We start from the raw sequence: 139,592 nt of genomic DNA on the forward strand, positions 1-139,592 counted from the left end.
ATAATAGATAGTCAGAGGGAAACAGTATATGAGAAGAGTTAATGTGTTTTCACTTCTGTTTTATTTAGATATCAGCTCACTGACGCAATAATACCTGAAATAAGGAAAAGAGTGGCGTCAATTGAAGCTGTAACCAGTGGAGTGTTTCTTTTGTTTATTATTTTGTCCCTTTTTTCCCCCTTCCCCTGGAGATTTATACTTATCGGACTGCGTTGTGAATTCAGTCAGATGGGTATAGGTTTTTAGGGGCAGAAGAGAAATAACGTCTCATCTCTCAAGTTGAACAACCTGGACTTCAGGTGAGTGAAGGTTTAACAGAAAGTAAGACACTCTCATTCCCCTGGTAAACCTAAGCAAAAAACAACAAAAGAGTGCACGACAATCTCATTTAGTGAGTTGAAACGTAAGAGAACAGAGAAAGCAGAAAGAGAATCACTCTTCTGAATAAAAAGAACCCTCACTCACCAACCTGGTTGGTGACATGCTTCATCATTGGGTTCCCACCAGAGAGGCCGAATACCTCCCTGGTGTGCTACAACGCCTGGTTACAGCGGAGCAGGTTTCTTTCAAGTGTGATGAAACAGAAAAAAGTGATTTAAAAAGGGCTTGGTTTAAACCCCCAAAAACTTTATTCGCGGTAAACCAAGCACTGTTAGTTATTGGATGTCAAAGTTGTCTAGCCAAAATTAACCAGACTCATCCAAAGTGTAAGTGAATAAAATCATGGTCAACATGTTTCTGCCTCCTGTCAGCTATTTTAGCGAGGCTTTCGTCAGGACCAAAAAGAAAGAACACACCATGGCGGTATGCACACCCTAAGGTGCACCCTAACCTGTGAAGTTTGTAAGGAATTGTTTCAGGACTTACAATTCGTAGTCGGGCTTACCACTTTTCAGAAAGCCATATGTATCTGTAGATAAACGGGAAAAAACAGACACATAGTCGTGTGGACAGACATAATAACTCAATTGTCCTCAAAGTAAGGTAAAATACAAGAGTGAATTAAGCTGGCATTTCGTTATGGCAGGTACTCATGCACATTACGCCTCATTACTGTAGTGTTGTTAGTAACTACACTCCTTTCAGAGGTTGAATTTAGATAGAATACCATATCCCACTTGGATACATTGATCCAGTGCCTTATTTTCCAAATAAGCCCATAACTTTAGTGGTCATTATGGAACAGAGCGTCTACATTCTGCACTCTATAAGTAGTCACTGCTAATTTAAATTGAAAAAATCACACACACAATATCGCCCATATAGTTTGACTGAACTAGAAAGATCATGGTTTAAAAAGAACATTATAGATGTTAAATGTTCAGGAAGTAATCTGCTTACTTTTAAGAAGAAGGGGAATTACTCCATGGGTCCGGACGGGGGGCGCGTACTTATAGTCACACTCTGTTGTTAAGAGAGCAAAGTAGAGCCAATTAGCGAAAATGTGAAGCAAAGTACGACTCACCCGTCTTACAGAGAGCTATGTTAGCATCGACTTACTACTCCAAAGTCCAACGCCCGCAACCGACCTACTTCTGCCCAATAGCAGGACCCTGGCGATGTCAGTCAGTTTACGGGAAGGATTTTAAATAATACTGCCAATACAGTGTTCAGATTCCAGCGCGTGATGTTGCTACGTCGTAGCGCGTCTAACGGGAAAACAACTAGACCCGTTAATTTGGAATAATAAGGTCATCTTATTGAAAGGCAAACAAACTTTAATCATGCTTGCTAACAGAAGCAAAACAGGATGGAAGAAATATCTTATGGAAGTGAGAACCGATCAATGTTTTACTCAAGGATGACATCTGAGAAAAGGAAAATAGGTGAAACGGGCACTATTTTAAAGGAAAAGATATGTACACCTTTTGTGCCCACTTTTCCCCAAGTAGAAGGCAGCTTAGTTGTATATTTAAATGGCACAAAATCTTGCGTAGAGAATGGACAGGACTCAGGTTTGCGTAAAAACATTTAATAGCTGCAAAATTATAGCCAAAAATCCCAGTTTAAAAGGAGGATTAGATCCAATGCACACACACAATATGATAGTGCGTGTGGCGTGAAGGCACTTCATACCAGCAAAGACGGAGTTCTCGACAAAAGGGATCTAATGAGAGAAAAATCATTAACCACAGGGTTCAGAAAACATCACATGGGATTCAAAGGACAAAGGTTCACAAGAAATTCAGAACAAACCTTAGCTCCCACAGACAGTACGTCACATATTCAATAGCCAATCCTGGTACAGCTCAATATGCTTATTCTGATGTCTGCATATTTTAGACAAGGAGCAGCTATCGTGGAAGTATCGTGCCCCATGGAATATTATCATTAAGGCCCGAAATATGGGTTGACAAACGATACACCCACCTTTGCTCTTTTTCAAAACGGCGTTGGGTTTGGTTCCCACCTGAGATTATCTGTTCTATCATTGTCCATTGTAAGTCGTTGATTGTGTGATTCATCTGTAGAAAATGATCTGTCATACAAGTGGCACTTCTTTTACAGCAGATTTTGCAACGATGTTCACACACACACGTTGTTTAATTTTACGTGTGGTCATGCCCACATACCTCATGCCACAAGGGCAGGTGATCAAATATACCACATTTGATGAGTTGCAATTGATATGTGAGCGTTGTGTCCAGACGGATCCATTTTCCAAATTCAGAATTTTTGTATGTGTGGTGAGGTGACAAACACTACAATTACCACAGGGAAAATGACCCTGTATTTGTGGTAAGCCACAAGCATTCAAAACGGTAGGAGTAGCATCCTTCATGATTTGCCTTGGTCGTGTATGAACAAGGGCATCTCTGATGCTTCTTTCTTTTTTGTATGAAAAGAGTGGTTTTGTCCACTTTCTGTTGTTACTCTCCAGGATTTTCCAATGTCTGTTGATTGATTTAGAAATTGCATTTGAGGCCACGTTGTATGCTGTTACACAAGTCAACGGGACATCTTCTGGGATTTTCACGTGGACTTCAAGCAACGCTTCTCTTGGCTGGTACCTAGCTCGTTTTCTACCCTTATTGAGAATCCAATCAGGATACCCTCGTTTCTGCAGTTTTTTTGTAAGGTCAGTAGCCTGAATACGAAAGTCATTGAAGCTACTACAGTTTCGTCTGATTCTGAGGTACTGACCATAGGGTAAATTCTCTCTTAAGGGCCTAGGGTGACAACTTGAAAATTCGAGTAGGTTATTCTTAGCCGTTGGTTTGTAGTGAGTTCTAGTAGTCAGTATACCCTCTGATTTTGCTATTGATGGAGCGGGTAGTACAAACTTTTGTATACCCCCCCTATTCTGCATGCCTATACTAATTAGAATAATCTATTAATTATAATATTATTAATGTGTTTGCATGACAATTTAGGGGTTTCCCGGGCTGAGACACGTACTGTGAATGTGTGCCTTTGCCTATGCTGCATATGTTTGGATGTTTTAATTGAGTTACGAGTTTTAACATTTGCCTGCTGCTATTTCCGATTTCCTCATACCCGCATTTTAAAAGTTTACAATTTTGCCTATTTTGCACATTCCTTTCTCTTACCTCACTATCTGCTGGTCGCGGCGAGGGTTGGAGGGCATTTCCTTCCCTCGAGACGCCATCTTGCTACTGGCGCAGGTCAGCGCGCCAGTTGTTTTCACCGGGACGCATTTAATGCGCGTCGCACGGACGCGCAGCGCCTGAAGGGGTTTCCCGGGCTGGGACACGTACTGTGAATGTGTGCCTTTGCCTATGCTGCATATGTTTGGATGTTTTAATTGAGTTACGAGTTTTAACATTTGCCTGCTGCTATTTCCGATTTCCTCATACCCGCATTTTAAAAGTTTACAATTTTGCCTATTTTGCACACTCCTTTCTCTTACCTCACTATCTGCTGGTCGCGGCGAGGGTTGGAGGGCATTTCCTTCCCTCGAGACGCCATCTTGCTACTGGCGCAGGTCAGCGCGCTAGTTGTTTTCACCGGGACGCATTTAATGAGCGTCGCACGGACGCGCGCAGCGGGCGCACGGCTGGCGCGCCGAGGGCGCGCCTAAGGCAAGCCCGTCTGCGCCCGTCCGCGCCCCGGTAGCTACCAGAGCCAGAAATGCTGTACCGCGACCCGTGCGCTCTCTTGCTACTGCCGGCCGTGTGGTATACTCTGGCGCCGCTCTCAGGGGCCTGGATGTGGCAGTCTGTCGACATCCACATTCTTGGGATGTGACAGCAATCCCACTTGGAGCCTGTAGTTCTTGTGGCTTCCAGTTAGGGCTGGACTGTGCGTCTCCCCCTAATTTAACCCCGGGTTTTAAAAGGGGAGCGAACTCGGTGCAGCTTTCAGCTGCACTCACGAATGTTCACTCATTAAAACAACATCATGCGGAAGTTCATGGGCTGCTGGAGGATGGGGCCTTGGATATGTTGTTTCTTACTGAGACCTGGCTTGACTCCTCCGCGGCCCCCATAGTCGCGTTGGCCACCCCTTTGGGCTATAAGATCCTGAGAGTTGATCGTAAAGGGTCAAGAGGGGGAGGTGTTGCTGTTATCTATAAAGAATGCTGGGATCTTTCTTTGGGTGACTCTCAGGACTGGGCAGGCTGTGAGGTACTGGACTTTAGTGTCCGACTTTCAGCTCACTTCACTCTTGGGGCCTCCCTGATCTATCGGCCTCCGGGCCCTCCTGGCTCCTTTCTCCAAACTTGGGGAGATTCCCTTACTGCTAGGGCGGTCAGGTTCTCTCATTACTTGGTGTTGGGAGATCTGAACTTTCATTTGGATATGCCTCATGAGAGGGAGGTGATGGACGTATTGGATCATCTAGCCATGGCCCAACTTGTCCAGCTTGTCCGCCTGCCAACTCATCAGGCTGGTCACCTATTGGATCCTATATGCTCCAACTTTTCCATCGTGGTTGATGACCCTCTCCCTTTGACGTGGTCTGACCACTATATCTCGTATTTCCCCTGGACAGTCTCCAGGACAGAGGCTTGGTTGTCTGGCTTTTCGAAACCTGTCTTGGGGAAAATTGACACCCAGGATTTTGTGCACGCTCTGGACTCCACCAGGCCGGTACTGTCCGGGAGCTTGGAGGAGTGTATGATGGGATTCACGGATTGGTTGTCCAAAGCAGTGATCTCTGTTACCTCTCGTCGGCCCATAAAACCGGCCAGAATATCCCCTTCTAAACCATGGTTTACCCCGGCTCTTAAAGCTCTTAAACACGATTGTAAAATCTTGGAGCGGGCATGGCGGAAGAGTAATTACTGCCCTGTGGCGAAAACAAAACTACGTACTCTGCAAAGATCTTATTATGACGCCATATCTGCGGCTAAAAGCCAGTTTTATGCGGTCCACATCGAGGCGGCCAGGAATAATTCCAAAGAAATCTTTGCTATAGTTCAAAGCTTCATCTCTCCATTAGCCCAGAAAAGTGCCTCACCCTCTTCTTTTGATTGGTGTAATACTCTGTCTGAGTTTTTTAGAGATAAGATACTGGCCATTCAGGCATCCTTTTCTCCTGACAGTGAGGTACGGGATGGCGCACGGAATGATCTGACCACTCCCTCTACTTTATGGTCTGCTTTCTCCCCGGTCCCTCCCTTGGAAACTTTGAAGATTCTTAAAGGGCTTAAGTCGGGATCCCCTGCTGATGCATGCCCGGCCAGACTCTTAGCAGAGGCTGCTGATTGTATCTATCTGGAGGTCAATTTGATTATCAACCTTTCCCTTCAGTCTATGGTGGTCCCTCAGGTCTGGAAGCAGGCCAAGATTCTTCCTCTGTTGAAGAAACCTTCTTTGGACCCGCTTAATCCGGTCAGCTATCGCCCCATCTCCCTCCTGCCAGCTATTGCTAAGGTTTGTGAGAAGGTGGTGCACAAACAGTTGTCGGATTTTGTGGAGACGGAGGGTATTTTACATCAAGCACAATCGGGGTTCCGGATAGGCCACTGCACCGAGACGGTTCTAGTCGAGGTGGTCGAGGCGGTTCGAACATGCCTGGATGCTGGGGGCAGAGCAGCCTTGATCCTATTGGACCTCTCGGCGGCCTTCGATACGGTCCCACACGGCCTTTTGATGACCCGTCTCACTGAGATTGGAGTCTCTGGGGCCGTGTGGGGCTGGCTCAGGTCTTTTCTTGAGGAAAGGGCCGAACAGATCTGGATCCCCCCGTTTCGTTCCTCCCCTCATTTGGTCACTACGGGAGTCCCGCAGGGCTCTGCACTCAGCCCTCTGCTCTTCAATATTTACGTCACACCATTGATTCATCTTGCAGAGGATCTGGGGGCCAAGGTTTTGGCGTATGCTGACGACACCCAGCTACTGTTTACATGGGATAAGACCTCCAGCTCTGTTCTGGCCGCCCAACAGTGCCTTCGATCCATCTTCACTTGGCTGGCTAATGCTCAGCTCAAGTGTAATGAGCAGAAATCCGAGATCTTGCTTTTTGGCACTTTTCCTACTGACTTCCGTCAACAGCTGTGGCCTCAAGAGCTTCCTCCTCCCTTTTCGGAAGGACAGCCCACTAAGAACTTGGGCATTTGGTTTGAGGAGAACCTTTCGTTCTCTACACATATTAAGAAAACGGCCGGCTGTTGCTTTGGTCTCATTAAAACACTTAGGAGCTTTTTCCCACTGATCCCGCAGGCAGCCAGAGTAACTGTGACTTGCGCTCTGATTCTCTCTCGGCTAGACTATGCCAACTCCTTGTTCACTGGGTCACCTGGTTATATGGTTAAGAAGTTGCAGGTGGTCCAGAACACGGCGGCTAGGCTAGTCTTAGGCTTTTCATCTAGGTCGAGCGTCACCATGCATTTGAAATCTCTACATTGGCTGCCTATCGCGGCCAGGATCAAATTTAAATCTCTGGTCCTGGCTCATCGTGCTCTTCATGGGCAGGGCCCACTCTACCTTCAAAGGCGCTTTACCTTCTATGCCCCAGCAAGGGTCCTGCGCTCGTCGGCTCTCCGCTTGGCTGTCGTCCCGCGTTACAAGCTTCAGAGGATGGGAGGTAGCTCTTTGGTGGTCAGAGCTAGTAGGGCCTGGAATGCCCTTCCTCTTGATCTTCGCCTCACTCAGGAGCTCGCATCTTTTAAGAAGAAGCTTAAAACATTCCTTTTTGTATGATTGTCTCTTTCCCCCCCTCTGGTTCGCGCCGGGACACTCTTGAGTAGCTGAGCGCGTTACAAATGGAATAAATGAAATGAAATGAAAAATTTACGAAATACACGTGGGATTTGCATTTTGCACGGCTAAATAATTTGTAACTAAAATATGTTCGCATACTAACACTAGAAAATAGAATATCGCATGACATATGTTGCTTTTGTGACGTTTTCGTAATGTCGCACCAGATGACATCAAATGGGTGAATTTAAACGCTTTAAATGTTGCTATATGCTAGATAATTACAAGCACATAGGGGAATTAGTGAGGGTTTAACATTTTATTCATTATTTCTATGTATTAATTACTCTTTTGTGTTTGTTTCGCTTAAGTTGTCCTTTGGGCATAAAGCAAAGATGGCCCCCGGCGTAACACGACGGGATGGCCACCATTCCACGAGGTTTTGGGCGAAGTGCGCCTGCGCTACGACATGTTCCTATGGCCTCGACATGACCCTGCTCTCGCTGTACCCAAGCAAGGCCACGGTGGGAAGCCCCCCAAGTACACTAACAATGGACGATACAAAGAACCGGAAAGATCATGTAGAGTGACATAACCTCCTGAACTGTGTGAAACTTCACCGGACGATCTCAACCGACCAATGGGAGAAGCCCAAATTCTGTAAAATGTAACATCTTGACATTACTTTTATTATAAAAATGACGGAAGAATAGAGAGGGTATGTTACTACTACTTCACGTGCTTTTCCTTTTGCTGACGGAGACGACGGTGACGCTACGTGACTGCTGCGTTCCTGAATCTTTGACAGACTGAATTGCTGCCCATTTCTTTGATGAACTAAGAACTTTTTCAAATCTATGGGCACTGATAGATGCTTGCACGTCTCTGGTCCTTGTCCATCATTGGGACTGTAGCGTGTTGCATGAAGAACTTTCGATTTCCGACTGATTGACGACAAAATTTGATGACTTAGAGAATGACCAATATCCAGATTAGTTAAATATGGTGTTCTGTGATTTGCGTAAAGTCTAATAAACTTACTAGATGGAACTAAATTCTTGCACTAATTAGATAAACAAATATTGATTAACAAGCAAATGTGTTTTTGTCGTTTATTGAGAGAGGATAGATCAGAATCTCAAGTGTGTTTTAGCAGGACTAAATCACCTTACCGATCCAACTAAATGATCCATTGATTACGTGGGAGGAGTATCTTAATGTTTAGGATTGAGATTTGTAGGTGTAAGGATATTAGTGTATAGATGTGTAAAATAAATTTCTCTCTATAGGTTATAAGGTATTCCTTTCATGTCAGCGCTTGGAACATTCATCTCTCCTGTAAGTGCAGGCCAGTGAGAAGTGAAGTGTGAATGTTGGTGTTATGGGCCCCACCAATGATTGTATGAGTGAATGTGTTAATGTGATATCTGGTCTGAGACGAAGGGAGGATATTCGGTACGGGTCTTTGTCCTGATTCCCGTTACCTAGGTTTCCGCGCTGCATCAGTTTTTCTGGTAGCAGAGTTATGGTTTTTATTGTTTTGGTTTGGTGATTATTGCTTGTACATTGCTTATCGATTATGATTATTGATTGGTATTGGTTTATGTATTAACACTCTATGTGAGTCGCGTCAAGTTCTATGTTGTTTGCACGGCTTCTGGGAGGTAGGAAGTCGGAAGTTTGTAACGGTTCCGTAGTAGAGCATAGGTAAGCGCTGCTCTCAGGAAAGACGGAATTGTTGTTGCCCTGTAGGTACACAGGGGAAACATGTAACGAGTGAAGTTGCACGTCGCATTGTCTGGGTTCGGTTTGGTGACATCGTCGTGTGTTGCCATTAGAAATATCTCTTGTATGAAAGAAGTGTATGGTAGCGAAGGTCACCTGTGAAATTTTGGTCTTAGGTACCAGGAGTCCAGAAGGAGCTCTGATAACGCTTATCACTGGAAAGGTAATAGGTGTTCCCTAAGCTTGTTAGAAGGACAAAGTAGAGGGAAGTGCTACTTTGTTAACGAATGTCATAATTCTGTAGTAGGACAGATTTTTCGCTGTTCTCGGAAAAAGACAGAATTCTGTGTGAATGAACTACGTTTTTCCGTGTGAAAGTGCGTGAATGAAAAAGCATTTGGGTTAATTGCGAAACTCTGGTTTTATTTCTCAGGAGCATTGGGTCTCCAACTAGGTGTCTTAATTCTGGAGAAACAGTTAGCTAATGCTTGCTAGAAGGGTAAGGTAGAGGGATGTGCTACTTTATCAACGGAAGTAACGATTCCGTAGTAGGGCAGAGGTAAGCGCTGCTCTCGGGAAAGACGGAATTCTTGTGAAAAAGGTCTTTAACTATTCTTTGATTAGCGAAGCGGACAATGGTGGCGTTTTTATGTCGTTACTAACAGATTTGTGAATTTGAAGAATGTAAAAAGCTTACCAAGGAAATTTTGTAAAGGAGGGGTCAGCAGGATCAGGAGCTGCGACAGTGAGAAAAGCTGACGTCAGAAAAGCAGCGCTGGGATTGGCTAGTCAGTGGGAAGCGTAGACGCCCCTGATTGATGTATTAGTGCATGCCGTGCTAGGAGTGGAGAATTACAGGGTGACGTAGACGCTGCTGATTGGTGCGTAAGTGTGAGACGCGCTGGGATTGGAGAATTGAAGAGGTGACGTAGACGCTCCGGATTGGTGCGTTGGTGTGAGTCGCGCTACGATTGGTTAAAATAACAGAACAGTCGTAAGGAAAAGACTAGCTATACACGAAAGACAAAATGATGTTTTACGATCCACCTGAAAAGGAGAAAAAGTCCTGGTTTGGGAAAATCAAGAAATTGTTTAAAAAGGACAAACCGATTGTGACTAGGGAAGGACAGTTACTTCCCCCACCGAAAACTCCCACATCCTTTATGGTTGAGAAATACGGCTATCATACTTGTATTTGGTTAGACAATTGGGTAAAATATACAAAGAATGACGGAGTCTTAGCATTTCCAGAGCATGGTTCGTTTAATTTAGCAGTTTGGAGAAATTTGAGAGAGAAAATGATGAATCTAGAACCAAGACCTAGACCAGCACAGTTTGAAGCACTGACAGAATGGGAAGATGAGATGCATGACAGAGAAAGACAGAGGAGTGGCGGAAGGTATAAGTACATGTTTGGTAGATATGGGCATGACACTCATGATGATAGAATGAGAAGGTGGCGAAATGCAAGTATGACTGAAGGTCTGTTTCCCGTGAGAACTGTTGAAGAAGGTGGAGGTAGAAAATGTACGGAAAAGAGACATAATATAGAATCAGGAGGGTATGGAGTGCATGAATTGGAGGATGATATTCTTGATGACATGTTTTATAAAAATCCACCTCCGTATCAACCAGAATCTGAAATGTTGACACCAAGTGCCCCAATGAGAGAAACATTGCAAATTATTAAGACTGAACCAGTACCCCAAGAATTAGGGAAAAATAATTCTATAAGAGAGATAGAGAGAAAATCAGATAATAAAGTCAGTGGTGAAAATTCAGCAGAATTAGCAAAAACAACTTTAGAATTAACTGAAAAGATAAGAGAATTGACAAAAAATTTAGAGGCTGTAAATGTTCCAGTGACTATAGGCCCTGTGATGCCTATTTTTGATAAGCAGAAAGATAGTGAACATTGTTTAATGGTACCTTATAATAGTAATAAACAGACCGAGAAGCCAAAGCAGAGCCTAAATGAAAATCCATGGAGACAGACAATGAGTACAATTGAGCCAAATGTTTTGAATAACCCATCTCTAGGTCCAAATATAGCAGAAAGACATACAATGACAATGGAATCAGTATTAGAGACTCAAAGGGACTTAGAACGAAGTAATGTAGAGAAACCAGTAGGTCCAACTTTTGAGGAATTGAGTGAATGGTTGAGAAGTTTGCAGAGAAAAGACAAAGAATCCCAATCAATAGATGTGGCCAAACTACAAATGGTACTGGAAGAGTTAATAGTAGGAACTATCCCCACAGAGAAGTTAAAAACTCATCAGGATGAGGAGTTACTGTTTCTGTGCAAAAGTGTAACATGGAGAGCAAACAATCTGCATGAAAGATTAGAAGAAGTAGCAAACAAAATGGATATAGATATTGAAAAAGTGAAGGTTTTACAGAAACCATATCGAATAGATTTTACTGAAAAAGATATTGAAAATCTGAATACCACAGGACGAATAAGTCAGATTAAGGAGATAATTATTTTGTTGAGAAAATGGGGAGATGTGGATAAATGGAGAAGCAGGTGGTACCGAAAACGAGATGATGCCTCAGATAAAACATTTGCAGCGTTCCCTGTTAGAGAAAAAGAAAAGGTAGTAACAGAATGTCCCATGAGAGAAATTCCAGGAGGAGGATATGTACATTTTCCATGGACTAGACAAGATATTTTGTCATTTACAAATGATTTCCCTCGACTACGCGAAAAGCCTGTCGAGTGGTATAGGCAAGTGGACAGATTTGTGAAATTATCTAAAGTATTATGGATTGATCTAAACAGTCTATTTGACATAATAGTACCAGCAGATTTATGGACGGAGTGCAAATTAATGATTAATTGGCCTACACATGAATACCCTAGGGATCCAAAGACAGGAGCCCCTGACCCCGAGGTAATGAAGAAATACGAGCAGGTTATTGCCTTTCTGAAAAATAAAGTACCTCCCAAAGAGACTGATTGGGTAAAAATTGACAGGACTCATCAGGAAAGTAAGGAGTCGGTACATGCATATTACGAAAGATTGATTCTGGCCTTTAAACAGTTCAGTGGTGATGAGAATTTAAGTGAAAAGGATTTGAGCCATTTTGTATAGAGATTTGTATATGGTTTACGTCCAGAAATTAGCAAAATGATTAAGCAACATACTGTAGATTGGCAAAACAAGAAAATAGATGAAGTTTTGAGACATGCAAAATATTTTAGTGATGAGATTGAAGCAAAACAGCGTAAATTTAAACGAGATAGCCATGTGGGCACAAGTAAAAGTGGCAGAGAGACAGGAAGCTCAGTTAGTAGAACAAGCGAATAATACAGGACCCTGATCAAAATGAATTCCTGGAAAAGGTAAGGGAAATTTTAATATAGAAGAAGCTAAAAAGAAATTCCCATGTCATAATTGCGGTACAGTAGGGCATTGGAAATCCGAGTGTAAATTTCCCCCAAGTACTAATAATGAAAATGCATCATTGAATCCACAGGTGCAGAATGAGGTGAGTGGTCAACTGCAGCGACAGCAGCAGGTTGTTACCCAACAGAATCAGGTGCCAAAACCGCCTTTTCCACAAAGCAAAAATTCACAGAAATACAGTAATGAGACAGGATTCTACAACGAAGAACAGGACATAAGCTGCCGCGCGCTAGCGCTGTTTTGCAGTATTGGCTACAACGCGATGAGAGTGATTCAGAAGAAGGTTATTGACGGTGCCGAAGGGAGGAAGAAGAGTGCGTACTTGGCCCAACTCTAGAAGTAGACCAGACAGGCCCATTTGTGGATGGGAAGATAAATAATGAACATATTACTTTCCTAGTCGATACTGGTGCTGCTCGATCAACTGTTAGGTCAGCTGATGTTAAGAATCTTCCTCTCTCGGATGAAACGATCCAAGTAGTTGGTGTATCCAACAGACAGATTAAAACTTATCTTACAGAACCAGTGAAAGTTAGCATAGGGAAATTTTCTGAGATGCACCACTTTGTTGTGTGCGATACAAGTCCTGTGAATTTGTTAGGTAGGGATTTGCTGTGCAAAATGAATTGCACTATTTTCTGTACCCCTGATGGTATAGCATTTGAGACCCCTGATGAAGATGTGCTGTATAAGATGGCGATGGCAAACAGGGAAACTGAGGTTACTGAAGCCTATGCTGTATTTAACCCTGATGAATTACCTAAAGAACTGAAACAGACCGTAAAGGCAGAAGTCTGGGATTTCACGGGAGAAGATGTGGGACTAATGAGAAATGTGACCCAGTAAAAATAACAGTGAAGGAAGGAATAAGCTATCCAAATGTCCCTCAATATAAATGGACACCTGAGATAATTGAAGGAGATACTCCAATAATTGAGAAAATGATAAACAAGGCATTTTGAGAGAAATAATGAGTAGTCCATGTAATTCCCCGATTATGGGACTGAAAAAGCCCAATGGAAAGTTCAGGATAGTACAAGATTTGAGAAAGATAAACAAAATTGTTGTGTCATGTTGTCCTATTGCACCAAATCCATCTGTGATTTTGTATCAGATTCCCCATGATGCAGAATGGTACACTGTGATTGATTTATGCCATGCTTTCTTTTCCATTCCATTGCACCATGACAGCCATCAAAGTTTTGCGTTTCGTTTTGGCGAACGTATTTTGGCTTGCTGCCGAATTCCACAAGGGTATACAGAAAGCCCCTCAATATTTAATTAGATATTGAAGAAATCCTTAGAAAGTCTAGAGACGCCCGAGAATTCAGTGTTAGTACAATATATCAACGACCTCCTTGTGGCGTCGAAGACTCGTGAAGCCTGTGTAATGGGCACTATAGCCTTGCTGAATCATCTGGCTGATAGAGGACTTAAAGTGTCACCATCAAAGTTACAAATTTGCCAAAAAGAAGTACACTATTTAGGCCATAATATCGAGAAGGGGCTAAGAAAGATAACAATAGACAGAATCAGGATCATAAAAGGAATGAGAGCTCCCATGACTCAATGAGAAGTGAGAATGTTTCTTGGAATGGTTGGATACTGTCGCCAGTGGATAAGCAATTTCTCCCTGATTGCAAAGCCATTGGTACGCCTGACAAGAAGTGATGTGAGAGATCCCATTGATTTGAACAAAGAGGAATTGGCAGCTTTTAAACGATTGAGAGATGGTTTGTGTGAAGCGGCAGCATTAGGAATGCCTGATTATGAGAAGGAGTTCGAGTTGTATTGCAGTGAGAGGAATGGATATGCACTTTCTGTATTAATACAGAAGCATGGAAAACTGAGGAGACCGATTGCATATTTTTCATCAATGCTAGACCCAGTAGCTGTAGCCTTACCTGGGTGCTTGAAAGCAGTGGCTGCTACCTGTCGGAGTTTGGAACAGAGTGAAGGAATTGTGATGGGGATATCCTGTGAAAGTGTTTGTACTTCATGATGTGGCAATCCTTTTAACAAGGAGTCGCACTCAGTACATGACACATAATCGGCTGACTAAGTATGAGAAAGTCATATTAGGTGCAACGAATGTGAGTCTTGTGAGATGCTTGAACGTGTGGATCCTTCAACGTTGTTGCCTGATGCTGAGAATGTGGAAGTCAGAGATGAAGCGAATTATGATTGTTTGGATGTACTCGATTTCTGTACCAAATCACGTCCTGACATAAAAGATGTACCATTACCAGAAAGTGATTTTGTGATGTTTGTAGATGGATCTTGCTTGAGAACAGATGATGGAATGTTGAGTGCAGCATATGCAGTATGCACGATTGCAGCAGTAATGGAAGCATCCTACCTGAAAGGATTAAAATCAGCCCAAGTAGCTGAACTTGTTGCTTTGACTAGAGCATGCAAGATTGGGAAGAGTGTGAGAGTGACTGTGATAACTGACAGTCAGTATGGATTTGGTGTGGTGCATGACTTTGGCCAAATATGGCTACAGAGAGGATTTTTGACATCAAGTGGAACTCCCATTAAGAATGCTGAAGTGGTTGGAAAATTGCTTGAGGCGATACAGCTGCCTAAGCAATTGGCTGTTGTGAAGTGTGCTGCACATAGTCATTCTGGTGATTACATCACCATCGGCAACAAGTACGCCAATGATATGGCTCAATACTGTGCACGAAATCAGAATTCCATTAATCGGGCGAAGGAGAAGGAAGTGACTTCTTGCACCTTAATGTTTACTAACATTGTGGGTACCTGGGAGGAAGTAAGGCAATTGCAGGAAGAAGCAGGAGATGAGGAAATGAAGCAGTGGGTAAAAGCAGGATGTGCACTGTTAGAAATGAGGGGGCTCTGGTTGGCGCAGGTAAGTACCGGCGACAAGCAGGGACCCTTTACTTCTAGTCAGGGCGAAGGATGGCTCTTTAAAATAACCCCTGCTCACCCTCTAGGTGCGTGGCGTGAGCAATCAAGGCTAAACTTCAGGGCGTACACAGTTAAGCATTTGCAATCATACACACAGCAAATACATTGCATCCACCACAAACGGACACCAGGCAGGTTTTATATAAAAATAAGGCTTTTATATATATCTTTTATGCAGACTTATTACACGACCCAGTAACGTTGGAAAGGTTGGGCCACGATATCTAATACGGTGTAAAGTTCTTTAGTGTGGGGCAACAAGGTGAACTGTGGGTCTTGGCGCGCTTCGTGCTGGTGCGGCGACCTGGTGGAACGTGTAGGACGACAGGGAAAACAAACGTTGTGGACCCTGGATCCGATGCGAGCTTGCGGTCGAGTTCGTGTGTCACAGTACCTTGTCTCTTTGTAAAGGCAGGTGCGGGGCGTCCAGCGGCTCTTCAGAAGGGCGAGGCGGCGTCCGGGGCTCCCAAGCTTTACGGGGGGATCTGGTGCTTCAGGCTTACAGGGGGAGTGGTGTGTCCAGGTGGGCAGGTGAGCAGAGCGGGGCAGCCGGGTACATTTTCCACGTCCGGGCCGTCCGAGGCTTGTGGAATGCTCACAGCGCAGATTCCGGCTGGAGGGGTGAAGGTGCACAGCGGGCCTCCAGCGGGCGAGGTGACGGGGGCAGCCCAGCACGGCGTAGAGAGAGCGGCTCGGATCGAGCGAGCCTCTTCTCAAGGCAGGGGCGGCCAAGCAGCCCGGTCACGGCCCAAGGAGGGGCTGAAGAGCACCAGAGACACGGCTCCAGCGAGGGAAGGAACACCACAGTCCAGCAGTAGGCGGGTGAAGGTCAGGATGAGCCCAATGGTCCTGGGGCTCAGTTCAGGGGGCAAGCTCGCTTCCAGGCCCTTGGAGATTGTTTTGAAAGCACACAGTTTTTGAAATAAAAATGGAGCAAGTCTTAGTAAAAGGGTTCTTCTTCTCTCCTTTGGCAGCAAGGTCACCACTGCAGGCCAGTCCCCCAGGATAGGGACAGTCTTCCTCCTTAAAGCTTTCCTGGTGCCTCCTCCTCTGGCAGAGATTTTCTTGGTTCAAAGCAGATCTGATTTCTTAGGAGCAGGGCTCCTTCTTTTATACACCATTTCTTTTGTTCTTCCAGGCCAGGGGGGGGCCTTGCCTAGTTCAGTCCAGTTCTGGAGCACTTTGTTGATGCAATGCAGGCTTCTTCTTTCAGGGTGCAGGGCCGAGCCATTAGACACTCCACAGGGGGCGGAGCCAGCATTGTGGTGGCAGAGCACAGCCCTTTTCAGAGTCCAGGTGTACTCCTCCCACCCATCTACCTGCCAATCTTCCTATTCACCACCAGGCAACCTAGCCCTGCCCATCTGGGTTTCCCCAGCACTGTCACTCACACAAGCCAGACAGCAGATACACATCACGCAGAGGCGGGCTGAAATGGTTAGGCAAGCAAAGGCCAACTTTCTAAAAGTGGTATTTGCAAACGTAGAATATTAAAATATACCTTACGAAAAGATGTACCTTATTATTCTGAGTTCAGGCATACTAAACTCGATTTTCTACCATGTTCCCTGGGTTTGTTAGGATCATAGGATGTGACAATCTTAACAGCCCATTCTGGCCTATGAGAACAGGGTAGCCTTAAAATAGTGAAAAACAAAAATGGCTGTAATTCACTATTGGGACATGCCACACACATCAGGGCATGTCCTACCTTATGCTACAATGCACCCAGCCCTTGGGCCTACTATAGGGGTGACTACCATGAAGTTAAGGGAAGGTTTGGGGACTGGCAAGTGGGTGCACTTGCCAGTCAGCATGTCAGTACCAGACTGCACGCAGGTTCTGCAATGGCAGACCTAGACTCATTTTACCAGGCCGCTTCTGTGGGTGGCACAACCAGTGCTGCAAGCCCACCAGCGGCATTTGTATCTACACATCCTGGGTCTCCTGGTGCACTTTACTGGGGTCTGACAGTAAACCAAATAAGCCAATCATGGAATCCAACCAACATATACATTTTACATAGGGAGCACTTGCACTGTGGCACTGGTTGGCAGTGGCACAGTGCGCTGAGCGGCCAACACCATAAAAACACTTGAGGCACAGCGACAAAAAGTGGGAGGGAGACTCACGCCAAGGTGCCAGGTCTAACATGCACCAAGGGAAAAGGACCATATGTGGGTCTATCGGGATCGAAGACCAGTTATGCCTGATAGCATGATGTCTGCCATGGCACGGATGTATCATGGTCAGGGACACATAGGGAGAGATGCTATGATCAGGTCATTTAAACAGACCTGGTACAATGCAAAATTTAGACTTGTAGCAGAAAGTCTTTGTCAGAGATGCCTTATATGTCAGCAGTACAACCCTGGAAGAAAGACAGTGGTGAGTGTAGGAACAATAGGTCGAGAAGAAGGGCCTTTTACCAGAATGCAAGTAGATTTCATTGAAATGCCTCCCTGTAACAGGTTGAGGTATGTTCTAGTTATGGTCTGTTTGTTTTCTAGATGGGTAGAAGCATACCCAACGAGAAGAAATGATGGAATCACAGTGGCAAAATTGCTTTTGAGGGAATTTATTCCCAGATTCGGGTTCCCAGTAACAATTGAATCAGACCGAGGAAGGCAATTCCATAATGAGATCATAAAATTGATTTATGAAGCATTGAATGTACGAGAAAAACTACATTGTGCCTATCGCCCAGAGGCTTCTGGTGTGGTGGAACAAATGAATGGTACTATCAAAAATAGGATAGGGAAAATGTGTTTAGCCACGGGTATGAAATGGCCTGATGTCTTGCCTCTAGTACTCATGACTATTAGATCAATTCCAGACAGAACCACAGGGTTGAGCCCCCATGAAATTATCATGGGAAGAGCAATGCGTCATGTGTTCATACCAGTCAACAAGCTGTTGCCTATAACTGATGACTTGGTGTTGGATTACTGTAAAAGCCTGGCTGACGCAGTTCATTCTGTGTTTCATCAGGTTGAAGCGGATGCCACCACCCTTGAACAGAAGCAAGCTCATGATCTGAGCCCAGGGGACTGGGTAAGAATCAAAGTACACAGAAGAAGAAACTGTTTGGTCCCAAGGTGGGAAAAACCACAACAAGTGATTTTGACTACAACAACAGCTGTGAAGTGTGCTGGAATCAAGAACTGGATTCATGTAAGTCACACATTGAGAATCCCAAATCCAGTGGATAGCACAGAAAAAGAATATTTTGATGAATCAGAATCTAGTACTGAATCAGATGATGAAGAGACAAGAACAAAAGAAAAATCTGAAAGGGGGGCATCAGAGTCAGATCTAACTTTTGTCCTAAGAAGTATTTCTCTGAGGAGAAGGTTACAGATTTCTGATACCAGCTCAGACTCAGAGACTGAACAAGGAACTCTACGTTCAAGAAAAGAAAAAGACAGTGAAAAGACAATTAAAGAAATTGTTGATAAAGAAGTTCCAGATGAAAAACTGCGAGAAATTCCACCTGAAATAACAAATTTAGATGGACAGGTGCCAGATACAGAGAGAGAGGGAAAGATTCTTGCGGAAGACCCCCGAGGAGGTGTAGGGAACTCCAACATCCAGTTAGAGAAAGGGACAAGTAGTCAGCAGGAAGATTGCGTACAGGAGACCCGAGGAGGGACAGAAGTAGGGAAAACAAAAGAAGCGGTGGAAAGAAAAGCGGTTGAAAGTAAAAAGCAAGTCGAAACAGAGTCAGAAGAAAGCAAAGACGAAGTACCAGAAGGTCGAGTCTTAAGAAAGACAGCTTGGAGAACTGAAAAGAATGATAAAAGAAGTAAACTGAAAAGATCAGCAAAAGACGAAGTTTAGCCGAATAAAGTAAAGAGACTGAGATATCGACTGACACGAGTAAATTCACCAAGAGCTGAACAGGTGAATGAAGTACCAAGTGAAGAGAAATCAAAAGACGAAGAAATAGTTGTAATTGAAGAAAGCAAAAGTACGAGGAAACCTAACCAGAAGTATAAGTTGCCGGAATGGACGTATATGGCCCTGCCTGAAATATAAGAAGAGGCGGATAGCCAAGGAAACCCAGAGGTGACTGTACTGGAAGTGGTTGAGGAAGACTAGGAATCGGAAATCCTGAGAGTTATCTTGTCCGATATTGGAGAAGAAGCGGATGTTCAGGACATTCTGTATTCAGATCACGAAGGAAAGGTGAAAGATGATGAGATGCCAAACTGAATGAGACAAGAAAGCTGCTAATGGAATCACAATAAAATACGGGAAAAAGACAAAAACTGGTAGAACCAAGTAGGTGCTTAGAGCCTTGGGTTAGACAAACTAGTTGTGAAGTAGAAGAGGCTAAGTCAAAAGACACTGCTCATTTTTACAGAAATGGTAAACACAGACAGTAGAAAAAGTAGATGTATATTTTTGAAGCTATGGTGTAAAATGTGTTGTTGTACAGGATTACTAATGCTTCTGTGGAGTATACTAGCTCTGATGATGTCATTTAAGGTTACTATAGATACAATGGAAGGACATAGTGAGAACAAAACTAACATAGAAAAGATTCAAAAGATAGTTCCGACTAAAATAGATAGAAATTATTTGCATAAAGACAGGTCAATAACTGATTTTTCTAACAATGTTTTTTCAAAATTACTGTATGAATATGTAAAGACAATGGACGTAAGGGACTGCTACGTTTGTATGCAGTTACCTGCATCTGTATCGGAGAGAGTGACTTATCACCACCTTCCAGTAACCTATGGAATAACATGTAGTGTAATAGCTAGTTTATTTGACCAAACAGTGAAGTTAGAGTATTATTTTTCAGATGTAGATTACATATTTTCACAAGTACCATCAATTAACAAGCTAAACAAGGTAAAACCTGCCAAGGTATTAGGTGAATTTTTCTTAGAGACTAAAGAACTAACATTAGAATATATTTTTAGAAATAATTTGACTTGCAGTTTAAAGAAAGAAGAAAAGACGTTTTTAGATATGGTTGAAGAAAGGAGATTGAAATTGCAAAGGAAGACATCTGAGGGAAAAGTGGAAAAGACAGTTTGGGATGTAAAATTGGAAAAACACTTGAAGGGAGAAGCTAGTACAACTATGGCTTTAGATTGGCCTCAGAAAGGGAAATTGTGTATTAGAAGGAATCAAACTGCATATGATAATTACTTTGTAGGTAATAGTGAGTGCCATGATACATACCGAATCATGGGTGGATGGGGATTTAAAGGAGGAAAGGATCCAGTTTTTCCTGGGTTATATTGTATCTGTGGGAAAAAGGCATATTAAAGTTTGCCAGACCATTGGTATGGCACATGTTATGTAGGCCTGGTTTTCCCAAAGATTTTTCACATGGGAAGAGGAGAAGATGGTGTACATAAGTTAGGTACTTATTTAGCACGTAGAAAGAGAGAATCTTGGTCAGAAATTGTAGGTGACATCTTTGGAGCATTGATACCAGCAGTGGGAATATCTCTGAATGCAAACAAAATTAGAAGACTATCAACAGTAGTGGATCGCTTGTCAACAAGCACCGCGGGAGGATTTATATTGGTTAATACCGAAATGGTTGCCATGCGTGCCGTGGCAATGCAAAATCGACTTGCCCTTGATATATTATTGGCAAAAGAGGGTGGAGTCTGTGGAATGCTGAAAGTTCAACATTGTTGTACTTACATTCCAGACGAAAGTAAAGATTTGAAAATTTATATTAAAAATATAACTGATCTACATGATGAAATTGCACCACTGGAGGTTGAAGGTGTTTGGGAAAGGATTGGAAAGAAAATATCTTCTATTAAAAAATTCTTAGTAAACCTAGGTAGTACCTCTAAAATCTTATTTCCATTAACATGTGTGATTTTCTTAGTATTAATATTAAGATTAGGTTGCCTCTGTCATAAAAAGAAGAAAATTCAGAAAAAGTTAAAAAGAGAAAATTTAAGAAGTAAGGATAAGAAACAAGAGAGGGAATTTGAAAAAATAGAATTAGAAGAATTAAAAGAAAACATGTATAAGACAGCCAGAAGAGAAGAAAGTGGGGAGACTGAGATGTTGATAAAAGCAACAACTCATTTCAACTCCATGAAAAGTAATAGAAAATTTTAATGGTGTGGTGATAAAATCACCAAAGGGGGGATTGATGGAGCGGGTAGTACAACATTTTGTATACCCCCCCTATTCTGCATGCCTATACTAATTAGAATAATCTATTAATTATAATATTATTAATGTGTTTGCATGGCAATTTAATCAACATTACTAATGTACGAAATACATGTGGGATTTGCATTTTGCATTGCTAAATCATTTGTAATTAAGATATGTACGCATACTAACACTAGAAAATAGAATATCGCATGAGATATGTTGCTTTTGTGACGTTTTCGTAATGTCGCACCAGATGACATCAAATGGGTGAATATAAACGCTTTAAATGTCGCTATATGCTAGATAATTACAAGCACATAGGGGAATTAGTGAGGGTTTAACATTTTATTCATTATTTCTATGTATTAATTACTCTTTTGTGTTTGTTTCGCTTAAGTTGTCCTTTGGGCCTAAAGCAAAGATGGCCGCCGGCGTAACAAGAAGGATGGCCACCATTCCACGAGGTTTTGGGCGAAGTGCGCCTGTGCTACAACATGTTCCTGGCCTCGACATGACCCTGCTCTCGCTGTACCCAAGCAAGGCCACGGTGGGAAGCCCGCCAAGTACACTAACAATGGACAGATACAAGGAACCAGAAAGATCATGTACAGTGACATAACCTCCTGAACTGTGTGAAACTTCACCAGACGATCCCAACCGACCAATGGGACAAGCCCAAATTCTGTAAAATGTAACATATTGACATTACTTTTATTATAAAAATGACGGTAGAATAGAGAGGGTATCTTACTACTACTTCACGTGCTTTTCCTTTTGCTGACGGAGACGACGGTGACGCTACGTGACTGCTGCGTTCCTGAATCTTTGACAGACTGAATTGCTGCCCATTTCTTTGATGAACTAAGAACTTTTTCAAATCTATGGGCACTGATAGATGCTTGCACGTCTCTGGTCCTTGTCCATCATTGGGACTGTAGCGTGTTGCATGAAGAACTTTCGATTTCCGACTGATTGACGACTACATTTGATGACTTAGAGGACGACCAATATCCAGATTAGGTAAATATGGTGTTCTGTGATTTGCGTAAAGTCTAATAAACTTACTAGATGGAACTAAATTCTTGCATTAATTAGATAAACAAATATTGATTAACAAGCAAATGTGTTTTTGTCGTTTATTGAGAGAGGATAGATCAGAATCTCAAGTGTGTTTTAGCAGGACTAAATCACCTTACCGATCCAACTAAATGATCCATTGATTACGTGGGAGGAGTATCTTAATGTTTAGGATTGAGATTTGTAGGTGTAAGGATATTAGTGTATAGATGTGTAAAATACATTTCTCTCTATAGGTTATAAGGTATTCCTTTCATGTCAGCGCTTGGAACATTCATCTCTCCTGTAAGTGCAGGCCAGTGAGAAGTGAAGTGTGAATGTTGGTGTTATGGGCACACCAATGATTGTATGAGTGAATGTGTTAATGTGATATCTGGTCTGTGACGAAGGGAGGATATTCGGTACGGGTCTTTGTCCTGATTCCCGTTACCCAGGTTTCCGCGCTGCATCACTATCACCAAGTCTAAGAAAATAATCTCCTTTTTAGGTCTCGCCTAGCTATTGCGTTTATGCAATCGCTATGCGAGACTCTAGTAAGAGGGGCATTTCAAAGTGCTCCCAAAAGTGGATTGCATGGCGAGCACACGCACAATCACGTGCATCGTGCCGCCATGCAATCCGTTTGGTGAAGCGCTTCAGCCCACTGGCGCGTGCACGTGTAGCCACAGCCTCGGCATCATACTTCAAAGGGTCCGCTCCCCTGCCTGGAATGCGCTCCCCAGCCCCCGCCACAGCATGCCGAGAGATTGTTTCCTCATGGCGCCTCTCACAACTGTCCCTCCCCCACCACAGGACTAGTCTCACGGACGCATTGCCATCCATCGATTTCACTTTCATGCCCGTGTTCTCTTTGCCTTTCAGCACACAGCCCGCCCTCCCCCCTTCGTGTTTTCTTGCAGCTTTCCCCAGATCTGAGTCTCAAACAACCAAAATAATAAGTTTGCCCTGCACGCTTTCTGCGCTTACAAAGTTAACATATGCCGCGCTCATTCCTTTTTCATCCTTCTAAGGTCGATAACATTAGCTCCATTAATTCTGCGTCTAAGGATTTAAATAACCATATGTTTTCTTGCAACTTTAGGCACTTCACACACACAGCCCCACTGCTCACACACACAGGCATCAAGGCAGCAACAAAATGCTCTGAGCCCCACCAGTGTTTGCCACACACACATGCCTCTCGCATCTCGTGTTTTCTTCCAGCTTTGGCCCGTGTTCTCTTTGCCTTTCAGCACTCAGCTTCCCCGTAACCACCATTTAACTAACATCCTGCCACACTCATTTCATTTTCATCCTCGCTTTCACTTTCATGCCCGTGTTCTCTTTGCCTTTCAGCACACAGCTTCTCCGTAGCCACCATTTAACAACCTTCCTGCCACACTCATTCCATTTTCATCCTCGCTTTCACTTTCATGCCCGTGTTCTCTTTGCCTTTCAGCACACAGCTTCTCCGTAGCCACCATTTAATGACCATCCTGCCGTAAACACCATTTAACTACCATCCTTTTAGTTAAAATAAAAGAATTGCCTCTAAGGGTTTAAGGAACCATAGAAATACAAGGCAAGGCAACATACACTCCGAATGCCACTCAGAGCCACATAATTACATGCCACATAACTACAATGCACTCAATACAACAGACACTCCAAAAACCAATCAGTGCCACATAGTTACACACCACATAATTACACAGCGCTCAATGCCACATACACTTCAAATACCACTCAGCGCCACATAATTACACACCACATAATGACACTACACTCAATGCCACATGCACTCCAAATAACACTCAGTGCCAATAAATTACAATGCAATATACACTCAAAATAACACTCAATGCCACATAATTACACGCCACTAAAATCAACATACACTCCACACAAAACCACTCAGTGCCACATAATTATATTCTACATAATTACACTCTATCTATCTATCGCCCTCTCTATCTATCTATCTATCTATCTATCTATCTATCTATCTATCTATCTATCTATCTATCTATCTATCTATCTATCTATCTATCTATCTATCTATCTATCTATCTATCTATCTATCTATCTATCTATCTATCTATCTATCTATCTATCTATCTATCTATCTATCTATCTATCTATCTATCTATCTATCTATCTATCTATCTATCTATCTATCTATCTCATCACCACAGCATCACTTAGCACCACCACAGCATCACTCAAGGGCACCACTACATCACTATGCGCTACCACAGCATCAATTAACGCCACAGCATCACTCGACACCACCACAACATCACTCACCGCCACCACAGTATCAATCTGTACAACCATTCAACAACAACTGGCTCTAATATGTTCTCTCAATATTTAGGCTTTATTACAAATGGCACAAAAAAAATGATAATATTTAACTTCTGTTCTTGGATTTTAGGCGCAATTAAATACACTAAACATAATCTTCACAAGAGTTATTAACAAAAGTTTAAACGATTGCCATTATAATTTACATTAACTTTTATTTAAGTATTAATTATTTGCAAAAATTAAAAGCCATTGTTATTTGTAATATCAATACATCTAAGTCACGTAAATACAACACATATTGCATTACAAATGCTATAGGTGTCACATTTGCAACAGTTAAAACTATTGACATTGTACATGAGAAAGCTAGTAATTTCAATATTTTCAATACCAACACATAAATAAAAAATTAGTCAATTTACAATACAAAAAGCTCAAACTTTCCTAATGCGAGACCTATTGCATTGCAAATGCTTGTTATCTATGGTGTGTGTAAACTTGAGATAAGGGTCTAAGGTATTTATCCACTCTACGAACTCAAGCAATGGACTTTCAGGACCTTGCCATAATATCAAAATATCATCGATATATCTCTTCCAGAAAGAGATTCTGGCAAGGTAAGGGTTGTTGGCATTCAGGATGTATTTGCATTCAAAATTGTGAACGTACAAACCCGCTACACGAGGGGCCCATAGAAGTACCGGTAGTTTGTAAAAAAAGGTCCTTCTTGTATTGGACAAAATTCCGTTTCAAAGCAAGAGTTGCACACTCAATGATAAATTCACTTGGGGTCTGGTAGTCCCATTCACCTTCACCGATAGCCTCACTCAAAACTTGAATTGTATCATCTAGTGGGATGCTTGTATAGAGGCTTTCGATATCCAGAGAGACCAAAATGGTCGAATCATCCTCAGCCTCAAAATTTTGTAATATTGCCAGAAGGCTCTTGGTATCTTTAAGGTAAGTTGAAGTCTGTTGTACAATAGGTTTAAGAAAAAAGTCACAGAATTGTGACAGTGGTTCCAAAAGGGTACCAATCCCGGACACAATTGGACGACCTGGAGGTGGGAATGTATTTTTATGTGTCTTCGAGAGTGTGTAAAAATACGGGATTGTTCCTTGGCCAGCTGGTAAAAACTCGACTTCATTTTTGGTAATATAGCCATTTACCTCAGCATTACTCACCAGGGTACTAATCTCACCCCTAAGTTGTAGGGATGGATCAGCACCCAAGCGAGCATAGTTCCTGGAATCACTGAGAAGACGTCTACACTCCTTGTCATAGTCTTCTGCATCCTGGATCACCAAACCTCCACCTTTATCTGCAGGTTTAATAACAATTGCGTTGTTAGACTGTAAAGACTTTACTGCTTGGTATTCAGCCGAATTTAAATTCTTAAAGGTTGGTGGCTCAACATAGGCTTCCACATCATTGAATACTGCTTGTTCGAAAGCTAGTATTTCAGGTGGAACCATATGTGGCGGTGGTTGAAAAGTCGATTTTACCCTCAGACCAGTGTCACCCTTTGAATTGTTTGTCTCAGAAGGCTCTAATTTTTCAAAAAAGGCCTTAAGTTTCAACTTTCTAAAAAATCCGGAAAGTTCGCAGTGCAGACGGAATTTATCCAGGCGTGCCGTTGGGACAAAACCTAAACCCCGTTCAAGAACTGCAATTTCTGCAGTAGATAGATTTGTTGAGGAGAGGTTGGTAACTAGGCTCTCTCGTTGCTTGGTCCCGCTTGTTGGTCCCGTTGTTTGCTGCGTGTATGATTGCCCACTGCATTTTCCTGCTCCCAGTGGACTTGCCCCATACCTCTTTTTTTCCCTCTGCCTCTAAGGCCCCTCTCTATAAAAGGCGGGCGGAAGGTGTTTTGTAGATACGGGGGGGGGGGGGGCTTGATGAAAGGTGGGTTCCATCCCATCATTGGAAGATGCGGGTGTTGAAAGGGATTTTGTAAACCACCGCCCCCTATTGTAGGGAAACCCGACCACATTTGTTGGGGATGATATTGTCTACCTCTGCCTCTACCCCTCTGTCTTGATTTATAGCTACCCCCACTGGAGCTACTTGACATTGATCCCTCATCTTCTGATGTATCTGGTGAAGTGGGAATCTTTAGGGGTGCGACAAAACCAGGGTCAGCATTAGGGTATGATTTATTAAACGTTCATTTCTTAAGGTCTTTCGGAAATTTCTGAACCATTGATTGCGTAAGATTATCTTTGTAATCATTGATGTCTTTATTCAGTTCATCAAGTCTTTTTTTGTACCCTGTTAGAGTGGTCTTAAAATGATTTTCCGTGAGCTGGATTTCAATCAGCGTAGCTTCAGATAGTCTTAATGCAGTCCTGAAAATAAGCACCAACCAGTCGCGGGTACAGTGCCACGCGATCTGGACCCATTCTTTTCTAAAAGTGGCATCTACTAAAAAGATGTGCGGTGCATTGGTGACCAAAAGACCTTTAGGGGCAATGTTATTTCACAAGTATTCTGTTAAAATTGTCCCATGATGGAGCCAGCTCTGTTCTGCAGACTGTTGCCCCCAGTCTTTCAGGTGCCCCTGATTGAGTCGGCTCTGTTCTGCAGAGTGTTGCCCCCAGCCTTTGGGGGAGCCCTGATAGAGCCAGCTCTGTTCTGTAGAGCGTTGACTCCAGCCTTTCAGGGGCCCCTGATAGAGTCCCTCTGTTCTGCAGAGTGTTGGCCCCAGCCATTTAGGTGACCCTGATAGAGTCGGCTCTGTTCTGCAGAGTGTTGCCCCCAGCCTTTGGGGGGCCCGTGATAGAGCCAGATCTGTTCTGCAGAGTATTGCCAGAGCCTGTCAGGGGCCCCTGATGGAGTCGGCTCTGCAGAGTGTTGCCCCTGACCTTTGGGGCAGGGCCGGACTGGCCATAGCGGGCACCGGGTGTTTCCCCGGTAGGCCGCTAGGGTGGGGGCCTGTTTTGGGCCTCTGGGGGGCTGTTTTTGTTACCACAGGTTGGCAATATTGGCCCCCTGTAACAAAATCGTCCGAAACCGGCCCTCGCAACCTGCTCAGCTGCACTCCCCCTCACCCCAGGGGGGGCCAGCTGAACGGTTTGCCAGGGTCGGTTTCTTTTCCCAGTCCGGCCTTGCTTTTGGGGGCCCCTGATAGAGCCAGCTCTGTCCTGCAGAGTGCTGCCCTGGCCTTTCAGGGGTCCCTGATAGAGCTAGCTCTGTTCTGCAGACTGTCGCCCCGACCTTTGGGGGGCCCCTGATAGAGTCCCTCTGTTCTGCAGAGTGTTCCCCTGGCCTTTCAGGGGCCCCTGATAGAGCCAGCTCTGTTCTGCAGTGTTGCCCCAGCCTTTCGGGACCCCTGAAAGAGTCAGCTCTGTTCTGCAGAGTGTCGCCTCCAGCCTTTGGAGTGCCCCAAATAGAGGCAGCTCTGTTCTGCAGAGTCTTGCCCCCAGCTTTGGGGAGCCCCTGATAGAGCCAGCTCTGTTCTGCAGACTGTTGCCCCCAGCCTTTCAGGGGCCCCTGATAGAGTCAGCTCTGTTCTGCAGAGTGTTGCCCCCAGCCTTTGGGGGTGGCCTTGAAAGAGCCAGCTCTGTTCTGCAGAGTGTTGCACCAAACCTGTCAGGGGCCCCTGATAGAGTCGGCTCTGCAGAGTGTCGCCCCTGACCTTTGGGGGGCCCCTCATAGAGCCAGATCTGTTCTGCAGAGTGTTGCCCCAGCTAGAGTCCCTCTGTTCTGCAGAGTGTTTCCCCCAGCCTTTGGGGGGCCCCTGATAGAGCCAGCTCTGTTCTGTAGAGTGTCGCCCGACCTTTAGGGGGTCCCTGATAGAGTCCCTCTGTTTTGCAGAGTGTTGCCCCGGCCTTTCAGGGGCACCTGATAGAGCCAGCTCCGTTCTGCAGAGTGGTGCCCCCAGCCTTTCGGGGGCCAACGAAAGAGTCAGCTCTGTTCTGCAGAGTGTCGCCCCCAGCCTTTGGAGGGCCCCAAATAGAGGCAGCTCTGTTCTGCAGAGTCTTGCCCCCAGCTTTCGGGGGCCCCTGATAGAACCAGCTCTGTTCTGCAGTGTTGCCCCTGGCCTTTCACGGGCCCCTGATAGAGCCAGCTTTGTTCTGCAAAGTGGTGCCCCCAGCCTTTCGGGGGCCCCTGAAAGAGCCAGCTCTGTTCCTCAGAGTGTCGCCCCCAGCGTTTGGAGGGCCCCAAATAGAGGCAGCTCTGTTCTGCAGAGTCTTGCCCCCAGCTTTGGGGGGGCCCTGATAGAACCAGCTCTTTTCTGCAGTGTTGCCCCTGGCCTTTCAGGGGCCCCTAATAGAGTCAGCTCTGTTCTGCAAAGTGTTGGCCCCAGCCTTTTGGGGCCCCCTGATAGAGCCAGCTCTGTTTTGCAGAGTGTCGCCCCCAGCCTTTTAGGGGCCCCTGATAGAGCCAGCTCTGTTTGTTTATTTATTTTAATTTTATTTGCAAAGTTTTATATAGCGCTGGCTAGACCCGGGGGTATCAGACCGCTTTACAAGAGAATCAGAGAGTTACAGGTTCCATAATTACATAGACAAGTATAGACATAGGAGAAAAGAAAAAACATGAGATTACACAATAATGTGAGTTATTAGAGCGTACACATGCCTTATGGGGAGTAAAGAGGTAGAGGGAGAATGGTAAACAGGGGTGGGGAGCGCAGGCAGGAAACACAATGGGGAGGCGAGGAGAACAATGTCTGATGTCCGGCTGGGTAGGTGCCGGCCAAGGGTGAACCAGAGGCAAACTCCTCTATAGCTGCATAGGATAGCTCCACTGGGCATCAGCCAAGGTTGCTCGGGCACCGCGGTAAGTACAGACAGTTATGGTTTCCGCCCGTGGGGCATCGTCAAAGTTCCATCAAGAGCAACAGTTATGGTTTTGCTGGAAAACGCTGACCGCCTCATCCTCCAGCTCGCCCCTAGGTCAAGAGTGGAGAGAGGAGAGGTGGAAAGGACAATTCCAAAGGCCGCAGATCTTCCCCATTCCCAGCAGCCCAAGTGAGTGTGGGACATTTGAGCAGGTTCCCAGTGGTAGGGGGACCCTGGACGCTTTGGAGTGCTCCTCCCCTACATACTCCCTGCACACTCCTGCAGACGTACCTCTCTCGGAAGCTCCACTGGGCGCTCTTCTGTCACGGCATTAATGCGGTCATCTCCTTCTCTTCAGCTTGCCCCCCCACCATACCTCTCCTATGTGGGGTTCATAGCACGCCCTTCTGTGTTGTCTTTCTGCCCTCCAGAAGCTTTCCCAATGCGCCCTGTCCTTAAGGCTTGCTGAATTGAGGCTAAATAGTGGGGGAGGCTACTTCAGTGGACCATCTTACGGTCAGGCATCGAGTGGTTGTCTCTTCATCTTCCAACTGCAGTGGTCAAAACCCTCTGTGGCAGGTTTGGGATTGTGACCCCTCTGGAACCACCCCACCATTTCCAAGGGACTCATGGGGAGTCTACCTTGTCGTAGTTGCAAGGGAGAGAGACTGCTGAGTGTTCCCTCCAGCCTTTCAGGGGCCCCCGATAGAGTCAGCTCTGTTCTGCAGAGTGTTGCCCCCAGCCTTTGGGGGGCCCAAATAGAGTCAGCTCTGTTCTGCAGAGGGTCACCCCCAGCCTTTCGGGGACCCCTGATAGGTCCAGCTTTGTTCTGCAGAGGGTTGCCCCCAGCCTTTCTGGGGCCCCTGATAGAGTGAGCTCTGTTCTGCAAAGTGTCGCCCCCCAGCCTTTTGGGGGGGCCTGATAGAGTCCGCTCTGTTCTGCAAAGTGTCGCCCCCAGCCTTTCCGGGGCCCCTGATAGAGCGAGCTCTGTTCTGCAGAGTGTCGCCCCCAGCCTTTCGGGGCCCCTGATACTGAGGTTCTGTAGCGATCCGAACCCGTGTGTTCGGCATCGTAGTACTGACACGATTTTGGTACCAGTGAACCGTAAATGATCCATTTAGTAGGTGACAGTGTTTTCGCTGTGGGCCGAGCATGGATTCACTGAGAAATAGGGCATTCTGTTGTAAATTCATGGCATCCATCTTAGATACGGCATCCATTTTGTTTCTTGCCCTCACATAGTCAATGGACAAGCAATGACCCTGGCTGAATCACCTTGTTAAGGACACGTAAGCTTTAGTCCAAGGAAGCTGATGCTGCGTGACTAGGCAGAAGCTACCTCCCTTGCCTGAGGCCAATCATGCTATACTGGTTCTTGTGTTCGTTGGCCTGATCATGATTAGGAGGCCGAAGACAGTAGCCATGCCCGTTTATGACCCACAAGCATCTCTTATCCTACTTATCAATCTTTCACACCTGGCTCCGCTCCTCTCCTTCTGGGCTTTTACTATGGGGAGGATACAATTTTTATGATGGGGAGGATCGGTCGAAGAATGGAAAACTGACATGAAGACTTGATCGAACACTGGAAACTTACAAATAATTATCGTTTGGTATATGTTTATTGTTTGTTTGGGATACCGGGCTAGGCATGAAAGATATTTTTGCAATGCTGCCTGAGGACACATTTGGTGTATTTAAGGAGCAACCCACTTTATACAATTCGAACAGTCTCCTAGATTCTGCCTTTGTGTGGTTCCTACGACTTCTGTGTCCCTGCAGTAAATAAACCTTGGTCTCTGACGCCACCATCGAGAAGCCCGTGTCTCTGTTTATTTGTGCACCAAGGTAGGAAGGAACTCAGGGGTCTTTTGGGTGTTGTTTCCCTGACACCTCTGGACTCTAGGAAAGTCCAGAACCTCATTTGGCGCCGAGCGTGGGGCGACGTCAACCGGTACCGGTCCAAAGACTGAAGATTTCGAGGAGCTTCGTGTGAAGATTCCGGAGGGGGGTACCCCGCTTCATCGATTCCTGTATGTCGTAAAAGTGGCCCGACGATCTCTTCCACGAAGGTTCCCGCTCCCAGACGGCTACAGAGGACCGCTGCCCTGACTGTCGCCCTGTCTTGGACCCGAGGTCCAGACCTTAGTACGGCGAGACGTAGGCGGGTTCTCCTTGGTGACGTCTTCGACATTTCAGTTAAGTATTAAGTGGGTCGCGCCCAGTTTGATTGCTCTTAGTTGCTCTTGTAAGGATTTATCACTGGTTGCTCTTGTTCGGATAATCCTTTTGCTCTCTGGGTACGTTTGTTTTGGATTTGTAGATTATCATTGGTTGCTCTTGTTAAGATAATCTTTGGTTTGGTATTGGTTCATTTGGTAGGCCTAAGTTCTTTGCGTATTTTGGTTAGAATTTGTCTTTAGTTTGTAATGGCTAGCCGTAGTAATTGTTTTCTGTCCTGGTTAAGTTGCAACAGGGATTCCCGGTTGGAGGGACTCGTGTCCGGTTCCTCCGATCGGAACTCCTACATATGAGCTCTATTGTAAACATGGTGTGGGTCCTATCACTTATAATGGAGTGTGGGTCCGTTACACCAGGAAAGATGGTGTCCTTAGTTGGCCACCACATGGTAGCTTTGAAACTAAAATTCTAGACAATCTAGAAGTGAAGTTGTTTAAAAAGAAAGCCCGGCCGGCAATGTTCGATTCTTTTCGCTTTTGGCGTAAAGAAGCTAGACAGAGAGAAATTAGAAAAATGAAGAAGGAACAGAAAGAGAAAGGGTTGACTTTAATGCAGTCTGCTAGGCAGTTGCATGTCAACGAAACTGAAAAAGCAATAGAGGTAGCGAATAGAGAACATAATTTGGCGATTGACAAGTGCTACCCTGCCTTGCCATCATGTCCTGCTAAGCCAATAGAGGACTGTGAAAAGGATCCCCTGTTGTCTTACCTATTGAGATCACCTCCACCGTATGCACAGGGTATTACAGCACCACAGTTACCACCTGTTGTGCAACCGGCTGCTGGTCAGCCTGGAATAGTTGTTCCTTTTCCTTTGATTCAAGCTCCTATTCTTCCTGTGGTTAATGTTCCTCCGGCACCCCCTCTACCTGGGTTAACTATTCCGCCTTTGCCTGACGTTTCGCAAACTGCTTTACCTACTACTTCTACCCTTACAATTTCATCTGCTCCAGCTTCCTTGTCCCCGAACTCTGTAAACATTCTGACTCCGCTTTCTGTTCGTCGGAAAATAACTGACTCTGTAACTAGTATCTTAACTCCTCTCTACAGGTCTTTAATTAAGACACCCGTTTCTGACTCTACACAGAGACGTAGTCAGCTTCTTGGTCCCCAGGAACGAGGAATATTAGATTCGACAGCTCTTAGGTGGATGTCGAAAGCCGTTAAGTATGATGCACGAAGACTGTTGGATACATTTATGCAATGGAATGAACCAACTCAGCGTTATGTCTTTGACGTGATGTGTTCCCTTTTGCGTGAGGAATGGGATGATGATGACTTAGATTCCGTTCCCGCTGACTTGATACATATTCAGAGAAGGTTCGCTGCAGGAATGGTAATAGGTTCGGAAGTAAAGGAAGCGATAGAACTGATTTTAGCATACAGGTCTGATTCTCCTCTTCGAGCACCAAGGGACTCTGATGGTTCTCCGATTACTTGGAAGAAGCGAGGTCAGTATCCGATGAGGGAAGTTCCGCCGATATGGCGCGATGCAGTTCAAGCTGATGCAGCTAATAATATTTTAGCTGCTCCAGCACATTTCCATAGAGTGTGGATACCCATCCCTTGGAAGCGGGCCGAAGTATTAGCAGTAAAACAGGCGTTGCCGGACCCGCGTAAGAATCCTGCTGGGTACTATAAAGAGTTAACCCAGACAGTTCAAGCGTGCGTCATGAATTTTTCAGACATCGAAATGCTATTTGGCAATGTAGTGCCACAGCCTATATGGGCCAAAATTCGCCATGAGAATCACCAAGTTGCTTTAGGAGGTGATTGGACAGCTATTGTAGCGGCAGATGCACAACAAGTTGGTGGTGCTAAACCTGAGCCTCTGATTGCTGCTTTGCCTGGCAGAATAATCAATTTGATGAAAACGCTGATGCCAGCGTTACGGGTCAACTGGGATAAATTATCAGCATGCAAGCAAAAGAAGGACGAAAGCGTCTCTGATTTCTTCACTAGATTTGAAGAGACCTTCGTAGACCACAATGGGCAAGATATAAGTACTGAGGGAGGTCAGAGGTTGTTTGTCGACAAGTTTGTGTTTAATTTATTGCCTGAGCTTAGTAACAAGTTGAAGGATTCTGAGAGTGCATGGGCGGTTCGACGACAGCACAGATACTCGCAACTGCTCAGTATTACGAAAATAGAGAAAAAGAAGAGAAGGAAAAGAAGACAAAAGACTTGAAAACTAAAGTTCTTTTGCAACAGGCGTATCCGCCTCGCTCGAATCAGTCAGATTCACAGCAACGACCCCAATTTCAGCAACAGCCACAATTCCAGCAAGGGATGTCCCAAAGATTTGACTATGGTTTTCTCCGACAACAGTTAGCATGGAATCAGTGTGCCTATTGTAAAAAGGAGGGTCACTATAAGAATGAGTGTCCAGTTCTGCACTCACAAACTAGTGGTGTCCCAGCTCAGAGAGGTCGTGGTGGGTTTATGCAAGCTCTTAGAGGTAGAGGACGTGGTACTATGCCTCCACAGACTGATCGCCCATCTAATTATTTCGATCAGCGAAATGTACAATCTACACAATCAGGTAGATCTCCCCAATACCATGTTGAGGATTATTATGAAGGTAGTGAAGAAGTTCAGCAAAGTGAGTACTAGGACAGCCACAGGCAGAGAGAGGGAGTAGTATCAGTTCCAGTTGATCAGAGTGGACCTTATGTCGCAGTAGCTACATCAGGCGTGATTGAACCGTTTCTGTTGGATACTGGTGCAGCAAAAAGTTCAATTATGCACGCGAAACTCCCTGGCGCACCTTTGTCTGGCTCAACGAACATTTCAGTAGGTTTCTCAGGCGCCCCTGTTCACAACCCCGTTTCTGGTCCTTTGTCAATTTCTGTTGGGCCATGTCAACTAGAAGCACCCCTTATTCTGACGACCGGTTGTAATGAGAATCTGCTTGGTTTAGATCTGTTGAAATGCCTGCATGCGACATTGTACTGTTCTCCTTCGGGAGTACAGCTCACGTTGGGTAAGAGAGTCATCTCTCCAATGTACTTGTCGATGGATAAGCTCCCACCGGAGCTGCGTTCTCTCCCTGATAATCTTTGGGCGACTGGTCCTAATGATGTAGGTCTTCTGGAAATTCCCCCTTATGTGGTGAGTCTGAAGGCAAATGTTAGATTCCCACGAATCCCACAGTATCGGATTTCAAATGAAGGTGAACGTGCGCTTTTACTGATCGTGCAAGATTTGATACAGAAAGATGTGATAGAAGAAACTAGAGGAAATGTCTGCAATACTCCTGTTCTGCCGATTTTGAAACGCACTGACCCTTCCAAACCTCCAATCTACAGATTTGTGATTGACCTCAGAGAGGTTAATAAAATAGTGGTTCCACAGTTTCCTGTGGTCCCAGATATCACTGCATTATTGACGTTGATTCCTGCCACAGCTACATGGTTTACAGTGATCGACTTGAAGAATGCTTTTTTCAGCATTCCGATAGCCGAGGAAAGTAGGGATATTTTTGGTTTCTCCTTAGGTGGTCGTAGTTTCAGATTCAAGCGCGCCCCACAAGGTTATTGTGAAAGCCCTTCAATTTACAGCCAAGCATTAAAAAGTCAATTAGATGCTTTTGTACTTCCACCTGGTGTTGCTCTGATCCAATATGTAGATGATCTTTTAGTGGCTGCTGACGACAAGGAAACTTGCAAAACAGCTACAATTTCTTTGCTGCGTCATTTATCAGACTTACATCACAAGGTTTCACCTTCTAAACTACAATATTGTTGCCAAGAAGTGACCTACTTAGGTCATCTTTTGTCAAAGGAGGGAAGAAGGTTGACCCCAGAGAGAATCAAAGCAATTTCACAGATGACTGTACCAAGCACACAGAGAGAAGTGCGTGCGTTTTTGGGTATTACGTCATATTGCAGACAATGGATCCCAAATTTTTCTCTCATGGCAAAACCAATGGTGGCTCTGACTGGAAAAGGTGTTCCGAGTCCTTTGCCATGGTCTGATGAATGTCAACAGAGCTTCTCGGAATTGCGTGATGCGTTGTGCTCAGCTCCTGTGTTAGGTACTCCTGACTACAGTGAGCCGTTTACACTATATGTCCATGAAAGAGAGGGTTGCGCGTTGAGTGTCTTGACGCAACAATTTGGTGACAAGCAGCGACCTTGTGCGTATTTCACATCCACATTAGATCCGGTAGCCAGAGCGTTGCCAAGTTGTTTGAGAGCTACAGCAGCAGCTGCAGTGTCTATTCGACAGTCTGCTGGATTGGTCATGAACAACATGTTAGTAGTCATGGTTCCACATGCTGTGGATACACTCATGAATCGAACGAAAACTCAGCACCTCACCAGTGCTAGACTATCAGGCTATGAGCTGACACTTTTGGCAAGTCACATTCAGATCAAGCGATGCAGCATATTGAATCCAGCAACGCTGTTGCCGACTACTCAGGAGTCGAGTGACTCAGAGCCCCATGACTGTTGTTTTAGAACTGAGGAAGAGACAAAAGGTAGGATTGATTTAAAAGATACTCCGTTACTAGATCCAGATGGTACTTTGTATGTCGATGGATCGTGTTTCAAGCTACAGACTGGTGATGTGACGGCTGCGTATGCAGTTACGACTTTGAGTACGGTTGTCGAGACTGCAAGAGTGAGTCAGAATTCTGCCCAAGCTGCAGAATTAATTGCATTGACAAGAGCGTGTATTTTAGCTGAGGGAAAGAGAGTGAATGTGTTTACTGACAGCCAGTATGCCTTCGGCGTAGCACATAGTTTTGGTCGCTTGTGGGAAGAAAGAGGTTTTCTCACGTCCCATGGGACTAAGATCCAACATGGACAGTTAGTCAATGACCTGTTGGAATCTCTGACCTTACCGAATGAAGTTGCGATTGTGAAATGCAGTGCACACCGGAAGATTACGGATGATGTTGGCCGTGGGAATGCGTTTGCTGACGAGGTCGCCAAAGAGACGGCCAAGAACATGATGAGCCGAATGTACGTTGCAACGTCTGCAAGATGGATTGCTGAATCAGGAATGTGTGAGAATACTATTGAAAGTGTGAAGGCAATCCAGAATGAAGCAACTGAAAATGAGAAGAATGCATGGAAGGAGAAAACGGGTAAAATGGATTCGAGTGGATGTTGGATTGATTTGTCTGAGCATCAGCGTTGGATGCTACCTGATGCGTATGTACTTGCGGTAGTCACTATGGCGCATGGAGCGGCGCACATCAGTTCGAAAGGGATCTGTAAGATGTTAGCTCCAGTATGGAAGAACGATGGAATTACTAAGTGCGCGGAGAGAGTGGTGAAAAATTGCATGGTATGCCTGATGCATAATCCAGGCAAGGGAACCCCAACCCCAGCTGGTCACTTTGCTCCCCCTTCTTGTCCCTTTGAAGTGATTCAGTTGGACTTTATCCACATGGACAGATGTAATAATCTCAAATATGTCCTAGTGGTAGTCTGTGCTTTTTCGAGATGGATTGAAGCGTATCCGTTAAAGGATAACACTGCTATGTCCACTGCCAAAATCCTCCTCAAAGAGTATTTCCCCAGGTATGGTATGCCACGGATTGTATGGTCGGACAATGGAAGTGAGTTCGTAGGGAAAGTTATGCAGAGTGTGTGTACGGGTTTGGGAATTAAGCAAAAATTCCATAGTGCGAATCACCCACAGTCAGCAGGTTTAGTTGAGGGGTACAATGGTACCTTGAAGCTGAAACTTGCTAAAATCCAAGCTTCCACTGGTTTATCTTGGCCAGACGCACTGCCTTTGGCTTTATTGTCCACCAGAGCGACTGTACACTCTCGAGTAGGGCTTAGCCCATATGAGATTGTGTTTGGTCGCCCTGCTAATGTCTGGGGAGTCCCTAGGCCCAAGGAGTTCAAACAGAACGAATATCCAATGTTGATTGATTACCTTTTTGACCTGACTGCTAAATTGAGTCTTATTCACCAACAGGTATTTGAATCCTTGCCTAAGCTGCCAGAGAGTCCAGGTCACACATTGAAACCCGGTGATCTGGTTGTGGTGCGGAACTTTGGACGGACCCGGAACCTCCAGCCAAGATTCGTGGGTCCGTTTCAGGTGCTCCTGGCCACAAGAACTGCCGTACGCCTGGCTGGCAGGAAAAATTGGGTGCACGCTACCCATACGAAGCGTGTGCCTCTCCCACTCCCCTACGACAACTGGGTTAGACAGGGATTTGGTGTATCCGAGACAGAACCTGTTCCTAGGCTTATCCCCTTCAGTGATGCAGAGTACATGACGGACAAACGATCTGAAACACAGAACTCTGATACTGCACCAGGAACTGTTCCTTTGAACCCTGAACAGAGTGTTGTACAAAGTGAACATTTGCCACCTGTGGATTTGAACATTACTGCACCTGCAGATCAGCTGTTTCAAGATCAGACAAGGCCCGGAAAGTACAGATATAACCTACGTTCTCATTCCATGAACCAATAACATTGCATAATCACCTTTCCGTGTGAAAACTGTTTTGATCTTATCACATTGCATTCAGTCAGGAAGTTTGCTCTATAATTTTTTTGTCCTTTTGTTTTTGTTGTTCTCTCACCTTGCCATCTGGGTTGCCGTAGGGTCGTAACGTGTGCCTTGTTTTAACTTGCAGGGGGCCAGACACAAGGTCGGTCTCTTCTGTTTATTTTGGGAACTCCCAAGGTAAACAGAGACAATTTTTCAACAGGTACAAACCATCCGTTGCGAACGGTTGTAGAAGATGGAGCTTCCTGAACTGCGACGAGCTAACGTCATAAATGCTCGTAAGAAAAAACTGTATGAAATTTTGCATAGCAAATGTTTCATGATGCAATGCGCTCTGACCTTTCTGATTGATTTAATAACTTTGGTAGGCGGAATCGTTTTTGGTATCCAATTGATTTTTGCACCTGTCACATCTACAGTGCCTCCCCATGTTTCTGTTTCTCCGACTGTTGTTTCTCTTCATTCTTTTCACCCTTTTCCTGCACACGAGCAAGCTCGACGCTCTGAGTTTATAAATAACACTTTCATTCAGCTCTTGCACCAACACCAACTAGTAGTAAATACAACAAACTGCTGGGTGTGTGGTCTGATACCACATACCATGAACAAGGGTATCCCCTATCTGGTTCTGCCCTTTAGTTATAATGGATCATTTTGGGCATTCCAGACCATGTTCGCCTATGCTCTAGAGACCTATCCCCCGCGACCTCCGCGTTCCACTAGGTATAACTCTGCTAATAGAGCCTTGGTAAAGGGAATTACTGACATGGTTAGAGATGTCAATAACACTCCGTTTATTCCCAAGGATGAGTTACGAGTTTATATGGGTTGGAATGCTACGGAGTATGGCATTAGTTTGGGTGAAAACAAGCGTAAAAGCTCGACTCCGATTTGGGTCGTACCCCACCAAGGTCAGGTCTGTTTACAAGGGAATGGGAGGAATCCGAGAGCTCGACTAGGGAAGAGTGACTGTACTGAAACGTACGTTTTTCCATCACAGTCTTCCCCTGCATTCTTAGCTGCTAAGGGTACCTATTTTGTCTGCAAAGACAGAGCATACACATGGCTGCCTGCTGACTTTTCAGGCTCATGTTATATTGCCCGACTATTACCTCCGACATACACTGCTGCACCGGATTATCACAAGACTAGAGTTGTGAGAGGTGTCTTCGACAAGGAAGATACAGCTGGCCAAGAAGCAGGAGACTTTTTCAAAGGTTTCCTTCCGTTCTGGGGGCCCATGGCCAACAGTAGGAACTTGCGTCAACTAACACGGGTAGTTGAATCCACCATTACTGAAACTGCTGGTGCCCTTAGTAACCTGACAGCTGAGCTTCAAGCGGATCGCCTCATGACGTTGCAGAACCGTATGGTCCTTGACGTATTACTTGCAGATCAAGGTGGAGTATGTAAGATGATCCAATCGAGTTGCTGTGTCTTTATCCCAAATAATGCGCCAACAGTATATGAGGCCATTTCTAAGTTACACAAGATCACTGACTCTATTCATGTAGACAAAGGTGATTGGTCACTGATGGGATGGTTCTGGAATCTGTTATCTGCGTGGGGATGGAAGGTTCTGATAGTCATTGGTGTTTTGTTGGTATTTTTATTCTCATGCTGTCTCATCATTCAGTGTGGTCCTGCCTTATGTGGCCTTTGTGCTGCAACATGCGTAAGAAGACCACCTGTTTTAGGAGATACGCCACGGGATAGAATAATGCTCCAACAACATATCAGTGACCTGATGAATATAGAGATGGATTCTGACTAGAGTAAGTTATTGCCTATGTAAGGGCAAAAGGACGGTCTGAGGTTCTGTAGCGATCCGAACCCGTGTGTTCGGTATCGTAGTACTGACACGATTTTGGTACCAGTGAACCGTAAATGATCCATTTAGTAGGTGACAGTGTTTTCGCTGTGGGCCGAGCATGGATTCACTGAGAAATAGGGCATTCTGTTGTAAATTCATGGCATCCATCTTAGATACGGCATCCATTTTGTTTCTTGCCCTCACATAGTCAATGGACAAGCAATGACCCTGGCTGAATCACCTTGTTAAGGACACGTAAGCTTTAGTCCAAGGAAGCTGATGCTGCGTGACTAAGCAGAAGCTACCTCCCTTGCCTGAGGCCAATCATGCTATACTGGTTCTTGTGTTCGTTGGCCTGATCACGATTAGGAGGCCGAAGACAGTAGCCATGCCCGTTTATGACCCACAAGCATCTCTTATCCTACTTATCAATCTTTCACACCTGGCTCCGCTCCTCTCCTTCTGGGCTTTTACTATGGGGAGGATACAATTTTTATGATGGGGAGGATCGGTCGAAGAATGGAAAACTGACGTGAAGACTTGATCGAACACTGGAAACTTACAAATAATTATCGTTTGGTATATGTTTATTGTTTGTTTGGGATACCGGGCTAGGCATGAAAGATATTTTTGCAATGCTGCCTGAGGACACATTTGGTGTATTTAAGGAGCGACCCACTTTATACAATTCGAACAGTCTCCTAGATTCTGCCTTTGTGTGGTTCCTACGACTTCTGTGTCCCTGCAGTAAATAAACCTTGGTCTCTGACGCCACCATCGAGAAGCCCGTGTCTCTGCTTATTTGTGCACCAAGGCAGGAAGGAACTCAGGGGTCTTTTGGGTGTTGTTTCCCTGACACCTCTGGACTCTAGGAAAGTCCAGAACCTCAATACAGCCAGCTTTGTTCTGAACAGTGTTGCCCCCGACCTTTGGGGGGCCCCTGATAGAGTCAGCTCTGTTCTGCAGAGTGGTGTGCCAGGCCTTTCAGGGGCCCCTGATAGAGCCAGCTCTGTTCTACAAAGTGTTGCCCCCAGCCTTTTGGAGGGGGGCCTGATAGAGCCAGCTCTGTTCTGCAGTGTGTTGCCCTAAGCCTATCGGGGCCCCTGATAGAGTCAGCTCTGCTCTGCAAGCATTACCCGGCTCTTTAGGGGCCCCTGATAGAGCCAGCTCTGTTCTGCAGAGTGTTGGACCCAGCCTTTCAGGGACCCCTGAAACAGCCAGCTCTGTTCTGCAGAGTGTTGCACCCAGCCTTTCAGGGGCCCCTGATAGAGTACGCTCTGTTCTGCAGAGTGTTGACCCCAGCCTTTCCGGGGCCCCTGACAGAGTCCGCTCTGTTCTGCAGAGTGTTGCCCCCAGGCTTTCAGCGGTCCCAGAAAGAGCCAGCTCTGTTCTGCAGAGTGTTGGAATCAGCCTTTCAGGGACCCTTGATAGAGTCAGCTCTGTACTGCAGAGTGTTGCCCCCGGCCTTTCAGGGGCCCCTGAAAGAGTCTGCTCTGTTCTGAAGAGTGTTGCCCCCAGCCTTTCAGGGGCCCCTGATAGGGCCAGCTCTGTTCTGCAGAGTGTTGCCCCCAGCCTTAGGGGGGGCCCGTTAGAGTCAGCTCTGTTCTGCAGTGTTGACCCCAGCCTTTTGGGGGCCCCTGATAGGGCCAGCTCTGTTTTGCAGATGGTTACCCCGAGGCTTTCGGGGGCCCATGATAGAGTCTGCTCTGTTCGGTAGAGTGTTGCCCCCAGCCTTGCTGGGGGCCCTGAGTAAGCCAGCTCTGTTCTGCAGAGTGTCGTCACCAGCCTTTCAGGGGCCCCTGATAGAGTCAGCTCTGTTCTGCAGAGTGTTTCCCCCAACCTTTAGAAGGCCCCGATAGAGTCAGCTCTGTTCTGCAGAGTGTCGCCCCCAGCCTTTCGGGGGCCCCTGATACAGCCAGCTTTGTTCTGAACAGTGTTGCCCCCGACCTTTGGGGGGCCCCTGATAGAGTCAGCTCTGTTCTGCAGAGTGGTGTCTCAGGCCTTTCAGGGGCCCCTGATAGAGCCAGCTCTGTTCTGCAGTGTGTTGCCCTAAGCCTATCGGGGCCCCTGATAGAGTCAGCTCTGCTCTGCAAGCATTACCCCGGCCCTTTAGGGGCCCCTGATAGAGCCAGCTCTGTTCTGCAGATTGTTGGACCCAGCCTTTCAGGGACCCCTGAAAGAGCCAGCTCTGTTCTGCAGAGTGTTGCACCCAGCCTTTCAGGGGCCCCTGATAGAGTACGCTCTGTTCTGCAGAGTGTTGACCCCAGCCTTTCCGGGGCCCCTGACAGAGTCCGCTCTGTTCTGAAGAGTGTTGCCCCCAGGCTTTCAGCGGTCCCAGAAAGAGCCAGCTCTGTTCTGCAGAGGGTTGGAATCAGCCTTCCAGGGACTCTTGATAGAGGCAGCTCTGTACTGCAGAGTGTTGCCCCCGGCCTTTCAGGGGCCCCTGAAAGAGTCTGCTCTGTTCCGCAGAGTGTTGCCCCCAGCCTTTCGGGGGCCCCTGATAGGGCCAGCTCTGTTCTGCAGAGTGTTGCCCCCAGCCTTAGGGGGGGCCCGTTAGAGTCAGCTCTGTTCTGCAGTGTTGACCCCAGCCTTTTTGGGGCCCCTGATAGGGCCAGCTCTGTTTTGCAGATGGTTACCCCAAGGCTTTCGGGGGCCCCTGATAGAGTCTGCTCTGTTCTGTAGAGTGTCGCCCCCAGCCTTTCTGGGGGCCCTGATAAAGCCAGCTCTGTTCTGCAGAGTGTCGTCACCAGCCTTTCAGGGGGCTCTGATTGAGACAGCTCTGTTCTGCAGAGTGTTGCCCCCAGCATTTCAGGGGCCCCTGATAGAGTCAGCTCTGTTCTGCAGAGTGTTTCCCCCAACCTTTGGAAGGCCCCGATAGAGTCAGCTCTGTTCTGCAGAGTGTCGCCACCAGCCTCTCGGGGGGCACTGATAGAGCCAGCTCTGTTCTGCAGTGTGTTGCCCTAAGCCTTTTGGGGGCCCCTGATAGAGTCAGCTCTGTTCTGCAGAGTGTTACCCCTGACGATTCGGGACCCCTGATAGAGTTGGCTCTATTCTGCAGAGTGTTGCCCCCAGCCTTTGGGGGGCCCAAATAGAGTCTGCTCTGTTCTGCAGAGTGTCGCCCACAACCTTTCAGGGGCCCCTGATAGACTGAGCTCTGTTCTGCAGAGTGTTGCCCCCCAGCCTTTGGGGGGTCCCTGATACAGCCAGCTTTGTTCTGAACAGTGTTGCCGTCGACATTTGGGGGGCCCCTGATATAGTCGGCTCTATTCTGCAGAGTGTTGCCCCCAGACTTTGGGGGGCCCAAATAGAGTCCGCTCTGTTCTGCAGAGTGTTGGACCCAGCCTTTCAGGGGCCCCTGATAGAACTAGCTCTGTTCTGCAGAGTGTTGTCCCCGGATTTCAGGGGCCCCTGATTATGTCCGCTCTGTTCTGCAGAGTGTTGCCCCCAGCCTTTCGGGGTCCCCTGATAGGGCCAGCTCTGTTCTGTAGAGTGGTGCCCCCCGCCTATCAGGGGCCCCTTATAGAGCCAGCTCTGTTCTGCAGAGTGTTGCCCCCAGCCTTTGGAGGGGCCCGATAGAGTCAGCTCTATTCTGCAGAGTGTTGCCCCTACCTTTCGGGGTCCCCTGATAGGGCCAGCTCTGTTTTGCAGAGGGTCGCCCCCAGGCTTTCGGGGGCCCGTGATAGAACCTGCTCTGTTCTGCAGAGTGTCACCCCCAGTCTTTCCGCAGGCCCTGATAGAGCCAGTTCTGTTCTGCAAAGTGTCACCCCCAGCCTTTCGGGGGGGGCCCTAATTAGGTCAGGTGTATTCTGCAAAGTGTCGCCCCCAGCCTTTGGGGTTTTCCTGATAGAGTCAGCACTGTTATGCAGAGTGTCACCCCGACCTTTCGGGGGCCCCAGATAGAGTCAGCTCTGTTCTGCAGAGTGTTGCCCCCGACCTTTCGGGGGCCCCTGATAGAGCCAGCTCTGTTCTGCAGAATGTTGCCCCCAGCCTTTGGGGGGGCCCGATAGAGTGAGCTCTGTTCTGCAGAGTGTCGCCCCCAGCCTTTCGGGGGGCACTGATAGAGTCAGCTCTGTTCTGCAGTGTTTTGCCCTAAGCCTTTTGGGGGCCCCTGATAGAGTCAGCTCTGTTCTGCAGAGCGTTACCCCCGGCCCTTCAGGGGCCCCTGATAGAGCCAGCTCTGTTCTGAAGAGTGTTGGAGCCACCTTTCTGGGGCCCCTGATAGAGCCAGCTCTGTTCTGCAGAGTGTCGCCCCCAGCCTTTCGGAAGCCCTGATAGAGTCCACTCTGTTCTGCAGAGTGACGGATCTCTGACATATTATCGACAGACACATTATCGAACTACACAAATATCGCATCAAATATATCGACATCAAAAATATCGACATTGTATACTTATTTAAAAAACGACACTAATATCGACACTACAATATCGTAATACAATTATATCGATCACACAAAAATCTCACACATAAATATCGCAATACTAAATATCGACATGAGTAAATAAATATGACACATGTCACAAATATCGATAACCAAAATATAGACATCAAGAATATCGTTTTTTTTAAATATATCGACAATTCTAACACTAATAAAAACAATATTTTAAACAACATAAAGACAATATTTTCCCAAAACATACATTTTTCAAATGAGATTCTACTTAAACATAAACATAACATTTATAGCTATCTCAATATTTAACAACATAATAAAAAAACACTGAAATAATTATCACATTGGCATTTCAAACACATTTAAAAAACATTCACTACACATTATAAACAATCTTTTTATATATAATGATTTAAAACTCTCCTCCTTTAAAACTAAATATACTCTTACTTAGCATTTTCCATAAAAGGAAACCAATTAACTAAAAAAAAATCAAACCATCCAATAGAAAGGCCACATACAGAAAACAACCAATAACATGGACATTACAAACGTTAAAGGCAGGGAAGGTCCCCTGGGACTATTTTAATACAACATCTTTATTTCTTCCCTTTAACCTTACTGAAAAACAGCAGTTAATGTCCATGAAAGATGCTACATATTCATTGTTACATATTGAAAAATTAGAACCTTTAGCTTTCTCTGTAGCGGAATTGGATACAGGCGTGTGGTTATTACATGGGTTGATCACTCTCCCGTTCGCGCTTTTCAAGTTTACATCCTGTATGAAACACTATGCTCTGGGTAGATATGAACAGCTGGGCACCGCTTTCATACATGAGGTTTGGTCCCTCCCTTTTATGTATAGATGTACAAGGGACGGTACTGAGGTTTATCTGACAGGTGAGGAATGTACAACGACACCTGATCATTCTGTAGTATGTAGACACATTCAATTACACGGTGCATGCAATGTACAAGCTCCAAATTTGGCCTGCGTCCTGAAAGGTATCCCAGTGCCAGTGATTATGCCATCTTTCACGCTGCTTGCAAACGGTAGTTATTTAATTTTGAACAATGAAGCTTGCTGCGGGATGTTAGTGGGAATCCCTTACATAGTGACTGTATAGCAGAGAGTTGTCTGCTGCAATAATGTTCTATTTCCACCCCCGCATGGGCGGCTGGATGTTTCCATCTGGCCTTCGATTCCGACCTTGAAGGCAGAGTTCAACAAGATGAGCAGAATAAGGGCGCTATTGTCCCAAAAGGAGGTGCCATTGACTTCCTCCGGTGAAACATTTGTCCTTCACGTTGCAAATACGCGTACTGAGGTACAGGCGCTTTTGAATACTGACCTCCCCCTACATTTTGGTGCTTTGATCCAAACAATTTTCAATGCCTCGTCCACGACGGGCCTGGCTCATTTTTTTAAGCTTGTGGGCTCGGGCCTCGTGACCTCTTTCCAAACTATTTTTGGTGTGATTCCGGCATTTTTTCATTCTATTTTCTCGAGCATCTTTGGAGGTGTCCCGCTGATTCTGGCGCTTGTGGCAGGAGTGCTGCTTTTACTTTTCATACTGCGAAATGGCTGCTCTTTCTGTGCCACACGACAACCTGTCCCGTCTGCATCTTCTCCGTGACAGGATGCTTGAATATTATGGTACGCTGCCATTGGCGACTTTGAGCCTGGCGTATGGATTATCCTTCCGGTATTCCTACTTCACCTGCGTACAGCCAGTCTTTCACTGCCTAGATTGTCCCTTTGAATGGCCTTTGGATTTGTGCTTAACCAACACGGTGTCTCCGGTGCCGGATTATGATCGACTGATGAGGCCCTTAGTGTCTCACGAGTTTGCCTGTTCTGGTGTTCGGATTATGGCCTGTGGTGCGGCGCATGGTATCCTGGGTAATTGGGACATCGCAAGAGCAGCCTATGATTTCTTGAACATGAGCTATCTGGAGGAACAATTGGGTTGCCCTCTGATTGTGCTAGAGGCTCCGCTCATTGAAGAACATGTATGTTCCTTTTCTTTGATTAATTGGATGGCTAAAACTTTTCGTGGCTCTGCAAACGATTTCTTGTTGGAAGCAGTGGCCACGTATGCTGCATATACGTTCATGGATTGAGTAAACTGTGGTCCTCTATGTTTTTTCTCCCGTGCCTTTGGACTGCTGTCCACAGCAACATTTTTTAATTTTTCCCATCACACGTTTGTGGTTTTTTTCTCCCCTTTTCGGTTTTCATGTTTTCGGCTTTTGCCTGAACTATAAATTGTTTATTAATTGAATACGCCTTGTTCTGCTCTGTCGAGACTGAACTTTGCATTCTCTTTTTTCTTGCCTACTGTATAGTGCTTAGATCAAGGGGGCATGTAGTGAGGACTCCCTTAATACGTACATACATTGTTAAGTTAGCATAACCGCGTTAGATGTTAGAAAGCCATCTTGCCGCTTTTGCGCTCGACACTGCGTTTACATGTTATTGCTTAAACAAACTGCTGACTCGAGCTTTGCCTCACACGGAAGCAATCTGTTGTTACCATCCCGAGCTCTGCGCAGCGACCTTGGTCTGTACATGGCGTGACAAAACAGTCTGGTTTGTTAGACAATGCATGTTTTCTACTCTAGATTGATCGACCCACTATTTAGACATAACACACAGGCAGCTGTAAATACCTGAAAGTTGGTGCTTTTAATAACACAGACATCATGATTATTATTCAGACCGAAGACGAGCCTTCCTGCGAGAAGACTCCTGATGCTCCTGTGATGTGATTTCACTAAGCTGATCTTTGAGGTATGGGGTCCCCTATTGAAGCCTAAGAGACCTTCTATTAGCATAATAATATTATTAGCTTCTTAGTAAAGGGAAGGTGGTATTATCCACTGTCATTATAATATGATCACCCCTTTTATATTCTATGGTATTGTAACGATGCTGATGGTTTTGATTTTAATAATTTGTCTGCTTGTATTAGCCAAACTACTGCATCTTAGGACACGTGGTCTATAAAAATAAACTCTTTTTATTTTCACTGTGTCTCTGTTGATTCTTGTTGTGGACTGATGTGAGCATAATATACGAACAGGTATTTCCGATTCCCACCATTCCTGAGAGTATACTGAGTCGCTTGTTCTGGGTTGTCTTTTCATTGGGATCTCTGAGCCTAATCTCGGATAACGAATGGGACACTAATACTAGCCGGAGACTGGGTTCTGGGTTCTGAGGTGAGTTTCTGGTACACCACAATTCACTGAGTTGGCAGTATGTGCTGGACACAGAACTTAATTAATTTACTATTCCCACTCCAATCTATATTTAATTAAGATAAGTGCTGGACACTGAACTTAATTAATTTACTATTCTCACTCCAATCTATATTTAATTAGAATAGATGCTGGACACTGAACTTAATTAATTTACTATTCCCACTCTAGTCTTTATTTAATTAAGATAAATGCTGGACACTGAACATAATGAATTTACTATTCTCACTCCAACCTATATTAAATTAGAGTAGGTGCTGGACACTGAACTTAAATAATTTACTATTCCCACTCCAGTCTATATTTAATTAAGATAACTGCTGGACACTGAACCTAATTAATTTACTATTCTCACTCCAACCTATATTAAATTAGGGTAGGTGCTGGACACTGAACTAAAATAATTTACTATTCCCACTCCAGTCTATATTAAATTAAGATAAGTGCTGGACACTGAAGTAAAATAATTAACTATTCCCACTCCAGTCTATATTAAATGAAGATAAGTGCTGGACACTGAACTTAATAAATTTACTATTCTCACTCCAACCTATATTTAATTAGAGTATGTGCTGGACACTGAACTGAATTAATTTACTATTCCCACTCCAGTCTATATTTAATTAAGATAAGTGCTGGACACTGAACTTAATTAATTTACTATTCTCACTCCAACCTATATTACATTAGAGTAGGTGCTGGACACTGAACTTAATTACTTAACTATTCCCACTCCAGTCTATATTACATTAGAGTAGGTGCTGGACACTGAACTTAATTAATTAACTATTCCCACTCCAGTCTATATTTAATTAAGATAAGTGCTGGACACTGAACTTAATTAATTTACTATTCTCACTCCAACCTATATTTTCTTAGAGTATGTGCTGGACACAGAACTTAATTAATTTACTATTCCCACTCCAATCTATATTTAATTAAAATAAGTGCTGGACACTGAACTTAATTAATTTACTATTCTCACTCCAATCTATATTTAATTAGGGTAGATGCTGGACACTGAACTTAATTAATTTACTATTCCCACTCTAGTCTATATTTAATTAAGATAAGTGCTGGACACTGAACATAATTAATTTACTATTCTCACTCCAACCTATATTAAATTAGAGTAGGTGCTGGACACTGAACTTAATTAATTTACTATTCCCACTCCAGTCTATATTACGTTAGAGTAGGTGCTGGACACTGAACTTAATTAATTAACTATTCCCACTCCAGTCTATATTTAATTAAGATAAGTGCTGGACACTGAACATAATTAATTTACTATTCTCACTCCAACCTATATTAAATTAGAGTAGGTGCTGGACACTGAACTTAATTAATTTACTATTCCCACTCCAGTCTATATTTAATTAAGATAACTGCTGGACACTGAACTTAATTAATTTACTATTCTCACTCCAACCTATATTAAATTAGCGTAGGTGCTGGACACTGAACTAAAATAATTTACTATTCCCACTCCAGTCTATATTAAATTAAGATAAGTGCTGGACACTGAACTAAAATAATTTACTATTCCCACTCCAGTCTATATTAAATGAAGATAAGTGCTGGACACTGAACTTAATAAATTTACTATTCTCACTCCAACCTATATTTAATTACAGTATGTGCTGGACACTGAACTGAATTAATTTACTATTCCCACTCCAGTCTATATTTAATTAAGATAAGTGCTGGACACTGAACTTAATTAATTTACTATTCTGACTGAAATCTATATTTAATTATGGGATTAGTAAAATTCTAAATTATATTTAAATTTTCTAAATAATTATTTTATCAAATTTAAAAATATATAAACATTTTAAATTAACTTCCCAAACTTATCCCCTATAACCCAACATTCCGCTCCTAAAATTATTTGTAAAATTCTAAATTTAATTTACAATTTCAAAATAATTTTTATTAAAAATTAACAAATATATAAACATTTTTAAAACACTTCCCACCCTTATCCCCTATCAACCAACATCCAGCTCCTAAAATTATTTGTAAATTTAGAAATTTAATTTACAATTTTTTAATAATTTTTTTTTAAAATTAAACATTATATAAACATTTGTAAAACACTTCCCACCCTTATCCCCTATAAACCAACATCCCGCTCCTAAAATTAAATATACATTTCACATTTTAAAAAAAAAATTCGAATTAAATTTTACAATATATTAAAAAAATTAATTAACTTTTTTAAAACACTCCCCACCCTTATCCCCTATAACCCAACATCCCGCCCCTAAAACAATATAAATATTTCTCATATTATATACATTTTAACTATTTATACAAACAACTTCAAAATATTTACTAAACATACAATGACGATATTTTCACATGTCGATATTATTACTAACGATATTACTTACATCGACATATAAGTAAAAAAAAAAACGATATTTTTCACATCGATATTATCTATTTCGATATTTTGTACATTCGATATTTTTGACTCGATATTTCTGTCCCTCGATATTAAAAAGTCGATATATAGACTGCTCACCCAGAGTGACGCCCACAACCTCTCAGGGGCCCTTGATAGAGTGAGCTCTGTTCTGCAGAGTGTCACCCCTAGTCTTTTGGTTTCCCCTGATAGAACCAGCTCTGTTCTAAAGAGTGTCACCCCCAGCCTTTCGGGGTGCCCTGATACAGCTAGCTTTGTTCTGAACAGTGTTGCCCCTGACCTTTGGGGGGCCCCTGATAGAGTCAGCTCTGTTCTGCAGAGTGGTGCCCCCAGCCTTTCAGGGGCCCCTGATAGAGCCAGCTATGTTCTGTGTGTGTTGCCCAAAGCCTTTCGGGGGCCCCTGATAGAGTTGTTTCTGTTCTGCAGAGTGTTGCCCCCAACCTTTGGGGGCCCAAATAGAGTCAGCTCTGTTCTGCAGAGTGTTGCCCCCAGCCTTTCGGGGGCCCCTGATAGGTCCAGCTTTGTTCTGCAGAGGGTCACCCCCAGCCTTTCGGGGGCCCCTGATAGAGTGAGCTCTGTTCTGCAGAGTGTCGCTCCTAGCCTTTTGGGGGCCCCTGATAGAGCCAGCTCTGTTCTAAAGAGTGTCACCCCAAGGCTTTGGGGGGGGGCCCAGATACAGCCAGCTTTGTTCTGAAAAGTGTTGCCCCCGAACTTTGGGGGGCCCCTGACAGTCAGCTCTGTTCTGTGTGTGTTGCCCTAAGCCTTTCGGCAGCCCCTGATAGAGTCAGCTCTGTTCTGCAGAGCGTTACCCCCAGCCCTTCAGGGGCCCCTGATAGAGCCAGCTCTGTTCTGCAGAGTGTTACCCCCAGCCTTTCGGGGGCCCCTGATAGAGTGAGCTCTGTTCTGCAGAGTGTTGCCCCCAGCCTTTGGGGGGGCACAAATAGAGTCAGCTCTGTTCTGCAGAGTGTTGCCCCCAACCTTTCGGGGCCCCTGTTAGGGCCAGCTCTGTTCTGCAGAGTGGTGCCCCAGCCTCTCAGGCGCCCCTGATACAGCCAGCTCTGTTCTGCAGAGTGTTGACCCCAGCCTCTCGCTGGCCCCTGATAGGGCCAGCTATGTTTTGCAGAGGGTCGCCCCCAGGCTTTCGGGGGCACGTGATAGAGTCTGCTCTGTTCTGCAGAGTGTCGCCCCGAGACTTTCCGGGGGCCCTGATAGAGCAAGCTCTGTTCTGCAAAGTGTCGCCCCCAGCATTTTGGGGGGCCCTGATTGAGTCAGCTCTATGCTGCAAAGTGTCGCCCCCAGCCTTTGGGAAGCCTCTGATAGAGTCAGCTCTGTTATGCAGAGTGTTCCCCCAGCTTTGGGGGCCCCTGATACAGCCAGCTTTGTTCTGAACAGTGTTGCCGCCGACCTTTGGGGGGCCCCTGATAGAGTCAGCTCTGTTCTGCAGAGTGGTGGCCCCAGCATTTCAGGGGCCCCTGATAGAGCCAGCTCTGTTCTGCAGAGTGTTGCCCCCAGCCTTTTAGGGGCCCCTGATAGAGCCAGCTATGTTTGTTTATTTCTTTTATTTTCATTTGCAAAATTTTATATAGCGCTGGCTAGACCCGGTGGTATCAGACCGCTTTACAAGAGTATCAGAGAGTTACAGGTTCCATAATTACATAGACAAGTATAGACATAGGAGAAAACAAAAAACATGAGATTACACAATAATGTGAGTTATTAGCGCGTACACATGCCTTATGGGGAGTAAAGAGGTAGAAGGAGAATAGTAAACAGGGGTGGTGAATGCAGGCAGGAAACACAATGGGGAGGCGAGGAAAACAATGTCTGATGTCCGGCTGGATAGGTGCCGGCCAAGGGTGAACCAGAGCCAAACTCCTCTATAGCTGCATAGGACAGCTCCACTGGGCATCAGCCAAGGTTGCTCGGGCACCGCGGTAAGTACAGACAGTTATGGTTTCCGCCCGTGGGGCATTGTCAAAGTTCCATCAAGAGCAACAGTCATGGTGTTGCTGGGAACCGCCGACCGCCTCATCCTCCAGCTCGCCCCTAGGTCAAGAGTGGAGAGAGGAGAGGTGGAAAGGACAGTTCCAAAGGCCGCAGATCTTCCCCATTCCCAGCAGCCCTGGTGAGTGTGGGACATTTGAGCAGGTTCCCAGTGGTAGGGGCACCCTGGACGCTTTGGAGTGCTCCTCCGCTACATACTCCCTGCATACTCCGGCAGACGTACCTCTCTCGGAAGCTCCACTGGGCGCTCTTATGTCACGGCATTAATGCGGTCGTCTCCTTCTCTTCAGCTTGCCCCCCCACCATATCTCTCCTATGTGGGGTTCGTAGCACGCCCTTGTGTGTTGTCTTTCTGCCCTCCAGAAACTTTCCCAATGCATTCTGTCCTTAAGGCTTGCTGCATTGAGGCTCAATAGTGGGGAGGCTACTTCACTGGGCCATCTTAGGGTCAGGCATCGAGTGGTTGTCTCTTCATCTTCCAACTGCAGTGGTCAAAACCCTTTGTGGCAGGTTTGGGATTGTGACCCCTCTGGAACCACCCCACCTTTTCCGAGGGACTCATGGGGAGCCTACCGTGTCGTAGTTGCAAGGGAGAGAGACTGCAGAGTGTTCCCTCCAGCCTTTCAGGGGCACCCGATAGAGTCAGCTCTGTTCTGCAGAGTGTTGCCCCCAGCCTTTGGGAGGCCCAAATAGAGTCAGCTCTGTTCTGCAGAGTGTCCCCCCAGCCTTTCGGGGGCCCCTGATAGGTCCAGCTTTGTTCTGCAGAGGGTTGCCCCTAGCCTTTCGGGGGCCCCTGATAGAGTGAGCTCTGTTCTGCAGAGTGTCACCCCCAGCCTTTCGGGGGCCCCTGATAGAGTCCGCTCTGTTCTGCAAAGTGTCGCCCCCAGCCTTTCGGGGGCCCCTGATAGAGCGAGCTCTGTTCTGCAGAGCATTACCCCCGGCTCTTCAGGAGCCCCTGATAGAGCCAGCTCTGTTCTGCAGAGTGTTGGACCCATTCTTTCAGGGGCCCCTGATAGAGCCAGCTCTGTTCTGCAGAGTGTTGGACCCATTCTTTCAGGGGCTCCTGAAAGAGTCCACTCTGTTCTGCAGAGTGTCGCCCCCAGCCTTTCGGAAGCCCTGATAGAGTCCACTCTGTTCTGCAGAGTGACGCCCACAACCTCTCAGGGGCCCCTGATAGAGTGAGCTCTGTTCTGCAGAGTGTCACCCCTAGCCTTTTGGGGGCCCCTGATAGAACCAGGTCTGTTATAAAGAGTGTCACCCCCAGCCTTTCGGGGTGCCCTGATACAGCCAGCTTTGTTCTGAACAGTGTTGCCCCCAGCCTTTCAGGGGCCCCTGATAGAGCCAGCTATGTTCTGTGTGTGTTTCCCAAAGCCTTTCGGGGGCCGCTGATAGAGTTGTCTCTGTTCTGCAGAGTGTTGCCCCCAGCCTTTGGGGGGCCCAAATAGAGTCAGCTCTGTTCTGCAGAGTGTCACCCCCAGCCTTTCGGGGGCCCCTGATAGGTCCAGCTTTGTTCTGCAGAGGGTCACCCCCAGCCTTTCGGGGTCCCCTGATAGAGTGAGCTCTGTTCTGCAGAGTGTCGCTCCTTGCCTTTTGGGGGCCCCTGATAGAGCCAGCTCTGTTCTAAAGAGTGTCGCCCCAAGCCTTTGGCGGGGCCCAGATACAGCCAGCTTTGTTCTGAAAAGTGTTGCCCCCAAACTTTGGGGGGCCCCTGATAGTCAGCTCTGTTCTGTGTGTGTTGGACCCAGCCTTTCAGGGGCCCCTGATAGAGCCAGCTCTGTTCTGCAGAGTGTTGCCCTCAGCCTTTGGGGGGCACAAATAGAGTCAGCTCTGTTCTGCAGAGTGTTGCCCCCAACCTTTCGGGGCCCCTGATAGGGCCAGCTCTGTTCTGCAGAGTGGTGCCCCAGCCTCTCAGGTGCCCCTGATTCAGCCAGCTTTGTTCTGCAGAGTGTTGACCCCAGCCTATCGTGGGGCCCTGATAGGGTCAGCTATGTTTTGCAGAGGGTTTCCCCCAGGCTTTCGGGGGCACGTGATAGAGTCTGCTCTGTGCTGCAGAGTGTCACCCCCAGACTTTCCTGGGGCCCTGATAGAGCCAGCTCTGTTCTGCAAAGTGTCGCCCCCAGCATTTCAGAGGGCCCTGATTGAGTCAGCTCTATGCTGCAAAGTGTCACCCCCTGCCTTTGGGAAGCCTCTGATAGAGTCAGCTCTGTTCTGCAGAGTGTTCCCCCAGCCTTTGGGGGGCCCCTGATACAGCCAGCTTTGTTCTGAACAGTGTTGCCGTCGACCTTTGGGGGGCCCCTGATAGAGTCAGCTCTGTTCTGCAGAGTGGTGGCCCCAGCATTTCAGGGGCCCCTGATAGAGCCAGCTATGTTTGTTTATTTATTTTATTTTTATTTGCAAAGTTTTATAGAGCGCTGGCTAGACCCGGTGGTATCAGACCGCTGTACAAGAGTATCAGAGAGTTACAGGTTCCATAATTACATAGACAAGTATAGACATAGGAGAAAAGAAAAAACATGAGATTACACAATAATGTGAGTTATTAGCGCGTACACATGCCTTATGGGGAGTAAAGAGGTAGAAGGAGAATGGTAAACAGGGGTGGGGAATGCAGGCAGGAAACACAATGGGGAGGTGAGGAAAACAATGTCTGATGTCCGGCTGGGTAGGTGCCGGCCAATGGTGAACCAGAGCCAAACTCCTCTATAGCTGCATAGGACAGCTCCACTGGGCATCAGCCAAGGTTGCTCGGGCACCGCTGTAAGTACAGACAGTTATGGTTTCCGCCCGTGGGGCATCGTCAAAGTTCCATCATGAGCAACAGTCATGGTGTTGCTGGGAAACGCCGACCGCCTCATCCTCCAGGTCGCCCCTAGCTCAAGAGTGGAGAGAGGAGAGGTGGAAAGGACAGTTCCAAAGGCCGCAGATCTTCCCCATTCCCAGCAGCCCTGGTGAGTGTGGGAAATTTGAGCAGGTTCCCAGTGGTAGGGGGACCCTGGACGCTTTGGAGTGCTCCTCCCCTACATACTCCCTGCACACTCCGGCAGACTTACCTCTCTCGGAAGCTCCACTGGGCGCTCTTATGTCACGGCATTAATGCGGTCGTCTCCTTCTCTTCAGCTTGCCCCCCCACCATATCTCTCCTATGTGGGGTTCGTAGCATGCCCTTGTGTGTTGTCTTTCTGCCCTCCAGAAACTTTCCCAATGCGTTCTGTCCTTAAGGCTTGCTGCATTGAGGCTCAATAGTGGGGGAGGCTACTTCAGTTGGCCATCTTACGGTCAGGCATCGAGTGGTTGTCTCTTCATCTTCCAACTGCAGTGGTCAAAACCCTTTGTGGCAGGTTTGGGATTGTGACCCCTCTGGAACCACCCCACCTTTTCCGAGGGACTCATGGGGAGCCTACCTTGTCGTAGTTGCAAGGGAGAGAGACTGCAGAGTGTTCCCTCCAGCCTTTCAGGGGCACCCGATCGAGTCAGCTCTGTTCTGCAGAGTGTTGCCCCCAGCCTTTGGGGGGCCTAAATAGAGCCTGCTCTGTACTGCAGAGTGTTGGACCCAGCCTTTCAGGCGCCCCTGATAGAGCCAGCTCTATTCATCAGAGTGTTCCCTCCAGCCTTTCAGAGGCCCCTGATAGAGTCAGCTCTGTTTTTCAGAGTGTTGCCCCCAGTCTTTGGGGGGCCCAAATAGAGTCAGCTCTGTTCTGCAGAGTGTCACCCCCAGCCTTTGGGGGACCCCTGATAGGTCCAGCTTTGTTCTGCAGGGGGTTGCCCCCAGCCTTTCAGGGGCACCTGATGGAGTGAGCTCTGTTCTGCAGAGTGCCGCCCCCAGCCTTTCGGGGGCCCCTGATAGAGTCCGCTCTGTTCTGCAAAGTGTCGCCCCCAGCCTTTCGGGGGCCCCTGATAGAGCGAGCTCTGTTCTGCAGAGCGTCGCCCCCAGCCTTTCGGGGGCCCTGATAGAGTCAGCTCTGTTCTGCAGAGCCGTGCCCCCAGCCTTTCAGGGGCCCCTGATAGAGCCAGCTATGTTCTGTGTGTGTTGCCCAAAGCCTTTCGTGGGTCCCTGATAGAGTCGTCTCTGTTCTGCAGAGTGTTGCCCCCAGCCTTTGGGGGGCCCAAATAGAGTCAGCTCTGTTCTGCAGAGTGTCACCCCCAGCCTTTTGGGGGCCCCTGATAGGTCCAGCTTTGTTCTGCAGAGGGTCACCCCCAGCCTTTCGGGGGCCCCTGATAGAGTGAGCTCTGTTCTGCAGAGTGTCGCTCCTAGCCTTTTGGAGGCCCCTGATAGAGCCAGCTCTGTTCTAAAGAGTGTCGCCCCAAGCCTTTCGGGGGGGCCCAGATACAGCCAGCTTTGTTCTGAAAAGTGTTGCCCCCGAACTTTGGGGGGGCCCTGATAGTCAGCTCTGTTCTGTGTGTGTAGCCCTAAGCCTTTCGGCAGCCCCTGATAGAGTCAGCTCTGTTCTGCAGAGCGTTACCCCCAGCCCTTCAGGGGCCCCTGATAGAGCCAGCTCTGTTCTGCAGAGTGTTGGACCCAGCCTTTGGGGGGGGCACAAATAGAGTCAGCTCTGTTCTGCAGAGTGTTGCCCCCAACCTTTCGGGGCCCCTGTTAGGGCTAGCTCTGTTCTGCAGAGTGGTGCCCCAGCCTCTCAGGCGCCCCTGATACAGCTAGCTCTGTTCTGCAGAGTGTTGACCCCAGCCTCTCGGGGGGGCCCCTGATAGGGCCAGCTATGTTTTGCAGAGGGTCGCCCCCAGGCTTTCGGGGGCACGTGATAGAGTCTGCTCTGTTCTGCAGAGTGTCGCCCCGAGACTTTCCGGGGGCCCTGATAGAGCAAGCTCTGTTCTGCAAAGTGTCGCCCCCAGCATTTTGGGGGGCCCTGATTGAGTCAGCTCTATGCTGCAAAGTGTCGCCCCCAGCCTTCGGGAAGCCTCTGATAGAGTCAGCTCTGTTATGCAGAGTGTTCCCCCAGCTTTGGGGGCCCCTGATACAGCCAGCTTTGTTCTGAACAGTGTTGCCGCCGACCTTTGGGGGGACCCTGATAGAGTCAGCTCTGTTCTGCAGAGTGGTGGCCCCAGCATTTCAGGGGCCCCTGATAGAGCCAGCTCTGTTCTGCAGAGTGTTGCCCCCAGCCTTTTAGGGGCCCCTGATAGAGCCAGCTATGTTTGTTTATTTATTTTATTTTTATTTGCAAAGTTTTATATAGCGCTGGCTAGACCCGGTGGTATCAGACCGCTTTACAAGAGTATCAGAGAGTTACAGGTTCCATAATTACATAGACAAGTATAGACATAGGAGAAAACAAAAAACATGAGATTACACAATAATGTGAGTTATTAGCGCGTACACATGCCTCATGGGGAGTAAAGAGGTAGAAGGAGAATAGTAAACAGGGGTGGGGAATGCAGGCAGGAAACACAATGGGGAGGCGAGGAAAACAATGTCTGATGTCCGGCTGGATAGGTGCCGGCCAAGGGTGAACCAGAGCCAAACTCCTCTATAGCTGCATAGGACAGCTCCACTGGGCATCAGCCAAGGTTGCTCGGGCACCGCGGTAAGTACAGACAGTTATGGTTTCCGCCCGTGGGGCATTGTCAAAGTTCCATCAAGAGCAACAGTCATGGTGTTGCTGGGAAACGCCGACCGCCTCATCCTCCAGCTCGCCCCTAGGTCAAGAGTGGAGAGAGGAGAGGTGGAAAGGACAGTTCCAAAGGCCGCAGATCTTCCCCATTCCCAGCAGCCCTGGTGAGTGTGGGACATTTGAGCAGGTTCCCAGTGGTAGGGGCACCCTGGACGCTTTGGAGTGCTCCTCCCCGACATACTCCCTGCATACTCCGGCAGACGTACCTCTCTCGGAAGCTCCACTGGGCGCTCTTATGTCACGGCATTAATGCGGTCGTCTCCTTCTCTTCAGCTTGCCCCCCCACCATATCTCTCCTATGTGGGGTTCGTAGCACGCCCTTGTGTGTTGTCTTTCTGCCCTCCAGAAACTTTCCCAATGCATTCTGTCCTTAAGGCTTGCTGCATTGAGGCTCAATAGTGGGGAGGCTACTTCACTAAGCCATCTTACGGTCAGGCATCGAGTGGTTGTCTCTTCATCTTCCAACTGCAGTGGTCAAAACCCTTTGTGGCAGGTTTGGGATTGTGACCCCTCTGGAACCACCCCACCTTTTCCGAGGGACTCATGGGGAGCCTACCGTGTCGTAGTTGCAAGGGAGAGAGATTGCAGAGTGTTCCCTCCAGCCTTTCAGGGGCACCCGATAGAGTCAGCTCTGTTCTGCAGAGTGTTGCCACCAGCCTTTGGGGGGCCCAAATAGAGTCAGCTCTGTTCTGCAGAGTGTCCCCCCAGCCTTTCGGGGGCCCCTGATAGGTCCAGCTTTGTTCTGCAGAGGGTTGCCCCCAGCCTTTCGGGGGCCCCTGATAGAGTGAGCTCTGTTCTGCAGAGTGTTGGACCCAGCCTTTCAGGGGCCCTTGACAGAGCCAGCTCTGTTCTGCAGAGTGTTGCCCCCAACCTTTCGGGGCCCCTGATAGGGCCAGCTCTGTTCTGCAGAGTGGTGCCCCAGCCTCTCAGGCGCCCCTGATACAGCCAGCTCTGTTCTGCAGAGTGTTGACCCCAGCCTATCGGGGGCCCCTGATAGGGCCAGCTATGTTTCGCAGAGGGTCGCCCCCAGGCTTTCGGGGGCACGTGATAGAGTCTGCTCTGTTCTGCAGAGTGTCGCCCCCAGACTTTCCGGGGGCCCTGATAGAGCCAGCTCTGTTCTGCAAAGTGTCGCCCCAGCATTTCAGGGGGCCCTGATTGAGTCAGCTCTATGCTGCAAAGTGTTGCCCCCAGCCTTTGGGAAGCCTCTGATAGAGTCAGCTCTGTTCTGCAGAGTGTTCCCCCAGCCTTTGGGGGGCCCCTGATACAGCCAGCTTTGTTCTGAACAGTGTTGCCGCCGACCTTTGGGGGGCCCTGATAGAGTCAGCTATGTTCTGCAGAGTGGTGGCCCCAGCATTTCAGGGGCCCCTGATAGAGCCAGCTCTGTTCTGCAGAGTGTTGCCCCCAGCCTTTTAGGGGCCCCTGATAGAGCCAGCTATGTTTGTTTATTTCTTTTATTTTTCTTTGCAAAGTTTTATATAGCGCTGGCTAGACCCGGTGGTATCAGACCGCTTTACAAGAGTATCAGAGAGTTACAGGTTCCATAATTACATAGACAAGTATAGACATAGGAGAAAACAAAAAACATGAGATTACACAATAATGTGAGTTATTAGCGCATACACATGCCTCATGGGGAGTAAAGAGGTAGAAGGAGAATAGTAAACAGGGGTGGGGAATGCAGGCAGGAAACACAATGGGGAGGCGAGGAAAACAATGTCTGATGTCCGGCTGGATAGGTGCCGGCCAAGGGTGAACCAGAGCCAAACTCCTCTATAGCTGCATAGGACAGCTCCACTGGGCATCAGCCAAGGTTGCGTGGGCACCGCGGTAAGTACAGACAGTTATGGTTTCTGCCCGTGGGGCATCGTCAAAGTTCCATCAAGGGCAACAGTCATGATGTTGCTGGGAAACGCCGGCCGCCTTATCCTCCAGCTCGCCCCTAGGTCAAGAGTGGAGAGAGGAGAGGTGGAAAGGACAGTTCCAAAGGCCGCAGATCTTCCCCATTCCCAGCAGCCCTGGTGAGTGTGGGACATTTGAGCAGGTTCCCAGTGGTAGGGGCACCCTGGACGCTTTGGAGTGCTCCTCCCCTACATACTCCCTGCACACTCCTGCAGACGTACCTCTCTCGGAAGCTCCACTGGGCGCTCTTCTGTCACGGCATTAATGCGGTCATCTCCTTCTCTTCAGCTTGCCCCCCCACCATACCTCTCCTATGTGGGGTTCATAGCACGCCCTTCTGTGTTGTCTTTCTGCCCTCCAGAAGCTTTCCCAATGCGCCCTGTCCTTAAGGCTTGCTGAATTGAGGCTAAATAGTGGGGGAGGCTACTTCAGAGGACCATCTTACGGTCAGGCATCGAGTGGTTGTCTCTTCATCTTCCAACTGCAGTGGTCAAAACCCTCTGTGGCAGAGCATTACCGCCGGCCCTTCAGGGGCCCCTGATAGAGCCAGCTCTGTTCTGCAGAGTGTCGCCCCCAGCCTTTCCGGGGCGCCTGATAGAGTCCGCTCTGTTCTGCAGAGTGTTATCCCCAGGCTTTCAGCGGTCCCAGAAAGAGCCAGCTCTGTTCTGCAGAGTGTTGGAATCAGCCTTTCAGGGACCTTTGATAGAGTCAGCTCTGTACTGCAGAGTGTTGCCCCCGGCCTTTCAGGGGCCACTGAAAGAGTCTGCTCTGTTCTGCAGAGTGTTGACCCCAGCCTTTCGGGAGCCCCTGATAGGGCCAGCTCTGTTCTGCAGAGTGGTGTCCCCAGCCTCTCAGGGGCCCCTGATAGAGCCAGCTCTGTTCTGCAAAGTTTTGCCCCCAGCCTTTGGGGGGGGGCCGTTAGAGTCAGCTCTGTTCTGCAGAGTTTTGACCCCAGCCTTTTGGGGGCCCCTGATAGGGCCAGCTCTGTTTTGCAGATGGTTGCCCCGAGGCTTTCGGGGGCCCCTGATAGAGTCTGCACTGTTCTGTAGAGTGTCACCCCCAGCCTTTCTGGGGGACCTGATAGAGCCAGCTCTGTTCTGCAGTGTCTTCACCAGCCTTTCGGGGGGAGCTGATTGAGACAGCTCTGTTCTGCAAAGTGTCGCCCCCAGCCTTTGGGGGGCCCCTGATAGAGTCAGCTCTGTTCTGCAAAGTGTTGCCCCCAACCGTTTGGGGGCGCCTGATAGAGTCGGCTCTGTTCTGCAGAGTGTTGCCCCCCAGGCTTTGGGGGTCCCTGATACAGCCAGCTTTGTTCTGAACTGTGTTGCCGCCGACCTTTGGGGGGCCCCTGATAGAGTCAGCTCTGTTCTGCAGAGTGGTGCCCCCAGCATTTCAGGGACCCCTGATAGAGTCAGCTCTGTTCTGCAGAGTGTTTCCCCAACCTTTGGAATGCCCCGATAAAGTCAGCTCTGTTCTGCAGAGTGCCGCCACCTGCCTTTCGGGGGCCCCTGATAGAGTCAGCTCTGTTCTGCAGAGTGTTGCCCCTTACCATTCGGGGGCCCCTGATAGAGTCAGCTCTGTTCTGCAGAGTGTCGCCCACAACCTTTCAGTGGCCCCTGATAGAGTGAGCTCTGTTCTGCAGTGTCGCCCCTAGCCTTTTGGGGGCCCCTGATAGAGCCAGCTCTGTTCTAAAGAGTGTCGCCCCCAGCCTTTCGGGGGCCCCTGATACAGCCAGCTTTGTTCTGAACAGTGTTGCCCCCGACCTTTGGGGGGCCCCTGATAGAATCAGCTCTGTACCTGCAGAGTGTTCCCCCAGCCTTTGGGAGGGCCCGATAGAGTCAGCTCTGTTCTGCAGAGTGTTTCCCCCAGCATTTCGGGGGCCCCTGATAGAGTCCTCTCTGTTTTGCAGAGTGTTGCCCCCAGCCTTTCGGCGGCCCCTGATAGGGCCAGCTCTGTTCTGCAGAGTGGTGTCCACAGCCTCTCAGGGGCCCCTGATAGAGTCGGCTCTGTTCTGCAGAGTGTTGCCCCCGGCCTTTCGGAGGACCCTGATAGAGTCGGCTCTGTACCTGCAGAGTGTTGCCCCCAGCCTTTGGGGGGCCCCTGATAGAGTCAGCTCTGTTCTGAAGAGGGTCACCCTTGGCAATTCGGGGGCCCCTGATAGAGTCGGCTCTGTTCTGCAGAGTGTCGCCCCCAGTCTTTCGGGGGCCCCTGATAGAGTGAGCTCTGTTCTGCAAAGTGTCCCCACCTGGCTTTCGGGGGCCAATGATAGAACCAGCTCTGTTCTGCAGGGTGTTGCCCCCAGCCTTTCGGGGGCCCCTGATAGAGTCCCTCTGTACTAAAGAGTGTTGCCACCGGCCTTTTGGGGGCCCCTGAAAGAGTCCCTCTGTTCTGAAGAGTGTTGGCCCCGGTCTTTCAGCGGCCCCTGATAGAGTTGGCTCGGTTCTGCAGTGTTGCCCCCGGCCTTTCAGAGGCCCCTGATAGAGTCCGCTCTGTTCTGCAGAGTGGTGCCCTCAGCCTCTCAGGGGCCTTAATAGAGTCAGCTCTGTCCTGCAGAGTGTTGCCCCCAGCCTTTCAGGGGCCCCTGATAGGGCCAGCTCTGTTTTGCATATGGTCACCTCCAGCCTTTCAGAGGGCCCCGATTGAGTCAGCTCTATTCTGCAGAGTGTCGCCCCCAGCCTTTCAGGGGCCCCTGATGGAGTCGGCCCTGTTCTGCAGAGTGTTGCCCCATACCTGTCGGGGGCCCCTGATAGAGTTGGCTCTTTTCTGTAGAGTGTTGCCCAAAGCCTTTCAGGGGCCCCTGATGGAGTCGGCTCTGTTCTGTAGAGGGTTGCCCCCTGGCCTTTCAGGGGCCCCTGATAGAGTCGACTCTGTTCTGCAGAATGTTGGCCCCAACCTTTCAGGGGCCCCTGATAGAGCCAGCTCTGTTCTGCAGAGGGTTGCCCCTGGCCTATGGGGGACCCGTGATAGAGTCACCTCTGTTCTGCAGAGTGTTGCCCCCAGTGTTTCAGGGGCCTCTTATAGAGCCAGATCTGTTCTGCAGAATGTCACCCCCAGCCTTTCAGGTGCCCCTGATAGAGTCAGCTCTGTTCTGCAGAGAGTTGCCCCCAGCCTTTGGGGGGCCCTTGATACAGTCAGCTCTGTTCTGCAGAGTGTTACCCCCGGCCTTTCAGGGCCCCTGATATAGTTCCCTCTGTTCTGGAGAGTGTTGCCCCCAGCCTATCGGGGGCCCCTGATAAGGCCAGCTCTGTTCTGCAAAGTGGTGCCCCCAGCCTCTCAGGGCCCCCTGATAGAGCCAGCTCTGTACGTGCAGAGTGTTGCTCCTGGCCTTTCAGGGGCCCTTGATAGAGTCAGCTCTGTTCTGCAGAGTGTTGCCCCCAGCCTTTCATGGTCCCCTGATAGATTCCGCTCTGTTCTGCAGAGTGTTGCCTCCAACCTTTCAGGGGCTCCTGATAGAGTCAGCTCTGTTCTGCAGAGAATTGCCCCCAGCCTTTGGGGCGCCCTTGATAGAGTCAGCTCTGTACTGCAGAGTGTCGGCCCCAGCCTTTCAGGCGCCCCTGATAGAGTCCGCTCTGTTCTGCAGAGTGTCGGCCCCAGCCTTTCAGGGGCCCCTGATAGAGTCAGCTCTATTCTACAGAGTGTTGCCCCCGGCCTTTCAGGGTCCCTTGATAGAGTTTGCTCTGTTCTGCAGAGTGTTGCCTATGGCCTTTCAAGGGCCCCTGATAGAGTCCACTCTGTTCTGCAAACTGTTGCCCCCAGCCTATCGGGGGCCCCTGATAGGGCCAGCTCTGTTCTGCAGAGTGGTGCCCCCAGCCTCTCAGGGGCCCCTGATAGAGCCAGCTCTGTACCTGCAGAGTGTTCCCCCAGCCTTTGGGAGGGCCAGATATAGTCAGCTCTGTTCTGCAGAGTGTTGCCCCCAGCATTTCGGGGCCCCTGATAGAGTCCTCTCTGTTCCGCAGAGTGTTGCCCCTAGCCTTTCGGCGGAAGCGGATAGGGACAGCTCTGTTCTGCAGATTGGTGCCCCCAGTCTCTCAGGGGCTGCTGATAGAGTCGGCTCTGTTCTGCAGAGTGTTGCCCCCGGACTTTCAGGGGTCCCTGATAGAGTTGGCTTTGTTCTGCTAGAGTGTTGCCCCCGGCCTTTCAGGGGCCTCTGATAGAGCCAGCTATGGTCTGCAGAGTGTCGCCCCCAGCCTTTCAGGGCCCCTGATAAAGTCAGTTCTATTCTGCAGAGTGTTGCCCCCAGCCTTTGGGGGGCCCCTGATAGAGTCAGCTCTGTTCTGAAGAGGGTCGCCCTTGGCAATTCGGGGGCCCCTGATAGAGTCGGCTCTGTTCTGCAGAGTGTCGCCCCCAGTCTTTCGGGTGCCCCCGATAGAGCGAGCTCTGTTCTGCAAAGTGTCTCCACCTGGCTTTCGGGGGCCAATGATAAAACCAGCTCTGTTCTGCAGGGTGTTGCCCCCAGCGTTTCGGGGGCCCCTGATAGAGTCCCTCTGTACTAAAGAGTGTTGCCACCGGCCTTTTGGGGGCCACTGAAAGAGTCCCTCTGTTCTGAAGAGTGTTGCCCCCGGCCTTTCAGCGGCCCCTGATAGAGTCGGCTCGGTTCTGCAGTGTTGCCCCCGGCCTTTCAGAGGCCCCTGATAGAGTCCGCTCTGTTCTGCAGAGTGTTGCCAGCAGCCTATTGGGGGCCCCTGATAGGGCCAGCTCTGTTCTGCAGAGTGGTGCCCTCAGCCTCTCAGGGGTCTTAATAGAGTCAGCTCTGTCCTGCAGAGTGTTGCCCCCAGCCTTTCAGGGGCCCCTGATAGGGCCAGCTCTGTTTTGCATATGGTCGCCTCCAGCCTTTCGGAGGGCCCCGATTGAGTCAGCTCTGTCCTGCAGAGTGTTGCCCCCAGCCTTTCAGGGGCCCCTGATAGAGCCAGCTCTGTACCTGCAGAGTGTTCCCCCAGCCTTTGGGAGGGCCAGATATAGTCAGCTCTGTTCTGCAGAGTGTTGCCCCCAGCATTTCGGGGGCCCCTGATAGAGTCCTCTCTGTTCCGCAGAGTGTTGCCCCTAGCCTTTCGGCGGAAGCTGATAGGGACAGCTCTGTTCTGCAGATTGGTGCCCCCAGTCTCTCAGGGGCTGCTGATAGAGTCGGCTCTGTTCTGCAGAGTGTTGCCCCCGGACTTTCAGGGGTCCCTGATAGAGTTGGCTTTGTTCTGCTAGAGTGTTGCCCCCGGCCTTTCATGGGCCTCTGATAGAGCCAGCTATGGTCTGCAGAGTGTCGCCCCCAGCCTTTCGGGGCCCCTGATAAAGTCAGTTCTATTCTGCAGAGTGTTGCCCCCAGCCTTTGGGGGGCCCCTGATAGAGTCAGCTCAGTTCTGAAGAGGGTCGCCCTTGGCAATTCGGGGGCCCCTGATAGAGTCGGCTCTGTTCTGCAGAGTGTCGCCCCAGTCTTTCGGGTGCCCCCGATAGAGCGAGCTCTGTTCTGCAAAGTGTCTCCACCTGGCTTTCGGGGGCCAATGATAAAACCAGCTCTGTTCTGCAGGGTGTTGCCCCCAGCGTTTCGGGGGCCCCTGATAGAGTCCCTCTGTACTAAAGAGTGTTGCCACCGGCCTTTTGGGGGCCACTGAAAGAGTCCCTCTGTTCTGAAGAGTGTTGCCCCCGGCCTTTCAGCGGCCCCTGATAGAGTCGGCTCGGTTCTGCAGTGTTGCCCCCGGCCTTTCAGAGGCCCCTGATAGAGTCCGCTCTGTTCTGCAGAGTGTTGCCAGCAGCCTATTGGGGGCCCCTGATAGGGCCAGCTCTGTTCTGCAGAGTGGTGCCCTCAGCCTCTCGGGGGTCTTAATAGAGTCAGCTCTGTCCTGCAGAGTGTTGCCCCCAGCCTTTCAGGGGCCCCTGATAGGGCCAGCTCTGTTTTGCATATGGTCGCCTCCAGCCTTTCGGAGGGCCCCGATTGAGTCAGCTCTATTCTGCAGAGTGTCGCCCCCAGCCTTTCAGGGGCCCCTGATGGAGTCGGCCCTGTTCTGCAGAGTGTTGCCCCTGACCTGTCGGGGGCCCCTGATAGAGTTGGCTCTTTTCTGTAGAGTGTTGCCCAAAGCCTTTCAGGTGCCCCTGATGGAGTCGGCTCTGTTCTGTAGAGGGTTGCCCCCTGGCCTTTCAGGGGCCCCTGATAGAGTCGACTCTGTTCTGCAGAATGTTGGCCCCAACCTTTCAGGGGCCCCTGATAGAGCCAGCTCTGTTCTGCAGAGGGTTGCCCCTGGCCTATGGGGGACCCGTGATAGAGTCACCTCTGTTCTGCAGAGTGTTGCCCCCAGTGTTTCAGGGGCCTCTTATAGAGCCAGATCTGTTCTGCAGAATGTCACCCCCAGCCTTTCAGGTGCCCCTGATAGAGTCAGCTCTGTTCTGCAGAGAGTTGCCCCCAGCCTTTGGGGGGCCCTTGATACAGTCAGCTCTGTTCTGCAGAGTGTTACCCCCGGCCTTTCAGGGCCCCTGATATAGTTCCCTCTGTTCTGCAGAGTGTTGCCCCCAGCCTATCGTGGGCCCCTGATAAGGCCAGCTCTGTTCTGCAAAGTGGTGCCCCCAGCCTCTCAGGGGCCCCTGATAGAGCCAGCTCTGTACGTGCAGAGTGTTGCTCCTGGCCTTTCAGGGGCCCTTGATAGAGTCAGCTCTGTTCTGCAGAGTGTTGCCCCTAGCCTTTCATGGGCCCCTGATAGATTCCGCTCTGTTCTGCAGAGTGTTGCCCCCAACCTTTCAGGGGCCCCTGATAGAGTCAGCTCTACTGCAGAGTGTTGGACCCAGCCTTTCAGGCGCCCCTGATAGAGCCAGCTCTATTCATCAGAGTGTTGCCCCCAGCCTTTCAGAGGCCCCTGATAGAGTCCGCTCTGTTCTGCAGAGTGTCGGCCCCAGCCTTTCAGGGGCCCCTGATAGAGTCAGCTCTGTTCTGCAGAGTGGTGCCCCCGGCCTCTCAGGGGCCCCTGATAGAGCCAGCTCTGTACCTGCAGAGTGTTCCCCCAGCCTTTGGGAGGGCCAGATATAGTCAGCTCTGTTCTGCAGAGTGTTGCCCCCAGCATTTTGGGGGCCCCTGATAGAGTCCTCTCTGTTCTGCAGAGTGTTGCCCCTAGCCTTTCGGCGGAAGCTGATAGGGACAGCTCTGTTCTGCAGATTGGTGCCCCCAGCCTCTCAGGGGCTGCTGATAGAGTCGGCTCGGTTCTGCAGAGTGTTGCCCCCAGCCTTTCGGGGGACCCTGATAGAGTCGGCTCTGTTCTGCAGAGTGTTGCCCCCGGACTTTCAGGGGCCTCTGATAGAGCCAGCTCTGTTCTGCAGAGTGTCGCCTCCAGCCTTTGGGGGGCCCCTGATAGAGTCAGCTCTGTTCTGTAGAGTGTTGCCACCGGCCTTTCAGAGGCCCCTGATAGAGTCGGCTCTGTTCTGCAGAGTGTTGCCCCCAGTCTTTCGGGGGCCCCTGATAGAGCCAGCTCTGTTCTGCAGAGTGTTGCCCCCAGCCTTTCTGGGGACCCTGATAGAGTCGGCTCTGTTCTGCAGAGGGTTGCCCCCAGACTTTCAGGGGCCTCTGATAGAGCCAGCTCTGTTCTGCAGAGTGTCGCCCCCAGCCTTTCGGGGCCCCTGATAAAGTCAGTTCTATTCTGCAGAGTGTCGCCCCCAGCCTTTGGGGGGCCCCTGATAGAGTCAGCTCTGTTCTGTAGAGTGTTGCCACCGGCCTTTCAGAGGCCCCTGATAGAGTCGGCTCTGTTCTGCAGAGTGTTGCCCCCGGCCTTTCGGGGGCCCCTGATAGAGTCCCTCTGTTCTGAAGAGTGTTGCCCCCGGCCTTTGGGGGGCCCCTAAAAGAGTTCCTCTGTTCTGAAGAGTGTTGCCCCCGGCCTTTCAGCGGCCCCTGATAGAGTCCGCTCTGTTCTGCAGAGTGTTGCCCCCAGCCTATCTGGGGCCCCTGATAGGGCAAGTTCTGTTCTGCAGAGTAGTGCCTTCAGCCTCTTAGGGGCCTTAATAGAGTCAGCTCTGTCCTGCAGAGTGCTGCCCCCAGCCTTTCGGGGGCCCCTGATAGGGCCAGCTCTGTTCTGCAAAAGGTCGCCCCTTTCGGGGGGCCCCGATTGAGTCAGCTCTATTCTGCAGAGTGTCGCCCCCAGCCTTTCAGGGGCCCCTGATGGAGTCGGCTCTGTTCTGCAGAGTGTTGCCCCTGACCTGTCGGGGGCCCCTGATAGAGTTAGCTCTTTTCTGTAGAGTGTTGCCCCCAGCCTTTCAGGGACCACTGATGGAGTCGGCTCTGTTCTGTAGAGGGTTGCCCCCTGGCCTTTCAGGGGCCCCTGATAGAGTCGGCTCTGTTCTGCAGAATGTTGGCCCCAGCCTTTCAGGGCCCCCTGATAGAGCCAGCTCTGTTCTGCAGAGGGTTGCCCCCGGCCTATGGGGGACCCGTGTTAGAGTCAGTTCTGTTCTGCAGAGTGTTGCCCCCAGTGTTTCGGGGGCCCCTTATAGAGCCAGCTCTGTTCTGCAGAGTGTCACCCCCAGCCTTTCAGGGGCCCCTGATAGAGTCAGCTCTGTTCTGCAGAGAGTTGCCCCAGCCTTTGGGGGGCCCGTGATAGAGTCAGCTCTGTTCTGCAGAGTGTTGCCCCCAGCCTTTCAACGGCCCCTGATAGATTCCACTCTGTTCTGCAGAGTGTTGCCCCCAGCGTATCGGGGGCCCCTGATAGGGCCAGCTCTGTTCTGCAGAGTGGTGCCCCCAGCCTCTCAGGGGCCCCTGATAGAGCCAGCTCTGTACCTGCAGAGTGTTCCCCCAGCCTTTGGGAGGGCCAGATATAGTCAGCTCTGTTCTGCAGAGTGTTGCCCCCAGCATTTCGGCAGCTGCTGATAGGGACAGCTCTGTTCTGCAGATTGGTGCCCCCAGCCTCTCAGGGGCTGCTGATAGAGTCGTCTCTGTTCTGCAGAGTGTTGCCCCCAGCCTTTCGGGGGACCCTGATAGAGCCAGCTCTGTTCTGCAGAGGGTTGCCCCGGCCTATGGGGGACCCGTGTTAGAGTCAGATCTGTTCTGCAGAGTGTTACCCCCGGCCTTTCAGGGCCCCTGATATAGTTCCCTCTGTTCTGCAGAGTGTTGCCCCCAGCCTATCGGGGGCCCCTGATAAGGCCAGCTCTGTTCTGCAAAGTGGTGCCCCCAGCCTCTCCGGGGGCCCTGATAGAGCCAGCTCTGTACGTGCAGAGTGTTGCCACCGGCCTTTCAGAGGCCCCTGATAGAGTCGGCTCTGTTCTGCAGAGTGTTGCCCCCGGCCTTTCGGGGGCCCCTGATAGAGTCCCTCTGTTCTGAAGAGTGTTGCCCCCGGCCTTTGGGGGGCCCCTAAAAGAGTCCCTCTGTTCTGAAGAGTGTTGCCCCCGGCCTTTCAGCGGCCCCTGATAGAGTCCGCTCTGTTCTGCAGAGTGTTGCCCCCAGCCTATCGGGGGCCCCTGATAGGGCAAGTTCTGTTCTGCAGAGTACTGCCTTCAGCCTCTTAGGGGCCTTAATAGAGTCAGCTCTGTCCTGCAGAGTGCTGCCCACAGCCTTTCGGGGGCCCCTGATAGGGCCAGCTCTGTTCTGCATATGGTCCCCCCTTTCGGGGGGCCCCGATTGAGTCAGCTCTATTCTGCAGAGTGTCGCCCCCAGCTTTTCAGGGGCCCCTGATGGAGTCGGCTCTGTTCTGCAGAGTGCTGCCCCTGACCTGTCGCGGGCCCCTGATAGAGTTAGCTCTTTTCTGTAGAGTGTTGCCCCCAGCCTTTCAGGGGCCACTGATGGAGTCGGCTCTGTTCTGTAGAGGGTTGCCCCCTGGCCTTTCAGGGCCCCCTGATAGAGCCAGCTCTGTTTTGCAGAGGGTTGCCCCCGGCCTATGGGGGACCCGTGTTAGAGTCAGATCTGTTCTGCAGAGTGTTGCCCCCAGTGTTTTTGGGGCCCCTTATAGAGCCAGCTCTGTTCTGCAGAGTGTCACCCCCAGCCTTTCAGGGGCCCCTGATAGAGTCAGCTCTGTTCTGCAGAGAGTTGCCCCAGTCTTTGGGGGGCCCGTGATAGAGTCAGCTCTGTTCTGCAGAGTGTTGCCCCCAGCCTTTCAACGGCCCCTGATAGATTCCACTCTGTTCTGCAGAGTGTTGCCCCCAGCGTATCGGGGGCCCCTGATAGGGCCAGCTCTGTTCTGCAGAGTGGTGCCCCCAGCCTCTCAGGGGCCCCTGATAGAGCCAGCTCTGTACCTGCAGAGTGTTCCCCCAGCCTTTGGGAGGGCCAGATATAGTCAGCTCTGTTCTGCAGAGTGGTGCCCCCAGCATTTCGGGGGCCCCTGATAGAGTCCTTTCTGTTCTGCAGAGTGTTGCCCCAAGCCTTTCGGCAGCTGCTGATAGGGACAGCTCTGTTCTGCAGATTGGTGCCCCCAGCCTCTGAGGGGCTGCTGATAGAGTCGTCTCTGTTCTGCAGAGTGTTGCCCCCAGCCTTTCGGGGGACCCTGATAGAGTCGGCTCTGTTCTGCAGAATGTTGGCCCCAGCCTTTCAGGGCCCCCTGATAGAGCCAGCTCTGTTCTGCAGAGGGTTGCCCCCGGCCTATGGGGGACCCGTGTTAGAGTCAGATCTGTTCTGCAGAGTGTTACCCCCGGCCTTTCAGGGCCCCTGATATAGTTCCCTCTGTTCTGCAGAGTGTTGCCCCCAGCCTATCGGGGGCCCCTGATAAGGCCAGCTCTGTTCTGCAAAGTGGTGCCCCCAGCTTCTCAGTGGCCCCTGATAGAGCCAGCTCTGCACGTGCAGAGTGTTGCCACCGGCCTTTCAGAGGCCCCTGATAGAGTCGGCTTTGTTCTGCAGAGTGTTGCCCCCAGCCTTTGGGGCACCCTTGATAGTGTCAGCTCTGTACTACAGAGTGTTGGACCCAGCCTTTCAGGCGCCCCTGATAGAGCCAGCTCTATTCATCAGAGTGTTGCCCCCAGCCTTTCAGAGGCCCCTGATAGAGTCCGCTCTGTTCTGCAGAGTGTCGGCCCCAGCCTTTCAGGGGCCCCTGATAGAGTCAGCTCTGTTCTACAGAGTGTTGCCCCCGGCCTTTCAGGCGCCCTTGATAGAGTTAGCTCTGTTCTGCAGAGTGTTGCCTACGGCCTTTCAAGGGCCCCTGTTAGAGTCCACTTTGTTCTGCAAACTGTTGCCCCCAGCCTATCGGGGGCCCCTGATAGGGCCAGCTCTGTTCTGCAGAGTGGTGCCCCCAGCCTCTCAGGGGCCCCTGATAGAGCCAGCTCTGTACCTGCAGAGTGTTCCCCCAGCTTTTGGGAGGGCCAGATATAGTCAGCTCTGTTCTGCAGAGTGTTGCCCCCAGCATTTCGGGGGCCCCTGATAGAGTCCTCTCTGTTCTGCAGAGTGTTGCCCCTAGCCTTTCGGCGGAAGCTGATAGGGACAGCTCTGTTCTGCAGATTGGTGCCCCCAGCCTCTCAGGGGCTGCTGATAGAGTCGGCTCTGTTCTGCAGAGTGTTGCCCCCAGCCTTTCGGGGGACCCTGATAGAGTCGGCTCTGTTCTGCAGAGTGTTGCCCCTGGACTTTCAGGGGCCTTTGATGGAGCCAGCTCTGTTCTGCAGAGTGTCGCCCCCAGCCTTGTGGGGGCCCCTGATAGAGTCAGCTCTGTTCTGTAGAGTGTTGCCAGCGGCCTTTCAGACGCCCCTGATAGAGTCGGCTCTGTTCTGCAGAGTTTTTCCCCCTGGCTTTCGGGGGCCAATGATAGAACCAGCTCTGTTCTGCAGGGGGTTGCCCCCAGCCTTTCGGGGGCCCCTGATAGAGTCCCTCTGTACTAAAGAGTGTTGCCACTGGCCTTTTGGGGGCCCCTGAAAGAGTCCCTCTGTTCTGAAGAGTGTTGCCCCCGACCTTTCAGCGGCCCCTGATAGAGTCGGCTCGGTTCTGCAGTGTTGCCCCCGGCCTTTCAGAGGCCCCTGATAGAGTCTGCTCTGTTCTGCAGAGTGTTGCCAGCAGCCTATTGGGGGCCCTTGATAGGGCCAGCTCAGTTCTATAGAGTGTTGCCCCCGGCCTTTCAGGCGCCCTTGATAGAGTTAGCTCTGTTCTGCAGAGTGTTGCCTATGGCCTTTCAAGGGCCCCTGATAGAGTCCACTCTGTTCTGCAAACTGTTGCCCCCAGCCTATCGGGGGCCCCTGATAGGGCCAGCTCTGTTCTGCAGAGTGGTGCCCCCAGCCTCTCAGGGGCCCCTGATAGAGCCAGCTCTGTACCTGCAGAGTGTTCCCCCAGCCTTTGGGAGGGCCAGATATAGTCAGCTCTGTTCTGCAGTGTGTTGCCCCCAGCATTTCGGGGGCCCCTGATAGAGTCCTCTCTGCTCTGCAGAGTGTTGCCCCTAGCCTTTCGGTGGAAGCTGATAGGGACAGCTCTGTTCTGCAGATTGGTGCCCCCAGCCTCTCAGGGGCTGCTGATAGAGTCGGCTTTGTTCTGCAGAGTGTTGCCCCCAGCCTTTCGGGGGACCCTGATAGAGTCGGCTCTGTTCTGCAGAGTGTTGCCCCCGGACTTTCAGGGGCCTCTGATAGAGTCAGCTCTGTTCTGCAGAGTGTCGCCCCCAGCCTTTGGGGGGCCCCTGATAGAGTCAGCTCTGTTCTGTAGATTGTTGCCACCGGCCTTTCAGAAGCCCCTGATAGAGTCGGCTCTGTTCTGCAGAGTGTTGCCCCCTGGCTTTCGGGGGCCAATGATAGAACCAGCTCTGTTCTGCAGGGGGTTGCCCCCAGCCTTTCGGGGGCCCCTGACAGAGTCCCTCTGTACTAAAGAGTGTTGCCACTGGCCTTTTGGGGGCCCCTGAATGAGTCCCTCTGTTCTGAAGAGTGTTGCCCCCGGCCTTTCAGCGGCCCCTGATAGAGTCGGCTCGGTTCTGCAGTGTTGCCCCCGGCCTTTCAGAGGCCCCTGATAGAGTCTGCTCTGTTCTGCAGAGTGTTGCCAGCAGCCTATTGGGGGCCCTTGATAGGGCCAGCTCTGTTCTGCAGAGTGGTGCCCTCAGCCTCTCAGGGGCCTTAATAGAGTCAGCTCTGTCCTGCAGAGTGTTGCCCCCAGCCATTCAGGGGCCCCTGATAGGGCCAGCTCTGTTTTGCATATGGTCGCCTCCAGCCTTTCGGAGGGCCCTGATTGAGTCAGCTCTATTCTGCAGAGTGTCGCCCCCAGCCTTTCAGGGGCCCCTGATGGAGTCAGCCCTGTTCTGCAGAGTGTTGCCCCTGACCTGTCGGGGGCCCCTGATAGAGTTGGCTCTTTTCTGTAGAGTGTTGCCCAAAGCCTTTCAGGGGCCCCTGATGGAGTCGGCTCTGTTCTGTAGAGGGTTGCCCCCTGGCCATTCAGGGGCCCCTGATAGAGTCGACTCTGTTCTGCAGAATGTTGGCCCCAACCTTTCAGGGGCCCCTGATAGAGCCAGCTCTGTTCTGCAGAGGGTTGCCCCTGGCCTATGGGGGACCCGTGATAGAGTCACCTCTGTTCTGCAGAGTGTCAGCCCCAGCCTTTCAGGGGCCCCTCATAGAGTCAGCTCTGTTCTACAGAGTGTTGCCCCCGGCCTTTCAGGCGCCCTTGATAGAGTTAGCTCTGTTCTGCAGAGTGTTGCCTACGGCCTTTCAAGGGCCCCTGATAGAGTCCACTCTGTTCTGCAAACTGTTGCCCCCAGCCTATCGGGGGCCCCTGATAGGTCCAGCTCTGTTTTGCAGAGTGGTGCCCCAGCCTCTCAGGGGCCCCTGATAGAGCCAGCTCTGTACCTGCAGAGTGTTTCCCCAGCCTTTGAGGAGGAGGGCCAGATATAGTCAGCTCTGTTCTGCAGAGTGTTGCCCCCAGCATTTCGGGGGCCCCTGATAGAGTCCTCTCTGTTCTGCAGAGTGTTGCCCCTAGCCTTTCGGCGGAAGCTGATAGGGACAGCTCTGTTCTGCAGATTGGTGCCCCCAGCCTCTCAGGGGCTGCTGATAGAGTCGGCTCTGTTCTGCAGAGTGTTGCCCCCAGCCTTTCGGGGGACCCTGATAGAGTCGGCTCTGTTCTGCAGAGTGTTGCCCCCAGACTTTCAGGGGCCTCTGATAGAGCCAGCTCTGTTCTGCAGAGGGTTGCCCCCGGACTTTCAGGGGCCTCTGATAGAGCCAGCTCTGTCCTGCAGAGTGTTGCCCCCAGCCTTTCAGGGGCCCCTGATAGGGCCAGCTCTGTTTTGCATATGGTCGCCTCCAGCCTTTCGGAGGGCCCCGATTGAGTCAGCTCTATTCTGCAGAGTGTCGCCCCCAGCGTTTCAGGGGCCCCTGATGGAGTCGGCCCTGTTCTGCAGAGTGTTGCCCCTGACCTGTCGAGGGCCCCTGATAGAGTTGGCTCTTTTCTGTAGAGTGTTGCCCAAAGCCTTTCAGGGGCCCGTTATCGAGTCGGCTCTGTTTTGTAGAGGGTTGCCCCCTGGCCTTTCAGGGGCCCCTGATAGAGTCGACTCTGTTCTGCAGAATGTTGGCCCCAACCTTTCAGGGGCCCCTGATAGAGTCAGCTCTGTTCTGCAGAGAGTTGCCCCCGGCCTTTCAGGCGCGCTTGATAGAGTTAGCTCTATTCTGCAGAGTGTTGCCTACGGCCTTTCAAGGGCCCCTGATAGAGTCCACTCTGTTCTGCAAACTGTTGCCCCCAGCCCATCGGGGGCCCCTGATAGGGCCAGCTCTGTTCTGCAGAGTGGTGCCCCCAGCCTCTCAGGGGCCCCTGATAGAGCCAGCTCTGTACCTGCAGAGTGTTCCCCCAGCCTCTGGGAGGGCCAGATATAGTCAGCTCTGTTCTGCAGAGTGTTGCCCCCAGCATTTCGGGGGCCCCTGATAGAGTCCTCTCTGTTCTGCAGAGTGTTGCCCCTAGCCTTTCGGCGGAAACTGATAGGGACAGCTCTGTTCTGCAGATTGGTGCCCCCAGCCTCTCAGGGGCTGCTGATAGAGTCGGCTCTGTTCTGCAGAGTGTTGCCCCCAGCCTTTCGGGGGACCCTGATAGAGTCGGCTCTGTTCTGCAGAGTGTTGCCCCCGGACTTTCAGGGGCCTCTGATAGAGCCAGCTCTGTTCTGCAGAGGGTTGCCCCCAGCCTTTCAGGTGCCCCTGATAGAGTCAGCTCTGTTCTGCAGAGAGTTGCCCCCAGCCTTTGGGGGGCCCTTGATACAGTCAGCTCTGTTCTGCAGAGTGTTACCCCCGGCCTTTCAGGGCCCCTGATATAGTTCCCTCTGTTCTACAGAGTGTTGCCCCCAGCCTATCGGGGGCCCCTGATAAGGCCAGCTCTGTTCTGCAAAGTGGTGCCCCCAGCCTCTCAGGGGCCCCTGATAGAGCCAGCTCTGTACGTGCAGAGTGTTGCTCCTGGCCTTTCATGGGCCCCTGATAGAGTCAGCTCTGTTCTGCAGAGAGTTGCCCCCAGCCTTTGGGGCGCCCTTGATAGAGTCAGCTCTGTACTGCAGAGTGTTGCCCCCAGCCTTTCAGAGGCCCCTGATAGAGTCCGCTCTGTTCTGCAGAGTGTCGGCCCCAGCCTTTCAGGGGCCCCTGATAGAGTCAGCTCTGTTCTACAGAGTGTTGCCCCCGGCCTTTCAGGGGCCCTTGATAGAGTTAGCTCTGTTCTGCAGAGTGTTGCCTACGGCCTTTCAAGGGCCCCTGATAGAGTCCACTCTGTTCTGCAAACTGTTGCCCCCAGCCTATCGGGTCCCCTGATAGGGCCAGCTCTGTTCTGCAGAGTGGTGCCCCCAGCCTCTCAGGGGCCCCTGATAGAGCCAGCTCTGTACCTGCAGAGTGTTCCCCCAGCCTTTGGGAGGGCCAGATATCGTCAGCTCTGTTCTGCAGAGTGTTGCCCCCAGCATTTCGGGGGCCCCTGATAGAGTCCTCTCTGTTCTGCAGAGTGTTGCCCCTAGCCTTTCGGCGGAAGCTGATAGGGACAGCTCTGTTCTGCAGATTGGTGCCCCCAGCCTCTCAGGGGCTGCTGATAGAGTCGGCTCTGTTCTGCAGAGTGTTGCCCCCAGCCTTTGGGGGGCCCCTGATAGAGTCAGCTCTGTTCTGTAGAGTGTTGCCACCGGCCTTTCAGAGGCCCCTGATAGAGTCGGCTCTGTTCTGCAGAGTGTTGCCCCCAGTCTTTCGGGGGCCCCTGATAGAGCCAGCTCTGTTCTGCAGAGTGTTGCCCCCAGCCTTTCGGGGAACCCTGATAGAGTCGGCTCTGTTCTGCAGAGGGTTGCCCCTGGACTTTCAGGGTCCTCTGATAGAGCCAGCTCTGTTCTGCAGAGTGTCGCCCCCAGCCTTTCGGGGCCCCTGATAAAGTCAGTTCTATTCTGCAGAGTGTCACCCCCAGCCTTTGGGAGGCCCCTGATAGAGTCAGCTCTGTTCTGTAGAGTGTTGCCACCGGCCTTTCAGAGGCCCCTGATAGAGTCGGCTCTGTTCTGCACAGTGTTGCCCCCGGCCTTTCGGGGGCCCCTGATAGAGTCCCTCTGTTCTGAAGAGTGTTGCCCCCGGCCTTTGGGGGGCCCCTAAAAGAGTCCCTCTGTTCTGAAGAGTGTTGCCCCCGGCCTTTCAGCGGCCCCTGATAGAGTCCGCTCTGATCTGCAGAGTGTTGCCCCCAGCCTATCGGGGGCCCCTGATAGGGCCAGTTCTGTTCTGCAGAGTAGTGCCTTCAGCCTCTTAGGGGCCTTAATAGAGTCAGCTCTGTCCTGCAGAGTGCTGCCCCCAGACTTTCGGGGGCCCCTGATAGGGCCAGCTCTGTTCTGCATATGGTCGCCCCTTTGGGGGGGCCCCGATTGAGTCAGCTCTATTCTGCAGAGTGTCGCCCCCAGCCTTTCAGGGGCCCCTGATGGAGTCGGCTCTGTTCTGCAGAGTGTTCCCCTGACCTGTCGGGGGCCCCTGATAGAGTTAGCTCTTTTCTGTAGAGTGTTGCCCCCAACCTTTCAGGGGCCACTGATGGAGTCGGCTCTGTTCTGTAGAGGGTTGCCCCCTGGCCTTTCAGGGGCCCCTGATAGAGTCGACTTTGTTCTGCAGAATGTTGGCCCCAGCCTTTCAGGGCCCCCTGATAGAGCCAGCTCTGTTCTGCAGAGGGTTGCCCCCGGCCTATGGGGGACCTGTGTTAGAGTCAGATCTGTTCTGCAGAGTGTTGCCCCCAGTGTTTCTGGGGCCCCTTATAGAGCCAGCTTTGTTCTGCAGAGTGTCACCCCAAGCCTTTCAGGGGCCCCTGATAGAGTCAGCTCTGTTCTGCAGAGAGTTGACCCAGCCTTTGGGGGGCCCGTGATAGAGTTAGATCTGTTCTGCAGAGTGTTGCGCCCAGCCTTTCAACGGCCTCTGATAGATTCCGCTCTGTTCTGCAGAGTGTTGCCCCCAGCGTATCGGGGGCCCCTGATAGGGCCAGCTCTGTTCTGCAGAGTGGTGCCCCCAGCCTCTCAGGGGCCCCTGATAGAGCCAGCTCTGTACCTGCAGAGTGTTCCCCCAGCCTTTGGGAGGGCCAGATATAGTCAGTTCTGTTCTGCAGAGTGGTGCCTCCAGCATTTCGGGGGCCCCTGATAGAGTCCTTTCTCTTCTGCTGAGTGTTGCCCCAAGCCTTTCGGCAGCTGCTGATAGGGACAGCTCTGTTCTGCAGATTGGTGCCCCCAGCCTCTCAGGGGCTGCTGATAGAGTCGTCTCTGTTCTGCAGAGTGTTGCCCCCAGCCTTTCGGGGGACCCTGATAGAGTCGGCTCTGTTCTGCAGAATGTTGGCCCCAGCCTTTCAGGGCCCCCTGATAGAGCCAGCTCTGTTCTGCAGAGGGTTGCCCCCGGCCTATGGGGGACCCGTGTTAGAGTAGGATCTGTTCTGCAGACTGTTGCCCCCAGTGTTTCTGGGGCCCCTTATAGAGCCAGCTCTGTTCTGCAGAGTGTCACCCCCAGCCTTTCAGGGGCCCCTGATAGAGTCAGCTCTGTTTTGCAGAGAGTTGCCCCAGCCTTTGGGGGGCCCGTGATAGAGTCAGCTCTGTTCTGCAGAGTGTTGCCCCAGCTTTTCAACGGCCCCTGATAGATTCCGCTCTGTTCTGCAGAGTGCTGCCCCCAGCCTATCGGGGGCCCCTGATAGGGCCAGCTCTGTTCTGCAGAGTGTTCCCCCAGCCTTTGGGAGGGCGAGATATAGTCAGCTCTGTTCTACAGAGTGTTGCCCCCAGCATTTCGGGGGCCCCTGATAGAGTCCTCTCTGTTCTGCAGAGTGTTGCCCCTAGCCTTTCGGCGGCCGCTGATAGGGACAGCTCTATTCTGCAGATTGGTGCCCCCAGCCTCTCAGGGGCTGCTGATAGAGTCGGCTCTGTTCTGCAGAGTGTTGCCCCCAGCCTTTCGGGGGACCCTGATAGAGTCGGCTCTGTTCTGCAGAGTGTTGCCCCCGGACTTTCAGGGGCCTCTGATAGAGCCAGCTCTGTTCTGCAGCGTGTCACCCCCAGCCTTTGGGGGGCCCCTGATAGAGTCAGCTCTGTTCTATAGAGTGTTGTCACCGGCCTTTCAGAGGCCCCTGATAGAGTCGGCTCTGTTCTGCAGAGTGTTGCCCCCAGTCTTTCGGGGGCCCCTGATAGAGCCAGCTCTGTTCTGCAGAGTGTTGCCCCCAGCCTTTCGGGGGACCCTGATAGAGTCGGCTCTGTTCTGCAGAGTGTTGCCCCCAGCATTTCGGGGGCCCCTGATAGAGTCCTCTCTGTTCTGAAGAGTGTTGCCCCCGGCCTTTCGGGGAACACTGATAGAGTCAACTCTGTTCTGCAGAGTGTTCCCCCCGGACTTTGAGGGGCCCCTGATAGAGTTGGCTCTGTTCTGTAGAATGTTGCCCCCGGCCTGTCAGGGGCCACTGATAGAGTCGGCTCTGTTGTGCAGAGTGATGCCCACAGACTTTCGGGGGCCTCTGATAAAGTCAGCTTTATTCTGCAGAGTGTCACCACCAGCCTTTGGGGGGCCCCTGATAGAGTCAGTTCTGTTCTGCAGAGTGTCGCCCCTGACCTTTCGGGGGCCCCAGATAGAGTCGGCTCTGTTCTGCATTGTATTGCCCACGGCCTTTCAGGGCCCTCTGATGGAGTCGGCTCTGTTCTGTAGTGTTTCCCCCGGCCTTTCAGAGCCCCTGATAGAGTCGGCACTGTTCTGCAGAGTGTCACCCCAACCTCTCAGGGGCCCCGGATAGAGACAGCTCTGTTCTGCAGAGGGTTGCCCCCGGCCTATGGGGGACCCCTCATAGAGTCAGCTCTGTTCTGCAGAGTGTTGCCCCCAACGTTTCAGTGGCCCCTTATAGAGCCATCTCTGTTCTGCAGAGTGTCACCCCCAGCCTTTCAGGGGCTCCGGATAGAGCCAGCTCTGTTCTGCAGAGTATTGGCCCAGCCTTTCAGGGGCCCCTGATAGAGCCAGCTCTGTTCTGTAGAGTGATGCCCCAGCCATTGGGGGGCCCCTGATAGAGTGAGCTCTGCTCTGCAAAGTGTTGCACCCAGTGCTTCAGTGGCCCCTGATAGAGCCAGCTCTGTTCTGCAGAGGGTTACGCCCGGCCTATGGGGGACCCCTCATAGAGTCGGCTCTGTTCTGCAGAGTGTTGCCCCCAGACTTTCAGGGGTCCCTGATAGAGTTGGCTCTTTTCTGTAGAGTGTTGCCCCCGGCCTTTCAGGGGCCTCTGATAGAGTCGTCTCTGTTTTGCAGAGTGTTGCCCCCAGCCTTTCGGGGGTCTCTGATAGAGCCAGCACTGTTCTGCAGAGTGTCGCCCCCGCCTTTCGGGGCCCCTGATAAAGTCAGTTCTATTCTGCAGAGTGTCGCCCCCAGCCTTTGGGGGCCCTTGATAGAGTCAGCTCTGTTCTGAAGAGTGTCGCCCTCGACAGTTCGGGGGCCCCTGATAGAGTCGGCTCTGTTCTGCAGAGTATTGCCCCCGGCCTTTCAGGGGCCTCTGATGGAGTCGGCTCTGTTCTGCAGTGTTGCCTCTGGCCTTTCAGAGGCCCCTGATAGAGTTGTCTTTGTTCTGCAGAGTGTTGCCCCCAGTCTTTTGGGGGCCCCTGATAGAGCCAGCTCTGTTCTGCAAAGAGTCCCCACCGGGCTTTCGGGGGGCAATGATAGAGCCAGCTCTGTTCTGCAGGGTGTTGCCCCCGGCCTTTCGGGGGCCCCTGATAGAGTCCCTCTGTTCTGAAGAGTGTTGCCCCTGGCCTATGGGGGGCCCCTGATAGAGTCCCTCTGTACTAAAGAGTGTTGCCACCGGCCTTTTGGGGGCCCCTGAAAGAGTCCCTCTGTTCTGAAGAGTGTTGCCCCCGGCCTTTCAGCGGCCCCTGATAGAGTCGGCTCTGTTCTGCAGAGTGGTGCCCTCAGCCTCTCAGGGGCCTTAATAGAGTCAGCTCTGTCCTGCAGAGTGTTGCCCCCAGCCTTTCTGGGGCCCCTGATAGGGCCAGCTCTGTTTTGCATATGGTCGCCTCCAGCCTTTCGGAGGGCCCCGATTGAGTCAGCTCTATTCTGCAGAGTGTCGCCCCCAGCCTTTCAGGGGCCCCTGATGGAGTCGGCTCTGTTCTGCAGAGTGCTGCCCCTGACCTGTCGGGGGCCCCTGATAGAGTTGGCTCTTTTCTGTAGAGTGTTGCCCCCAGCCTTTCAGGGGCCCCTGATGGAGTCATCTCTGTTCTGTAGAGGGTTGCCCCCTGGCCTTTCAGGGGCCCCTGATAGGGTCGACTCTGTTCTGCAGAATGTTGGCCCCACCCTTTCAGGGGCCCCTGATAGAGCCAGCTCTGTTCTGCAGAGGGTTGCCCCTGGCCTCTGGGGGACCCGTGATAGAGTCAGCTCTGTTCTGCAGAGTGTTGTCCCCAGTGTTTCAGGGGCCCCTTATAGAGCCAGCTCTGTTCTGCAGAATGTCACCCCCAGCCTTTCAGGGGCCCCTGATAGAGTCAGTCTGTTCTGCAGAGAGTTGCCCCCAGCCTTTGGGGGGCCCTTGATAGAGTCAGCTCTGTTCTGCACAGTGTTACCCCGGCCTTTCAGGGGCCCTTGATAGAGTTAGCTCTGTTCTGCAGTGTTGCCCACGGCCTTTCAAGGGCCCCTGATAGAGTCCGCTCTGTTCTGCAAACTGTTGCCCCCAGCCTATCGGGGGCCCCTGATAGGGCCAGCTCTGTTATGCAGAGTGGTGCCACAGCCTCTCAGGGGCCCCTGATAGAGCCAGCTCTGTACCTGCAGAGTGTTGCCCCCAGCCTTTTAAGGGCCCCTGATAGATTCCGCTCTGTTCTGCAGAGTGTTGCCCCCAGCCTTTTGGGTGCCCCTGATAGGGCCAGCTCTGTTCTGCAGAGTAGTGCCCCCAGCCTCTCAGGGGCCGCTGATAGAACCAGCTCTGTTCTGCAGAGTGTTGCCCCCAGCCTTTGGTGGGCCCGATAGAGACAGCTCAGTTCTGCAGAGTGTTGCCCCAGCCCTTTTGGGGGCCCCTGATAGGGCCAGCTCTGTTTTGCGGAGTGTTGCCCCCAGCCTTTGGGGGGGCCCAGTAGAGTCAGCTCTGTTCTGCAGAGTGTCGCCCGAGCCTATCGGGGGGCCCTGATAGAGCCAGCTCTGTTCTGCAGAGTGCTGGTCCCATCCTTTCAGGTGCTCCTGATAGAGCCAGCTCTATTCATCAGAGTGTTGCTCTCAGCCTTTCAGAGGCCCCTGATAGAGTCCGCTCTGTTCTGCAGAGTGTCGGCCCCAGCCTTTCAGGGGCCCCTGATAGAGTCAGCTCTGTTCTACAGAGTGTTGCCCCCGGCCTTTCAGGGGCCCTTGATAGAGTTAGCTCTGTTCTGCAGAGTGTTGCCCACAGCCTTTCAAGGGCCCCTCATAGAGTCCGCTCTGTTCTGCAAACTGTTGCCCCCAGCCTATCTGGGGCCGCTGATAGGACCAGCTCTTTTCTGCAGAGTGGTGCCCCCAGCCTCTCAGGGGCCCCTGATAGAGCCAGCTCTGTACCTGCAGAGTGTTCCCCCAGCCTTTGGGAGGGCCAGATATAGTAAGCTCTGTTCTGCAGAGTGTTGCCCCCAGCATTTCGGGGGCCCCTGATAGAGTCCTCTCTGTTCTGAGAGTGTTGCCCCCAGCCTTTCGGCGGCCCCTGATAGGGCCAGCTCTTTTCTGCCGATTGGTGCCCCCAGCCTCTCAGGGGCCCCTGATAGAGCCAGCTCTGTACCTGCAGAGTGTTCCCCCAGCCTTTGGGAGGGCCAGATATAGTAAGCTCTGTTCTGCAGAGTGTTGCCCCCAGCATTTCGGGGGCCCCTGATAGAGTCCTCTCTGTTCTGAGAGTGTTGCCCCCAGCCTTTCGGCGGCCCCTGATAGGGCCAGCTCTTTTCTGCCGATTGGTGCCCCCAGCCTCTCAGGGGCTGCTGATAGAGTCAGCTCTGTTCTGCAGAGTGTTGCCCCCGGCCTTTCATGGGCCTCTGATGGAGTCGTCTCTGTTCTGCAGAGTGTTGCCCCCAGCCTTTCAGGGCCTCTGATAGAGCCAGCTCTATTCTGCAGAGTGTCGCCCCCAGCCTTTGGGGGGCCCCTGAAAGAGTCAGCTCTGTTCTGTAGAGTTTTGCCACCGGCCTTTAAGAGGCCCCTGATAGAGTCGGCTCTGTTCTGCAGAGTGTTGCCCCCAGTCTTTCGGGGGCCCCTGATAGAGCCAGCTCTGTTCTGCAAAGTGTCCCCACCAGGCTTTCGGGGGCCAATGATAGAGGCAGCTCTGTTCTGCAGAGTGCTGCCTCCGGCCTTTCGGGGGCCCCTGATAGAGTCCCTCTGTTCTGAAGAGTGTTGCCCCCGGCCTTTGGGGGGCCCCTAAAAGAGTCCCTCTGTTCTGAAGAGTGTTGCCCCCGGCCTTTCAGCGGCACCTGATAGAGTCGGCTCTGTTCTGCAGTGTTGCCCCCGGCATTTCTGAGGCCCCTGATAGAGTATGCGCTGTTCTGCAGAGTGGTGCCCCCAGCCTCTCAGGGGCCTTAATAGAGTCAGCTCTGTCCTGCAGAGTGTTGCCCCCAGCCTTTCGGGGGCCCCTGATAGGGCCAGCTGTGTTCTGCATATGGTCGCCCCCAGCCTTTCGGGGGGCCCCGATTAAGTCAGCTCTATTCTGCAGAGTGTCGCCCTCAGCCTTTCATGGCCCCTGATGGAGTCGGCTCTGTTCTGCAGAGTGTTGCCCCTGACCATTCGGGGGTCCCTGATAGAGTTGGCTCTTTTCTGTAGAGTGTTGTCCCCAGCCTTTCAGGAGCCCCTGATGGAGTCGGCTCTGTTCTGCAAATGGTTGCCCCCGGCCTATGGGGGACCCGTGTTAGAGTCAGCTCTGTTCTACAGAGTGTTGCCCCCAGTGTTTCTGGGGCCCCTTATAGAGCCAGCTCTGTTCTGCAGAGTCTCACCCCCAGCCTTTCAGGGGCCCCTGATAGAGTCAGCTCTGTTCTGCAGAGAGTTGCCCCAGGCCTTTGGGGGGCCCCTGATAGAGTCAGCTCTGTTCTGCAGAGTGTTACCCCCGGCCTTTCAGGGCCCCTGATAGAGTTCCCTCTGTTCTGCAGAGTGTTGCCCCCAGCCTATCGGGGGCCCCTGATAGAGCCAGCTCTGTTCTGAAGAGTGGTGCCCCCAGCCTCTCAGGGGCCCCTGATAGAGCCAGCTCTGTACCTGCAGAGTGTTGCCCCCAGCCTTTTAAGGGCCCCTGATAGAACCAGCTCTGTTCTGCAGAGTGTTGCCCCCAGCCTTTGGTGGGCCCGATAGAGACAGCTCAGTTCTGCAGAGTGTTGCCCCAGCCCTTTTGGGGGCCCCTGATAGGGCCAGCTCTGTTTTGCGGAGTGTTGCCCCCAGCCTTTGGGGGGGCCCAATAGAGTCAGCTCTGTTCTGCAGAGTGTCGCCCCGAGCCTATTGGGGGGCCCTGATAGAGCCAGCTCTGTTCTGCAGAGTGTTGGACCCATCCTTTCAGGTGCTCCTGATAGAGCCAGCTCTATTCAGCAGAGTGTTGCCCCCAGCCATTCAGGGGCCCCTGATAGAGTCCGCTCTGTTCTGCAGAGTGTCGGCCCCAGCCTTTCAGGGGCCCCTGATAGAGTCAGCTCTGTTCTACAGAGTGTTGCCCCCGGCCTTTCAGGGGCCCTTGATAGAGTTAGCTCTGTTCTGCAGAGTGTTGCCCACAGCCTTTCAAGGGCCCCTCATAGAGTCCGCTCTGTTCTGCAAACTGTTGCCCCCAGCCTATCTGGGGCCGCTGATAGGGCCAGCTCTTTTCTGCAGAGTGGTGCCCCCAGCCTCTCAGGGGCCCCTGATAGAGCCAGCTCTGTACCTGCAGAGTGTTCCCCCAGCCTTTGGGAGGGCCAGATATAGTAAGCTCTGTTCTGCAGAGTGTTGCCCCCAGCATTTCGGGGGCCCCTGATAGAGTCCTCTCTGTTCTGAGAGTGTTGCCCCCAGCCTTTCGGCGGCCCCTGATAGGGCCAGCTCTTTTCTGCCGATTGGTTCCCCCAGCCTCTCAGGGGCTGCTGATAGAGTCGGCTGTGTTCTGCAGAGTGTTGCCCCCGGCCTTTCATGGGCCTCTGATGGAGTCGTCTCTGTTCTGCAGAGTGTTGCCCCCAGCCTTTCAGGGCCTCTGATAGAGCCAGCTCTGTTCTGCAGAGTGTCGCCCCCAGCCTTTCGGGGCCCCTGATAAAGTCAGTTCTATTCTGCAGAGTGCCGCCCCCAGCCTTTGGGGGGCCCCTGAAAGAGTCAGCTCTGTTCTGTAGAGTTTTGCCACCGGCCTTTAAGAGGCCCCTGATAGAGTCGGCTCTGTTCTGCAGAGTGTTGCCCCCAGTCTTTCGGGGGCCCCTGATAGAGCCAGCTCTGTTCTGCAAAGTGTCCCCACCAGGCTTTCGGGGGCCAATGATAGAGGCAGCTCTGTTCTGCAGAGTGCTGCCCCCGGCCTTTCGGGGGCCCCTGATAGAGTCCCTCTGTTCTGAAGAGTGTTGCCCCCGGCCTTTGGGGGGCCCCTAAAAGAGTCCCTCTGTTCTGAAGAGTGTTGCCCCCGGCCTTTCAGCGGCACCTGATAGAGTCGGCTCTGTTCTGCAGTGAATGAATGAAAAGCTTTATTCGGTAAGGAAATTGCATACCATAAAAGCACATACAAATATACATATAAAATAATTGATCACAATTCCTTACAAATTTTTAAAACATTAAAAATGTAAAAATGTACAGACGGTGCTCGAAAAACAGAACCCCCCTGTTGCAGGTTTAGGGTGCAAGGGGGGCTAATCCCAGTTCATCGTAGGGTATAATTAAGTGACTCGAGGAGCCGTCTGGATGAAATTTCATTTAGAGATTTGCTCTGTGTCGCACGCAAAATTTTAGGAACTTCGCCGTGTTAGTTGCCAACATTTCTGTTTCTAACATTTGAAGAGTCATGAAGGCTGGTCTACATTGGGTTAAGCCCAGATGCTTCAAAACAGGAATCAGGTATAGCTTTCTTGCCTCGGTATAAAATCTACAAAACATAATTGTGTGCAGGGTCGACTGAACAGAGGAGTCGTCACAAGGGCATAGAGCCAATTGGGCTGACCAATCATTTGTCACAGGGAATGTAATTAAGCGGTGGAATATGTTCAAGCGCAATCTGGTCAATAAGAACTTCTCGTAGTTGGTTAAAACGGAGTTCAGATAAGGCTCTATTTGATCTGTTGTCTGGATGTGAAGAAACGGTTGCACAGTAGTTTTGTTTGATTCAAGTGCCAGACGTAGGTCTGTTAGGTGGGTTGAGCATATGTCACGTATTTTCTTTCTAGAGATTTGTTTAGTATTTAGGGGATTGGTAAAAAAGTGTTCGAGTCCTAAGTCAGTAAGAAAGTTTTTGACATAGGTGAGCCAAGTAATGCGTGATCCGTATTCCAATTTCATACAATCTAAAATAAGTGACTGTGTAAATTTTAGTTCCGGTGTGGACCAGATGCGATGCCATAAGAGAATTGGCTGCATTCGTATTACGTCTGTGATAAATGGGAGGCCCAGTTCACTGTGAATGTTAAAAGTTGAAGTGGATCGCGGGGCTGCAAGCAAAAATTTCAGGAAGGAGTTCTCTGTTTTTTGAATTGAAGAGACTCGTGCGCTGCCCCAAATCCCTGCCCCGTAGATCGCCACACTAAGACATTTTGAGTTGTAAATATCAAGCATTTCTTTGGATGCTCTTTTTCCCAGTCTCCAAGCAAACATTTTCAGTGCCGTTGTTGTTTTTAAGAATTGTAGATTTCTATTCTCTACGGCACTATTCCAGGTGGATTTGTTATCTATTATGACTCCCAGGTAGGGATAGGTAGTAGTGTGTTCTATTTTGGAGTCGTTTGAGTAGATGTTTTTCCTTTTACGCAGTTGTTTACCTGAAGTCATTGTAAAGGTTTTCTTGGCGTTGATGTTTAAACCCAATGAGTGCATAAAATTTGTGTATCTGTCCAAGGTCCTTTGAAGTTCCAGAGGGGTGCGGGCTATTATAACTGCGTCGTCCGCATAAAGAAGGGCGGGGATTGGGCGCAGTTGAATATGTGGGTGGTCCTGGCTACCTTTTAGCAATGCTGCTTCTAAACCATTGGTGTAAATGTTAAAAAGAAAAGGCGCCAGGACACAGCCCTGCCTGACTCCCCGTTCAATGCCGAAAGATGAAGTAAGCTGGCCCCCTGTGCCAAATCTAACTCTTGTTGTGGTATTCGAGTAGATTTCTCTGATGTAATTGACTAGGTTTATATCAGTTCCCAAATTAGTCATTATGGCCCAGAGCTTGTTATGGTCTACGCAGTCGAAGGCTGCCGATAGGTCAACGTATGCCATGTAAAGGCTGCCACCCTTTGCATGGACATACTTCCCTCTCAGGAGAGTGAGGTTAAGAACCTGTTCTGTGGTGCCTCTTCCTGCTCTGAAACCAAACTGGATGTCGGATAAAATATTATTTGTCTCTGCCCAAGTTTGTAGTCGTACTAGAAGAATTCTACCTACTGCTTTGCCAAAGGAGTCCAGTAGGGATATAGGTCTGTAGCACGTAGGGCAGTTCCTGTTTCCTTTTTTGAAAATAGGGACTAGAATCGAGTCTGACCAGGATGTTGGCAGTCCTACCTGTCCCAGAGCCACTAGAACGTTTAGTAGCAGGGGGGCCCATAAGTCGATGTTTGATTTGTAGAGGTCCATAGGAACCGAGTCTGGTCCTGGGGCCTTTCCTGATCTACTACCATTCAGTGCTTGCTCTACCTCGGCAAGATTGAAATTCATCGCTACAAGGTTAGTTTTGGCCGGTGGTAAAATTGACGTCTGTGGGGATTGATCTGTTGGGGCTGAAAATATTTTTGAGAAGTGGGTGACCCATTCTTGTTCAGAGATGGTCGACTCAAGCGTTCCACTGCCTTTTGGGCCCGTCAGGAAGGGAGAATTTACAATCTCCCAGAAAGTAACCGAGTCTTTGCTTAGGCAGCTATTATGCAAAGCAGTCCAGTATTCCTCTTTTAATTCCTTTTTTCTGGATGCTATTGTTTTATTGTAAGTTTGCCTGGCCATTTTGACCTCGAGCGTGTTTCTGGGGATTTTTTTTAAAGATCTTTTAAGATGTTTATAAGCTTTGGAACATGCTGGGTTAAACCATCTGAACTTAGGTTTGTCCTTTGTCAGTTTTTGTCCCCTGGGGTGCACTATCAGGGCGTTTCTTACCGCTGAGATTATTTCTTCGTAGTTGGTCACTATCTCAGCGGGAGAAGAAGTTTCTGTTAGGCAGACTTCAAAAGCTTGGCGAGCTGTGGTGATGACAGTTTTCAAAATGTCTGCGGGGTCGATGTTTGACCATTTAAGTGCATAACCGTTTAAACGGGACATGGAAATGAAATCATCATGAAGTATTGTTTGAGCATTTGCTCGCAATGTGGTAATTTGAATGGCAACAGATAGTGGGAAATGGTCACTAAAAACACAATCGTGTGTAGTAACATCAAGGATCTGCTTTGGGCGAATGTTTCCCACTAAAATGTAGTCAATGCAGGAAGATAGGCCTCTGCCATTGAAAGTTGGAGCAAAGGGAGTTGGAGGTATAGTATGTTCGTTTGCAAATGCTAATTGCAAAAGAATCATAGTCTCGTTCAGGATTGACCCCTTGTGGGAGTGCACGAAGTGGGGGGTATGATTTTGTTGATGGTCCGTGTAGCCACAGTTTCCGTTTAAGGTACTTTTACATTGTGTCAAGTTAAAATCCCCCCCCCAGATTATTATAGGGTCATTTCCTTTCCTTTCGGTGAGTTGTTTTTGTAAGAATTCACGAATTTCTTTAATAACCTCCATAAAGCTAGAGTCAGTGAGGTTATTATAGATGTTAACTATTAAAATTGGTGGCATTCTGTTTATGGTAACTCGTAGGATCTGATACTGTGATTCGTTTTTAAGGGGGTAAGCTTCCAGAGTGGGTGTTAAATTTGAGACGTAGATGGTTAGTCCTCCTTTTGCTCTACCAGATGTTGAGGGGAGTGCTGGACTAAAGAAAGTCTTGAAACCATTTATGTGGATAGGAGTGGTTACCCATGTCTCCTGAAGAGCAATTATTTCGGTTGCTTTCATAAATTTGATCCATTCTTCGTTCTGGATCTTTGAGAGAAGGCCCGAAATGTTCCAAAATGTTATAGTTAATACGGAGCATTCTCCGTTACTTCTGTTAGGGGTCCTGGATGTAATTTGTTTGCCCACGAGAGTGTACTCTGTGGGAGTGGTGACGTCCACCCTGCAGGATCTAGCTGTTTGGAACGAGATGTTTTCAGGGACACTGGTATGATCGGGGTTTAAAAGGATCCCTAGTTGAACTGTTGGTAGTGGGTAATTAAGGCAAGATGTGATCGAGGTCTTATTTGAGTCAGGATGTAAACTAGGATGCTCGTTTGGTGTGGGAGGGGACAAAATGGAAATTAAAGGAGTAGGGATATCCGATGGTATTAGTTGTCATTCCACCTCCTCTAACATGGAGAGTTGTTCGTACCTGTTTTGAGTGAGGATGCACCCGTTCCCTCTGGGGGGTTTCGTTTGCTCGATTCGATAGAAAAAATCGAGTGGCACCAGTGTTCTGCAGTGTTGCCCCCGGCCTTTCTGAGGCCCCTGATAGAGTATGCGCTGTTCTGCAGAGTGGTGCCCCCAGCCTCTCAGGGGCCTTAATAGAGTCAGCTCTGTCCTGCAGAGTGTTGCCCCCAGCCTTTCGGGGGCCCCTGATAGGGCCAGCTGTGTTCTGCATATGGTCGCCCCCAGCCTTTCGGGGGTCCCGATTAAGTCAGCTCTATTCTGCAGAGTGTCGCCCCCAGCCTTTCATGGCCCCTGATGGAGTCGGCTCTGTTCTGCAGAGTGTTGCCCCTGACCATTCGGGGGTCCCTGATAGAGTTGGCTCTTTTCTGTAGAGTGTTGTCCCCAGCCTTTCAGGAGCCCCTGATGGAGTCGGCTCTGTTCTGCAAAGGGTTGCCCCCGGCCTATGGGGGACCCGTGTTAGAGTCAGCTCTGTTCTACAGAGTGTTGCCCCCAGTGTTTCTGGGGCCCCTTATAGAGCCAGCTCTGTTCTGAAGAGTCTCACCCCCAGCCTTTCAGGGGCCCCTGATAGAGTCAGCTCTGTTCTGCAGAGAGTTGCCCCAGGCCTTTGGGGGGCCCTTGATAGAGTCAGCTCTGTTCTGCAGAGTGTTGCCCCCAGCCTATCGGGGGCCCCTGATAGAGCCAGCTCTGTTCTGCAAAGTGGTGCCCCCAGCCTCTCAGGGGCCCCTGATAGAGCCAGCTCTGTACCTGCAGAGTGTTGCTCCTGGCCTTTCAGGGGCCCTTGATAGACTCAGCTCTGTTCTGCAGAGTGTTGCCCCCAGCCTTTCAAGGGCCCCTGATAGGGCCAGCTCTGTTCTGCAGAGTGGTGCCCCCAGCCTCTCAGGGGCCCCTGATAGAGCCAGCTCTGTACCTGCAGTGTTGCCCCCAGCATTTGGGGGGGCCGATAGAGTCTGCACTGTACTGTAGAGTGTCTCCCCCAGCCTTTCTGGGGGCCCTGATAGAGCCAGCTCTGTTCTGCAGTGTCTTCACCAGCCTTTCGGGGGGCGCTGATTGAGACAGCTCTGTTCTGCAAAGTGTCGCCCCCAGCCTTTGGGGGGCCCCTGATAGAGTCAGTTCTGTTCTGCAAAGTGTTGCCCCCAGCATTTCAGGGGCCCCTGATAGAGTCAGCTCTGTTCTGCAGAGTGTTTCCCCCAACCTTTGGAAGGCCCCAATAAAGTCAGCTCTGTTCTGCAGAGTGTCGCCACCTGCCTTTCGGGGGCCCCTGATAGAGTCAGCTCTGTTCTGTAGAGTGATGCCCCTTACCATTCGGGGGCCCCTGATAGAGTCCGCTCTGTTCTGCAGAGTGTCACCCACAACCTTTCAGTGGCTCTGATAGAGTGAGCTCTGTTCTGCAGTGTCGCCCCTAGCCTTTTGGGGGCCCCTGATAGAGCCAGCTCTGTTCTAAAGAGTGTCCCCCCCAGCCTTTCGGGGCCCCTGATACAGCCAGCTTTGTTCTGAACAGTGTTGCCCCCGACCTTTGGGGGGCCCCTGATAGAATCAGCTCTGTACCTGCAGAGTGTTCCCCCAGCCTTTGGGAGGGCCCGATAGAGTCAGCTCTGTTCTGCAGAGTGTTTCCCCCAGCATATCGGGGGCCCCTGATAGAGTCCTCTCTGTTCTGCAGAGTGTTGCCCCCAGCCTTTCGGCGGCCCCTGATAGGGCCAGCTCTGTTCTGCAGAGTGGTGCCCACAGCCTCTCAGGGGCCCCTGATAGAGTCGGCTCTGTTCTGCAGAGTGTTGCCCCCGGCCTTTCGGAGGACCCTGATAGAGTCGGCTCTGTTCTGCAGAGTGTTGCCCCCGGACTTTCAGGGGTCCCTGATAGAGTTGGCTTTGTTCTGCTAGAGTGTTGCCCCCGGCCTTTCAGGGGCCTCTGATAGAGTCGTCTCTGTTTTGCAGAGTTTTGCCCACAGCCTTTCGGGGGCCTCTGATAGAGCCAGCTATGGTCTGCAGAGTGTCGCCCCCAGCCTTTCGGGGCCCCTGATAAAGTCAGTTCTATTCTGCAGAGTGTTGCCCCCAGCCTTTGGGGGCCCCTGATAGAGTCAGCTCTGTTCTGAAGAGGGTGGCCCTCGGCATTTCGGGGGCCCCTGATAGAGTCGGCTCTGTTCTGCAGAGTGTCGCCCCCAGTCTTTCGGGGGCCCCTGATAGAGCGAGGTCTGTTCTGCAAAGTGTCCCCACCTGGCTTTCAGGGGCCAATGATAGAACCAGCTCTGTTCTGCAGGGTGTTTCCCCCAGCCTTTCGGGGGCCCCTGATAGAGTCCCTCTGTACTAAAGAGTGTTGCCACCGACCTTTTGGGGGCCCCTGAAAGAGTCCCTCTGTTCTGAAGAGTGTTGCCCCCGGCCTTTCAGCGGCCCCTGATAGAGTCGGCTCGGTTCTGCAGTGTTGCCCCCGGCCTTTCAGAGGCCCCTGATAGAGTCCGCTCTGTTCTGCAGAGTGTTGCCAGCAGCGTATTGGGGGCCCCTGCTAGGGCCAGCTCTGTTCTGCAGAGTGGTGCCCTCAGCCTCTCAGGGGCCTTAATAGAGTCAGCTCTGTCCTGCAGAGTGTTGCGCCCAGCCTTTCGGGGGCCCCTGATAGAGCCAGCTCTATTCATCAGAGTGTTGCCCCAGCCTTTCAGAGGCCCCTGATAGAGTCCGCTCTGTTCTGCAGAGTGTCGGCCCCAGCCTTTCAGGGGGCCCTGATAGAGTCAGCTCTGTTCTACAGAGTGTTGCCCCTGGCCTTTCAGGGGCCCTTGATAGAGTTAGCTCTGTTCTGCAGAGTGTTGCCCACAGCCTTTCAAGGGCCCCTCATAGAGTCCGCTCTGTTCTGCAAACTGTTGCCCCCAGCCTATCTGGGGCCGCTGATAGGGCCAGCTCTTTTCTGCAGAGTGGTGCCCCCAGCCTCTCAGGGGCCCCTGATAGAGCCAGCTCTGTACCTGCAGAGTGTTCCCCCAGCCTTTGGGAGGGCCAGATATAGTAAGCTCTGTTCTGCAGAGTGTTGCCCCCAGCATTTCGGGGGCCCCTGATAGAGTCCTCTCTGTTCTGAGAGTGTTGCCCCCAGCCTTTCGGCGGCCCCTGATAGGGCCAGTTCTTTTCTGCCGATTGGTTCCCCCAGCCTCTCAGGGGCTGCTGATACAGTCGGCTGTGTTCTGCAGAGTGTTGCCCCCGGCCTTTCATGGGCCTCTGATGGAGTCGTCTCTGTTCTGCAGAGTGGTGCCCCCAGCCTCTCAGGAGCCCCTGATAGAGCCAGCTCTGTACCTGCAGAGTGTTCCCCCTGCCTTTGGGAGGGCGAGATATAGTCAGCTCTGTTCTACAGAGTGTTGCCCCCAGCATTTCGGGGGCCCCTGATAGAGTCCTCTCTGTTCTGCAGAGTGTTGCCCCTAGCCTTTCGGCGGCCGCTGATAGGGACAGCTCTATTCTGCAGATTGGTGCCCCCAGCCTCTCAGGGGCTTCTGATAGAGTCGGCTCTGTTCTGCAGAGTGTTGCCCCCAGCCTTTCGGGGGACCCTGATAGAGTCGGCTCTGTTCTGCAGAGTGTTGCCCCCGGACTTTCAGGGGCCTCTGATAGAGCCAGCTCTGTTCTGCAGCGTGTCGCCCCCAGCCTTTGGGGGGCCCCTGATAGAGTCAGCTCTGTTCTGTAGAGTGTTGTCACCGGCTTTTCAGAGGCCCCTGATAGAGTCGGCTCTGTTCTGCAGAGTGTTGCCCCCAGTCTTTCGGGGGCCCCTGATAGAGCCAGCTCTGTTCTGCAGAGTGTTGCCCCCAGCCTTTCGGGGGACCCTGATAGAGTCGGCTCTGTTCTGCAGAGTGTTGCCCCCAGCATTTCGGGGGCCCCTGATAGAGTCCTCTCTGTTCTGCAGAGTGTTGCCCCCGGCCTTTCGGGGAACACTGATAGAGTCAACTCTGTTCTGAAGAGTGTTCCCCCCGGACTTTGAGGGGCCCCTGATAGAGTTGGCTCTGTTCTGTAGAATGTTGCCCCCGGCCTGTCAGGGGCCACTGATAGAGTCGGCTCTGTTGTGCAGAGTGATGCCCACAGACTTTCGGGGGCCTCTGATAAAGTCAGCTTTATTCTGCAGAGTGTCACCACCAGCCTTTGGGGGGCCCCTGATAGAATCAGTTCTGTTCTGCAGAGTGTCGCCCCTGACCTTTCGGGGGCCCCAGATAGAGTCGGCTCTGTTCTGCATTGTATTGCCCACGGCCTTTCAGGGCCCTCTGATGGAGCCGGCTCTGTTCTGTAGTGTTTCCCCCGGCCTTTCAGAGCCCCTGATAGAGTCGGCACTGTTCTGCAGAGTGTCACCCCCAACCTCTCAGGGGCCCCGGATAGAGACAGCTCTGTTCTGCAGAGGGTTGCCCCCGGCCTATGGGGGACCCCTCATAGAGTCAGCTCTGTTCTGCAGAGTGTTGCCCCCAACGTTTCAGTGGCCCCTTATAGAGCCATCTCTGTTCTGCAGAGTGTCACCCCCAGCCTTTCAGGGGCTCCGGATAGAGCCAGCTCTGTTCTGCAGAGTATTGGCCCAGCCTTTCAGGGGCCCCTAATAGAGCCAGCTCTGTTCTGTAGAGTGATGCCCCAGCCATTGGGGGGCCCCTGATAGAGTGAGCTCTGCTCTGCAAAGTGTTGCCCCCAGTGCTTCAGTGGCCCCTGATAGAGCAAGCTCTGTTCTGCAGAGGGTTACGCCCGGCCTATGGGGGACCCCTCATAGAGTCGGCTCTGTTCTGCAGAGTGTTGCCCCCAGACTTTCAGGGGTCCCTGATAGAGTTGGCTCTTTTCTGTAGAGTGTTGCCCCCGGCCTTTCAGTGGCCTCTGATAGAGTCGTCTCTTTTTTGCAGAGTGTTGCCCCCAGCCTTTCGGGGGTCTCTGATAGAGCCAGCACTGTTCTGCAGAGTGTCGCCCCCAGCCTTTCGGGGCCCCTGATAAAGTCAGTTCTATTCTGCAGAGTGTCGCCCCCAGCCTTTGGGGGCCCCTGATAGAGTCAGCTCTGTTCTGAAGAGTGTCGCCCTCGACAGTTCGGGGGCCCCTGATAGAGTCGGCTCTGTTCTGCAGAGTATTGCCCCCGGCCTTTCAGGGGCCTCTGATGGAGTCGGCTCTGTTCTGCAGTGTTGCCCCTGGCCTTTCAGAGGCCCCTGATAGAGTTGGCTTTGTTCTGCAGAGTGTTGCCCCCAGTCTTTTGGGGGCCCCTGATAGAGCCAGCTCTGTTCTGCAAAGAGTCCCCACCGGGCTTTCGGGGGGCAATGATAGAGTCAGCTCTGTTCTGCAGGGTGTTGCCCCCGGCCTTTCGGGGGCCCCTGATAGAGTCCCTCTGTTCTGAAGAGTGTTGCCCCTGGCCTATGGGGGGCCCCTGATAGAGTCCCTCTGTACTAAAGAGTGTTGCCACCGGCCTTTTGGGGGCCCCTTAAAGAGTCCCTCTGTTCTGAAGAGTGTTGCCCCCGGCCTTTCAGCGGCCCCTGATAGAGTCGGCTCTGTTCTGCAGAGTGGTGCCCTCAGCCTCTCAGGGGCCTTAATAGAGTCAGCTCTGTCCTGCAGAGTGTTGCCCCCAGCCTTTCTGGGGCCCCTGATAGGGCCAGCTCTGTTTTGCATATGGTCGCCTCCAGCCTTTCGGAGGGCCCCAATTGAGTCAGCTCTATTCTGCAGAGTGTCGCCCCCAGCCTTTCAGGGGCCCCTGATGGAGTCGGCTCTGTTCTGCAGAGTGCTGCCCCTGACCTGTCGGGGGCCCCTGGTAGAGTTGGCTCTTTTCTGTAGAGTGTTGGCCCCAGCCTTTCAGGGGCCCCTGATAGAGCCAGCTCTGTTCTGCAGAGGGTTGCCCCTGGCCTATGGGGGACCCGTGATAGAGTCAGCTCTGTTCTGCAGAGTGTTGTCCCCAGTGTTTCAGGGGCCCCTTATAGAGCCAGCTCTGTTCTGCAGAATGTCACCCCCAGCCTTTCAGGGGCCCCTGATAGAGTCAGCTCTGTTCTGCAGAGAGTTGCCCCCAGCCTTTGGGGGGCCCTTGATAGAGTCAGCTCTGTTCTGCACAGTGTTACCCCGGCCTTTCAGGGGCCCTTGATAGAGTTAGCTCTGTTCTGCACAGTGTTGCCCACGGCCTTTCAAGGGCCCCTGATAGAGTCCGCTCTGTTCTGCAAACTGTTGCCCCCAGCCTATCGGGGGCCCCTGATAGAGCCAGCTCTGTACCTGCAGAGTGTTGCCCCCAGCCTTTTAAGGGCCCCTGATAGATTCTGCTCTGTTCTGCAGAGTGTTGCCCCCAGCCTTTTGGGTGCCCCTGATAGGGCCAGCTCTGTTCTGCAGAGTGGTGCCCCCAGCCTCTCAGGGGCCGCTGATAGAACCAGCTCTGTTCTGCAGAGTGTTGCCCCCAGCCTTTGGTGGGCCCGATAGAGACAGCTCAGTTCTGCAGAGTGTTGCCCCAGCCCTTTTGGGGGCCCCTGATAGGGCCAGCTCTGTTTTGCGGAGTGTTGCCCCCAGCCTTTGGGGGGGCCCAATAGAATCAGCTCTGTTCTGCAGAGTGTCGCCCCGAGCCTATGGGGGGGCCCTGATAGAGCCAGCTCTGTTCTGCAGAGTGTTGGACCCATCCTTTCAGGTGCTCCTGATAGAGCCAGCTCTATTCAGCAGAGTGTTGCCCCCAGCCATTCAGGGGCCCCTGATAGAGTCCGCTCTGTTCTGCAGAGTGTTGCCCCCAACCTTTCAGGGGCCCCTGATAGAGTCAGCTCTGTTCTGCAGAGAGTTGCCCCCAGCCTTTGGGGCGCCCTTGATAGAGTCAGCTCTGTACTGCAGAGTGTTGGACCCAGCCTTTCAGGCGCCCCTGATAGAGCCAGCTCTATTCATCAGAGTGTTGCCCCCAGCATTTCGGGGGCCCCTGATAGGGCCAGCTCTTTTCTGCCGATTGGTGCCCCCAGCCTCTCAGGGGCTGCTGATAGAGTCGGCTCTGTTCTGCAGAGTGTTGCCCCCGGCCTTTCATGGGCCTCTGATGGAGTCGTCTCTGTTCTGCAGAGTGTTGCCCCCAGCCTTTCAGGGCCTCTGATAGAGCCAGCTCTGTTCTGCAGAGTGTTGCCCCCAGCCTTTCGGGGCCCCTGATAAAGTCAGTTCTATTCTGCAGAGTGTCGCCCCCAGCCTTTGGGGGGCCCCTGAAAGAGTCAGCTCTGTTCTGTAGAGTTTTGCCACCGGCCTTTAAGAGGCCCCTGATAGAGTCGGCTCTGTTCTGCAGAGTGTTGCCCCCAGTCTTTCAGGGGCCCCTGATAGAGCCAGCTCTGTTCTGCAAAGTGTCCCCACCAGGCTTTCGGGGGCCAATGATAGAGGCAGCTCTGTTCTGCAGAGTGCTGCCCCCGGCCTTTCGGGGGCCCCTGATAGAGTCCCTCTGTTCTGAAGAGTGTTGCCCCTGGCCTTTGGGGGGCCCCTAAAAGAGTCTCTCTGTTCTGAAGAGTGTTGCCCCCGGCCTTTCAGCGGCACCTGATAGAGTCGGCTCTGTTCTGCAGTGTTGCCCCCGGCCTTTCTGAGGCCCCTGATAGAGTATGCGCTGTTCTGCAGAATGGTGCCCCCAGCCTCTCAGGGGCCTTAATAGAGTCAGCTCTGTCCTGCAGAGTGTTGCCCCCAGCCTTTTGGGGGCCCCTGATAGGGCCAGCTGTGTTCTGCATATGGTCGCCCCCAGCCTTTCGGGGGGCCCCGATTAAGTCAGCTCTATTCTGCAGAGTGTCGCCCCCAGCCTTTCATGGCCCCTGATGGAGTCGGCTCTGTTCTGCAGAGTGTTGCCCCTGAGCATTCGGGGGTCCCTGATAGAGTTGGCTCTTTTCTGTAGAGTGTTGTCCCCAGCCTTTCAGGAGCCCCTGATGGAGTCGGCTCTGTTCTGCAAAGGGTTGCCCCCGGCCTATGGGGGACCCGTGTTAGAGTCAGCTCTGTTCTACAGAGTGTTGCCCCCAGTGTTTCTGGGGCCCCTTATAGAGCCAGCTCTGTTCTGCAGAGTCTCACCCCCAGCCTTTCAGGGGCCCCTGATAGAGTCAGCTCTGTTCTGCACAGAGTTGCCCCAGGCCTTTGGGGGGCCCTTGATAGAGTCAGCTCTGTTCTGCAGAGTGTTACCCCCGGCCTTTCAGGGCCCCTGATAGAGTTCCCTCTGTTCTGCAGAGTGTTGCCCCCAGCCTATCGGGGGCCCCTGATAGAGCCAGCTCTGTTCTGCAAAGTGGTGCCCCCAGCCTCTCAGGGGCCCCTGATAGAGCCAGCTCTGTACCTGCAGAGTGTTGCTCCTGGCCTTTCAGGGGCCCTTGATAGACTCAGCTCTGTTCTGCAGAGTGTTGCCCCCAGCCTTTCAAGGGCCCCTGATAGGGCCAGCTCTGTTCTGCAGAGTGGTGCCCCCAGCCTCTCAGGGGCCCCCGATAGAGCCAGCTCTGTACCTGCAGTGTTGCCCCCAGCATTTCGGGGGGCCCGATAGAGTCTGCACTGTACTGTAGAGTGTCGCCCCCAGCCTTTCTGGGGGCCCTGATAGAGCCAGCTCTGTTCTGCAGTGTCTTCACCAGCCTTTCGGGGGGCGCTGATTGAGACAGCTCTGTTCTGCAAAGTGTCGCCCCCAGCCTTTGGGGGGCCCCTGATAGAGTCAGCTCTGTTCTTCAAAGTGTTGCCCCCAGCATTTCAGGGGCCCCTGATAGAGTCAGCTCTGTTCTGCAGAGTGTTTCCCCCAACCTTTGGAAGGCCCCAATAAAGTCAGCTCTGTTCTGCAGAGTGTCGCCACCTGCCTTTCGGGGGCCCCTGATAGAGTCAGCTCTGTTCTGTAGAGTGTTGCCCCTTACCATTCGGGGGCCCCTGATAGAGTCCACTCTGTTCTGCAGAGTGTCGCCCACAACCTTTCAGTGGCTCTGATAGAGTGAGCTCTGTTCTGCAGTGTCGCCCCTAGCCTTTTGGGGGCCCCTGATAGAGCCAGCTCTGTTCTAAAGAGTGTCGCCCCCAGCCTTTAGGGGCCCCTGATACAGCCAGCTTTGTTCTGAACAGTGTTGCCCCCGACCTTTGGGGGGCCCCTGATAGAATCAGCTCTGTACCTGCAGAGTGTTCCCCCAGCCTTTGGGAGGGCCCGATAGAGTCAGCTCTGTTCTGCAGAGTGTTTCCCCCAGCATATCGGGGGCCCCTGATAGAGTCCTCTCTGTTCTGCAGAGTGTTGCCCCCAGCCTTTCGGCGGCCCCTGATAGGGCCAGCTCTGTTCTGCAGAGTGGTGCCCACAGTCTCTCAGGGGCCCCTGATAGAGTCGGCTCTGTTCTGCAGAGTGTTGCCCCCGGCCTTTCGGAGGACCCTGATAGAGTCGGCTCTGTTCTGCAGAGTGTTGCCCCCGGACTTTCAGGGGTCCCTGATAGAGTTGGCTTTGTTCTGCTAGAGTGTTACCCCGGCCTTTCAGGGGCCTCTGATAGAGTCGTCTCTGTTTTGCAGAGTTTTGCCCACAGCCTTTCGGGGGCCTCTGATAGAGCCAGCTATGGTCTGCAGAGTGTCGCCCCCAGCCTTTCGGGGCCCCTGATAAAGTCAGTTCTATTCTGCAGAGTGTTGCCCCCAGCCTTTGGGGGGCCCCTGATAGAGTCAGCTCTGTTCTGAAGAGGGTCGCCCTTGGCATTTCGGGGGCCCCTGATAGAGTCGGCTCTGTTCTGCAGAGTGTCGCCCCCAGTCTTTCGGGGGCCCCTGATAGAGCGAGCTCTGTTCTGCAAAGTGTCCCCACCTGGCTTTCAGGGGCCAATAATAGAACCAGCTCTGTTCTGCAGGGTGTTTCCCCCATCCTTTCGGGGGCCCCTGATAGAGTCCCTCTGTACTAAAGAGTGTTGCCACCGGCCTTTTGGGAGCCCCTGAAAGAGTCCCTCTGTTCTGAAGAGTGTTGCCCTTTCAGCGGCCCCTGATAGAGTCGGCTCGGTTCTGCAGTGTTGCCCCCGGCCTTTCAGAGGCCCCTGATAGAGTCCGCTCTGTTCTGCAGAGTGTTGCCAGCAGCGTATTGGGGGCCCCTGCTAGGGCCAGCTCTGTTCTGCAGAGTGGTGCCCTCAGCCTCTCAGGGGCCCTAATAGAGTCAGCTCTGTCCTGCAGAGTGTTGCCCCCGTCCTTTCGGCGGCCCCTGATAGGGCCAGCTCTGTTCTGCAGAGTGGTGCCCCCAGCCTTTCGGCGGCCCCTGATAGGGCCAGCTCTGTTCTGCAGAGTGGTGCCCACAGCCTCTCAGGGGCCCCTGATAGAGTCGGCTCTGTTCTGCAGAGTGTTGCCCCCGGCCTTTCGGAGGACCCTGATAGAGTCGGCTCTGTTCTGCAGAGTGTTGCCCCCGGACTTTCAGGGGTCCCTGATAGAGTTGGCTTTGTTCTGCTAGAGTGTTACCCCGGCCTTTCAGGGGCCTCTGATAGAGTCATCTCTGTTTTGCAGAGTTTTGCCCACAGCCTTTCGGGGGCCTCTGATAGAGCCAGCTATGGTCTGCAGAGTGTCGCCCCCAGCCTTTCGGGGCCCCTGATAAAGTCAGTTCTATTCTGCAGAGTGTTGCCCCCAGCCTTTGGGGGGCCCCTGATAGAGTCAGCTCTGTTCTGAAGAGGGTCGCCCTTGGCATTTCGGGGGCCCCTGATAGAGTCGGCTCTGTTCTGCAGAGTGTCGTCCCCAGTCTTTCGGGGGCCCCTGATAGAGCGAGCTCTGTTCTGCAAAGTGTCCCCACCTGGCTTTCAGGGGCCAATGATAGAACCAGCTCTGTTCTGCAGGGTGTTTCCCCCAGCCTTTCGGGGGCCCCTGATAGAGTCCCTCTGTACTAAAGAGTGTTGCCACCGGCCTTTTGGGGGCCCCTGAAAGAGTCCCTCTGTTCTGAAGAGTGTTGCCCTTTCAGCGGCCCCTGATAGAGTCGGCTCGGTTCTGCAGTGTTGCCCCCGGCCTTTCAGAGGCCCCTGATAGAGTCTGCTCTGTTCTGCAGAGTGTTGCCAGCAGCGTATTGGGGGCCCCTGCTAGGGCCAGCTCTGTTCTGCAGAGTGGTGCCCTCAGCCTCTCAGGGGCCCTAATAGAGTCAGCTCTGTCCTGCAGAGTGTTGCCCCCAGCCTTTCAGGGGCCGCTGATAGGGCCAGCTCTGTTTTGCATATGTTCGCCTCCAGCCTTTCGGAGGGCCCCGATTGAGTCAGCTCTATTCTGCAGAGTGTCGCCCCCAGCCTTTCAGGGGCCCCTGATGGAGTCGGATCTGTTCTGCAGAGTGTTGCCCCTGACCTGTCGGGGGCCCCTGATAGAGTTGGCTCTTTTCTGTAGAGTGTTTCCCAAAGCCTTTCAGGGGCCCCTGATGGAGTCGGCTCTGTTCTGTAGAGGGTCGCCCCCTGGCCTTACAGGGGCCCCTGATAGAGTCGACTCTGTTCTGCAGAATGTTAGCCCCAACCTTTCAGGGGCCCCTGATAGAGCCAGCTCTGTTCTGCAGAGGGTTGCCCCTGGCCTATGGGGGACCCGTGATAGAGTCACCTCTGTTCTGCAGAGTGTTGCCCCCAGTGTTCCAGGGGCCTCTTATAGAGCCAGATCTGTTCTGCAGAATGTCACCCCCAGCCTTTCAGGTGCCCCTGATAGAGTCAGTTCTGTTCTGCAGAGAGTTGCCCCCAGCCTTTGGGGGGCCCTTGATACAGTCAGCTCTGTCTTGCAGAGTGTTACCCCCGGCCTTTCAGGGCCCCTGATATAGTTCCCTCTGTTCTGCAGAGTGTTGCCCCCAGCCTATAGGGGTCCCCTGATAAGGCCAGCTCTGTTCTGCAAAGTGGTTCCCCCAGCCTCTCAGGGGCCCCTGATAGAGCCAGCTCTGTTCTGCAGAGTGTTGCCCCCAGCCTTTCATGGGCCCCTGATAGATTCCGCTCTGTTCTGCAGAGTGTTGCCCCCAACCTTTCAGGGGCCCCTGATAGAGTCAGCTCTGTTCTGCAGAGAGTTGCCCCCAGCCTTTGGGGTGCCCTTGATAGAGTCAGCTCTGTACTGCAGAGTGTTGGACCCAGCCTTTCAGGCGCCCCTGATAGAGCCAGCTCTATTCATCAGAGTGTTGCCCCAGCCTTTCAGAGGCCCCTGATAGAGTCCGCTCTGTTCTGCAGAGTGTCGGCCCCAGCCTTTCAGGGGGCCCTGATAGAGTCAGCTCTGTTCTACAGAGTGTTGCCCCCGGCCTTTCAGGGGCCCTTGATAGAGTTAGCTCTGTTCTGCAGAGTGTTGCCTATGGCCTTTCAAGGGCTCCTGATAGAGTCCACTCTGTTCTGCAAACTGTTACCCCCAGCCTATCGGGGCCCCTGATAGGGCCAGCTCTGTTCTGCAGAGTGGTGCCCCCAGCCTCTCAGGAGCCCCTGATAGAGCCAGCTCTGTACCTGCAGAGTGTTCCCCCAGCCTTTGGGAGGGCGAGATATAGTCAGCTCTGTTCTACAGAGTGTTGCCCCCAGCATTTCGGTGGCCCCTGATAGAGTCCTCTCTGTTCTGCAGAGTGTTGCCCCTAGCCTTTCGGCGGCTGCTGATAGGGACAGCTCTATTCTGCAGATTGGTGCCCCCAGCCTCTCAGGGGCTGCTGATAGAGTCGGCTCTGTTCTGCAGAGTGTTGCCCCCAGCCTTTCGGGGGACCCTGATAGAGTCGGCTCTGTTCTGCAGAGTGTTGCCCCCGGACTTTCAGGGGCCTCTGATAGAGCCAGCTCTGTTCTGCAGCGTGTCGCCCCCAGCCTTTGGGGGGCCCCTGATAGAGTCAGCTCTGTTCTGTAGAGTGTTGTCACCGGCCTTTCAGAGGCCCCTGATAGAGTCGGCTCTGTTCTGCAGAGTGTTGCCCCCAGTCTTTCGGGGGCCCCTGATAGAGCCAGCTCTGTTCTGCAGAGTGTTGCCCCCAGCCTTTCGGGGGACCCTGATAGAGTCGGCTCTGTTCTGCAGAGTGTTGCCCCCAGCATTTCGGGGGCCCCTGATAGAGTCCTCTCTGTTCTGCAGAGTGTTGCCCCCGGCCTTTCGGGGGCCCCTGATGGAGTCGTCTCTGTTCTGTAGAGGGTTGCCCCCTGGCCTTTCAGGGGCCCCTGATAGGGTCGACTCTGTTCTGCAGAATGTTGGCCCCAGCCTTTCAGGGGCCCCTGATAGAGCCAGCTCTGTTCTGCAGAGGGTTGCCCCTGGCCTATGGGGGACCCGTGATAGAGTCAGCTCTGTTCTGCAGAGTGTTGCCCCCGGCCTTTCGGGGAACACTGATAGAGTCAACTCTGTTCTGCAGAGTGTTCCCCCCGGACTTTGAGGGGCCCCTGATAGAGTTGGCTCTGTTCTGTAGAATGTTGCCCCCGGCCTGTCAGGGGCCACTGATAGAGTCGGCTTTGTTGTGCAGAGTGATGCCCACAGACTTTCGGGGGCCTCTGATAAAGTCAGCTTTATTCTGCAGAGTGTCACCACCAGCCTTTGGGGGGGCCCCTTGATAGAGTCAGTTCTGTTCTGCAGAGTGTCTCCCCTGACCTTTCGGGGGCCCCAGATAGAGTCGGCTCTGTTCTGCATTGTATTGCCCACGGCCTGTCAGGGCCCTCTGATGGAGTCGGCTCTGTTCTGTAGTGTTTCAACCGGCCTTTCAGAGCCCCTGATAGAGTCGGCACTGTTCTGCAGAGTGTCACCCCCAACCTCTCAGGGGCCCCGGATAGAGACAGCTCTGTTCTGCAGAGGGTTGCCCCCGGCCTATGGGGGACCCCTCATAGAGTCAGCTCTGTTCTGCAGAGTGTTGCCCCCAACGTTTCAGTGGCCCTTATAGAGCCATCTCTGTTCTGCAGAGTGTCACCCCCAGCCTTTCAGGGGCTCCGGATAGAGCCAGCTCTGTTCTGCAGAGTATTGGCCCAGCCTTTCAGGGGCCCCTGATAGAGCCAGCTCTGTTCTGTAGAGTGATGCCCCAGCCATTGGGGGGCCCCTGATAGAGTGAGCTCTGCTCTGCAAAGTGTTGCCCCCAGTGCTTCAGTGGCCCCTGATAGAGCCAGCTCTGTTCTGCAGAGGGTTACGCCCGGCCTATGGGGGACCCCTCATAGAGTCGGCTCTGTTCTGCAGAGTGTTGCCCCCAGACTTTCAGGGGTCCCTGATAGAGATGGCTCTTTTCTGTAGAGTGTTGCCCCCGGCCTTTCAGGGGCCTCTGATAGAGTCGTCTCTGTTTTGCAGAGTGTTGCCCCCGGCCTTTCGGGGGTCTCTGATAGAGCCAGCACTGTTCTGCAGAGTGTCGCCCCCAGCCTTTCGGGGCCCCTGATAAAGTCAGTTCTATTCTGCAGAGTGTCGCCCCCAGCCTTTGGGGGGCCCCTGATAGAGTCAGCTCTGTTCTGAAGAGTGTCGCCCTCGACAGTTCGGGGGCCCCTGATAGAGTCGGCTCTGTTCTGCAGAGTATTGCCCCCGGCCTTTCAGGGGCCTCTGATGGAGTCGGCTCTGTTCTGCAGTGTTGCCCCTGGCCTTTCAGAGGCCCCTGATAGAGTCGGCTTTGTTCTGCAGAGTGTTGCCCCCAGTCTTTTGGGGGCCCCTGATAGAGCCAGCTCTGTTCTGCAAAGTGTGCCCACCAGGCTTTCGGGGGGCAATGATAGAGCCAGCTCTGTTCTGCAGGGTGTTGCCTCCGGCCTTTCGGGGGCCCTTGATAGAGTCCCTCTGTTCTGAAGAGTGTTGCCCCTGGCCTATGGGGGGCCCCTGATAGAGTCCCTCTGTACTAAAGAGTGTTGCCCCCGGCCTTTCAGCGGCACCTGATGGAGTCGTCTCTGTTCTGCAGAGTGTTGCCCCCAGCCTTTCGGGGCCCCTGATAAAGTCAGTTCTATTCTGCAGAGTGTCGCCCCCAGCCTTTGGGGGGCCCCTGATAGAGTCAGCTCTGTTCTGTAGAGTTTTGCCACCGGCCTTTAAGAGGCCCCTGATAGAGTCGGCTCTGTTCTGCAGAGTGTTGCCCCCAGTCTTTCGGGGGCCCCTGATAGAGCAAGCTCTGTCCTGCAAAGTGTCCCCACCAGGCTTTCGGGGGCCAATGATAGAGGCAGCTCTGTTCTACAGAGTGTTGCCCCCGGCCTTTCGGGGGCCCCTGATAGAGTCCCTCTGTTCTGAAGAGTGTTGCCCCCGGCCTTTGGGGGGCCCCTAAAAGAGTCCCTCTGTTCTGAAGAGTGTTGCCCCCGGCCTTTCAGCGGCACCTGATAGAGTCGGCTCTGTTCTGCAGTGTTGCCCCCGGCCTTTCTGAGGCCCCTGATAGAGTATGCGCTGTTCTGCAGAGTGGTGCCCCCAGCCTCTCAGGGGCCTTAATAGAGTCAGCTCTGTCCTGCAGAGTGTTGCCCCCAGCCTTTCGGGGGCCCCTGATAGGGCCAGCTGTGTTCTGCATATGGTCGCCCCCAGCCTTTCGGGGGGCCCCGATTAAGTCAGCTCTATTCTGCAGAGTGTCGCCCCCAGCCTTTCATGGCCCCTGATGGAGTCGGCTCTGTTCTGCAGAGTGTTGCCCCTGACCATTCGGGGGTCCCTGATAGAGTTGGCTCTTTTCTGTAGAGTGTTGTCCCCAGCCTTTCAGGAGCCCCTGATGGAGTCGGCTCTTTTCTGCAAAGGGTTGCCCCCGGCCTATGGGGGACCCGTGTTAGAGTCAGCTCTGTTCTACAGAGTGTTGCCCCCAGTGTTTCTGGGGCCCCTTATAGAGCCAGCTCTGTTCTGCAGAGTCTCACCCCCAGCCTTTCAGGGGCCCCTGATAGAGTCAGCTCTGTTCTGCAGAGAGTTGCCCCAGGCCTTTGGGGGGCCATTGATAGAGTCAGCTCTGTTCTGGAGAGTGTTACCCCCGGCCTTTCAGGGCCCCTGATAGAGTTCCCTCTGTTCTGCAGAGTGTTGCCCCCAGCCTATCGGGGGCCCCTGATAGAGCCAGCTCTGTTCTGCAAAGTGGTGCCCCCAGCCTCTCAGGGGCCCCTGATAGAGCCAGCTCTGTACCTGCAGAGTGTTGCTCCTGGCCTTTCAGGGGCCCTTGATAGACTCAGCTCTGTTCTGCAGAGTGTTGCCCCCAGCCTTTCAAGGGCCCCTGATAGGGCCAGCTCTGTTCTGCAGAGTGGTGCTCCCAGCCTCTCAGGGTCCCCTGATAGAGCCAGCTCTGTTCTGCAGAGTGTTGCCCCAGACCTTTCGGGTGACCCTGATAGAGTCGGCTCTGTTCTGCAGAGTGTTGCCCCTCGGCCTTTCGGGGGACACTGATAGAGTTGACTCAGTTCTGCAGAGTGTTCCCCCCGGACTTTCAGGGGCCCCTGATAGAGTTGGCTCTGTTCTGTAGAGTGTTGCCCCCGGCCTTTCAGGGGCCCCTGATAGAGTCGACTCTGTTCTGCAGAGTGATGCCCACAGCATTTTGGGGGCCTCTGATAGAGCCAGCTCTGTTCTGCAGAGTGTCACCCCCAGCCTTTCGGGGGCCCATGATAAAGTCAGCTTTATTCTGCATAGTGTCACCACCATCCTTTGCGGGGCCCCTGATAGAGTCAGTTCTGTTCTGCAGAGTGTCGCCCCTGACCTTTCGGCGGCCCCGGATAGAGTCGGCTCTGTTCTGCATTGTATTGCCCATGGCCTTTCAGGGCCCTCTGATGGAGTCGGCTCTGTTCTGCAGTGTTGCCCCCGGCCTTTCAGAGCCCCTGATAGAGTCGGCACTGTTCTGCAGAGTGTCACCCCCAACCTCTCAGGGGCCCCGGATAGAGACAGCTCTGTTCTGCAGAGGGTTGCCCCCGGCCTATGGGGGACCCCTCATAGAGTCAGCTCTGTTCTGCAGAGTGTTGCCCCCAACGTTTCAGTGGCCCCTTATAGAGCCATCTCTGTTCTGCAGAGTGTCACCCCCAGCCTTTCAGGGGCTCCGGATAGAGCCAGCTCTGTTCTGCAGAGTATTGGCCCAGCCTTTCAGGGGCGCCAGATAGAGCCAGCTCTGTTCTGTAGAGTGATGCCCCCAGCCATTGGGGGGCCCCTGATAGAGTGAGCTCTGCTCTGCAGAGTGTTGCCCCCAGTGCTTCAGTGGCCCCTGATAGAGCCAGCTCTGTTTTGCACAGTGTTGCCCCCAGCCTTTCGGGGGTCTCTGATAGAGCCAGCACTGTTCTGCAGAGTGTCACCCCCAGCCTTTCGGGGCCCCTGATAAAGTCAGTTCTATTCTGCAGAGTGTCGCCCCCAGCCTTTGGGGGGCCCCTGATAGAGTCAGCTCTGTTCTGAAGAATGTCGCCCTCGACAGTTCGGGAGCCCCTGATAGAGTCGGCTCTGTTCTGCAGAGTATTGCCCCCGGCCTTTCAGGGGCCTCTGATGGAGTCGGCTCTGTTCTGCAGTGTTGCCCCTGGCCTTTCAGAGGCCCCTGATAGAGTCGGCTTTGTTCTGCAGAGTGTTGCCCCCAGTCTTTTGGGGGCCCCTGATAGAGCCAGCTCTGTTCTGCAAAGTGTGCCCACCAGGCTTTCGGGGGGCAATGATAGAGCCAGCTCTGTTCTGCAGGGTGTTGCCTCCGGCCTTTCGGGGGCCCCTGATAGAGTCCCTCTGTTCTGAAGAGTGTTGCCCCTGGCCTATGGGGGGCCCCTGATAGAGTCCCTCTGTACTAAAGAGTGTTGCCACCGGCCTTTTGGGGGCCCCTGAAAGAGTCCCTCCGTTTTGAAGAGTGTTGCCCCCAGCCTTTCAGCGGCCCCTGATAGAGTCGGCTCTGTTCTGCAGTGTTGCCCCCAGCCTTTCAGAGGCCCCTGATAGAGTCCGCTCTGTTCTTCAGAGTGTTGCCAGCAGCCTATCGGGGGCCCCTGATAGGGCCAGCTCTGTTCTGCAGAGTGATGCCCTCAGCCTCTCAGGGGCCTTAATAGAGTCAGCTCTGTCCTGCAGAGTGTTGCCCCCAGCCTTTCTGGGGCCCCTGATAGGGCCAGCTCTGTTTTGCATATGGTCGCCTCCAGCCTTTCGGAGGGCCCCGATTGAGTCAGCTCTATTCTGCAGAGTGTCGCCCCCAGCCTTTCAGGGGCCCCAGATGGAGTTGGCTCTGTTCTGCAGAGTGCTGCCCCTGACCTGTCGGGGGCCCCTGATAGAGTTGGCTCTTTTCTGTAGAGTGTTGCCCCCAGCCTTTCAGGGGCCCCTGATGGAGTCGTCTCTGTTCTGTAGAGGGTTGCCCCCTGGCCTTTCAGGGGCCCCTGATAGGGTCGACTCTGTTCTGCAGAATGTTGGCCCAAGCCTTTCAGGGGCCCCTGATAGAGCCAGCTCTGTTCTGCAGACGGTTGCCCCTGGCCTATGGGGGACCCGTGATAGAGTCAGCTCTGTTCTGCAGAGTGTTGCCCCCAGTGTTTCAGGGGCCCCTTATAGAGCCAGCTCTGTTCTGCAGAATGTCACCCCCAGCCTTTCAGGGCCCCTGATAGAGTCAGCTCTGTTCTGCAGAGAGTTGCCCCCAGCCTTTGGGGGGCCCTTGATAGAGTTAGCTCTGTTCTGCACAGTGTTGCCCACGGCCTTTCAAGGGCCCCTGATAGAGTCCGCTCTGTTCTGCAAACTGTTGCCCCCAGCCTATTGGGGGCCCCTGATAGGGCCAGCTCTGTACCTGCAGAGTGGTGCCCCCAGCCTCTCAGGGGCCCCTGATAGAGCCAGCTCTGTACCTGCAGAGTGTTGCCCCCAGCCTTTTAAGGGCCCCTGATAGATTCCGCTCTGTTCTGCAGAGTGTTGCCCCCAGCCTTTTGGGTGCCCCTGATAGGGCCAGCTCTGTTCTGCAGAGTGGTGCCCCCAGCCTTTGGTGGGCCCGATAGAGACAGCTCCGTTCTGCAGAGTGTTGCCCCAGCCCTTTTGGGGGCCCCTGATAGGGCCAGCTCTGTTTTGCAGAGGGTCGCCCCCAGGCTTTCGAGGGCCTGTGATAGAGTCTGCTCTTTTCTGCAGATTGTCACCCCCAGTCTTTGTGGGGGTCCTTATAGAGCCAGCTCTGTTCTGCATAGTGTTGCCCCCAGCCTTTGGGGGGGCCCCGATGGAGCCAGCTCTGTTCTGAAGATTTTCGCCCCCAGCCTTTTGAGGGCCCTGATACAGCCAGCTTTGTTCTGAACAGTGTTGCCCCCGACCTTTGGGGGGCCCCTGATAGAATCAGCTCTGTACCTGCATAGTGTTCCCCCAGCCTTTGGGAGGGCCCGATAGAGTCAGCTCTGTTCTGCAGAGTGTTTCCCCCAGCATATCGGGGGCCCCTGATAGAGTCCTCTCTGTTCTGCAGAGTGTTGCCCCCAGCCTTTCGGCGGCCCCTGATAGGGCCAGCTCTGTTCTGCAGAGTGGTGCCCACAGCCTCTCAGGGGCCCCTGATAGAGTCGGCTCTGTTCTGCAGAGTGTTGCCCCCGGCCTTTCGGAGGACCCTGATAGAGTCGGCTCTGTTGTGCAGTGTTGCCCCCGGCCTTTCTGAGGCCCCTGATAGAGTATGCGCTGTTCTGCAGAGTGGTGCCCCCAGCCTCTCAGGGGCCTTAATAGAGTCAGCTCTGTCCTGCAGAGTGTTGCGCCCAGCCTTTCGGGGGCCCCTGATAGGGCCAGCTGTGTTCTGCATATGGTCGCCCCTAGCCTTTCGGGGGGCCCCGATTAAGACAGCTCTATTCTGCGGAGTGTCGCCCCCAGCCTTTCATGGCCCCTGATGGAGTCGGCTCTGTTCTGCAGAGTGTTGCCCCTGACCATTCGGGGGTCCCTGATAGAGTTGGCTCTTTCATGTAGAGTGTTGTCCCCAGCCTTTCAGTAGCCCCTGATGGAGTCGGCTCTGTTCTGCAAAAGGTTGCCCCCAGCCTATGGGGGACCCGTGTTAGAGTCAGCTCTGTTCTACAGAGTGTTGCCCCCAGTGTTTCTGGAGCCCCTTATAGAGCCAGCTCTGTTCTGCAGAGTCTCACCCCCAGCCTTTCAGGGGCCCCTGATAGAGTCAGCTCTGTTCTGCAGAGAGTTGCCCCAAGCCTTTGGGGGGCCCTTGATAGAGTCAGCTCTGTTCTGCAGAGTGTTACCCCCGGCCTTTCAGGGCCCCTGATAGAGTTCCCTCTGTTCTGCAGAGTGTTGCCCCCAGCCTATCGGGGGCCCCTGATAGGGCCAGCTCTGTTCTGCAAAGTGGTGCCCCCAGCCTCTCAGGGGCCCCTGATAGAGCCAGCTCTGTACCTGCAGAGTGTTGCTCCTGGCCTTTCAGGGGCCCTTGATAGACTCAGCTCTGTTCTGCAGAGTGTTGCCCCAAGCCTTTCAAGGGCCCCTGATAGGGCCAGCTCTGTTCTGCAGAGTGGTGCCCCCAGCCTCTCAGGGGCCCCTGATAGAGCCAGCTCTGTACCTGCAGTGTTGTCCCCAGCATTTCGGGGGACCCTGATAGAGTCCACTCTGTTCTGCAGAGTGTTGCCCCCAGCCTTTCCGGGGCCCCTGATAGGGCCAGCTCTGTTCTGCAGAGTGGTGCTCCCAGCCTCTCAGGGTCCCCTGATAGAGCCAGCTCTGTTCTGCAGAGTGTTGCCCCAGAACTTTCGGGTGACCCTGATAGAGTCGGCTCTGTTCTGCAGAGTGTTGCCCCTCGGCCTTTCGGGGGACAATGATAGAGTTGACTCTGTTCTGCAGACTGTTCCCCCCGGACTTTCAGGGGCCCCTGATAGAGTTGGCTCTGTTCTGTAGAGTGTTGCCCCCGGCCTTTCAGGGGCCCCTGATAGAGTCGACTCTGTTCTGCAGAGTGATGCCCACAGCCTTTTGGGGGCCTCTGATAGAGCCAGCTCTGTTCTGCAGAGTGTCACCCCCAGCCTTTCGGGGCCCATGATAAAGTCAGCTTTATTCTGCAGAGTGTCACCACCAGCCTTTGGGGGGCCCCTGACAGAGTCAGTTCTGTTCTGCAGAGTGTCGCCCCTGACCTTTCGGGGGCCCCGGATAGAGTCGGCTCTGTTCTGCATTGTATTGCCCACGGCCTTTCAGGGCCCTCTGATGGAGTCGGCTTTGTTCTGCAGTGTTGCCCCCGGCCTTTCAGAGCCCCTGATAGAGTCGGCACTGTTCTGCAGAGTGTCACCCCCAACCTCTCAGGGCCCCCGGATAGAGACAGCTCTGTTCTGCAGAGGGTTTCCCCCGGCCTATGGGGGACCCCTCATAGAGTCAGCTCTGTTCTGCAGAGTGTTGCCCCCAACGTTTCAGTGGCCCCTTATAGAGCCATCTCTGTTCTGCAGAGTGTCGCCCCCAGCCTTTCAGGGGCTCCGGAAAGAGCCAGCTCTGTTCTGCAGAGTATTGGCCCAGCCTTTCAGGGGCCCCTGATAGAGCCAGCTCTGTTCTGTAGAGTGATGCCCCCAGCCATTGGGGGGCCCCTGATAGAGTGAGCTCTGCTCTGCAAAGTGTTGCCCCAGTGCTTCAGTGGCCCCTGATAGAGCCAGCTCTGTTCTGCAGAGGGTTACGCCCGGCCTATGGGGGACCCCTCATAGAGTCGGCTCTGTTCTGCAGAGTGTTGCCCCCAAACTTTCAGGGGTCCCTGATAGAGTTGGCTCTTTTCTGTAGAGTGTTGCCCCCGGCCTTTCAGGGGCCTCTGATAGAGTCGTCTCTGTTTTGCACAGTGTTGCCCCCAGCCTTTCGGGGGTCTCTGATAGAGCCAGCACTGTTCTGCAGAGTGTCGCCCCCAGCCTTTCGGGGCCCCTGATAAAGTCAGTTCTATTCTGCAGAGTGTCGCCTCCAGCCTTTGGGGGGCCCCTGATAGAGTCAGCTCTGTTCTGAAGAGTGTCGCCCCTGACCTTTCGGGGGCCCCGGATAGAGTCGGCTCTGTTCTGCATTGTATTGCCCACGGCCTTTCAGGGCCCTCTGATGGAGTCGGCTCTGTTCTGCAGTGTTGCCCCCGGCCTTTCAGAGCCCCTGATAGAGTCGGCACTGTTCTGCAGAGTGTCACCCCCAACCTCTCAGGGGCCCCGGATAGAGACAGCTTTGTTCTGCAGAGGGTTGCCCCCGGCCTATGGGGGACCCCTCATAGAGTCAGCTCTGTTCTGCAGAGTGTTGCCCCCAACGTTTCAGTGGCCCCTTATAGAGCCATCTCTGTTCTGCAGAGGGTCACCCCCAGCCTTTCAGGGGCTCCGGATAGAGCCAGCTCTGTTCTGCAGAGTATTGGCCCAGCCTTTCAGGGGCCCCTGATAGAGCCAGCTCTGTTCTGTAGAGTGATGCCCCCAGCCATTGGGGGGCCCCTGATAGAGTGAGCTCTGCTCTGCAAAGTGTTGCCCCCAGTGCTTCAGTGGCCCCTGATAGAGCCAGCTCTGTTCTGCAGAGGGTTACGCCCGGCCTATGGGGGACCCCTCATAGAGTCGGCTCTGTTCTGCAGAGTGTTGCCCCCAGACTTTCAGGGGTCCCTGATAGAGTTGGCTCTTTTCTGTAGAGTGTTGCCCCCGGCCTTTCAGGGGCCTCTGATAGAGTCGTCTCTGTTTTGCAGAGTGTTGCTCCCAGCCTTTCGGGGGTCTCTGATAGAGCCAGCACTGTTCTGCAGAGTGTCGCCCCCAGCCTTATGGGGACCCTGATAAAGTCAGTTCTATTCTGCAGAGTGTCGCCCCCAGCCTTTCAGGGGCCTCTGATGGAGTCATCTCTGTTCTGCAGTGTTGCCCCTGGCCTTTCAGAGGCCCCTGATAGAGTCGGCTTTGTTCTGCAGAGTGTTGCCCCCAGTCTTTTGGGGGCCCCTGATAGAGCCAGCTCTGTTCTGCAAAGTGTCCCCACCATGCTTTCGGGGGGCAATGATAGAGCCAGCTCTGTTCTGCAGGGTGTTGCCCCCGGCGTTTCGGGGGCCCCTGATAGAGTCCCTCTGTTCTGAAGAGTGTTGCCCCTGGCCTATGGGGGGCCCCTGATAGAGTCCCTCTGTACTAAAGAGTGTTGCCACCGGCCTTTTGGGGGCCCCTGAAAGAGTCCCTCTGTTCTGAAGAGTGTTGCCCCCGGCCTTTCAGCGGCCCCTCATAGAGTCGGCTCTGTTCTGCAGTGTTGCCCCCGGCCTTTCAGAGGCCCCTGATAGAGTCCGCTCTGTTCTGCAGAGTGTTGCCAGCAGCCTATCGGGGGCCCCTGATAGGGCCAGCTCTGTTCTGCAGAGTGGTGCCCTCAGCCTCTCAGGGGCCTTAATAGAGTCAGCTCTGTCCTGCAGAGTGTTGCCCCCAGCCTTTCTGGGGCCCCTGATAGGGCCAGCTCTGTTTTGCGTATGGTCGCCTCCAGCCTTTCGGAGGGCCCCGATTGAGTCAGCTCTATTCTGCAGAGTGTCGCCCCCAGCCTTTCAGGGGCCCCTGATGGAGTCAGCTCTGTTCTGCAGAGTGCTGCCCCTGACCTCTCGGGGGCCCCTGATAGAGTTGGCTCTTTTCTGTAGAGTGTTGCCCCCAGCCTTTCAGGGGCCCCTGATGGAGTCGTCTCTGTGCAGTAGAGGGTTGCCCCCTGGCCTTTCAGGGGCCCCTGATAGGGTCGACTCTGTTCTGCAGAATGTTGGCCCCAGCCTTTCATGGGCCCCTGATAGAGCCAGCTCTGTTCTGCAGAGGGTTGCCCCTGGCCTATGGGGGACCCGTGATAGAGTCAGCTCTGTTCTGCAGAGTGTTGCCCCCAGTGTTTAAGGGGCCCCTTATAGAGCCAGCTCTGTTCTGCAGAATGTCACCCCCAGCCTTTCAGGGGCCCCTGATAGAGTCAGCTCTGTTCTGCAGAGAGTTGCCCCCAGCCTTTGGGGGGCCCTTGATAGAGTCAGCTCTGTTCTGCACAGTGTTACCCCGGCCTTTCAGGGGCCCTTGTTAGAGTTAGCTCTGTTCTGCACAGTGTTGCCCACGGCCTTTCAAGGGCCCCTGATAGAGTCTGCTCTGTTCTGCAAACTGTTGCCCCCAGCCTATCGGGGGCCCCTGATAGGGCCAGCTCTGTTCTGCAGAGTGGTGCCCCCAGCCTCTCAGGGGCCCCTGATAGAGCCAGCTCTGTACCTGCAGAGTGTTGCCCCCAGCCTTTTAAGGGCCCCTGATAGATTCCGCTCTGTTCTGCAGAGTGTTGCCCCCAGCCTTTCGGGTGCCCCTGATAGGGCCAGCTCTGTTCTGCAGAGTGTTGCCCCCAGCCTTTGGTGGGCCCGATAGAGACAGCTCCGTTCTGAAGAGTGTTGCCCCAGCCCTTTTGGGGGCCCCTGATAGGGCCAGCTCTGTTCTGCAGAGTGTTGCCAGCAGCCTATCGGAGGCCCCTGATAGGGCCAGCTCTGTTCTGCAGAGTGGTGCCCTCAGCCTCTCAGGGGCCTTAATAGAGTCAGCTCTGTCCTGCAGAGTGTTGCCCCCAGCCTTTCTGGGGCCCCTGATAGGGCCAGCTCTGTTTTGCGTATGGTCGCCTCCAGCCTTTCGGAGGGCCCCGATTGAGTCAGCTCTATTCTGCAGAGTGTCGCCCCCAGCCTTTCAGGGGCCCCTGATGGAGTCGGCTCTGTTCTGCAGAGTGCTGCCCCTGACCTCTCGGGGGCCCCTGATAGAGTTGGCTCTTTTCTGTAGAGTGTTGCCCCCAGCCTTTCAGGGGCCCCTGATGGAGTCGTCTCTGTGCTGTAGAGGGTTGCCCCCTGGCCTTTCAGGGGCCCCTGATAGGGTCGACTCTGTTCTGCAGAATGTTGGCCCCAGCCTTTCAGGGGCCCCTGATAGAGCCAGCTCTGTTCTGCAGAGGGTTGCCCCTGGCCTATGGGGGACCCGTGATAGAGTCAGCTCTGTTCTGCAGAGTGTTGCCCCCAGTGTTTAAGGGGCCCCTTATAGAGCCAGCTCTGTTCTGCAGAATGTCACCCCCAGCCTTTCAGGGGCCCCTGATAGAGTCAGCTCTGTTCTGCAGAGAGTTGCCCCCAGCCTTTGGGGGGCCCTTGATAGAGTCAGCTCTGTTCTGCACAGTGTTACCCCGGCCTTTCAGGGGCCCTTGTTAGAGTTAGCTCTGTTCTGCACAGTGTTGCACACGGCCTTTCAAGGGCCCCTGATAGAGTCCGCTCTGTTCTGCAAACTGTTGCCCCCAGCCTATCGGGGGCCCCTGATAGGGCCAGCTCTGTTCTGCAGAGTGGTGCCCCCAGCCTCTCAGGGGCCCCTGATAGAGCCAGCTCTGTACCTGCAGAGTGTTGCCCCCAGCCTTTTAAGGGCCCCTGATAGATTCCGCTCTGTTCTGCAGAGTGTTGCCCCCAGCCTTTCGGGTGCCCCTGATAGGGCCAGCTCTGTTCTGCAGAGTGTTGCCCCCAGCCTTTGGTGGGCCCGATAGAGACAGTTCCGTTCTGCAGAGTGTTGCCCCAGCCCTTTTGGGGGCCCCTGATAGGGCCAGCTCTGTTTTGCAGAGGGTCGCCCCCAGGCTTTCGGGGGTCTGTGATAGAGTCTGCTCTTTTCTGCAGATTGCCACCCCCAGTCTTTGTGGGGGTCCTTATAGAGCCAGCTCTGTTCTGCATAGTGTTGCCCCCAGCCTTTGGGGGGGCCCCGATTGAGCCAGCTATGTTCTGAAGATTGTCGCCCCCAGCCTTTTGGGGGCCCTGATACAGCCAGCTTTGTTCTGAACGGTGTTGCCCCCAACCTTTAGGGGGCCCCTGGTAGAGTCAGCTCTGTTCTGCAGAGTGTTGCCCCCAGCCTTTGGGGGGGCCCGATAGAGTCAGCACTGTTCTGCAGAGTGCTGCCCCTGACCTCTCGGGGGCCCCTGATAGAGTTGGCTCTTTTCTGTAGAGTGTTGCCCCCAGCCTTTCCGGGGCCCCTGATGACCAGCTCTGTTCAACAGAGTGTTGCTCCCAGCCTCTCAGGGTCCCCTGATAGAGCCAGCTCTGTTCTGCAGAGTGTTGCCCCAGACCTTTCGGGTGACCCTGATAGAGTCGGCTCTGTTCTGCAGAGTGTTGCCCCTCGGCCTTTTGGGGGACACTGATAGAGTTGACTCTGTTCTGCAGAGTGTTCCCCCCGGACTTTCAGGGGCCCCTGATAGAGTTGGCTGTTTTCTGTTGAGTGTTGCCCCCGGCCTTTCAGGGGCCCCTGATAGAGTCGTCTCTGTTTTGCAGAGTGTTGCCCCCAGCCTTTCGGGGGTCTCTGATAGAGCCAGCACTGTTCTGCAGAGTGTCGCCCCCAGCCTTTCTGGGCCCCTGATAAAGTCAGTTATATTCTGCAGAGTGTCGCCCCCAGCCTTTGGGGGGCCCCTGATAGAGTCAGCTCTGTTCTGAAGAGTGTCGCCCTCGACAGTTCGGGGGCCCCGGATAGAGTCGGCTCTGTTCTGCAGAGTATTGCCCCCGGCCTTTCAGGAGCCTCTGATGGAGTCGGCTCTGTTCTGCAGTGTTGCCCCTGGCCTTTCAGAGGCCCCTGATAGAGCCAGCTCTGTTCTGCAAAGTGTCCCCACCAGGCTTTCGGGGGGCAATGATAGAGCCAGCTCTGTTCTGCAGGGTGTTGCCCCCGGCCTTTCGGGGGCCCCTGATAGAGTCCCTCTGTTCTGAAGAGTGTTGCCCCTGGCCTATGGGGGCCCCTGATAGAGTCCCTCTGTACTAAAGAGTGTTGCCACCGGCCTTTTGGGGGCCCCTGAAAGAGTCCCTCTGTTCTGAAGAGTGTTGCCCCCGGCCTTTCAGCGGCCCCTGATAGAGTCGGCTCTGTTCTGCAGTGTTGACCCCGGCCTTTCAGAGGCCCCTGATAGAGTCCGCTCTGTTCTGCAGAGTGTTGCCAGCAGCCTATCGGGGCCCCTGACAGGGCCAGCTCTGTTCTGCAGAGTGGTGCCCTCAGCCTCTCAGGGGCCTTAAATGAGTCAGCTCTGTCCTGCAGAGTGTTGCCCCCAGCCTTTCTGGGGCCCCTGATAGGGCCAGCTCTGTTTTGCATATGGTCGCCTCCAGCCTTCCGGAGGGCCCCGATTGAGTCAGCTCTATTCTGCAGAGTGTCGCCCCCAGCCTTTCAGGGGCCCCTGATGGAGTCGGCTCTGTTCTGCAGAGTGCTGCCCCTGACCTGTCGGGGGCCCCTGATAGAGTTGGCTCTTTTCTGTAGAGAGTTGCCCCCAGCCTTTCAGGGGCCCCTGATGGAGTCGTCTCTGTTCTGTAGAGGGTTGCCCCCTGGCCTTTCAGGGGCCCCTGATAGGGTCGACTCTGTTCTGCAGAATGTTGGCCCCAGCCTTTCAGGGGCCCCTGATAGAGCCAGCTCTGTTCTGCAGAGGGTTGCCCCTGGACTATGGGGGATCCGTGATAGAGTCAGCTCTGTTCTGCAGAGTGTTGCCCCCAGTGTTTCAGGGGCCCCTTATAGAGCCAGCTCTGTTCTGCAGAATGTCACCACCAGCCTTTCAGGGGCCCCTGATAGAGTCAGCTCTGTTCTGCAGAGAGTTGCCCCCAGCCTTTGGGGGGCCCTTGATAGAGTCAGCTCTGTTCTGCACAGTCTTACCCCGGCCTTTCAGGGGCCCTTGATAGAGTTAGCTCTGTTCTGCACAGTGTTGCCCACGGCCTTTCAAGGGCCCCTGATAGAGTCCGCTCTGTTCTGCAAACTGTTGCCCCCAGCCTATCGGGGGCCCCTGATAGGGCCAGCTCTGTTCTGCAGAGTGGTGCCCCCAGCCTCTCAGGGGCCCCTGATAGAGCCAGCTCTGTACCTGCAGAGTGTTGCCCCCAGCCTTTTAAGGGCCCCTGATAGATTCCGCTCTGTTCTGCAGAGTGTTGCCCCTAGCCTTTGGGTGCCCCTGATAGGGCCAGCTCTGTTCTGCAGAGTGGTGCCCCCAGCCTTTGGTGGGCCCGGTAGAGACAGCTCCGTTCTGCAGAGTGTTGCCCCAGCCCTTTTGGGAGCCCCTGATAGGGCCAGCTCTGTTTTGCAGAGGGTCGCCCCCAGGCTTTCGGGGGCCCCTGATAGAGTCCGCTCCGTTCTGCAGAGTGTTGCCCCCCACCTTTCAGGGGCCCCTGATAGAGTCAGCTCTGTTCTGCAGAGAGGTGCCCCCAGCCTTTGGGGCGCCCTTGATAGAGTCAGCTCTGTACTGCAGAGTGTTGGACCCAGCCTTTCAGGCGCCCCTGATAGAGCCAGCTCTATTCATCAGAGTGTTGCCCCCAGCCTTTCAGAGGCCCCTGATAGAGTCCGCTCTGTTCTGCAGAGTGTCTGCCCCAGCCTTTCAGGGGCCCCTGATAGAGTCAGCTCTGTTCTACAGAGTGTTGCCCCCGGCCTTTCAGGGGCCCTTGATAGAGTTAGCTCCGTTCTGCAGAGTGTTGCCCACAGCCTTTCAAGGGCCCCTGATAGAGTCCGCTCTGTTCTGCAAACTGTTGCCCCCAGCCTATCTGGGGCCACTGATAGGGCCAGCTCTGTTCTGCAGAGTGGTGCCCCCAGCCTCTCAGGGGCCCCTGATAGAGCCAGCTCTGTACCTGCAGAGTGTTCCCCCAGCCTTTGGGAGGGCCAGATATAGTCAGCTCTGTTCTGCAGAGTGTTGCCCCCAGCATTTCGGGGGCCTCTGATAGAGTCCTGTTGGACCTGGCCTCGTGGCGTGGTCCTTAACCCCCTGGATTGTGGCCGTTCCCCGCCCCGGCCGTCACGGGCCACCCGTCTGGACTGCACCAAGGCCCTTCACCCGGAGCTGCACGTGGTCGCATACTCCTCGTGGCTCCGCCATCTTGTTGGCATCCACGTCACACCGTGCCCCAGCCGGCGCGACCCCGCTCAACCCAGCCTCGACCCCAGCGAAGCCCCGACATCGAGGCACCACGAACTGGCCAGGGGGTGCCGCAGGAACCATTCATCGCCCCCGGCGGAGGACAGTATCGATGGGACCCCCAACTGTCCTCCCCTCTCGAGGTGTGATCGCCCTGCAAACTCCCATGGGCCTGGCGCCTCTCCTGCTGGGCGTCTGGCCACCTCCACCCGGCCACTCCGCCCCCTCGGGCGCATAGGTCCGGACATCAAAGGGCTCCAGACCTATATCTGGGGCGACCCCACCACAGCTCGGCAGTTGTATCCCGGAGTCGAGAGCCCTGCTGATCGAATCGCGGCTGACCCTACGGAGACGAACTCTTGCCGGAACCATCACGAGCCCTGCTGACTGCGTCGCGGCTCCCTCCTGTGAACCCTTTTCTGAACCACCTGGAACATCGGAGCCCTGCAGACGCTGTCGCGGCCCAACCTCGCTGGAACCTTCCTCGGAGCCCTGCTGACGACGTCGCGGCTCGAGCTGAGCAGAAACCATCTTGAGAGCCCTGCTGATTGAATCGCGGCTCTCCACGAACTGTACGCCAGAGCCCTGCTGACGCCGTCGCGGCTCGACCCCTCCGAGATCGGAGGTCCTCCAGCGTGAGGATAAGAACTGGGCCCCAGGTACCCTCGTACCACATTCCTGCCAAAGACTGTCCCGCTACCCCTACCCTTCCAAAGAGACATTGAGACTTTTGGTGGATCCCTCGATCCCTTCGTGTAAATATTGAACTCGTAACCTTTTATTGATGATAAAGAATTGCTTGTCTTGAGACAACCTCCTTGAGTCCGGTGTGGTGGTGTTACTGTGCTAGTACGGGATAGGAGAAGGATCTCTCAGGAGACTTCTCGGCAGCGCTCGGCTACTTCGTGCAGTGAGAGGGCCCCCCCCTTGGTGGTCTCACCGACTCCTCGGGGTCCGCCTTCCAACATTTGGTGTCCAGCGACGGGATCCGAGCCGAACGCAGTACGTACCAGCCAGTACCCACTAGCTACCCATCCAAACGAATAGCATCATGAGCAGCCAGGAAAACAACGCGACAATGGAGTTCCAGCCCGAACGGCTGGAAGAATATACGCACAAAGAATTAAAACAGTTCTGCAGAGACAAAGGCATTGCAACCACCAGCCTCGGTACCAAGGAAGAGATGCAGAAAGCTCTGAGGGCATGGTTGGAGGCTGGGGCAGGCCCCTCCCAGGAAGAAGGGCCCTTGCCCCTGACGGAGACCACAGCAACCGCACTGACCCCGGCAACCGGAGGAAGAAAGAGCCTAGAAACCGGCCTCTCCGAGGAAGAAATACGAGAGCGGGAAAAGGTCCGGAGCCACGAACTAGAGCTCGCCCGACTGCGGCTGGACGGCGAACTCCAGCTGGCAGAAAAGAAACTGGCCCTCGAGCAGCTACGCCTTCAAGAAGAAATAGAAGAGAAGAGACGACACCGGGAGTTGGAGGAAAAAAAACTAACTCTTGAGCACGAGCGCAGTCTCAAGGAGCTCGAGATCAAGGCCAAGAACGGAGGGACCAACACCCCCAGTACTAGAGACACTCTACCGCCCCCCGAGGCCAAGGTGCATATCCCGAAGGAGGTCGTCAAGGAGTATTACAAGAATGACGATATCCAACAATGGTTCAAGGCCTACGAGGTGGCCATGACCTCCCATCGGGTGCCCCGAAAAGACTGGGGCGCAGGCCTGTGGGGGCGATTCCTGAGTGAAGGGCGGGACACGCTGCTCCAGCTACCGGAGGAGTTGATGACCTCCTACGATCACATGAAGGAGGCCCTGCTCACCCGCTACGGGCTAACAGCGGAGATGTACCGCCAGCGGTTCCGAGACTGCAAGAAAATCCCGGGTACCAAATGGGTGGAATATGTGGACTTTTTCAGTCGGGCCCTAGAAGGGTGGATCAAAGGCAGCAAAGTAACCACCTACGGACAACTGGTCGACCTCATCGTCTGGGAACATCTTTCCAACAATTGCTTCGTGGAACTGAGACAGCACCTCCTCGACAGCAAAATGACCGACCCGCGAAAACTTGCCGTCGAGGCCGATCGATGGGTCAACTCCCGGGTCCCCCGGAGCTCAATGGGGGAGTACCAGAGGAACCCCAACGGACCCCCACGCCAGCGCGGTGGGGGGGGAGGGCCGAACAGGAACCGAGACCCTCCCGCTGGGGCCCCCAGGAGCCCCCCTCGAGGGCCACCGCAGCCACATCTCTCCCCGAGCCTAGCGCGAAGGGTGGGCCCGGCCCGACCCGGACCACGGCCACCAGTGACCTGCTATGGCTGCCAACAAACCGGACACTTTGCCAGCGACCCGGCCTGCCCCCTGAACCGAAGAAACGGGGCCGGCGGGCCCCCGCCCCGGCAGCTGACAGCCGCCGCCTTGGGGGGAGAGGAGGAAGAAGAGGCCCTCGACCGAGAAAACACTGAGTGGGAGCCGGCAGCCATGTCCCTGGTCTGCCTGGGTAGCCGAGAGATGGTACCCTGCACCCCCATCCCAACCAACACCCAGAAGTACCGGCAGCAGGTCACGGTCAACGGACAACGGGCCGAAGCCCTTCGCGACACCGGCGCCAGTATCACCGCTGTCCGCTGCCACCTGGTGACCTCTGAACAGATTCTACCGAATGTGCTGTGCCATGTGCGGACGGCCGACAACAGTGAAAGCCTATGCCAGATGGCCCTGGTTCCCTTCGAGTGGGGAGGGGTGACGGGCCTGCTGAAGGTGACGGTGCGCGACGACGCCCCGGTCGACTGCCTCCTGGGGAACGACTTGGAGAGTTCCCCCTGGGCTCAAGTAGAACGACGAGAGCACCTCCGAATGTTGGGACTGGCTGATTGGGCCTGCGCCATCACCCGGTCCATGACCGCCCAGGCCCCCCGCTCCTCCTCGACCTCCGGGACTGCCCGACCCGAGGGGCTCACACCCCCTCCCGCCAGCAGCGAGGAGGAGGCGGACACCGACCCCGGGCCCAGCGAATCCTCCCCCGAAGAGATGGCTTCTCCGAGCGCCCTACCAGAACTGACGCAATGGCAACATGAAGGGGGCCCCACCCGAGAGCAGTTCCAGCAAGAGCAACAGTCCTGTCCCTCTCTCGAAGGGGTCCGACAGCAGGCGACCGCGCAAGCCAACGGTGACCAGACCGGCACCCACTGGATCTACTGGGCCGAGGGCCTGTTGTACAGTGAACAGAAAGTGGCAGAACTCGGGGCTGGCCGCGTGTTGGTGGTCCCCCTCCGCTTCCGGGAGTTCCTTCTCAACCTGGCCCATGATGTGCCCCTCGCCGGACACTTGGGGCAAGACAAAACGTACAGTCGTCTGGTGACCCACTTCTACTGGCCCCGGATGCGGAGAGATGTGGACAACCACTGCCGGTCCTGCCAGACCTGCCAAGCCAGCGGAAAGACGGGGGGTCGGGTCAAGGCCCCCCTCCAGCCCTTTCCCGCCGTCAGCACCCCGTTTGAACGAGTCGGAATCGACATTGTGGGACCCCTGGACCCCCAAACCGCCCTGGGCCACCGCTTCATCCTGGTCCTCGTGGACCACGCCACCAGGTACCCGGAGGCGGTCCCGCTCAGAACTATAACGGCCCCTGTGGTAGGCCGGGCCTTGATGGGGATCTTCTCCCGAGTGGGATTCCCCAGCGAAGTGATGAGCGACCGTGGCACGAACTTTATCTCCAGGTACATGCGGTCCCTGTGGCAACAATGCGGGGTCACATACAAGTTCACGACCCCATATCACCCTCAGGGGAACGGACTGGTTGAGCGGTTCAACCGAACATTGAAAGGGATGATCCAGGGCCTGGAAGAACCCCTCAGGCGGAAATGGGATGTCCTGCTGCCCTGCCTCCTGTTTGCCTATCGGGAGGTCCCGCAGAAGTCCCTGGGGTTCAGCCCGTTTGAACTATTGTATGGGCACCCGGTCCGCGGACCACTCAGCCTGGTCAAGGAGGGCTGGGAGATGAAGCCCCGAGGCGCCCCTCCTGACGTCTACCGATACCTCCTGACCCTCCGAAACCAGACCCGCAAGTTCCGAGCCATAGCCGAAGCCAACCTCGAGGCCAGCCAGGAGGACATGAAGCGGTGGTACGATCGCAACACTTCTACGGTAGAATTCGAGCCCGGTCAGAAAGTATGGGTCATGGCCCCGGTCGAACCCGGCGCCCTCCAGGACAAGTGGACCGGGCCCTTCAAGGTGGTGGAGAAGAAAAGTCCCGTCACCTACCTGGTCGATCTGGAGTCCCCCCGGAACCCCCTCCGGGTCCTACATGCGAACAGGCTAAAACCCCACTTCGCCCGGACCGAACTGAGCCTGCTGCTGGCGACCGACGAGGGGGGCGAGGACGACTCCGAGCCCTTGCCCGACCTCTTGCAATCCGACAGTCACGATGGATCGATCGAAGGGGTCCAACTCGCTTCGTCCCTGACCCCGGAGCAGCGCAACGACTGCCAGCGATTACTGCGGGACTACGCAGCCCTCTTCTCTCTCACCCCGGGGGTGACCCACTGGTGCGTCCACGACGTCGACACCGGGGAGAACCCCCCCATACGACACAGAGCCTACCGGGTGCCTGACCGAGTGCGGGCCTGCATCCAGGCCGAAGTAGCGAAGATGCTGGCCCTGGGGGTCATCGAGCCTTCCGACAGCCCGTGGGCCAGCCCTGTCGTCCTGGTGCCCAAGGCCGCAGCTCCCGGTCACCCCCCGGAGTTGCGATTCTGCGTGGACTACCGAGCCCTGAATGTAGTAACCAAGACGGACGCACACCCGTTACCCCGGGCCGACGAACTGATCGACCGCCTAGGGGCCGCTCGCTACTTGAGCACGCTGGACCTCACCGCCGGGTACTGGCAAATCCAGCTCACCCCCGGCGCCCAAGAAAGATCCGCCTTTTCGACTCCGGATGGGCATTACCACTTTCGGGTGATGCCCTTCGGAATGAAGAACGCCCCGGCCACCTTCCAAAGACTGGTGAACAAGGTTTTGGCCGGGCTTGAGGCCTTCAGCGCGGCCTACTTAGATGACATTGCCGTGTACAGCAACCACTGGGCCGAGCACCTCCTCCACCTGGAGGCCGTCCTGGCCGCCCTCCAGCGGGCCGGGCTCACAATCAAGGCCAGCAAATGCCAAATCGGCCACGGATCCGTGACCTACCTGGGCCATCAAGTGGGGAGCGGGCAGGTGGCCCCCCTCCAAGCGAAGATAGATGCCATCCAGACCTGGGAACCCCCCACTACCCAGACCGCTGTCCGGGCCTTCCTGGGCCTCACCGGATACTACCGGCGGTTTATCCGGGACTATGGGAGCATTGTTGGCCCCCTCACAGAGTTAACGTCCAAAAAACAGCCCAAGAAGGTACACTGGACACCCCGCTGCCAAACAGCCTTCGACACCCTCAAAACGGCCATGTGTACTGCTCCGGTGCTGCAAGCCCCGGACTACCAGAAGGAGTTCGTGGTACAGACGGACGCCTCCGAGTATGGGGTCGGGGCCGTCCTCTCCCAAACTGACGAAAGGGGGCTCGACAGACCAGTGGCCTTCATCAGCCGGCGACTACTGCCCCGGGAGCAACGCTGGAGCACTATTGAGCGCGAGGCCTTCGCTGTGGTGTGGGCCCTCAAGAAGCTCCGGCCCTACCTCTTTGGCGCCCACTTCCGGGTCCAGACCGACCACCGGCCCTTGCAATGGTTAATGCGAATGCGGGGCGAGAACCCCAAGCTGCTGCGATGGTCCATCTCGCTACAAGGGATGGACTTTGACGTCGAACACCGGCCCGGCAATGACCACGCCAACGCCGACGGCCTGTCCCGCTTCTTCCGCCTTGACGAGGAGAATCCCCAAGGAGATGGGTGACTCTCCATGCCTTCGGCTGGGGGGGACGCCTGTTGGACCTGGCCTCGTGGCGTGGTCCTTAACCCCCTGGATTGTGGCCGTTCCCCGCCCCGGCCGTCACGGGCCACCCGTCTGGACTGCACCAAGGCCCTTCACCCGGAGCTGCACGTGGTCGCATACTCCTCGTGGCTCCGCCATCTTGTTGGCATCCACGTCACACCGTGCCCCAGCCGGCGCGACCCCGCTCAACCCAGCCTCGACCCCAGCGAAGCCCCGACATCGAGGCACCACAAACTGGCCAGGGGGTGCCGCAGGAACCATTCATCGCCCCCGGCGGAGGACAGTATCGATGGGACCCCCAACTGTCCTCCCCTCTCGAGGTGTGATCGCCCTGCAAACTCCCATGGGCCTGGCGCCTCTCCTGCTGGGCGTCTGGCCACCTCCACCCGGCCACTCCGCCCCCTCGGGCGCATAGGTCCGGACATCAAAGGGCTCCAGACCTATATCTGGGGCGACCCCACCACAGCTCGGCAGTTGTATCCCGGAGTCGAGAGCCCTGCTGATCGAATCGCGGCTGACCCTACGGAGACGAACTCTTGCCGGAACCATCACGAGCCCTGCTGACTGCGTCGCGGCTCCCTCCTGTGAACCCTTTTCTGAACCACCTGGAACATCGGAGCCCTGCAGACGCTGTCGCGGCCCAACCTCGCTGGAACCTTCCTCGGAGCCCTGCTGACGACGTCGCGGCTCGAGCTGAGCAGAAACCATCTTGAGAGCCCTGCTGATTGAATCGCGGCTCTCCACGAACTGTACGCCAGAGCCCTGCTGACGCCGTCGCGGCTCGACCCCTCCGAGATCGGAGGTCCTCCAGCGTGAGGATAAGAACTGGGCCCCAGGTACCCTCGTACCACATTCCTGCCAAAGACTGTCCCGCTACCCCTACCCTTCCAAAGAGACATTGAGACTTTTGGTGGATCCCTCGATCCCTTCGTGTAAATATTGAACTCATAACCTTTTATTGATGATAAAGAATTGCTTGTCTTGAGACAACCTCCTTGAGTCCGGTGTGGTGGTGTTACTGTGCTAGTACGGGATAGGAGAAGGATCTCTCAGGAGACTTCTCGGCAGCGCTCGGCTACTTCGTGCAGTGAGAGGGCCCCCCCCTTGGTGGTCTCACCGACTCCTCGGGGTCCGCCTTCCAACAAGTCCTCTCTGTTCTGAGAGTGTTGCCCCCAGCCTTTCGGCGGCCCCTGATAGGGCCAGCTCTATTCTGCCGATTGGTGCCCCCAGCCTCTCAGGGGCTGCTGATAGAGTCGGCTCTGTTCTGCAGAGTGTTGCCCCCGGCCTTTCATGGTCCTCTGATGGAGTCGTCTCTGTTCTGCAGTGTGTTGCCCCCAGCCTTTCAGGGCCTCTGATAGAGCCAGCTCTGTTCTGCAGAGTGTTGCCCCCAGCCTTTCGGGGCCCCTGATAAAGTCAGTTCTATTCTGCAGAGTGTCTCCCCCAGCCTTTGGGGGGCCCCTGATAGAGTCAGCTCTGTTCTGTAGAGTTTTGCCACCGGCTTTTAAGAGGCCCCTGATAGAGTCGGCTCTGTTCTGCAGAGTGTTGCCCCCAGTCTTTCGGGGGCCCCTGATAGAGCCAGCTCTGTTCTGCAAAGTGTCCCCACCAGGCTTTCGGGGGCCAATGATAGAGGCAGCTCTGTTCTGCAGAGTGTTGCCCCCGGCCTTTCGGGGGCCCCTGATAGAGTCCCTCTGTTCTGAAGAGTGTTGCCCCCGGCCTTTGGGGGGCCCCTAAAAGAGTCCCTCTGTTCTGAAGAGTGTTGCCCCCGGCCTTTCAGCGGCCCCTGATAGAGTCGGCTCTGTTCTGCAGTGTTGCCCCCGGCCTTTCTGAGGCCCCTGATAGAGTACGCGCTGTTCTGCAGAGTATTGCCCCCTGCCTATCGGGGGCCCATGATAGGGCCAGCTCTGTTCTGCATATGGTCGCCCCCAGCCTCTCAGGGGCCTTAATAGAGTCAGCTCTGTCCTGCAGAGTGTTGCCCCCAGCCTTTCGGGGGCCCCTGATAGGGCCAGCTCTGTTCTGCATATGGTCGCCCATAGCCTTTCGAGGGGCCCCCGATTAAGTCAGCTCTATTCTGCAGAGTGTCGCCCCCAGCCTTTCATGGCCCCTGATGGAGTCGGCTCTGTTCTGCAGAGTGTTGCCCCTGACCATTCGGGGGTCCCTGATAGAGTTGGCTCTTTTCTGTAGAGTGTTGTCCCCAGCCTTTCAGGAGCCCCTGATGGAGTCGGCTCTGTTCTGCAAAGGGTTGCCCCCGGCCTATGGGGGACCCGTGTTAGAGTCAGCTCTGTTCTACAGAGTGTTGCCCCCAGTGTTTCTGGGGCCCCTTATAGAGCCAGCTCTGTTCTGCAGAGTGTCACCCCCAGCCTTTCAGGGGCCCCTGATAGAGTCAGCTCTGTTCTGCAGAGAGTTGCCCCAAGCCTTTGGGGGGCACTTGATAGAGTCAGCTCTGTTCTGCAGAGTGTTACCCCCGGCCTTTCAGGGCCCCTGATAGAGTACCCTCTGTTCTGCAGAGTGTTGCCCCCAGCCTATCGGGGGCCCCTGATAGGGCTAGCTCTGTTCTGCAAAGTGGCGCCCCCAGCCTCTCAGGGGCCCCTGATAGAGCCAGCTCTGTACCTGCAGAGTTTTGCTCCTGGCCTTTCAGGGGCCCTTGATAGACTCAGCTCTGTTCTGCAGAGTGTTGCCCCCAGCCTTTCAAGGGCCCCTGATAGGGCCAGCTCTGTTCTGCAGAGTGGTGCCCCCAGCCTCGCAGGGGCCCCTGATAGAGCCAGCTCTGTACCTGCAGTGTTGCCCCCAGCATTTGGGGGGCCCGATAGAGTCAGCACTGTTCTGCAGAGTGCTGCCCCCAGCATTTCGGGGGACCCTGATAGAGTCCACTCTGTTCTGCAGAGTGTTGCCCCCAGCCTTTCCGGGGCCCCTGATAGGGCCAGCTCTGTTCTGCAGAGTGGTACTCCCAGCCTCTCAGGGTCCCCTGATAGAGCCAGCTCTGTTCTGCAGAGTGTTGCCCCAGACCTTTCGGGTGACCCTGATAGAGTCGGCTCTGTTCTGCAGAGTGTCACCCCCAACCTTTCTGAGCCCCGGATAGTGCCAGCTCTGTTCTGTATTGTATTGCTCACGGCCTTTCAGGGCCCTCTGATGGAGTCGGCTCTGTTCTGCAGTGTTGCCCCCGGCCTTTCAGAGGCCCCTGATAGAGTCGGCACTGTTCTGAAGAGTGTCACCCCCAACCTTTCTGAGCCCCGGATAGTGCCAGCTCTGTTCTGCAGAGGGTTGCCCCCAGCCTATGGGGGGCCTCTCATAGAGTCAGCTCTGTTCTGCAGAGTGTTGCCCCCAGCCTTTCAGGGGCCCCGGATACAGCCAGCTCTGTTCTGCTGAGTATTGGCCCAGCCTTTCAGGGGCCCCTGATAGAGCCATCTCTGTTCTGTAGAGTGATGCCCCCGGCCATTGGGGGGGCCCTGATAGAGTGAGCTCTGCTCTGCAGAGTGTTGCCCCCAGTGCTTTAGTGGCCCCTGATAGAGCCAGCTCTGTTCTGCAGAGGGTTACGCCCGGCCTATGGGGGACCCCTCATAGAGTCAGCTCTGTTCTGCAGAGTCTTGCCCGTGGCCTTTGGGGGCCCCTGATAGAGTCCCTGTGTTCTGAAGAGTGTTGCTCCCGGCCTTTGGGGGGCCCCTGATAGAGTAAACTCTGTTCCGCAGAGCGTTGCCCCAGACCTTTCAGGGGCCCCCAATAGAGTAAGCTCTGTTCTGCAGAGCGTTGCCTCCAGCCTTTCTGGAGCCTCCGATAGTGTCAGTTCTGTTCTGCAGAGCGTTGCCCCCGCCCTTTCAGGGGCCCCTGATAGAGTCAGCTCTGTTCTGCAGAGTGTTGCCCTAAGCAATTCGGGTGCCCCTATTACAGTCTGCTCTGTTCTGCATTACGTTACCTCCGTCCCTTCAGGGGCCCCTGATGGAGCCAGCACTGTTCTGCTCAGGGTCGCCCCCAGCCTTTGGGGGTCCCTGATAGAGTCAGCTCTGTTCTGCAGAGTGTTACCCCCGACCTTTCGGTAGGACCCTGATAGAGTCGGCTCTGTTCTGCAGAGTGGTGCCCCCAAACTTTCAGTGCCCCGGATAAAGCCAGCTCTGTTCTGCAGAGTGTCGTCCCCAGCCTTTTGGGGGCCCCTAATAGAGTCAGCTCTGTTCTTGCAGAGTCATTCCCCCGACCTATGCGGGGCTCCTGATAGAGCCAGCTGTGTTCTGCAGAGCATTGCCTTCAGCCTTTCAGGGGTCCCCGATAGATACCCTCTGTTCTGCAGAGTGTTGGCCCCAGCCTTTCAGGGGTCCCCGATAGATTTCCTCTGTTCTGAAGAGTGTTGCTCCCGGTCTTTGGGGGGCCCTTGATAGAGTCAGCTCTGTTCTCCAGAGCGTTGCCCCGGGCCTTCCAGGGGCCCCCAATAGAGTCAGCTCTGTTGTGCAGAGCGTTGCCTCCAGCCTTTCAGGAGCCTCTGATAGAGCCTGCTCTGTTCTGCAAAGTGTTGACCCCAGCCTTTTAGGGGCCCCTAATAGAGTCAGCTCTGTTCTGCAGAGTGTTGTCACCGGTCTTGCGGGGGCCCCTGATAGAGCCAGCTCTGTTCTGCAGAGCATTGCATCCAGCCTTTCAGGAGCCCCTGATAGAACCAGCTCTGTTCTGCAGAGTGGTGCCCCCAACCTTTCGGGGGCCCCCAATAGAGTCAGCTCAGTTCTGCAGAGCGTTGCCCACGCCCTTTCAGGGGCTCCTGATAGAGTCGGCTCTGTTCTGCAGAGTGTTGCCCCCAGCATTTGGGGGGCCCCTGATAGAGTCAGCTCTGTTCTGCAGAGTGTTGCCCATGACCTTTCGGGGGCCCCTGATAGAGTCGGCTCTGTTCTGTAGAGTGTTGCCCCCGGCCCTTTAGGGCCCCTGATAGAGTCGGCTCTGTTCTGCAGAGTGTTGTCCCTAGCCTTTCAGGGGCCCCTTATAGAGCCAGCTCTGTTCTGCAGAGTGTCACCTCCAGCCTTTCAGGGGCCCCGGATAGAGCCAGCTCTGATCTGCAGTGTTGCCCCCGGCCTTTGGGGGACCCCTGATAGAGCCAACTCTGTTCTAAAGAGTGTTGCTCCCGGCCTTTGGGGGGCCCCTGATAGAGACAGCTCTGTTCTGCAGAATGTCAACCCCAGTCTTTCAGGGGCCCCTCTTAGAGCCAGTTTCGTTCTGCAGAGTGTTGCCCTAAGGCTTTCGGGGGCCCCTGATAGAGTCAGCTCTGTTCTGCAGAGTGTTGCCACCGGCCTTTCGGGGGCCCCTGATAGAGCCACCTCTGTTCTACAGAGCATTGCATCCAGCCTTTCCGGAGCCCCTGATAGAACCAGCTCTGTTCTGCAGAGTGGTGCCCCCGACCTTTCGGGGGCCCCTGATAGAGCCAGCTCTGTTCTGCAGAGCATTGCATCCAGCCTTTCAGGAGCCCCTGATAGAACCAGCTCTGTTCTGCAGAGTGGTGCCCCCAACCTTTCGGATGCCCCCAATAGAGTCAGCTCAGTTCTGCAGAGCGTTGCCCACGCCCTTTCAGCGGCTCCTGATAGAGTCGGCTCTGTTCTGCAGAGTGTTGCCCCCAGCATTTGGGGGGCCCCTGATAGAGTCAGCTCTGTTCTGCAGAGTGTTGCCCATGACCTTTCGGGGGCCCCTGATAGAGTCGGTTCTTTTCTGTAGAGTGTTGCCCCCAGACTTTCAGGGGCCCCTGATAGAGTCGGCTCTGTTCTGTAGAGTGTTGCCCCCGGCCCTTTAGGGCCCATGATAGAGTCGGCTCTGTTCTGCAGAGTGTTGTCCCTAGCCTTTCAGGGGCCCCTTATAGAGCCAGCTCTGTTCTGCAGAGTGTCACCTCCAGCCTTTCAGGGGCCCCGGATAGAGCCAGCTCTGATCTGCAGTGTTGCCCCCGGCCTTTGGGGGGCCCCTGATAGAGCCAACTCTGTTCTAAAGAGTGTTGCTCCCGGCCTTTAGGGGGCCCCTGATAGAGACAGCTCTGTTCTGCAGAATGTCAACCCCAGTCTTTCAGGGGCCCCTCTTAGAGCCAGTTTCGTTCTGCAGAGTGTTGCCCTAAGCCTTTCGGGGGCCCCTGATAGAGTCAGCTCTGTTCTGCAGAGTGTTGCCACCGGCCTTTCGGGGGCACTGATAGAGCCAGCTCTGTTCTGCAGAGCATTGCATCCAGCCTTTCAGGAGCCCCTGATAGAACCAGCTCTGTTCTGCAGAGTGGTGCCCACGCCCTTTCAGGGGCTCCTGATAGAGTCGGCTCTGTTCTGCAGAGTGTTGCCCCCAGCATTTGGGGGGCCCCTGATAGAGTCGGCTCTGTTCTGCAGAGTGTTGTCCCTAGCCTTTCAGGGGCCCCTTATAGAGCCAGCTCTGTTCTGCAGAGTGTTGCCCCTGACCATTCGGGGGTCCCTGATAGAGTTGGCTCTTTTCTGTAGAGTGTTGTCCCCAGCCTTTCAGGAGCCCCTGATGGAGTCGGCTCTGTTCTAAAGAGTGTTTCTCCCGGCCTTTGGGGGGCCCCTGATAGAGACAGCTCTGTTCTGCAGAATGTCAACCCCAGTCTTTCAGGGGCCCCTGTTAGAGCCAGTTTCGTTCTGCAGAGTGTTGCCCTAAGCCTTTCGGGGGCCCTGATAGAGTCAGCTCTGTTCTGCAGAGTGTTGCCCATGACCTTTCGGGGCCCCTGATAGAGTCGGCTCTTTTCTGTAGAGTGTTGCCCCCAGCCTTTCAGGGGCCCCTGATAGAGTCGGCTCTGTTCTGTACAGTGTTGCCCCCTGCCTTTTAGGGGCCCCTGATAGAGTCGGCTCTGTTCTGCAGAGTGTTGGCCCCAGCCTTTCAGGGGCCCCTGATAGAGCCATTTCTGTTCTGCAGAGGGTTGCCCCTGGCCTTTGAGGGGCCCCTGATAGAGCCAGCTCCGTTCTGCAGAGTGTCACGCCCAGCCTTTCAGGGGCCCCGGATAGAGCCAGCTCTGTTCTGCAGAGTGTTGCCCCAGACTTTGGGGGGCCCCTGATAGAGTCAGCTCTGTTCTGAAGAGTGTTGCCCCCAGTGCTTCAGGGGCCCCTGATAGAGCCAACTCTGTTCTGCCGAGCGTTGCTCCCAGCGTTTCAGGGGCCCCTGATAGAGCCCCTCTGTTCTGAAGAGTGTTGCCCCTGGCCTTTGGTGGGCCCCCGATAGAGTCCCTCTGTTCTGAAGATTGTTGCTCCAGGCCTTTGGGGGGCCCCTGATAGAGTCAGCTCTGTTCTGCAGATCGTTGCCGCTGACCTTTCAGGGGCCCCCAATAGAGTCAGCTTTGCTCTGCAGAGCATTGCCTCCGGCCTTTCAGTAGCCCCCGATAGAGTTAGCTCTGTTCTGCAGAGCCTTGCTCCCCCCCTATCAGGGGCCCCTGATAGAGCCTGCTCTGTTCTGCAAAGTGTTGCCCCCAGCCTTTCAGGGACCCCTGATAGAATCAGCTCTGTTCTGCAGAGTGTTGCCACCGGCCTTTCGGGGGCCCCTGATAGAGCCACCTCTGTTCTACAGAGCATTGCATCCAGCCTTTCCGGAGCCCCTGATAGAACCAGCTCTGTTCTGCAGAGTGGTGCCCCCGACCTTTCGGGGGCCCCCAATAGAGTCAGCTTTGTTCTGTATTGTATTGCCCACGGCCTTTCAGGGCCCTCTGATGGAGTCGGCTCTGTTCTGCAGTGTTGCCCCCGGCCTTTCAGAGGCCCCTGATAGAGTCGGCACTGTTCTGCAGAGTGTCACCCCCAACCTTTCTGAGCCCCGGATAGAGCCAGCTCTGTTCTGCAGAGGGTTGCCCCCAGCCTTTGGGGGACCCCTCATAGAGTCAGCTCTGTTCTGCAGAGTGTTGCCCCCAATGTTTCAGGGGCCCCTTACAGAGCCAGCTCTGTTCTGCAGAGTGTCACCCCCAGCCTTTCAGGGGCCACGGATACAGCCAGCTCTGTTCTGCAGAGTATTGGCCCAGCCTTTCAGGGGCCCCTGATAGAGCCATCTCTGTTCTGTGGAGTGATGCCCCCGGCCATTGGGGGGCCCCTGATAGAGTGAGCTCTGCTCTGCAGAGTGTTGCCCCCAGTGCTTTAGTGGCCCCTGATAGAGCCAGCTCTGTTCTGCAGAGGGTTAAGCCCGGCCTATGGGGGACCCCTCATAGAGTCAGCTCTGTTCTGCAGAGCGTTGCCCCCAGCGTTTCAGGGGCTCCCGATAGAGTCCCTCTATTCTGAAGAGTGTTGCCCGTGGCCTTTGGGGGCCCCTAATAGAGTAAGCTCTGTTCCGCAGAGCGTTGCCCCGACCTTTCGGGGGCCCCTGATAGAGTCGGCTCTGTTCTGTATTGTATTGCTCACGGCCTTTCAGGGCCCTCTGATGGAGTCGGCTCTGTTCTGCAGTGTTGCCCCCGGCCTTTCAGAGGCCCCTGATAGAGTCGGCACTGTTCTGCAGAGTGTCACCCCCAACCTTTCTGAGCCCCGGATAGAGCCAGCTCTGTTCTGCAGAGGGTTGCCCCCAGCCTATGGGGGACCCCTCATAGAGTCAGCTCTGTTCTGCAGAGTGTTGCCCCCAACGTTTCAGGGGCCCCTTATAGAGCCAGCTCTGTTCTGCAGAGTGTCACCCCCAGCCTTTCAGGGGCCCCGGATACAGCCAGCTCTGTTCTGCAGAGTATTGGCCCAGCCTTTCTGGGGCCCCCGATAGAGCCATCTCTGCTCTGCAGAGTGTTGCCCCCAGTGCTTTAGTGGCCCCTGATAGAGCCAGCTCTGTTCTGCAGAGGGTTACGCCCAGCCTATGGGGGACCCCTCATAGAGTCAGCTCTGTTCTGCAGAGCGTTGCCCCCAGCGTTTCAGGGGCCCCCGATAGAGTCCCTCTATTCTGAAGAGTCTTGCCCGTGGCCTTTGGGGGCCCCTGATAGAGTCCCTGTGTTCTGAAGAGTGTTGCTCCCGGCCTTTGGGGGGCCCCTGATAGAGTAAGCTCTGTTCCGCAGAGCGTTGCCCCAGACCTTTCAGGGGCCCCCAATAGAGTCAGCTCTGTTCTGCAGAGCGTTGCCTCCAGCCTTTCTGGAGCCTCCGATAGAGTCAGTTCTGTTCTGCAGAGCGTTGCCCCCACCCTTTCAGGGGCCCCTGATAGAGTCAGCTCTGTTCTGCAGAGTGTTGTCCCAGCCTTTTAGGGGCCCTTGATAGAGCCAGCTCCGTTCCGAAGAGTGTTGCCCTAAGCCTCTCGGGGGCCCCTGATAGAGTCAGCTCTGTTCAGCTGAACGTTACCCCCGGCTCTTCAGGGGCCCCTGATACAGCCAGCTCTGTTCTGCAGGGTGTTGCACCCAGCCTTTCAGGGGCCCCTGTCAGAGCCAGCTCTGTTCTGCAGAGTGTTGCCCTAAGCAATTCGGGTGCCCCTATTACAGTCAGCTCTGTTCTGCATTACGTTACCTCCGTCCCTTCAGGGGCCCCTGATGGGGCCAGCACTGTTCTGCTCAGGGTCGCCCCCAGCCTTTGGGGGTCCCTGATAGAGTCAGCTCTGTTCTGCAGAGTGTTACCCCCGACCTTTCGGGAGGACCCTGATAGAGTCAGCTCTGTTCTGCAGAGTGGTGCCCCCAAACTTTCAGTGCCCCGGATAAAGCCAGCTCTGTTCTGCAGAGTGTCGTCCCCAGCCTTTTGGGGGCCCCTGATAGAGTCAGCTCTGTTCTTGCAGAGTCATTCCCCCGACCTATGCGGGGCTCCTGATAGAGCCAGCTGTGTTCTGCAGAGCATTGCCTTCAGCCTTTCAGGGGTCCCCGATAGATACCCTCTGTTCTGCAGAGTGTTGGCCCCAGCCTTTCAGGGGTCCCCGATAGATTTCCTCTGTTCTGAAGAGTGTTGCTCCTGGTCTTTGGGGGGCCCTTGATAGAGTCAGCTCTGTTCTCCAGAGCGTTGCCCCGGGCCTTCCAGGGGCCCCCAATAGAGTCAGCTCTGTTGTGCAGAGCGTTGCCTCCAGCCTTTCAGGAGCCCCTGATAGAACCAGCTCTGTTCTGCAGAGTGGTGCCCCCAACCTTTCGGGGGCCCCCAATAGAGTCAGCTCAGTTCTGCAGAGCGTTGCCCACGCCCTTTCAGGGGCTCCTGATAGAGTCGGCTCTGTTCTGCAGAGTGTTGCCCCCAGCATTTGGGGGGCCCCTGATAGTCAGCTCTGTTCTGCAGAGTGTTGCCCATGACCTTTCGGGGGCCCCTGATAGAGTCGGTTCTTTTCTGTAGAGTGTTGCCCCCAGACTTTCAGGGGCCCCTGATAGAGTCGGCTCTGTTCTGTAGAGTGTTGCCCCCGGCCCTTTAGGGCTCCTGATAGAGTCGGCTCTGTTCTGCAGAGTGTTGTCCCTAGCCTTTCAGGGGCCCCTTATAGAGCCAGCTCTGTTCTGCAGAGTGTCACCTCCAGCCTTTCAGGGGCCCCGGATAGAGCCAGCTCTGATCTGCATTGTTGCCCCCGGTATTTGGGGGGGGCCCTGATAGAGCCAACTCTGTTCTAAAGAGTCTTGCTCCCGGCCTTTAGGGGGCCCCTGATAGAGACAGCTCTGTTCTGCAGAATGTCAACCCCAGTCTTTCAGGGGCCCCTCTTAGAGCCAGTTTCGTTCTGCAGAGTGTTGCCCTAAGCCTTTCGGGGGCCCCTGATAGAGTCAGCTCTGTTCTGCAGAGTGTTGCCACCGGCCTTTCGGGGGCCCCTGATAGAGCCACCTCTGTTCTACAGAGCATTGCATCCAGCCTTTCCGGAGCCCCTGATAGAACCAGCTCTGTTCTGCAGAGTGGTGCCCCCGACCTTTCGGGGGCCCCTGATAGAGCCAGCTCTGTTCTGCAGAGCATTGCATCCAGCCTTTCAGGAGCCCCTGATAGAACCAGCTCTGTTCTGCAGAGTGGTGCCCCCAACCTTTCGGGGGCCCCCAATAGAGTCAGCTCAGTTCTGCAGAGCCTTGCCCACGCCCTTTCAGGGGCTCCTGATAGAGTCGGCTCTGTTCTGCAGAGTGTTGCCCCCAGCATTTGGGGGGCCCCTGATAGAGTCAGCTCTGTTCTGCAGAGTGTTGCCCATGACCTTTCGGGGGCCCCTGATAGAGTCGGTTCTTTTCTGTAGAGTGTTGCCCCCAGACTTTCAGGGGCCCCTGATAGAGTCGGCTCTGTTCTGTAGAGTGTTGCCCCCGGCCCTTTAGGGCCCCTGATAGAGTCGGCTCTGTTCTGCAGAGTGTTGTCCCTAGCCTTTCAGGGGCCCCTTATAGAGCCAGCTCTGTTCTGCAGAGTGTCACCTCCAGCCTTTCAGGGGCCCCGGATAGAGCCAGCTCTGATCTGCAGTGTTGCCCCCGGCCTTTGGGGGGCCCCTGATAGAGCCAACTCTGTTCTAAAGAGTGTTGCTCCCGGCCTTTGGGGGGCCCCTGATAGAGACAGCTCTGTTCTGCAGAATGTCAACCCCAGTCTTTCAGGGGCCCCTCTTAGAGCCAGTTTCGTTCTGCAGAGTGTTGCCCTAAGCCTTTCGGGGGCCCCTAATAGAGTCAGCTCTGTTCTGCAGAGTGTTGCCACCGGCCTTTCGGGGGCCCCTGATAGAGCCACCTCTGTTCTACAGAGCATTGCATCCAGCCTTTCCGGAGCCCCTGATAGAACCAGCTCTGTTCTGCAGAGTGGTGCCCCCGACCTTTCGGGGGCCCCTGATAGAGCCAGCTCTGTTCTGCAGAGCATTGCATCCAGCCTTTCAGGAGCCCCTGATAGAACCAGCTCTGTTCTGCAGAGTGGTGCCCCCAACCTTTCGGGGGCCCCCAATAGAGTCAGCTCAGTTCTGCAGAGCGTTGCCCACGCCCTTTCAGGGGCTCCTGATAGAGTCGGCTCTGTTCTGCAGAGTGTTGCCCCCATAATTTGGGGGGCCCCTGATAGAGTCAGCTCTGTTCTGCAGAGTGTTGCCCATGACCTTTCGGGGGCCCCTGATAGAGTCGGTTCTTTTCTGTAGAGTGTTGCCCCCAGACTTTCAGGGGCCCCTGATAGAGTCGGCTCTGTTCTGTAGAGTGTTGCCCCGGCCCTTTAGGGCCCCTGATAGAGTCGGCTCTGTTCTGCAGAGTGTTGTCCCTAGCCTTTCAGGGGCCCCTTATAGAGCCAGCTCTGTTCTGCAGAGTGTCACCTCCAGCCATTCAGGGGCCCCGGATAGAGCCAGCTCTGTTCTGCAGTGTTGCCCCCGGCCTTTGGGGGGCCCCTGATAGAGCCAACTCTGTTCTAAAGAGTGTTTCTCCCGGCCTTTGGGGGGCCCCTGATAGAGACAGCTCTGTTCTGCAGAATGTCAACCCCAGTCTTTCAGGGGCCCCTGTTAGAGCCAGTTTCGTTCTGCAGAGTGTTGCCCTAAGCCTTTCGGGGGCCCCTGATAGAGTCAGCTCTGTTCTGCAGAGTGTTGCCCATGACCTTTCGGGGCCCCTGATAGAGTCGGCTCTTTTCTGTAGAGTGTTGCCCCCAGACTTTCAGGGGCCCCTGATAGAGTCGGCTCTGTTCTGTAGAGTGTTGCCCCCGGCCTTTTAGGGGCCCCTGATAGAGTCGGCTCTGGTCTGCAGAGTGTTGGCCCCAGCCTTTCAGGGGCCCCTGATAGAGCCATTTCTGTTCTGCAGAGGGTTGCCCCTGGCCTTTGAGGGGCCCCTGATAGAGCCAGCTCCGTTCTGCAGAGTGTCACGCCCAGCCTTTCAGGGGCCCCGGATAGAGCCAGCTCTGTTCTGCAGAGTGTTGCCCCCGGACTTTGGGGGGCCCCTGATAGAGTCAGCTCTGTTCTGAAGAGTGTTGCCCCCAGTGCTTCAGGGGCCCCTGATAGAGCCAACTCTGTTCTGCCGAGCGTTGCTCCCAGCGTTTCAGGGGCCCCTGATAGAGCCCCTCTGTTCTGAAGAGTGTTGCCCCTGGCCTTTGGTGGGCCCCCGATAGAGTCCCTCTGGTCTGAAGATTGTTGCTCCAGGCCTTTGGGGGGCCCCTGATAGAGTCAGCTCTGTTCTGCAGATCGTTGCCGCTGACCTTTCAGGGGCCCCCAATAGAGTCAGCTTTGCTCTGCAGAGCATTGCCTCTGGCCTTTCAGTAGCCCCCGATAGAGTTAGCTCTGTTCTGCAGAGCCTTGCTCCCCCCCTATCAGGGGCCCCTGATAGAGCCTGCTCTGTTCTGCAAAGTGTTGCCCCCAGCCTTTCAGGGACCCCTGATAGAATCAGCTCTGTTCTGCAGAGTGTTGCCACCGGCCTTTCGGGGGCCCCTGATAGAGCCACCTCTGTTCTACAGAGCATTGCATCCAGCCTTTCCGGAGCCCCTGATAGAACCAGCTCTGTTCTGCAGAGTGGTGCCCCCGACCTTTTGGGGGCCCCCAATAGAGTCAGCTCTGTTCTGTATTGTATTGCCCACGGCCTTTCAGGGCCCTCTGATGGAGTCGGCTCTGTTCTGCAGTGTTGCCCCCGGCCTTTCAGAGGCCCCTGATAGAGTCGGCACTGTTCTGCAGAGTGTCACCCCCAACCTTTCTGAGCCCCGGATAGAGCCAGCTCTGTTCTGCAGAGGGTTGCCCCCAGCCTTTGGGGGACCCCTCATAGAGTCAGCTCTGTTCTGCAGAGTGTTGCCCCCAACGTTTCAGGGGCCCCTTATAGAGCCAGCTCTGTTCTGCAGAGTGTCACCCCCAGCCTTTCAGGGGCCCCGGATACAGCCAGCTCTGTTCTGCAGAGTATTGGCCCAGCCTTTCAGGGGCCCCTGATAGAGCCATCTCTGTTCTGTGGAGTGATGCCCCCGGGAAATTGGGGGGCCCCTGATAGAGTGAGCTCTGCTCTGCAGAGTGTTGCCCCCAGTGCTTTAGTGGCACCTGATAGAGCCAGCTCTGTTCTGCAGAGGGTTACGCCCGGCCTATGGGGGACCCCTCATAGAGTCAGCTCTGTTCTGCAGAGCGTTGCCCCCAGCGTTTCAGGGGCTCCCGATAGAGTCCCTCTATTCTGAAGAGTGTTGCCCGTGGCCTTTGGGGGCCCCTAATAGAGTAAGCTCTGTTCCGCAGAGCGTTGCCCCGACCTTTCGGGGGCCCCTGATAGAGTCGTCTCTGTTCTGTATTGTATTGCTCACGGCCTTTCAGGGCCCTCTGATGGAGTCGGCTCTGTTCTGCAGTGTTGCCCCCGGCCTTTCAGAGGCCCCTGATAGAGTCGGCACTGTTCTGCAGAGTGTCACCCCCAACCTTTCTGAGCCCCGGATAGAGCCAGCTCTGTTCTGCAGAGGGTTGCCCCCAGCCTATGGGGGACCCCTCATAGAGTCAGCTCTGTTCTGCAGAGTGTTGCCCCCAACGTTTCAGGGGCCCCTTATAGAGCCAGCTCTGTTCTGCAGAGTGTCACCCCCAGCCTTTCAGGGGCCCCGGATACAGCCAGCTCTGTTCTGTAGAGTGATGCCCCCGGCCATTGGGGGGCCCCTGATAGAGTGAGCTCTGCTCTGCAGAGTGTTGCCCCCAGTGCTTTAGTGGCCCCTGATAGAGCCAGCTCTGGTCTGCAGAGGGTTACGCCCAGCCTATGGGGGACCCCTCATAGAGTCAGCTCTGTTCTGCAGAGCGTTGCCCCCAGCGTTTCAGGGGCCCCCGATAGAGTCCCTCTATTCTGAAGAGTCTTGCCCGTGGCCTTTGGGGGCCCCTGATAGAGTCCCTGTGTTCTGAAGAGTGTTGCTCCCGGCCTTTGGGGGGCCCCTGATAGAGTAAGCTCTGTTCCGCAGAGCGTTGCCCCAGACCTTTCAGGGGCCCCCAATAGAGTCAGCTCTGTTCTGCAGAGCGTTGCCTCCAGCCTTTCTGGAGCCTCCGATAGAGTCAGTTCTGTTCTGCAGAGCGTTGCCCCCACCCTTTCAGGGGCCCCTGATAGAGTCAGCTCTGTTCTGCAGAGTGTTGTCCCAGCCTTTTAGGGGCCCTTGATAGAGCCAGCTCCGTTCCGAAGAGTGTTGCCCTAAGCCTTTCGGGGGCCCCTGATAGAGTCAGCTCTGTTCAGCTGAACGTTACCCCCGGCCCTTCAGGGGCCCCTGATACAGCCAGCTCTGTTCTGCAGGGTGTTGCACCCAGCCTTTCAGGGGCCCCTGTCAGAGCCAGCTCTGTTCTGCAGAGTGTTGCCCTAAGCAATTCGGGTGCCCCTATTACAGTCAGCTCTGTTCTGCATTACGTTACCTCCGTCCCTTCAGGGGCCCCTGATGGAGCCAGCACTGTTCTGCTCAGGGTCGCCCCCAGCCTTTGGGGGTCCCTGATAGAGTCAGCTCTGTTCTGCAGAGTGTTACCCCCGACCTTTCGGGAGGACCCTGATAGAGTCGGCTCTGTTCTGCAGAGTGGTGCCCCCAAACTTTCAGTGCCCCGGATAAAGCCAGCTCTGTTCTGCAGAGTGTCGTCCCCAGCCTTTTGGGGGCCCCTGATAGAGTCAGCTCTGTTCTTGCAGAGTCATTCCCCCGACCTATGCGGGGCTCCTGATAGAGCCAGCTGTGTTCTGCAGAGCATTGCCTTCAGCCTTTCAGGGGTCCCCGATAGATACCCTCTGTTCTGCAGAGTGTTGGCCCCAGCCTTTCAGGGGTCCCCGATAGATTTCCTCTGTTCTGAAGAGTGTTGCTCCCGGTCTTTGGGGGGCCCTTGATAGAGTCAGCTCTGTTCTCCAGAGCGTTGCCCCGGGCCTTCCAGGGGCCCCCAATAGAGTCAGCTCTGTTGTGCAGAGCGTTGCCTCCAGCCTTTCAGGAGCCTCTGATAGAGCCTGCTCTGTTCTGCAAAGTGTTGACCCCAGCCTTTCAGGGGCCCCTAATAGAGTCAGCTCTGTTCTGCAGAGTGTTGTCACCGGTCTTGCGGGGGCCCCTGATAGAGCCAGCTCTGTTCTGCAGAGCATTGCATCCAGCCTTTCAGGAGCCCCTGATAGAACCAGCTCTGTTCTGCAGAGTGGTGCCCCCAACCTTTCGGGGGCCCCCATAGAGTCAGCTCAGTTCTGCAGAGCGTTGCCCACGCCCTTTCAGGGGCTCCTGATAGAGTCGGCTCTGTTCTGCAGAGTGTTGCCCCCAGCATTTGGGGGGCCCCTGATAGAGTCAGCTCTGTTCTGCAGAGTGTTGCCCATGACCTTTCGGGGGCCCCTGATAGAGTCGGTTCTTTTCTGTAGAGTGTTGCCCCCAGACTTTCAGGGGCCCCTGATAGAGTCAGCTCTGTTCTGTACAGTGTTGCCCCCGGCCTTTTAGGGGCCCCTGATAGAGTCGGCTCTGTTCTGCAGAGTGTTGGCCCCAGCCTTTCAGGGGCCCCTGATAGAGCCATTTCTGTTCTGCAGAGGGTTGCCCCTGGCCTTTGAGGGGCCCCTGATTGAGCCAGCTCCGTTCTGCAGAGTGTCACGCCCAGCCTTTCAGGGGCCCCGGATAGAGCCAGCTCTGTTCTGCAGAGTGTTGCCCCCGGACTTTGGGGGGCCCCTGATAGGGTCAGCTCTGTTCTGAAGAGTGTTGCCCCCAGTGCTTCAGGGGCCCCTGATAGAGCCAACTCTGTTCTGCCGAGCGTTGCTCCCAGCGTTTCAGGGGCCCCTGATAGAGCCCCTCTGTTCTGAAGAGTGTTGCCCCTGGCCTTTGGTGGGCCCCCGATAGAGTCCCTCTGTTCTGAAGATTGTTGCTCCAGGCCTTTGGGGGGCCCCTGATAGAGTCAGCTTTGTTCTGCAGAACGTTGCCGCCGACCTTTCAGGGGCCCCCAATAGAGTCAGCTTTGCTCTGCAGAGCATTGCCTCCGGCCTTTCAGTAGCCCCCGATAGAGTTAGCTCTGTTCTGCAGAGCCTTGCCCCCGCCCTATCAGGGGCCCCTGATAGAGCCTGCTCTGTTCTGCAAAGTGTTGCCCCCAGCCTTTCAGGGACCCCTGATAGAATCAGCTCTGTTCTGCAGAGTGTTGCCACCGGCCTTTCAGGGGCCCCTGATAGAGCAACCTCTGTT

The sequence above is a fragment of the Triturus cristatus genome, chromosome 1_1 (assembly GCF_964204655.1).
Source record: "Triturus cristatus chromosome 1_1, aTriCri1.1, whole genome shotgun sequence".
NCBI classification, from domain to species: Eukaryota; Metazoa; Chordata; class Amphibia; order Caudata; family Salamandridae; genus Triturus; species Triturus cristatus.